The sequence below is a fragment of the Chlamydotis macqueenii genome, chromosome 4 (genome assembly GCF_036417535.1).
Source record: "Chlamydotis macqueenii isolate bChlMac1 chromosome 4, bChlMac1.mat, whole genome shotgun sequence".
Taxonomy (NCBI): domain Eukaryota; kingdom Metazoa; phylum Chordata; class Aves; order Otidiformes; family Otididae; genus Chlamydotis; species Chlamydotis macqueenii.
The window spans coordinates 49,631,359-49,775,537 of record NC_141559.1 but is presented as its reverse complement, the minus strand read 5'-3'; the positions used below and the strand labels follow the sequence as shown (position 1 = coordinate 49,775,537).

The following is a 144,179-nucleotide window of genomic DNA, read 5'->3' as shown; positions in this document are numbered from 1 at the left end:
CCCGTGACGGTAACTTTAAGGATTTCTCCCTGTCCTTATCTCAAACCTTGAGCCGTTTTTCTTAAATTTTCTCTCCCTGTTCTCTCGGAGGGTGGGGGGAGTGAGAGAGAGACTGCGTAGTCTGGTCCCGATCGGGGCTGAACTACGACAGATGCACAGTAAAGGAAAAAATTGCAATAAGTCACTTCCACTGCGCTACAGATAGCATGCTCAGTCTGTCTGCGGCTAACCAGCACAAATGGTGTAATACAACCATTTTGTTCATAAACATCACCAGTTATGCATGTATACCTCGTGATACACAAAGTGTTGGTTTGGTTATTTTTTTCTTAGGGAGTTTTTAGTATCCTAGCTATAATGCTTAATGGAACAGGATTTTTTTCCCTAGGTTTTTTTGTTGTTGTTGTTGTTGTTCAAAATCTGTTCAACAACTTTGTCGGTGACATGGACAGTGGGATAGAGTGCACCCTCAGCAAGTTCGCCGACGACACCAAGTTGTGTGGTGCCGTTGACACGCTGGAAGGGAGGGATGCCATCCAGAGGGACCTTGACAGGCTGGAGAGGTGGGCCCGTGCCAACCTCATGAAGTTCAACAGGGACAAGTGCAATCATGGCAATCCCAGGCACAAATACAGGCTGGGCGGGGAATGGATTGAGAGCAGCCCTGAGGAGAAGGACTTGGGAGTGCTGGTGGACGAGAAGCTCAACATGAGCCGGCAATGCGCCCTTGCGGCCCAGAAGGCCAACCGCATCCTGGGCTGCATCAAGAGGAGCGTGGCCAGCAGGTCGAGGGAGGTGATTCTGCCCCTCTACTCTGCCCTGGTGAGACCCCACCTGGAGTACTGTGTCCAGTTCTGGAGCCCCCAACATAAGAAGGACATGGACCAGTTGGAGAAGGTCCAGAGGAGGGCCACAAATATGATAAGAGGGCTGGAGCACCTCTCTTATGAGGACAGGCTGAGAGAGTTGGGGCTGTTCAGCCTGGAGAAGAGGAGGCTCCGTGGAGACCTGATAGCGGTCTTCTAGTACCTCAAGGGGGCCTACAGGAAAGATGGGGAAAGGCTGTTTAGTAGGGCCTGTTGCAATAGGACAAGGAGTAATGGTTTTAAAATAGAGGGGGGTAGATTTAGACTGGAAATGAGGAAAAAATTTTTTACGATGCGAGTTATAGAACACTGGAACAGGTTGCCCAGAAAGGTGGTGGAGGCCCCATCCCTGGAAACGTTCAAGGCCAGGCTGGATGAGGCTCTGAGCAACCTGATGTAGTGGGGGATGTCCCTGCTCCTTGCAGGGGGGTTGGACTAGATGACCTTTGAAGGTCCCTTCCAACCCTAACCATTCTATGATTCTATGATTCTATGAAAATATAAGAATAACCAGAGATTAATAACCAGATAAACAAGCATTTAGAGATATGACCGAACTTTTCCCACCTCCTAAACCAGCATTACATCATTTTCTTTTCAAGATACTCCGATCAGATTTCTGAGTTCAGTTCATATGAAACAACAACAGCTAACCAAATACCCAGTTCCCTCCTTTGCTGTAAGGGGTATTAAGGTTGCATTAGATGTTGTAAGAGACACAATAAAGAAAAGAAAGAAAATAGTCTGTGTTTTAAAATAAACCAGGAATGGTCACAGAGCAATAAATGGCACAAAAAGTAATATGTCAAAAAGGAGACAGAAAAAGAAATGCCAACAGAAGCACACTTACACTAAATGTCCCCTTAGACAGAAAAAGCAATGGCTGAATTTGACAAGGCTGAAAATAAATTTGACAGCCTTAGACAAGAAATGTAAGATGACCTCGGCTACACTGATTTGAGTAAGCAGCTGTAGACAGATGGCCAAAAGAAAAAAATCTGGGTACTTTCAAGTATAAAATATTCTTGGGACTGTAGAGACAGTGTTGCTGATTACAAATGAGGTCTGAAGAGTCAAACTAGATGTTGCAATGTAAAAAATGCCAAAAATTATCTTCAGAAGACAATCTAAAATGTTTTATCCTAGTCTAAACACAAAAATGAGAAGATATTCAACCATAACAACAGAAATTTAGAGAGAAAAAAGTAATAAAGCCATTAAAATACTTGGCCATCCTTGGTGATAGTAAAGAGGATACAATTGAAGGACAGTGGAAATTTTATCATCTATTATCTCCTTTTGTGATCGAATTAATGCAGAAAATCACACAGTAGCATTGGAATTCATTTTATATTAATTTTTAATTAAAATATTGATTCTGAAGAAAGTAGAATAATTGTCAGCAATTTACAGTGGATGGGAGGGTTGTGACTCCTGGAGCTCTGTGGGGTGTCCTCAGCTATGAAGTACATAAAGTATTTTGTCTAACCTCCCCACAAAATCTCCTTATGCCCAGACTAGCAATGATTTCATCAGGCAGTTTTCTTAAGCAACATCATAAGCTGTGTTTTCTTTTGAAACTGCAGGCATACTCAGGTGTTTCTTCTGTGCATGCCTCCCTGCTACACCAGTAACAAACTCATAATGAAGTCTGTTTGGAGTTTAGAGACCTTGGATGACAAAGACTTTTGTGTTCTTCAAGTTGTCAGCAAATAGTTAGATCAGCTTCAAGATAGATGGGCATACAAACGCTACTATCACATTGCCTGGAGGTGTGTAGACTTCAAATAAATTTGAAATCATGACGTCTGTTTTTCTCCTGTCTACCCAGAACTGCAAAGGGCTTTTTGTGCTGGAGAAATATTTGATTTACAGCTTTCATTTATTAATTAGAATTCTGAAAAAATAAGAGGATCTTTTTTAACATTTGATTTGCTGAATTTTCCTCTATAGTAGTGAGTCCTCATATTTAATCACTTATTATGCTCTGCTCATTCAGAGTCTGTGGATGAAATGCCATTATACTTAACTTTTTCCTCGAGAATGACTTGCATTACTCAAAATGTGCAAAAGGAAAAAAAAAACAATTAATATTTCATCTTGCATGTGGTGCTGCTGGTTTTAGAAAAAAAAAGACTGTAGAAGTTGCATACACTGCAAGTATTTTAAACTTAATGAAAGCTCAACACCATATCAGAAATAACTCTGCTTTTTCTTTCAGGAAACACATGAGAATTTGGTTTGGGCCTCCACAAAAAATACTGAAGTACTTTTCAGCACTAGATAATAACTGTATTTTTAGGTCAAGCTCTCTTAGATTTGCTTGTAAGGCAACTTCACATCATCCACATGTATCAAATGTATCATCAGTTTAAGCTCTTGGCCACTGTACTAGAGTTCCCTTGTTTTATTTGTTCAGTTACGAATGAAAACTACTTTCAACGTTTCCCATTTTAAAAGCTATTTGTGGTGATCTAAATAAACTTTCACTGGTATTTTACATTATAACTCTAAAACTATGCATTAATGATTGTTGAAATTATGATGGCAAACTATAGCTTTCTGATTGCTAGTGCTGAGATTGTGAGTGCTGTGAAAATCCGTACCCGGCAGGTTCCTGAAGGAAAACAATGTCTTCACATGTCAAACTGCTGAAGGGTCCTGGCTGGTCCTTCTTTACCGGGTGATGAGGAGGAGAGGAAAATGGAGGATGGGAAGGGAAGGGAAGGGAAGGGGAGGAGACAGCCACAACTGCAGTTCCATGTCGGGAGTATCAAAGCATAAAAATCATTCTGTGTTGAGTGGAACATAACACTTCCATTTTGAGAGGAAAAGAATCAGCGATAGAAGTAAAAAACAAAATGCCATACATCTGTAACCCATATTGGATTTCACTGCTATTAATCATGAATATGTATCTTGCATGTATGTTCAGAACTAAAAATAAAAATCATAATTTGCTGTTCTGGCAAACTCTCGAGCTTCTTAGAGCAAAAGCTGTGGAGTTTGGCAGAGAGGTGTCCCTATAATTCTTAACAGAATATAAACAGCCATGTTTCTTATATCCAAGAGCTTTCTCCAAAACTCTATTTGCTATACTTTTTACATATTGATAAACACATGTGCATTACATATGAAATATTCTTGTAATTATTTCAGTGTTTCTTTTTATTTGTACCATCCATGACCAGAATTTCCACGTAAACATGCTTGTGCTTTGAATTCAGAATAGAGTCTCAGTACTGCTCATTTTGAATCTCTCTTGCTTTTAATGTATTTGAAATTGCTTCTGCTCTAGAGAGAGGCTTTCCTACAGATCAAAAACCCGAAGAAATTTGCACATACGTTATTTCAGCTGTAACAATCTCCTATCCAGCTGTCTTTCTCACTATCCCATATTTTTGTTAGCAAACTGAGACAAAAATACATCCAACATCAGCAATCTCTTGAAACATATAGCTGTTTCTTAATGGCATCTGAACATAAAAATTGAATGCTGTAACCAAAGGCATGATACCACAGTGAAACATCCCACTGCTCTGGTACTCACGTTTCTGACGGTTGGGCCAACTTCTGTATGTTGAGAACTATGGGCAGTTACTGTCTCTTGCATATTTTCATTTAAGAGAAAAAAAAAATCTTTTCCTTATATCCCACAAACTAGATTTTCGATGTATAAAACTTAATTTGGCCACATTTTGTTTTAAGATCTGCTGTCAGACTGGGATATATTGGATGCCTTTGTCTGGCAAGAAAACAAAAAAAAAAGGCATGACCTATTAAAACCAATTATTGTTATCTAAAACAAACCATTACTCTTCAGGGCAGGACCCAACCAAGTCACTTTGAATAGGAATAAATGTTCACTATCGAGTTTGTTTCCTACAGCTAAAAATCCAGACCCTGCTCTTTACTTGAGACAGAGTATCAAATGGAGACATCCCATGTAAAATATCTGTCTCCTAAGAAAATATGACCGATGAGGTAGTAAAAATTCAGATGTTTGATTTATATTAACTTCTTTCTAGATTAGTTGAAGTAATGAATTCTAAAGTGTAATTAACTTGAGTATTTATTTGTTTTAAATTGACACTTTTTTACTGACTTAATCTTCTCTTGTATTTTGTACTAGAATAAAAAGGAGACTAGGGTCATCTGTTTTATCTTCTTTATACAATCCATACCTTTGTAACAATTCAGTTCTAAATTAGAAAACTGTGGCTATATATTACTTTTTACCTGTTATATTAGTGAAACAAGTTAAAAAATATGTTTTACTGCCCATGTTAATTCTGTTCTCTGTGATATTGCCGGGAAGAGTTAGTGTATCTCATCTCCTTGTTCCCACTGGGCCACTTGTACCTAAATCGATCCTCTTTTGACCTGCTTGAGAGAAGAAATTGAACACTCCATGTAGTTAGTTATGTATAAATCTCCTAAATAAAAGAACACAAAACACTATATAAAGACATAAATTCAAATAAATGAATACATGTATTTATTTACACATATCTATATGTAGATATGTCTCAAAACGTTGTGTAAAGCTACATGGATAATTATGAAGCAATAAGGATTTGCTTATTCTTAAAAGTCAATTAATACATTCTTTTTAAAAAATCACAGTAAGTAAGTAAATGGTGCACACTTTAAAACTACCTCCATCGAGAATATTCAGAATTTTGAGTTACAACTGCAGTGATACACACAATGTACAATATCTTCTCCAACAGCATTTGAAAGGCAAAAAAAACTTTAAAAGTGTGTAAAATAAAATGGAAAGTTGAGCTCGAATGGCAAAATTGAATGCCTAGTGTCGTAGTTCAGCCCCGATCGGACCAGACTACGCAGTCTCTCTCTCACTCCCCCCACCCTCCGAGATAATAGGGAGAGAAAATATAAGGAAAAACGGCTCAAGGTTTGAGATAAGGACAGGGAGAAATCCTTAAAGTTACCGTCACGGGCAAAACAGACTCGACTTGGGGAAAACTGTTCATTTATTACTACAAACAGCAGGAGAATGAGACAGAGAACAAGATAACCTCCCCCCACCCCTCCCTCTTCCCAAGCTTAACATTATCTCTACTACCTTCCCCCCCCCCCGAGCAGCACAGGAGGGGGAAGAGGGAATGGGGGTTGCAGTCAGTTCATCACATGTTGTTTCACGCCGCTGCTTCATGGTTGGGGGAAGAACTCCTCGCATTCCTCCCCTGCTCCGTTGTGGGGTCCCACCCCTACGCCACCGTCCTTCGTGGAACAGCTCCGGCGTGGGTCATCTCTTCCACGGGTGCAGTCCCTCTAGAACAGCTGTCCCAGCGGGCCCTCCACGGGCCACAGCCTCCTTCAGGCATCCACCTCCCCCGGTACGGGGTCCTTCACGGGCTCCAAGTGGATCTCTGCTCCTCCGTGGACCTCCATGGGCTGCAGGGGGACAACCTGCTCCACCATGGTCGTCACCACAGGCTGCAGGGGAATCTTGGCCAGGAGCCGCATTACTCCTCCCCCTCCTTCTGAACTGACCTTGGCGTCTGCAGCCGTTCCTCACAACAGGCTGGTAGATGTCTCTCAGGATCTTTTTTTACATCTTATTCACTTCTCATCTTCTCTCCACTTCTTGCAGCCGGGCTGGACCGAGTCGGGCCCAGTCGGCTGCCTGGCGAGAGGCCAGAGGGTGAGGCCTGCAAGGCCCATGAGGCCTGCGCCTCCCCCTCTGCGCCTCTGCCCCCGCTCAGCTTCTTCACATCTTCTCTCCTCTCTCTTTTTTTTTTCTGTTTTCCCATTCTTAAATACGTTATCGCAGAGGCGTTATCACGGAACATTCTGCTACCAATCGGCTCAGCCTTGGCCAGCAGTGGGTCCGCCCTAGGCCCGGCCGAGTCCACTGAACAAAGGGGAGCGACTTCTAGCAGTTTCCTACAGAAGCTACCACCTTAGGCCCCCCCCTCACTAACAAAACCACGACACCTAGCAACATTTTTCAGATGGATGCACAACAAACTAAACCACCTCATCTGCCAGCTTTGGGAAACACGTGGCAATTAAGACCTATGCTAATCATGTGCAAGAAAACTGACTGCTCCACACGCACACAGCTCTTACGCATATGCTGCTCTCCACAATTTTCCACTGAGGAAACGGAGCTATTGAAAAGATCCATCTTGTAGTGGATATTTCCAACTCAAAAAGTGAGGTTTGTCTTACGAATTTGAGTGATGCCATTGGCACCATCAGAGACTTTCCAGTCTCCTGTTTGTCTGGGTTTTATTTATTTTGCAAACCTCTGAATGGATCAGAATATGACATTTACTTGAAACATCTAAGTGACTCTTCAACGAGTCATTCTGAAAGTGACTTCTTCCTTCAGGCTCTCTGGGATAACCCAGCTTTATATTCCAGAAGGGAAATAAAAGGGAAGAATCACCTGCATTTCCTGTCATTATGACGTTGACTTTTATTGCACTTCTGCACAGAGGTCTCAGTAAATTATCCGGTTTTACTGAGCATTTGCCCAGTGCAATACACTAAAATGTAATTACTCTTATTTTTCTCATAGAAATTAGTCCTTTTTTTCATTACAAATCTCTTTAGTGTTCAGTTGCCTTTTTAACATTTAATGCAAAAACAAAGAGAAAACAAACTACACAGTGTTACCAAGGACTGAAGTATCTCTGTATGCTCAGGAAATACAGTGGATGTATTCTGTTTTCATTCTTTGCCTTGCAAGACACAACCTCATTTATTCATACACCAGGATTAAAGGCTATTAATCTCTTTTTTGCATTATCTGTATTTTACTGCATAAAAATATTCTTCTGAACACAGAGTAAAATTTCCTTTTTGTAGTCAGAGCCATATAATTATAAATATCTAATGTCTAAATTCTGAGAGTCATGCTTCTTTCTAATTCCCCAGAAGATAGGATAAACATCTGTAGCATTAATATCTGCTATCTATCTTTAGAAAATAATTCCCATTGAAGCACTGACTAGAAATTGCATGAAGATTTATCTTAAAAAAAAACACAACTCAAAATTATGTTTAAAGAACATAGTATTTTCTTTTGGATTTTTTTACAAAGTATCTTTCTATTTCCCAAATAACCATTGACAAAACTCACGCCACTCCCCATCTTTCTCTTTTCTCTTCACTCATTTTATATTTCTCTCTTCCTCTTCCCAGTGCTTTCTCTTTTCCTTTATCTTCTACTCTTTCCTTGGTTGATAAGGTTCTGCCCTGACTTAAACTTTGGGTGGCCCTGCCACCTTTTAATCAGGATACAGAGCATGAGCATTGCAATTCCACAGAGCCTTCAAGGAACAGCCTGCACTGCAAAGTGACTTGCACTGAATAAAAATCAGCTGCTGGGGAAGGGGATGGGATGCAAAAATCGCCCCTCTTTTTCTCCCTTGCAGTGAAGATCACGTTCTTGGGTTCTACACTGAAGATCAGCATCAAATATCTCCTTATGTCCTTTGGTCTGCATGCAGCAAACATTTAGATACCTGCTCAACTTTAAGGACACAGTTATTCAGCAGAGTGCTTTGTTTAAATTGATTCCTCAGTGTCTTACACATGCATAAATATTCTTAATTATTTGTTACGAATTAAAAGTGTGTGTACCAGTACTGGCAGAGTTTCCACGTACTTACCTTTTTGGGAACTGCCATTTCTTACAATTAATTTAATAGAAAATTACAAAATGAAAGAACTTGCCATTTTATATTGCAGCCTATGAATTATTAAACTTTAATTACAATTGCTAGGTTTTTTAATCATTCAAGTCAACACTTACAATCTTAAGTGTTACACACATTTTGAATATTTAATCTATTGACGGTTCAAATTAGCACTGAACCAAAGTCTTCCCTGGCATTTTATGAATTTTAAATCATTCATACCAGAAATGACCTAGACGGCTAAATTTGTCATTGTTAAATCCTTCATGCATTGTGCCTGTAACAGAAAACAGCATGATGATTCTTCATAGGCTAGGTTTCAGATAATTCTCATGTAGGGAAAAGAGGTGGGGTACCATAAAATTTTCCATTATTTTTCTCTCTGATGCAGGGATAGAAAAAATCCTTCCTAGAATGTGATACATTCTGCCAGTTTTTGTCAGATTTGGATTACATACTGAATATGCTTTGATCTTCACAGAAAAACGTTGCCTCTGTTTTTCTCCCCAGTATCCAGCAAGCAGCACTCTGGCCACCCAGGGATCAAACCAAGAAGCTTCTTTTTCCAGGAAAGTCAACTAAAGCTGGTTTCAGACCATGCCAGGCTTAAAAATAGTCAGAGAAAACAAAAAATTTAAAACTTAAACCTTAAGGTTCCACTTAATCCTGGCTTTGTGTCAGCTTTATCTGCTAGACCCTGTCCATCTTTGTTGCAAAGCCTCCTGTTTCCTTTGATCCTCACCTCTCTCTACCCAGCTGGAAGTCAGTGCACCACTTGACCTGGTGTTAGAGAGACTGAGCTGCAAAAGAGAGAGTTGTGTTTCCCTAGGTGATGTCCTGAGTCAAAATCCTGGCTCCAGGAGAAGGCAGGATTTCACCTCTAGCATGACCACCTTCTCCCTTGTCACCGAAGAAACTGTAAGTGCTCACGGTTCGATATCTGCAGCTTAAGTACTTCCTAATAAGTAAAACTGTGAACACATGTACTTCCTTTACTACCTTTTGTGTAATATTATTTCCAGTCAGTGATCAGCAATCCAGACACACTCAATATGCATTTTTGCAATATTTAAAACACGTTTTAGTAAAATCACATAGTAGCACAAAAGTGTCCTCAAAGGTTAGGACTCTCTCCTCTCTGTTCCAAAGCACAGAGAAGTAGTAAGGAATAAAAGGGAACAGAAAGCTGCTAAATCCAAAGCCTTAGAGAGGAGGTGAGAAGGAGCATTTAATGCAACACGGAAAAGTTCAGAGATCTTTGTGCTGTGAGCTATGCTATTCACAAAGGTCTAAGCTACATCTCCTTTGAAACTCAACTGCCAGTCCTGAAAGCAACTAGACTGAAAAGTGTGAGGTTATTCCAGACAATTTTACCTTTGCTAGGCTGAGTGGCTGAGAGTCTTAGAGTCTGCTTTTCCTAAAATCTCCCGGCCATGGTTCCTCAAGGCGGCTAAAGCAAAAATTATGGGATTCACTTTCTCATTCTCTCATGCTTTCTTGTGAGAAAAATGAAAGATGCAATATGACACAGAATTGGGCGCTCCATCTAAAATTCAAGAAAGGAATCAACACAAGATTTTACATTCCCCCTTCCTCCACAAAAAAAAAAAAAATCTTTACTGCAAAACTAGTATTTAAAGCCCTTCCCTGCTGATTCTCAAAAATTGAGCAGTTCATTATCCAAACTACTGCAATTGCTTGAGAAAATGTGCTACTTGCTCAGTTCCAACACAAACAGTCCAAGCAGCAGTCACTTAATGTTCCTGATACAGCAGTTGAGACAGGCTGAGCCCAAATGAATATGATGATAGCTCCTCTGGTCTTAACACTTCAGCTGTGCCTGTGAGGTATGAAATAAATCTGAAGCTATTTCGCCAGACTGTGAATAGAAACAACATTTCCAGGATTAACAGGCTATCGGATTTCTTTCCACAAAGCAAGTGAAAATTCTTATTACAAAATGAAATGCCTTCTTTCTGTCTAAATATTAACTAAAGACTTTGCAAACTACAAAACTTGATATTATACTGAATGCATGATTCACAGGGAACAGAAATTTGTCATAAAATAGATTTGAAGAAGATGACACAGTTTAAGGTGAATATATCTATAATCACTACATGCTTGTGAAAAATAACACCATGTTTCTTTCATTCTCTTTCTTTGAGACTGTAAGAACAAGATTTTCTCAGTTTCATTAAAAGAAATTATAAATTCTACAGATTTAGGAGCTTAAACACCTGTGGAAATGCTTAACACTTTAATAAAACTGAATTAAAAAGCAAGCAGGAACGCCGTAAGCCAGAAACACCAAAAGACAGAAAGAGTTCTTCCCCTAAACTCCTCACCTGCTTATATTGAATTCCTCTCTAAGCTTCATTCACTAGAATAGACTTGCACACAGGCCAATTGAGGATAATGACGTAACACAAGATGGAAGTGCAGTGTTATTATCTATTCAAAGTTAGAGATAAGAAGATAAAAAGCATAGCAGGTCAGGACACAGGCAAGAACCTCAATTAGGTTTTCTGACTCCTCCCTGCAATGCCCTTATTTATATCATGTAGCATATGCTTGAAGTGACAAGAGGCAGCCCTACTCTGATGATATTTAATGATAACGGGAACCCTTCCAAGAAGGTCAGATCTCTGCTCCTCTGTGTTCTGTGAAAGGTCAGCAGCTTCCCTCAGGGACTTATCCTTTTGGTTCCAACCGGCTTTTTTCCATATTTGGTTAAAAATGGACAGCAAGAAAATGAAACATATTTGATTTACCAAAGAAATTTGCTAAATTTGCACTGGAGTTTGATTCATCTACCAAGGGATAAAACCAATTATTCATACAGCTTTCCTCAAAGCAGTTCTGTTGTCACCATAATGCACGATTAACTTTCCAAAAATAAAAAATGAATGTTTTCCCCCTCAGTTCCAAGACCTGACATAACCCCTACATTTCATAAGAAACATGCACATCCTTGATTCCTGTGTGATTCCCAGGATAATAAAATACATCTGTTTTACACAGTGACTGAGTACTATAAATAATAGGAATTTCAATCGAGTGAAGAAACCGAAGTAACAGCCAGCTACCAGAAGAACAATCTCCAGACAATAATCACACCACCTCTGACCTCTCAGATCTCAGTTCCCCACTTACACAACCCCAAACCCACCCAGACCCCCCTGCTATCTTTTTTTTTTCCCCCATCTCTGTCTTCTTGTTTTCATCTCAGCACTATCCCTTGACACTGCTCACAAACACAGCCTCCATCACAGAGATAGGACTGCACAGCCAGACCAGGACTTCAAAACAGAGCCTCAGAACTGGACCTCCACAGACATTTAACAGGACTTTTAAAAGACAAGTATAGGAACAAAAATTTCTAACTAAATAGCATGAACTAGAAGCAAAACTATGTTCTACGTCCATCATCTTTTCTTTGACTCCTACTAACCCACTCCATTCTCTCCTGATTCTTGATTCTTCTTCCTACCTTAAATTGTGTATACATTTAACATAATTTGGTTATAACCAGGACACTTGGTCCTACTCAGCTTAGTATTTGGTCTCACTGTGTCAGACTTCAAAAAGGGCTTTTTCACCTGAAAGTCTGTCCAGAGTTTTCAGGTACCTCTGTTCATCCAACAATGTCTATCAGATCATCTTACAAATCTTGTCTCTCTTCATAGAAGCATAGAATGGTTTGGTTTGGGTTGGAAGGGACTTTAAGGATTATCTAGTTCCAACCTCCTTGCCACGGGCAGGGACACCTTCCACTAGACCAGGTTGCTCAAAGCCCCATCCAGCCTGGCCTTGAACACTTCCAGGGATGGGGCATCCACAGCTTCTCTAGGCCACCTGTTCCAACACCTCACCACCCTCACAGTAAAGAATTTCTTCCTTATATCTAACCTAAATCTACCCTCTTTCAGTTTAAAACTGTTACTGCCCATCCTATCACTACACTCCCTGATGAAGTGTCCCTCCCCATGTTTCCTGTAGCCCCTTTAGGTACTAGAAGACCACTGTAAGTTATCTCCAGAGCCTTGTCTTCTCTAGGCTGAACAACACCACCTGTTCCAGTTTGCCTTCATAGGATAGGTGCTCCAGCCCTCTGATCATCTTTGTCGCCCTCCTCTGGACCCACTCAAGCAGGTCTATGTCTTTCTTGTGCTGGGGGCCCCAGAACTGCACTGAATACTCCAGGTACTGGCCATTATCTTGTCATTGGGTAAAATGCATAAGCAAGTGCAGGAACCAAAATCTTCCTCTGCCTCCCTCCGGCCTATGGGGACAAACTTCTCATCTTCTCCTTCACACTCTTTGCTTCATATTGACCAGTTGCAACAAGCAGCTTTTGCTAGAATTTCCCCACGCTTATGTAAGTTTTGTCACACATGACTAGACTTTTTGTTAAACCTAACCCTAGCTGAGGGGCCCTCAGCTTCAATCAGGACAGAGAGGCTCCATTTTCCCTTATTAAGGCATTTGTAAAGGCGAAATCTGGTCTGTCTATCCCTGTGTATGGATGCATTGGGCAGTACTGTTGTACATGCAAAGTCTCGTGTTCTGAACTCCTCAGTGAAGTGTTAAACAAAACAGAAAAACATTCTGTAAAGAATTTTACTGGGTGCTCAGCATTTTAGTTAAACATCAACTGTCTTTGCAACGCATCAACCTCTTTCACAAACACTCCAGTAACCTTTTTTTGTTGTGCTAAATAGCAGGAAAGTTTTGTTTCTCAGTAAACAATCACAAAAAAAAATACGTCTTTCCTATGCCTGTTATACTTTCAAGAAGTTATTTCCTGATGAGGGCAAAAAAAGGTGGATTCATTAAGGGGTTTAGATTAGTAATACTTAACAGAAACACTCCGTTCCAGCCAGAGAAATTAAATCCAACTGAATTTGAGACTGCAGAATCAGGATCTGACTTGTCAGGATCACTAATACAAATTATAATCTTTATTATGGCCAAAAGCCATCTATTAATAAGTGCACAAGACACATCCCACCTCAACTGTGATCTACTACTGGCAGTTCACACAGCATGAATCACAGGTGTCTCAATATTTGGTGTTCCCCTGAAAGCTGGGGTCCTGGTGTGAGAACTGCTTCCATAAAAACAATGCATAAGTACTGCCTAGCATTTAGAGTGACCAGGTAAGCATGTAAACATGAACATTAAAAAGATTGCAAATTAAGAACCAACCTTAGTATTTTGGTGTTATTTTTCCTTTGTGCTAAGAAATGAAAGAATCATTTCCCCTATTTTCAGCCTGTCCTAATCTGCCATTCTTTAGGATTATGAAAAAGTACATCATTTTGAGTAGTAGTATTGAAAATCATGCTTACCTAAGCTGAAATTTTCTACTCTAGGTAGTCAAGGACTTACTACATCCCCAAGAGTGTTTTCAGGAAATTTGGTGCTTTCAAGCTAAACATCAGAGAAATCAAGAAAGGTTGAAAAAGGCAGTTCTTCATATATTTTATCCCTATTATTGTCAATTAAGATTTGATTAAGAGAGGAATAAACAACCCTGATATTTTATATTTTTAACTGTCTGCTTCTTCCACTATCAAAGAAAGAAACCTAGGAACCCAGGGAGTGATAGACAGTAAAACAGAAAGAAAGTCTGTGTTTTCCTGGATGTATATGCAACTAGATAGCTGGATGAATACAACTACTCCTTTCTAAGTAAACATACTTAATTGTAATTGAGATATGATCCCACATTTGGCAAATAAAATCTGAATTTATTAGTGGAAGGAGAGCTTTTTGTACTGTGTAGCTGGCAAAGATTCACATAGTCTAATTGCACAATCTATAATTTCCAGGGATTTGTAAGGGAAACAGATATCTAAGTAGTGAGAATTAAATTATAGCACTAAGAATTGCCATCTGGGTTCCTATCTCATGTGATCAGAAAGACTTCAAAAAAAAAACAGGCTGCTTAACTCCTGGTTGGCAGATGCAAGACCTCTGACCTAATCTACAAAAACAAATACTCACAGGAGCAAACACAAAACCAAAAACCTATGCCCGTATAGGACCTCTTTTTCAGTGCTGCTTAGAGCTGCTGCTTGTCCACGGGTCTTACGTGCCAGAAAGAACAGCCAACACACATATAATCCATTGCTTGTTCTGAAAAATCTTGGGTTTGGATTTTATGTATTTTTTGTACATGTAGATTTATATAAAGACAACAAAGGAAACCAAATGCGTCCTTTGTAATCACTTTGATTTCCACTGCTGGCATCCAATGGTTTTTGTATTATCATTCGTATCTCTTATTATCAAGTTGACACTAGAGAAGGGAAGGCAACGGAGTGCTTACGCTGCTGGGTCCTGTGTGCCTGTACAGATGTCACCAGGATGTCAGATATGCTGCAACCCACAGGAATGTGCAGAGAAGGAGGGGCAATCAGGAAAGAGAGATGCCAATTTTTTTTTACAATGATCATATGATTGCCTCTGCAATTCTTATGGGAGAGAAGTTACTCAAAAAGATTTTCTCTTTCAGCACTACAGTGGTGGAGCTTTCTTAAAAAATAAAACCCTCTTTGCAGGACTCAGAAAAGATGGGGACTTTTTGACAAGAACCACAATTTTTGTTTAAAATGACGAAGTAATTTCCAAAGTTGAAATATGCAGACGGAACTGATTGCCTTCTGTGGAGGATAAGGGGGATAAATGAGACAGAGCTGGGAATAGGCGATGCTAAGAGTGTGGTCCTGGTTTAAAAAAGGTGGAAGGGGGAAATTACTTTCACTAAGAAAACTAGATAGCTCTAAGATACAGCACACCTTGAATTTACAGTTTGTATGTCACATGACCCCCCTTGCAGGGGGGTTGGACTAGATGACCTTTGAAGGTCCCTTCCAACCCTAACCATTCTATGATTCTATGAGTGTTGCTACATTTACTGAAGTATTTACGATCATTTGCTGTGAAAAGTAAAAAGGATCCCCAAAAATTTTAAAAATCCTTTGAAAAACTCTCAAAAAATAAACAGGCATAAATAAGCCATCCAAAATTTGTAGATATTTAAAACTCAGTCTGTTATTAACATATAACATATTTAAGATTAAAATAGTTTAAAGACCAATAATTTTTGCTTCAGGTCTTTTGAGGTGGTTATTTCCAAGGCATCTGTCAAAGGAAAACAGTTTTAAATAAGACATTACAGTAGTACTAAAAACAGTATTCAAAATGTAGTTTTTAAGAATATAAAATGAGAGCATCTGTGTGATGAGTTTTTTCAGACTAAGCCACTGTTCCAGTGAAGCTTAGAAAGTAATCACCCGATAACTCACATGGTCTTGTAATGAAATAAAGCTTTAGGATTTCCTTCTAACACTACAAATTTTACACTTCTGAATTTTATTATTAATTATCTTTAAGCACACATAGTGAAATGAATTTGCCAAAAAGCCCTCAAAAACATCCATGTCTCACAATCTTATGTTCTAAAACTAATTTAAGTATTGCTAAATCTCATGAAACTATCACAAGTCTCGTAAATTTTTTTTGTTTTTTTCTCTTCAGCACACAAATTCCTTTAGGCATAAGAATAGGTAAATGATAAACCTGTAAAGCAAATATTATCTCAGAGTCAAGGGACCCACAAGCACTTCCAAGTTCCCACATTTGGGAAGCACAGCCCAGGTTCAGCCTGTGTCAGGGTGAGACCTGAGGACCAACCATTCTCCTCCTACCTACTCAAGACCTGGTCCTAGTCTCAAGTCAAAGGACTCTCTGTTTTATTCAATGTTTCTTCATGTTTTTGAAAATGAGGCAGTTTTGATATATGCATCATTACTTTTACTAACCTCAGAAAAGTTTTTAACAGTCACTCCACCCACACAGGAAAATCTCTGAACTTAGGTTTTCAGAGAAGGTGGCTCTCCTAGGTCAGATACAAAAAATACCTTGGGGAGATGTGGAGACTTTGAGCTAATACCCTTTAGGCAAAAGTTATACCATATCTAGTGAATTGTTTACTCTAGCACAGACTTTTAAAGCTTACTTTAGAGTACTGTTAATCTATCCTGGTGAAATAGAGCTAGTTCATCTGTAGTCAAGTAAAGTACTTGGCTGTTGATACGCATTTCTTAATTTCCAAAGGCAAGTTAGGCTATCAAGAATAGAAGGTATAAAAAAAAAAATGTGTATCTGAGGACATATGCTATATCACCCAGGAACAGATTTAATTCATGCCTCTCCAAATTCTTCAAAATATTTCTTGCACTTAAACGTACTGTAACAGCTAACAAATGCTCATTCAGCTAAATGAACATCCAACATCCTCAGCCAACAGACAAGGTCAGATGAAAGACAGAAGCTCTGCTGAATAAGTGATGATGAAAGTTCATGTGCTGAGAAAGACAACATAGAGTGAAGGAGGAGTTTATCAGAGACTACAATGGCTTAAGAATCCAATTACCATATAAAAACCATGTAGCCATAGCTAAGACCTGATGGACACACTGAGAATCAGTAATTTCCACGTGTCACCCAGGTGTAGGAGTTTTTCTTCTCTTTTTCTAGAAGTCAGCTGTCAATAGTATCACTGTTTGCATCTTCTATGCCTCAAGTGAGAGCTGTTCTCAAGCAGACTGAGATAACTGGCAAGCGAGAAGCCTACCCCCACCAATGGGTATCTGCTTCATGTTATGGCATTCAGAATTTTTTGTCATTTATAACAGCCATGCTGTGACTGAAAAGTCAAGGTTTCTTGTTATCCCTTAGAGGGCTCAAATGTATGTCAGATGTGCTCACCTGAGACTTACAGAAACAACCAGAAAAAAAAAAAAACACATTTGACTAATAATGGAAATTTGGCAAGGTGGATTCAAAACAAGGTTTAGATGGCATTTTCAAAATGTCAAGTATTTCTTACACTAGAAAGTACACACTCAAGTGCTGTTGCTTTTTTTTTTTTTTAATTTTCCCAAGGAGTGAAAGGAACAAATCCATCCAATTGCTTCAGCCAAAAAAAACTACAGTAAAATGGACCAATTTTAAAAATATATAAATCATATCTACAAATCAAAACATTCCAATTTCTTTTTACTTAGAGTCTTTGTACAAGTAAATTTGCATTTAATCATGATAAATGAATGAATGCCATCAAAGCTTTCAGAAACAATTATTTAAAAAACATTATTTTTTTGTATCATTTGATTTGTCCAGTGGCCTGAAAGGGATATAATAATAAATATAAACTGAGCTGAAATGTTAAGAAAATCAACTTTATATCAAATTAATAGTTTCTTAATCTACTTAATGAAAATGTCATAATCATCATTAGAAATTTTTTCAGTCTAAAAATAAAGAATATCTAAAAATCCACTTTATTTTATGGTTTTTTTTACTTTCTACCTTACTAATGCAACTGCAGAACACAACAGCAAAAGCTCATACAATGCCATATCTAGAAAAGTTACCAGGTAGACTAATTTGACTAACATCTCTCTGGATACTTAGTCTTTACTTAGAATTTTTTTTCTTTGGACTTCTCATGTGCTTATAAATTTAATAGATAGTCTCCCAAACCAAAATTGGTCTGTAGCTGTTATAAAGCTGTCTGGGCTATGCATTCATTCTATAACTTGACAGAACTCCTTTTGCTGTCTCTACCATGCTTACAAAAGCCTTTGATTCATTGGGACTGTCTCATACGCTAGTAGTAATGAAATGGAAAACTGAATGATCCCAATCAAAAATGTCTGTTCACTGTACATTACAAAGAATATGCATAAGCAACACTGAATAAAACAGCAGATCTATTATTTACAAAACTATTCATAGCATCTGAAATGCATGTCCACTATTCATCTCAGCATTATACTTCAGTAAAGTGCCAGTAGTTTATTTTAATATTGATAGTTCACTGTACATTCTTATCCTATTTCCTAATATATATATGTATGGATTAATAATTTTATTTTCTGAAAAAGAAACCAACAAATGCACATCAAAAACTTGTTCATTTATCGTCTATGTTCATCTATCACTTCCCTCTTATCTACATAGAAATAATTAATTTCACTATAGAATCACTTATTTTATTAGTCTAGAAAATTTACTTCTTTTGTTCCTGCAATCTATCTTAAGGAAATATAATTGCATCTCTATTTGAAACATCATTTTTATCTCATGAAAAGCTCTTCACCTTCTCCATCCATCCAGCTGGCCTCAAAACATTTTGCAATGCTGTTACTAAAGATGAACAAAACAAGAATCAAATTGATAAGAGTTAGTGAAGTGAGTTCTACTCATGGAGCACCCAAGTCAGGTCCAGATACAGTTTTCTTCAGATATGGAGGAATGTCCCCCATATGAGGTCGAGTCCAACAGTTTAAGCTTAATCCATTCATAATGGAGTTATCTCGCTATAATCTTGTCTGCCCTGAAGTATTGCAGATGGCCATCACAATGTTGTAAGTGCACCCGTGAAACACCGCAACTGGGAGTCTCTCCATCAATCAAAGCACAGAAACAGCAGCTGAAAACATTGCTATAATTTCCTAATGATAAAGCAGTATTATTATTATTTACTTTGGAGACTTGCCCCAGTCAGGCCAAAGCAAAGAAGCACAGAGAGATTTCGTAAGTCTTGAAGTAAAGAAAAAGTGACATGCTCCAAATAATCAGTTCTTTCAAATCCCAGTTTTAATTGCAAGATTACCCTACCCATCTCTTTTCCAAGTGTGCTTCTCTCAGGGTAATTTTATCTGTATTTGTAAGTCTGGACAGTGTTGATACAGAGAGTTCACTTCTGGAATGGAAAAGTAACACCAAGCCCTGGCATATCAACTGCAGCCTGTCTACTGAGGCTGCTCTCAGGTTTGGAGTATTTCAGCAGTGCGCATTGACCTTGGAGGAACCAATGTCAGTGACTTAAATAATTTACAAAAGTCTGTGCTGTAGATAAAAGAGAATGTGAGGAGTTCAGGTCAGATTTTGCTGAAGTTAAGTTCTGGTGGAAGATTTGGCCTACATTTTCAGTTCAGATTTACCCTTCATCTTGTCTGAAGGTTTACATAGTATTGTCAGTGCCACACACGTGACAGCTGTGAGTCAGGTCTCTGAAAATAATGAAAAAAGCTTTAATATCAGGAGGATTTTTGTTCAGAAAAACTGCTTACAAATACTAATGGTAGCTTGTAAGCCCTCTAGGATGGCCATAGGTCATGTTTTTCAGCTTTTTTTCCCCGCAATCACAAGAGACAAAAATGTACTTTCTGTGTATAAAGGTGACCTTCCTACCCAGTCCTATGAATCTAGCAGCTGCAGCTTTAAAAGGAATATCAAATACAGATCACTCTGTAGAAAATTAAGAAATAATCAATACCAACCAAGTACAAAATCTTTATATTTCAATCTGAACTGTATTTATGAATACACTATGATTTATTTATTTTATCAATGTTTTTTCACTAGGTAGTGTCTGGAGGCGAACCATGACGAGTTCCCATTGTATTATGCAGAGTAATATAAGAGTTCAGAAACAACAGAAAAAGTTGCAAAAGGAGTGGTTTTCTGGTTTTTCAATCAATGGAATACAATACTCCAAACTGAAGTTCTGCTACCACCTTGAGATTATTTTCTACTTTTTCCTTGCATGCTTCCATAACCCCAGGTAAGTTTCCATTTTATGCCATACTGAAAAACTCTTGTGGGCAAAAGGGAATGCACCACACATGCACATTCAAACCTTATTGACAGTGCAGATAATGTTTTAACAGCTTAATGATCCATGTTGTCCACTTAACATAGAAAAGTTTTGTTAATACAGAAAAAATTGCTAATATAAAGAAAATAGCCCTTCCTACTACATCCCCCTTTTTCTCTGGTGTGTGCTTACCCTTCTCACGTCCTCTTGGGTCCTAAGGTCAATGGTTTCAGGTTTTCTTCAGAGGCTCTTTGGGGGCAGGGGGGCTAGCACAACTAGCTCATGTCTTTATATTATTTATGTTTAGGTCTATTTTATCTTCTCATATTTCTTTATTCCTTTCACTTTATTATGATCTTAAATGGACTTCAGCTTTCTAAACAAACAAAACTGCAGGGAAGGATAAGAAGTCCATAATAAAATTATGTTGTTTGCAGGAGAATGAAAGGACTGAACCGACTAAAAAATGGGAAATAAAAACAAACCAATATACTTCTGATGATATTTCAAGTTCAAAAAGCTATGTGTTACAGGAAAAAAACCAAACCCGTCATTTTGTATTGCTGTTGGTGATCATAGGCAGCAGCTGGAAGGAAGATTGTCCAGTCCACCTCTCCTGTGCAAGGCAGGCCCAGTTACACCGTGGTGTAACCTAGCCCTAAATACTTTCAGTGATGGAAGTTCCACAGTATCTTCGGCTGCCTCTTACCCACTGCTTCACTCTCTTCACTAGGCAGTTTTTCTCAGCATCCTTCTTGCTCTAACTTAAGGCCATTAGTTCTTCTTTAATCTATAAATATCTCTGAAATGTTGGTAAGTTTGTCAATGCACATAGAGAACATCTCTCTCCTCCCATCTGACTGGTGCAAGTTTTACTAAGATCAATGACCACTTGAGAGAGTTGTAGTAGAACAGCAAGATCATTATTTACCCTTCTGCTTCTCAAGAACCTGTAGTATCTGGGACATTGCTCTGCATGGTTCATTTGGTCGTGCTCAGAGAGAACACTGGAGACTAATAATTCAGATTTTCATCTCTGCCCAATCCTGAGCAATTTATCCATTTCAGACAATCTCATTATAGATTTTTCTAGATATGAAAATATGACAAAGGAGTTCTTAACAGCTAGGTATATTTTTGGTGGCAAGAACGAGTCATATATTATTAAAGCACAGCCTAAGTTTGCTTTAAGATTCTAATGTGCAGTAGTGTGTGAGGGCCAGGCTCACACACAGCTCTCCAAGGTGAGGTCTCCTCACCTCTTTCTCCCCAGCTCCCTGTTTCAGGGCCAGAAAACTGCACTGTGCCCAAGCTGACCTCAAGCCAAGCCCCACAGAGTGAGCAGATGTGCTCGCAGCCTTGACTGTGGCTTTCAATGGTTTTGATGCCTATGTATTAAAATGTGAAATACTATGGGGTTCATAGGCAGGGAGCTTGATTTTGTCAGCCTTCATATCCCATTGTCTCTGAATGTCCCTGTGCCATGCAGAAAAGTGGAGCTAAACATATCCACTGCCTTTGAACTCTCCAAGTTCTACAAACAAAGATACTAATTTAATTATTTATTATGATTTATCACCTATAAGAATGAAAATATCCTTTTTAGATCTACTAATGAACTTACTCTAATCAAAGCTATACTAGAACAAGTTAATTTTCTCGCCATAGCTATTAAACACAAGACAAATTAGAGCAAAAGTGCCACCTAGTGACAAAACTACAGAAAGTTATTTTAGAATATATGAAAACGCTTCTCTTTTCCCCTGAAATTTTAGCCGAACATGCAGTGAATATTGAAGAAATCAGAGGCTTACTGAGAGCCATACAAATCTTTCTGTGGATAAGCAGAATACCTTCACTGGAAATAAATATACAACATCTTTATTCCATTTCTTTTTCACATTTATAGTTATTTCAGTGCTCCCACCAGCCTAATCTGCCCATCTTAAAGATTTTGACTGTTTGAAGTCCAAAGATTTGGATTATGCGGACTCATCCAATACGAATCATGTACATTTTTTATTAACTGTCTATTAACTGCTTGCCACAGTTCTTCAAACAGAAGTTCAGAAAAGTAGCTGCATTCAGTTGTTGCCCACAAGTTTATGGCTTCAGGTCATCTGCCAAAACAGCCAAATCCCAGGAAGCCAAGAACAGAAAAGCATCTCTAAAACTGACATACATTCTTTTGCCTTCTACACCTTCCCTCTGTCTCCTATGGGATGTCACTGCTCCTCTCTCCTCCCTTAGTCACACTGATTGTTCTGTTGAGTATCTTGTTCCCTAACTCAATGTGTTGGCCAGAAGTTCAAAACTGAAATACTCATGCTTAAAGTTCTAAAATGGTGAACTATGCACAGAACAAGGGAAACACTCACAGGGCAGAAACACAAAAGTTTCAGAGGTGCTACAGATTATGTTTCCGTAAGAAGTACTTTTTTATAAGTAGCACTCAGCCAACAGGAATGATTGAAAAAGTGATGCTGTGCTATGGACATACAATGCAATAAACCTAAGGGAGGCCACATCACCCATTAACACCCCAGAATAGCGATTTCTCCAAGTCTCCTATGATAATTAAAATCAAACTATTCTTCACATCACTGTATATGACCTTTGGGGGCAAAAATGAGCAAAGAGCTAATTGGGAGGCAAAAAATCTACCAGATGGCAAAAACAGTAGGAAAAAGCGTGTACATACAGACATAAGGCTGACGATTCAGACTTGTACACCCATGCAGAGCAGCAAACCGTAGTAGAGAGGTGCGTAGCAACAAGTTCCAGTTTGAGCGCAGCACAGTCATGTTAGAGCAGCATTGCCCTTCAGTCAACTCTACAAATTCCTGGCACACAAAGAGCTCATAAGCTCATTTCTGCATCATACCTTGTTAATCTTCAGGTCCCGGGGTACGGTTGCATGGACCTGGAAGGGATGTCTAGGTGCTTCATCATGTTTTCAGTTCCAGCTGCCCAGATGAGTACCTACCATTTGGGCTGGTCTTCATCTTGCACTGATTCTTGTTTTGTTTTTCCAACTCTTCTCTCAATAACTTCACTTCAGCTTTAGTTCCTATCAGCTCCTTTTAATCTTTTCTTGCATGCCCTGTGCATATAGTTCACTCTTCCTTCAGTGTCATCATCCTCTCTTCCTGGTCTTTACAAACAAACCAGCAAACAAAAATGTAGGAACTGACTTAATGTTGGTTAACATCATATTGTGATGTGAAAAAAGTATCGAATGTATGAAAGGTGACTATGGAAAATGAAAAAAAAAAACCCAGCCACCACCAAAATCCAACCTTCTCCCTCCTCATTTTTCATTTCCATGGCAGGCAGCACAAGAAGTACTAAAATTAAACTGTAGGAAAGATTACCCAGATTACCCAGTGACAAGGAAAAACTTTGTAGTGCTAAAGATCATTGAGCACTGGAATAGCTTGTGCAAGGTGACTATAGAACCTTTATCACTAGAGGCTAGAGAAATTCCAGTCATGAATGATGTAAGAGTTTTTAATTGTGCATGAGGGCAGGATGGTGCACTAGTTAATCTCTAAAAACCTTCTCCAGATCTCTGTTCTAAGATCTTATGAAAATTAAGAAGATACAAAACAACTGGTTTACATCTCCACTGCATAACTCTCACAAAAAAAAAAAATTCCTGTAACATAGAACACTCCGCAGTAACTCTAATACATTTACAAATATCTATAACATGATTTACAATGCAGAGACCACAAGAAAAACAACATACTATTCCAGGAAATGCTTGACTCTAAATATGTCATATATCATATCTGCTCTTTATTGTTCAAAGAGGCAAATTAATGTTGCCCTCTATTTGAAGTGGAAATGCATTTTTAATATATTTTAATGAAGATATTTTATAAACAAAATGAGCTAGCAATAATTTTCAAAAAAAAAAAACCCTCCACAAATACTGGAAATTAGTCAGAGAATAAAAATTCACATTTTAATTTAACTGAGTGAGTCCTCCTACTATGATGACTGCCACCATGAATTATTTTCATTCCACCCAGTTCCTTTTTTTTTTTTTTCCAGCATCTGAGATGCATTTCTCACAGTGGTAGAATAATAATTTTTCACAGGCAAAATAAAACTTACACTAAAAGCTTACACCAAATGGCTCCCTTCTCCCATTCTATGGAAGCAGAGGAAGTGGCCATACTTGTTGAACTCTATATATCTTCACTGTAAGAATTTTTAATTCTCTCAGGTAGAAAAAAAAATTAGAGGCTCCATGTCTTCTTATTCCCCATTCAGATCACTTTCAAGAATACATACTTCAGCCTCACACATTAGGTAAGGCATCAGCAGTGATAGGAAACACGATGCAACGCTGCTTTAATGGGAAGCTGGTTTTGTATGGTTGATGATTCTATTAGACTGACTACAGAGAAGGCTATTACAAGTTCAAGAGTCCACTTCAGCAGCACCACGTATGCCTTACTTCACGATGAATTAATTGCTCTTCAGACTACACAGTGTAAAGTGTTTCATCTGTGCCTGAATGAGACTGTAAATTTCTGGGATCAGGGACTTTGTACATCTCAGGACAGACTAATACTGCCATTCAATACATCAACAGTGGTGCTTGCCCCTTGCAAGATTTCTGCCCATCTAGTGTAAGTAAGATTATGAGCTTTATTGATTTTCAATGTAACTAAAGAGCTGAATATAAGACACTGCCAGAGACACTTGCCATTAATCAAAATAACAACTAAAGCACTGATGTTTTTGTTCTGTACCAACATAAACAGAGGCAGATTTAAAATATAAGGCCAGGCTTTTATTTAATGAGATTGAGATAAGTTTTGTTGTTGTTGGTTTTTAACAATTATTTTTCCCCGGGGAGGTAAAGGAGAAGGGAGAATAAATAAAGGTCATAAACTGCCTCTCATTTAGGGCAAACTACCTATTGATAACAGAAAGCCTAAGCAACATAACACTTAATAATACCAATGTGTTTCTATCTATGAGTCTAAAGGTCTCAGTGAATTACATATTATGCTGGTGTATAAATGCACAGAAAGGTCAGGTGTTCCTCATGTAGTTCTTCTTAAATGAAGTCATAAGGACTTCGTACAGCTACCAGAAACTGCTGCATTCTCCACATAATATCTATTCCTGTTACTCACTTTTAGCTATAAAGAATTTGTTATGGATGAAGAACTAATGCAAAACTTCACTTAAGAATATCTGCTCTAGGTGAAAATACATTGGAATAAGAGATTTAATCCGCTCAACAGCTTCTCATTGAAAGACGTATGTGGTCACTGCAATCCCTTATGATTTTCTCAGGAACAGTGAAGTTTCCTTTGGCATATTGCTGTCACCAGGCATACCTCTAAGAAATAAAACACGGAGCTCCAGAATTCTATAGAGCTCTGTTGAGCTGCCATTCCTCTTCATTTCTCCAGCAGGCACAACCCAGAAAGCCTCAGATAACAAAAAAAAAAAAAAGAAAAAGAAAAGAAAAGAAAGCACATCCATACATATTTGTGCATTTGAAAAAGAAGCCAATGAGAGCATTATGAGAAAGCATCAAAGGCTATCAGTTTGGCATTGCATATGCTCTTTACCAAATACACAGCCTGAATATTAGCAGACGGGTATTTCAGATGGTCTCCTGATGATCCTTTAGAGAGTTTCAACCTCTGCTTTTATACTGAGGCAATTCCTTTGTTTCTTCAGCAGCTGTTTTCCAGCTGTCTTCATTTTTTCCCCATGAGGTCAAAACCATATTTGAATGTCAGGAATCTTTCTTGGTTTTTTTTTTTTTTAATTTTTATTTTGCCATGTTTTCTATTTTTTCCTACTCTTTCTCAGTCTCTTATTTAAGTCTCCAGGTTTTTGGCAGCATGTCTGAGGTTTGCTGATATTTTAAACCAGTTGTGGATTGAACAAAATTAAAAGGACATCAGCCCCCAACTTCATCTCCTATTCTGCTTCCGCAGTGTTGGCAAAAAGTCCCAGCACAGTGATATGCTTTCCCTCTCCCCCTTGATTCAATCTCCTCAATCACATGTGAGATTTTGCCTTTTGTCCCTGAGATTTTGCCTTTTGTCCCTGAACACCACAGTCAGCCCGAGGATTCCCAAAGCAGGAGACCTTCAGCACTGTGCACCACTGGCGATCCAAGCCCCTAACCCAGGGAGCCCACTGTGGGGAGGAGAGAAGGCAGCACCCTTCTCTCCTAAGATGTGCCTGCAGCAGCACCATTCCCTCTCCCCTGCTGTTACATCTGGACTGTTTTCATACCTGCTTTGAATTTTGATTCAAACAGACAGAACCAAACCCACAGCCTTTGAATTTCAGGTGCATTGAATGCAGTCAGCTGCACACCCCAAGAAGCACTTTGACCCTCAGGGCTCTTTAGACACTTAGACACAGATACAACTGTTTCTAACATTGTAGTTGAGGAATTACATTTTTTGTCAGAGTTATCTGCAAATAAAGTGTAAAAAAATTAAATGCAGAAGTAATTTTTAGCAGCTTGATTGTTTTCTCCCATAAATTCGGCTTTTAATTTCTAATTTTCACTACCTCATTCATTTGTAAAGCCATTCCTGCTGTTTACCTACACAACATACCAGTGTGGCTGTGTGGGGCAATTCCGAGTAGAGCTCTAGAATGTATTTTTAGCAATTAAGGTATTGTAGATGCTTAGGAAACAGGCTCATGAAGTTTGGCAAAGATAATGCTAAGTCCTGTGCCTTACTTTCCAATTCAGTGTGAAATGCTGCCTCTTAATATGGGAAATCAATAATATTTTTGACTGCTGTTTCTCACACTAGCATTAATTTTGGCCACAAAATATATTAGCTACCTGACACAAAACAAGGAGAAAGGAGAAAAGGAAAAAAGGAGAAAAGAAAAGGAGAAAGTTGTTTCTTTAATCAAGGAGATCTAGGGATCTGGAAAATAAAAATATACCGTGCTAAAGACCAATGGTCTCTAAACCATGTCTCTAAAGGGCATGATTCTTTTATCTTTCTGGATATTCTGCTTCAAGGGAAATAGACCCAAATTATCGTTCTTATCACAAAACTTTCCACAGAAATTAGAATAATGTAAGTGAAAGACAGTGCTGTTACCACACCTGCAGAATTGTTACTGAGGAGCTTGCCAAGGCCTCTGGTTTTGTTTTCTCAGTTAGTACTGCCACTTTTTTGGCTAATTCCTTAAGGAAACAAGGTTCGTACAACTGTATAGACTTCTCCCTGCCTCAGTTTCCCTGCCCCAAGCCCCTTAGTAAGTTTGTAACTGATTGGCCCATTTCAACCAAATTCAGACAACGGAGGGAAATCTCCATTGTTGTGTCCAAACCTCAGAAGTCAGAAGCAGTTCCCAGGTCCACATGTGCCCTGCAACCTCATCCATTCTGATTTTGTGCTAGCAAGGACAGAAGAAATCAATGTTCAGGCATAGTCTTTTTTTTTCTGCCAAATCAGTGATCACAGAGTTTGTTTTTGTTACTGCTTTTTATTTAGCAATGGCAAAGTTCATTCATTCCTGCTTTTTTACTTTTTTTAATCAAGTCTTCTACATTTCAGGCTAACAAGAAACACCATTTAAAAAAAACACTAATATCTTCACATTGCTTCTAGGGTTGTTATTCCAATACATCACTTTGAGTCAGTAGGTAACTTTCACGCTACGTAGTTTTTTCTAGAATCCAGTCTGAATACTCAGCAACTTTTGTGTAGACACCTGGCTGCCTGGGGCGAGCGCACCCTTCACCCCAGCTGGTGATGCCCACCAGATACCACACCTCCTCGTGCTTGCATGCCAGTGGCCCTCCTGAATCTCCCTGTGTCACAGGAGAAAGACAGAGCATGCAAGGAACAGCTCTTGTCAGTATTTCTCTCTCAAAGAAAGCCTCAATTAAAATCAGCATCATTCAACGTTAACACCAGCATAACTGCCTACATTTCAATTACTTTCACTTACAGCTAATTAACAGAGTATGAAGCACGTTTTTTGTTTTTCTAGTAAATCAACTTCTAAATACTTTCCACTTACTGCAAATAATTTCCACTTCCTGTTAAGGTTCAGAACTCCTGTGTTTTGCTTTGTTTTTTTTTTTTTTTATCTACATACACTTGATTTAAAACCCAATGAAGACTACATGTGCAAGTGAGAAAAGCAGTAAATTTGCCAATATTTTCTCTTATGACCTTGGTTTTAGTACGCAAATCTCAGTTCTCTTCATGGCTTATCTTATTTGAGTGACACTGTCCTCCACTGCGTAAAACACGTCTCTTGTTTTCTATTCCTATTCCTAACTGATCTTTCTGAACATAAGGTTCTTTAGTGTAGCTCTGCCAAGTTGTTGAGACAATAGCAAGTGTGTTATTTTTATAAAACAGCATCTCCATGTTCCGGTACACTTTATCAGATAAAGAAATCTTAATCGGTATAGAGGAAAAATTACTTCCCAGCTCCAAGTATTTCTATTCCTAATTACTCAATATTGATCACAGTAACAGTAACATTAAAACATAGAAATGTTAGCTGTTAAATGCTTAAAGTAAGAATACTATATTTGGTAGAGAATTTAATCTTACTAACCAGACTATTTTAGTTTTGCATAAATTAACTCAGACTATTTAAACTAATGTAAGTGCATGCGTTTACACTCATGCAGAGAATCTGTCTCACTGAACTCACGCCGTTGTGACATTTTCAATTCTAATAATGAACAGATCAGTCTGTTCAAGTTATCTGTAGTCTTGCATCCCCCGTGCATTTTAATAGCATTCCCAGCACCCTCCCTTCTGGTTTGTACACATTGGATGTTTTAAAATAAACTTTCATGTACTGTATTTCACATAAAGAAATAAAAACATCACACAGGAAATCTGCTTTTATTGGAGAAATGCTTTGAGATACTATACTTCTCTTTGGATATCTGATACTCTGAAGGAATACTGGTTTATACCCTAAATGGATAAGAGATATATATATATACACTCTCAAACTGTCCCTAATTATTTCAATGACATATAAGAAATGTTTTGCATATACCTTGATTTTCAGTGCTTTTGGCATACAAAGGTGACACTTTAATCAACAGCTCTATTGATAACCACATTTTCCTAATGGCAATTAAAAATAATTACAGTATTCAATTATATATTTCAATAAATGGTTGGAATATATGATTATTTACTATTTCTTTTCATTACCTTACAAGCATCCCTTCCACCTTCATCATAGCCAGCACAGATCACTTTTTCACCTATTCTGCGCTTCCGGTATCTTGCCTGGCATTCCTCTTTTGACATCAGGGGAACAGTAGCCTTCTGAAGAATATCTGTTACACGACCTATATAATAGGCAGTATGAATAGAGAAGTGTTTGCTTCTAGCAAAATAAAAGTTAAAATTCTAGAAATCCCCATATAGTGATATTACAAAGTTGAAGGCCACCGCTTGTAGAGCATTTAGATGTTCCTGACACTGATTTTCCTTTTTTGTGTGTTAGTATACAATGTGAATTGTCTACTGATTTAAATGTTTTTATAATGTCATTTTACATCTCATAATTGGGCAAGCTTCAAAACTCCCTTGTGATTTGCAGTGAATCCTCCTATGAGTACGGCTTTTAAGGCATTGGTCCTTGGAACCTGTCCTCCTCTTAAGAGCACTGCCTTGTGTTATTAACAATTATCTCTTAGAAATGTGTTACCATAGGTTTGGAACCTCCCAGTTGCCAAGTCTGTGCTGCCTCAAGCCCTAGTAGTTTACAGGATGGAGAAATTTGCACATAGAGTAAATAAAAGTGAGAGTAACCTTTTCTTAGAAATTAACAGAAGAAATTTGCCTATACAATATCTGTCTAGATTTGTTAGATTTCACACTGAACTCTAACCTTCAAATAACAAGGTGCATAAAGGTAAAGACACTATTTAAATAGGTGTGTGTATACATATACACACAGAGAGAAATATTACACACATAAAATATACATACATACATGTAAAAAGATACTTTGATAATTAACAGCTATTTAGCCTACCTCCATGTAAAATCAGAGGAGTTCAAATCCCATCTACTATCAAAATACAAAGGTCATTGACATTGTTTATAATCAGCCTTCAGAACCATAAAAGCAGCATACTTCAATCTCCAATTTCAAAAGTCATATGAATACAGCCACATAAAAAAAAAAAAGCGAGAGTTTTGTGCAGACTGTAATTCAAAACCTCACAGTTCAGAGATAAGTCTGTTGGCTTTTTTCAGCTGTGAGCATGAAAAGGAGTGTGCATTCCAGATATATACTGGGTTTTGCCAGCAGATTAAGTTAGAATCTAAGCACAGGATATATATAGGTTGCATTCTTACATATTTCAATTTATTGAATCAAACAATTTATAAAATATAATTTTTGTGCCAGTGCATGGAGTTATTTAATGATAATTTAATAAATCTTGCATGTATGTTTTATGATGTCTTAATAGACACATAATCTAATTAATAATTTTATTACATTTTATTACATTTTATTACAGATAGCAATAGTGGTAGCTAAGAACACAGTAGAATTTTCTTTTAAAAAAGAAGGAAGTTTTCTTTTATTTAAAAAGGGGGTGGAGTGGGTTTTTTTTAGTCTTGTATTTTGCAAATACAAGAACTCACTCTTTAAATATTTAACTGTACCTTTTTCTTTTCTGTAACCCCATCCAACTATCCAACAGTCAGTATAAAGAATGTTAGCGTCTTCTTTTGACGGTAGGCAAATAGGTAGTTGAAGATCTAAAATATGATTAAAAATATTAGTTTGACCAGAGACAACTGCAACATTAAGGTTTTGTGGGCATCTACACAACCCCTGATGATAGCATCCATGTTATACTTTGTCCCTTATACCATATATTGCTCCAGTCACATAAATAAAAGCCACCCATTTTATTTTCAAAGCCAATAGAATGAGATTCGCCTCAAACCCCAGTAACTGCATGTGAAAGGAAGCCAGCCCAGGTGTCATGCACTGCCATACCAATGCCAGCCCTATGTCATCCTGCACATTTCAGAATTCCTCTGAAATACACTACATACCAGTAAAATTCATAGGCTTATCAAGTTTCATTAAAGCAATGTCATATCCAGTCTGTGCATATTTATACTGAGGGTGAACAATAATCTCTTCCACTTTGAAGAAGGGTGTATCCTCTTTTATTTCTGATTGTTTTAAAATACCAGCATAAACACGCCAAATGTTGGGATTCTCAAGACTGAGGGAAAAAGACAAAGAGTCAGTCTGTGGCAAAAGATTTGCACCAATTTAGAGTCTGTGTGCAGGTGCCAACATCTTCTGTTACACCTGAGTATACAGTGAACAGCACTGAGGTAATTCTCTCCCTTTTTTTTTTTAATTTCCACACTTAAAAGAGGTTTGTTTTACCCATTCACTCCACTTCTCCTTCTTCTGTTCCTCTTCCTACCCATATTTTCATCCCCACATCAGTTTTCTCTCTCCTTTATGATCAGATTCTCATTGTCTGGATTCTTCATCCCCTTCCTCCTTCTGTTGCCTTTATTTTCTCTATTTCTCTTCTCCTATTTATTTTATTTTTTCTTAATCTGTAAAGGCCTAATGTAAGCTCTGAAGAAATACATGAGATTCTATTCATTCCAACACAACAGTGTTTCTAGTAACAAAAATAGGGTTGGAAATATAAATTCAAGTAGTGACTATTTAGACACTTATTACAAAAATGAAACTAGCCACCAAAGTTAATGTAAATAGAGATTGGAAAGGGTAACATCATAGACCTATATGAAAAGTTCCGGTTGATCTTTGTGATTTCAACTTTACTTTGAGTAAGTTTAAGGGATATTTCATTGTGATATTCTATGATTAAGGTAACCTAAAAATTTTAGTATATGCAATGAAGAAGATGCAAAACTTGTCGTAAATAACTTTTCCAACAATTTTGAATATTTTTATATTAATTCACAAATATTAGCTTTAATAATTGTTAGCTTTAATAATTTTCAGTAAGCATAGACTATATTTTTATTTTTCAGGCATACCTTCTCCCTTTGATTTTTATAATACTGGTAGCTTTCACATTGGGTAGCAGGTAGAGAATGACATTCTTTATATAGGCAGTTTAACCACTTTGATAAGGTTTGTCACTGGAGGCAAAATATTGCCAATAGTATTCCATCCGAAAACAATAATGGGTAACATACTACAATGCTTGAGTAGAAGTGCCTGATTTCAGACCATATTGCTGGGTCAACAGCCCCTTTGAAGCATTTTATCTGTTATCTGTTCCTTCTTTCTCATCAGACTGAATAACAGCCTTACAATTTTCACTCTGTAAATTACGGATGGTGATCATCTAACATGGGAAATTAATCACCTACATAACAACTAAATCAGCTCTTCACAACATAGGTCATTTCATGATCCAGATCTGATGGTATTTTAATGGTCACTAACAATATGGACAATATGTGTCAGTGCAAATTAGCAATGCTTTGCGTAATGGTTGCTCTGAATTTTGTCCTTACAACTAAAACCTGCATTAAAAATAGGGTATTCATTTACCGATTGATAAAACTTGTAAAAAAAAAAAACAAAAGCAACAACTGTTAAAGGAAAATCAGGACAACTGTGATCTGGATGTTTCATACAATGCAGAGATAGATAGCTCAGGAACCAGAAGCAGCCGAAGGGCTTTACTTTGTGTCCTGGTGAAATAAATTAACTTGCTGCACACCCTGCCACTGAAGGTATCAGACTAGTACCATTCATACATTTACTTTTAGGCCTCACCTCATGACGCAGTGAGCAGCGGTAAGAATCCACTGGTTGCTGATGATAGAGCCCCCACAGAGGTGTCTCTGACGAGACAACTTCACGTGCAAGCTGACTTGCCATGGCCATTCACCAGGGGAAGAGTCTGTCCCTCCCACGATCCTAATAGTTCTTGCAGAATGCTGCATACACACTACAGAAATATGCAAAGCTGTACTTAAAGATAATTTGCACTCACCAATGAAAAATGAAGATAAGACTACTGCAGACCCCTGAACAAGGACCTATTGCAAAGAAGGTGATACATGACACATTCCAATCCCTTTACGATTCATGATCATAAAGTCGATTACAATCAAGTTCATGGTACTACCCTTGGTGTTTACAGTGTGTAGATCTGGCCCACTTCACTTTTTCATAACACTCTTTAACTTCACAAGGCTTCCTGTTTGGACAATGCAACCAATTCAATGCAAACAATTTTGTTTCTTTGTTTGTTTTAAAGAAGGAGGTTTTGGCTTCCTGTACAGAAATCAGTTAAGCATTCTCTCTTTTACATGAAAGTTTTACTTACCAGTACTGGCTTTTTTTTTGCATAATCTTAGTGAGTATCCTGAGATCCTTCCTGGCCCATGTACTATTTTCACTGGAGATCCATTCGAGGACATTCTTAGGTGACACTCACACTTTCTGTCAACAAATTAATGCAAAGATTCAATTTGTACTTTTTATGCGAACACATACATTACCCCCTCCTCAAATCTGTGGAATGATTATTTCAGCGATCTTTAAACATTTTAAAAAAATATGACTCACCTTTCTTCATTGCATGAATCTTGGAGGGGAAAGTAGGTAAAAAACTGGCAGCGGATCACCTCTGTGCAAACCTGCTGACAGGCTCTGTGGCCTTTAGTATAAATGACATTGAGTTCATCTCCCAAAAAATTCATATGCATGTAAGTGCGAGTACTGCAGGCTGTAAGAATGAGTGCATTCCAAGCATCAGAAAATCTATTCATTTCATTAATTCAAAATTAGTATTTTTATTGTAATTTATTGTTTACCAGGAAAGGATCTTCTGCAATTTAGGAGACTAAAGCCTGAGACAGCATTTTCTTGTGGTATAAGTGCCTCTGGTATCCCATTTGCTGATGTCTTCAGAAGGCAAAGATTTCTAAAATGAAAATATTTTTTACAATAGCTAAATCTTTTCTCACATCCTAAAATTGATTTTTTAGGTATTGGTAAGGGAAGGATCTTTCTTAATTTTTTTTTCTCCCAAATAACTACCTGTAAAAGTAATTCATATGAAAAATGCAATCTCTAGGTTCACTATTTCGTACTAAATTCATAGTGAGGGCTTTAACAGTTCTATGAAATAACATATGATTGTACTACTAGAGATTGTATGGTATTTATACACATGTAGAAGAGATGACTTTAGATGATCTATGCCATCTTGATTTTGCTTCTCCCTGAAGTTCCTTTGAAACTTTATTCTTCTGTTTTGTGTGGAACGTAGATTTTTAATGATTCTCACTACTAAGTATGAAAGAAGTTTCTCAATAGAAACATTTTTAAAGCTTTTAATTTTATTGAAAATCTTTTCAAGTAAATAACTTAACACTGCCAGGAAAAGAGATGCCCCTTTTGATAATTTCATAACATTCATTTTTGAGTCATTTAAGCAACCTGAGGGCTCACTGTCTCTTTGATGTGCATAACTCTGCTCCGATTAACACCAGATATGCAGCTGCAATACAAAAGCCCTGATCACAGTGGAGAACAGATGAAATGCCTATAGGAATTATTAACTTATGAATACAAAACATAAAAACCTGTGCTTTACTGAAAATAACCTTTTAACAAAAATTTCTATAGGTATAAGAAAATAGTGGTTAAAAAAAGACTGTGTGTTTTTTTAATAAAAATTCTACTTAGAGAATTAAAGTAAGTTGTCATATTCACCTTTGGGATTCTACTTGCCGTTCCCTGGTAAAGAATGTAAAGAATAAGCACTTTGGAAAATATGTACAAATAGTTTGGCAGACAGAGATATCGGGAGTGAAAAAACTTGTAATATTCATTCCTGAAAATTCTTGATCTTCAAAAATATCCATTTGACAATCTGTATAAAACAAGAACAAAGTATCAAAATTCCAAAGATTTTATTTATGTCATCAGAATATTAAGGTTTATAGATTATTCATTTCTGTCCTTATCCACATTTTCCTTCCTTTGTGACTGACAAGCTAGAAAGATAACATCACATTTTAACCAAAAACTATTTCTCAATAATATTTTTGAGTGTGTAAACCCATGGAGAGGACTAGTGAACAGGGATAAGGCTCATATAAAGAAGAACAGAAATTACATGTTAGAATACAGGTTTGCTAATCTAATAAGGAAGGCTTTAAATTAGGAACAGTGGAAATCAGTGTCCAAATCCACAGTCAGGATAAATCATGGTAATCTAGGAAAAGCCTAAAATAATTAAGATAATGGGTATATCTAAGAGGATCATAGGAAACTAGAAGAGTAATGGGATGATCCTCTTAACACTTTATTAAATGCCATTTGAAAAGTAGGCAGAATAAGTGGGAGTAATGTACCGTCTGCCCTCTGACATGACCAAAATAAGATAACAGAGGCTTGGCAGGATAATTCACACAACCAGACCATGGATATAGAAGTTACAGGAAGTCCCAGCATGTTTAGAAAGAGAAGAATGAGTTGCCTTCTCCAAAGATATACTGGAGGTCCTAGTTAAGATCCCAGTGCAGTAATAAAAAGAAGGGGGCGGGGGGGGGGGAAGGAAGCACCAGCATGAAGGATATTTCTTGAAATTTTCAAGCTGTCAAGACAGTAAAAACAGTGAAATGATCCAAAACACAGGACTTTGTGACAGCAGAGAACTTCAGCTGTTGAGAAAGTACAGCAGCCAAGTTGACACTACCAGTACGTTCTATAACACATTGGTGTTACAGAAACACACTGGGAACACCTTACTACAGAAAGAGGAAAACAGTAAAAGGGAGAGTCAGACCTGAGGCAAAGGAAGGCTAAAGAACTACTTTTATTTTCCCCCCTCTCTTCCTCATTAAGGCAAACTGCAGTTAGATGGTCAATAACATTAACATTACTGAACAGAGGGAAGAGGGCATGGTAGAATAGAAAACAGAAAAATCCCATAACATTGATTATTTCAGTGGTCTTGGAATCTATCTGAAGCAATCTCAAAGCGTCTTGGTACAATTTCGCTTTTGGCAGTTTTGCTGTGATTCCAAAAGCTTTGAAAGCGGAAGCATCTATTTTTAAAATGATGACACTGGAACATATACAATGTAGGACTAGTCAGAAAAACATTAGAACAAATATTCAAATAAACCCATTTCAGATATTTACAACACAACAAGGCAGAAGTTGGTACAGAGATTTTATGACTACATTGGAAAAATCTCTGTCTGGACAGTTACAGCTGATCTTTCTTGGATTAGGACAGATGATCTCCTTAGACGACCTCTTGATGCAATAGTACTGTCTAGGCTTCTCTCTCTCTCCACTTGCCTTTCTTGCAGGACACAGAAAGCAAGGAAAGACAGGTAGGAACAAGATTGACCTTCACATGCTTTCAGAAATTCTGATTTAATTTGTGATGGATTTGCGATGTCACCACTGCCATAAACCATAAACGTCTTTGATCAAGTCTCAAAGTCTGTAAGCAGGACCATCTTGAGTGCTGTGATTTTTCTTCTGACCATGAATACATATCTTTCTAGTATATCTTAATCCAAGAGTTCAGGGGAAAAAAAAAATCTTCCCTTTGTTCTCTCATACACATAGTGAGGGAAAAGCTAAATTGTTTTCTTCTCTTTACAAAACTTCTTTTTCCTTTTTTTATTCTTCACACTTAATTTTTCTTTAAGTGCCTTCATGGTTAAGATCTGAACAAAACTACTTTTTCAATAGTTTTCAAAGATTATTCCTACAGTAGGTCTATCAGAGTCTGAAGAAAATATATTGACACAGAAAGACACAGAGTCTCTACAAAGTTATTTATATGGGAAAACTAGATTATTTGTGAGCTAAAGTAAGGCTATATGGAAGTAGAAGAACAGTATCACCATTAAGAAGGGAAAATACCAGACAGTAAGACAAAGTGGAGGAAGTTTTTTTAAAAGAAAAAAAAAAAAAGTGAAAGATGTTTCGATTAAGAATAAGAAGATATAATACACACCATTTGATCTTGCACTTTTCAGAGTTTTGTGTGAGTAATGATTGCAGGAACAAGCACAAACACAGCTTTCATCACAAATCACCCACAAAACACATAATACATCCCTTCATTTTAGCCAGTTGTATTAGAAAGATGCAGGTCTTCATTAAAAATTTCTAAGTGCATACACAGTATACAAACAGAATTTAGAAAGCTTTATATTCTTCCTGATCTTTAATTTTGATGGGATTTTGTCCTTCATTTTTGTATCCACAGTACAAAGATAACATGCAATTTCATCAAGCTAATCTTAGGAAATAATTCTTTAGATTTTCAAAGCAGGCAATTGTTTTTGTAAGACAAATAAAAAGGAAAAATTAAAATGATCTGAACTTCCTTTGTGCCTGAGAGTACTAACTATATCTGCAAGAATAAGTTTATACTAGAATTCTTTTACATAATGAAACATTTTTACATGTCAAAGATAGACTGCACTTCATCATCCATAATCCTTAAGTCTAAACTGAACCAACGGAGATTTTAAATAGTTACCCATTTCAGACAGCTGGCATGGCTTTAAAGAGAATCCAGACACAACCTCATCAAGCACCTTTATGCTGGTTGGAGTTCCTATACTGGTATGTTTCAAGAAGCATTTTTTACTGAGTGACAAAAAATAAAGAAAGTGGTAAGACAACAGGCCATCTTCCTTGGTCTACACCATCCTCCCGGCCCCATAATTCCTACCATGGTGCATGTTCTGGCCATAGGCAATCTCCAGTCTTCAGAATAATCTTCAAATGAGGAACAGAGCTAGCTAAACATGTTTAACTTGTAAAATTGAGCAGATTAACAGCTCAAAAATAGTCCTGTTACAAACAAAAGAATTTCTCTGGCTGCTCTGATGATGCTATTTTGAGAGCATTAAGTAGAGTAAGATTTAACAGAGCAATATGCCGCTCACCTAACAATATCATTTGCATTTCAATATCTGTAAAAGACTTAACTTTTTTTTTCAGTGCTGTGATAATCAAGTTTGTTTTTCTGATGGATGGGCAAATAAAAGTTAATTTACTACAAACCTTTTCCTAACTGTAAGTTTGAATAAACGTAGCAAGGATGATAAATCAAGGAAAAATTATTTCCTTGAAGAAATTATCTCACCTTAGATTGCTCTGAGATTTACTCTACTAAAGCACAGCGCTGTCCAAGTAGAGGGATCAAACCTGTATTTACCGAAAGCTTGCATTGTGAAATGTTTCTGAAGCATACGTAAAAAAATGACAATGGTTCTCATTGGTACATCTTTTTTGACACTGTTGATAGTTGTCAGTCATAGCAACATCATAAATTTTCCCTTCCATATCCAGTCCTGTGTGGACATCTGGGCTGCAAGCTGTGAAGAAAGGAGATTCCAGATTCCACATCCCATGCTCACTTCAGTTACACCACACTTCATATATACTTCTAGTAACAAAATGAGACGTGTACCATGACGTTAATCAAAGCAAGAATTTAGGATTAATACTAAAAAATACTTTCCCATTTCCAAATTCATTGAGCAGTTTAAAAGGCAAATTCTGTCCTCAGAAGCGACAGACATTTGAGTCAGAAGATTTAATTTACACTCCACAGAGGGAGAATTGGGACTGTGGGGTTTGAAACAACTTTCCCTCATGCAGGTTTTGCTTCGTGGTCAGTGAGGTCTTTTCACAGAACACAAGTCAGCAGACCATTGGTGGGGGTTTTAAACATATATGGGTAGATTTTCATTTTAGTGATGTTAGTCTGATTCTAGATTAACTCCAGTGATATCAAATAGGCTATACAGCATAAAGAATAACATCCCACTGAAATCTATTTCACTGGGCCAAAGATACACAAATATAAATGTGACAGGATGTTGGCAGGAAAGGGCTGTTAAAAGTTTTGACTGCTTTGAAAGGCAAGGGGCAAACAAAAGCAAGTACAATTTTTTTTTTTTTTGTCAACAGCTGCAATGGAGAAATTAAGACCCACTTAGCCTTGGTGTATTGACATGCTATATCAATAAAACTAAAGAATTAACCTCACATCCATAGGACAGTATTTGGCCTCAAAATAAGGAACTGAATAAATATATTCTTTCTTATTCTGTTTTTCTGCAGTACCATGCTATGCTTAAAGCTGTTCTCCTCTTAATGAAATCATTACGATGGCACAACTTTAAAACATATTTAAAACAACACATTTAATAGATTTTAAATATATCTGCTGATAGCTCCCAAATGCAGCACACTGATGCTAAGACTCTGTGCTTAGCACACATGCACTAAAAGATGGAGCTGATAATAAATCATTACACAGAAACATGAAGGTAGCAACACTGTGACTATGCACTTCTGCATTGCTGGGTATCTGCTCTACAAAGTTATAAAGCAGAGTCACTGTTCTGGTTTTGTTTAGTGAGGGGGGCTGCAGTAGCACCTTCTGTAGGAAACTGCTAGAAGTTGCTCTCCTTTGTCCCATGGAATTGGCCGGGCCTAAGGCGGACCCGCTGCTGGCCAAGGCCAAGCCAATTGGTAGTAGAATGTTCCATGATAACGCCTCTGCGATAATGTATTTAAGAAGGGGAAAAAAAACGGAAAAAAAAAAAAGGAGATGTGAAGACGTTGAGGGGGGGCAGAGGCAGCGGGGGAGGCACGAGCCTTTTGGGCCTTGTGGTACTCACCCTCTGGCCTCCCTCTGGGCGGCCAACTGGGACAATTCTGCCCAGCCCGGCTGCAAGAAGTGGAGAGGAGATGAGATGTGAAGAGATTCTGAGAGACGTCTGCCTGCCTGTTGTGAAGAATTTCTTGTGAGAGGAACGGCTGCAGATGCCAAGGTCAGTGAAGAAAGAGGGGGAGGAGTAATGCGGCTCCTGGCCAAGATTCCCCTGCAGCCTGTGGTGACGACCATGGTGAGGCAGGCTGTCCCCCTGCAGCCCATGGAGGCCCACGGAGGAGCAGAGATCGACCCACAGCCCATGGAGGACCCCACACTGGGACACGCAGATGTTTGAATGAGGCTGTGGCCCATGGAGGGCCAGGGCTGGGGCAGCCATTCTAGAGGGACTGCACCCCGTGGAAGAGATGACCCAGGCCAGAGCAGTTTCACGAAGGACTATGGCCTGTGGGAGGGACCCCACACTGGAGCAGAGGAGGAATGTGAGGAGTTCTTCCCTCAGCGACGAAGCAGCAGCGTAAAACAACGTGTGATGAACTGACCATAACCCCCATTCCCTCTTCCCCCCTGTGCCGTTCACGGGGGGTAAGGTAGTAGAGATAATGTTAAGCCCAGGCAGAGGGAGGGGTGGGGGGAGGTTGTCTTGTTCTCTTTCTCATGATCCTTCTTTGTTTTTAGTAATAAATGAATAGTTTTCCCCAAGTCGAGTCTGTTTTGCCCGTGACGGTAACTTCAAAGATCTCTCCCTATTCTTATCTCAGACGTCTAGCCTTTTTTTCTTATATTATCTCTCCCTATTCTCTTGGAGGGTGGGGGGAGAGAGAGAGAGACTGCGTAGTCTGGTCCCAACCGTGGCTGAAGTATGAGTCACACACACCTTAAGAGCAGCTTGCTGGATGGGAACCGCAGTAGCAAATGAATCTGTAGAACTGGAGCTATCAGTTAAGCATATGCTCCCATCTGGCCCTATCAAATGAAACAGTGACTGCAGGAGCATAATTTCCATGTTACCTCATCTGGGGACCCTCAGTGGTGGACAGTTGGGGCTGAAGTGGAAGATTTTGCAAGCTGTGTTTGAAAGAGATTTGACAAAGATCATGCAAACTACTACTCAGTTGCTTCCCTAATTCTATTCCTGTTTTCAAAATGCTGATTTTCTAACATCTGCTACATAATAGCGAGCATAAAACTCATAGGTATCAAGAACTGTATCTTACCACTAATTTGGACGTTGCACTGTTTCAGGGAATGTCCAGAGATGGCTCCTTCCATATCCACTTTCGGCAACATTTCTGTATCACTGTCCTTTAAGTAGCAGGAAAACCTGTGGTTTAAAATGCAGCAGTTCACAGCTTTTGCAGTACAACACAGCTCTTCCTAATTGTTTCTCAGAAGAAATGTAGGCTGTCCAATATCCCTCAAAGTTAAAATTTACACCAGTGAAATCTGGAGAAAGATAGGGTATAGCTGCATCTGCTTTGGTGGCAATGGCACATCTGGTGAGAACACACAGTGTTTGTGGGCTCCAAGAGGTCTCATTAAAGTGAGAAGCACAGGCCAGGGTTTGGGGGACAGAAATGTACTGGTAGACAGGGAGGACAGACTCATCCTCCCATGCTACCCAGGCCAGAAATGTACTGGGTACAGAGAGGGAGGACAGACTCATCCTCTCATGTTACTGATGTCCTCAATTGTGAGAAAAATATGCTAAAGGAAGGAGGGAGCACAGTAGAGGGGACCACTGGAGACATGAGACTACTCACACTGTCTCTCAACAATAAATACATGGTACTGAGGAAGGAGCGCACAGCCGGTTGTGTTTCCTTGGAAGGATTGGTGTGTGAGTGTGGAAGATTGAGCTTTGCTAAATTTAGTATTTCAAATTAAGCAAATACTTCTTTAGCTCACCAATTTTAAAGGTGCATGACACTGTTCTCCACAGCAACCCTGTAGCCTTCCCTGTGCACCCATGTTCTGCCAAAAATGTTACTGAGTTCCTAAAATTATTGCAGAAGACCAGCAAAAGCCACATGAACATGAACATTTTACCTTTTTGCGGGATCTTTAGTCCATGCTGCTGGGAAATAGGTGAAGAGCAGACAGGTAGGATGGTAAGTACACACCACTTGGCAGTAATTGGCACTTGGTGTAAAAACTGTAGCGATGTCTCCTCCTTGGAAGTATGTATTTTCATAGATCTGAGTCACACATTCTGATATGGAATAACAAAATGCATAAACTATTAGAGATGAGAGTGTGCATCATTCACCAGGAGAGAGTGAAGCTACTGCTCCTCTTTGGCATTGACCTTGCTTTTAAGACAGTCCTGTGGCAGGAGAAGAGGGTGGGGGGGTTGAGTAGTTCCTCTGAGAGTCCCATCTTTGCTCTCCAGCAGAAATAAAGCTCTCTGGGGTGTCTCCCCCCATACCCTGCCTTGCACCTGATGCTGGAGTAGGGCAGCTTGAAACAAAGCAGAAGCCTGAGCAGCAGGATGGGCCAGAAGGCAGATCTGCACAGCAGAGGGAAGGGACCTACTCATGGTAGATCTCAGGAGCGGCAGAAGCATCTTCCGAGTGAGACCAGTACAAAGCACAGTTAAGAGAAAAACCAAAGGAAGTGCAGTGACCAAAAATAGTTTGAAATTTGTCTATGAAGACAGCCCTCTTTTGTCTAGGGATGCTGTGAAGCCAGATTCACAGGTGGTACCACTGTGCATAGTTTCACAGCATTTTACAAACTTTCTGCTCCCTCACAATCCACCTCAAACCCCGTCTTGCTCCACGACAAAGAAAACACTGTTACAGGAGTAGTGTCTCAGGAACTGTCCAGAATAAAAACGAGCTTGACTAATGCCTCGCATCCGCAGGAATGCATCATCAATCCCACATTGAACTCCCTGTAACGAAACCCACTCATGCTGCAGAGCTGTGCAATGAAGATTTCTAAGCTACAACCTGTTCCCATCTTTCAAAATGAAGGCATTTGTTAAAACACACAAGAGGGCTGGCATTGCAGAGGAGCCCACTCTCCTCTTGGGTTTTGCCCTCCAAAGGCGTACCAAATCAGCAAATATGCCAATTTTTATTCCTGTATCTATAAAGTTGCTTTTTCTTAGCTAAAAAATAAAAAAAAAATACTACATTTTTACAGAATGGGAAGAAATCCAACTGAAAAAAAAAATTAATCTAGCTGCTTAATCTGTTGCTATAGAGCTATCACGCTGTATCAAAAGCTATATAAAATGAAAACAAATGGCACTATTTTAGTGGATTTTACAGTTTTAAAATATTACAAGTGGATTTTATTTGTTAATGTGATTATAAGTGATACTTAGGGAATTCTATGTTTCCTGCACACAGGCAAAACATACAATTTACAAAAAAAAAAAAAAAAAAGAGGAAAAAGTAAGGAACTATCAGACATATGTGCAAGAGACACTAATATCTAAATTTAATTTCTTGTTAATATAAAATTGTACTTCATAAACATCCAGAATTTTCTGGTGTATATACTTTCATGAACTTTCTCTAAAATATTTGTATTTCTTATTCTCACTAGAGTTTCTTTGTCCAACTTTGTCATTAACAGAAAAGCATTTTCTATTTCTTAGAACACTCTAAAAGAATTCTAAAGTCAAAACAAAAGATAGTCTGTATCAGATATTTTGGATATTATTTATCTTCTTGTAGTGTAAATTATCACACACACACACACACAAAAAAAAATTGATTTCTGCTGTAAAACTACGTACCGTATAAAACTATATCAGTTCTGAATATTTTAATTTAATAAAAATGTTTCCTACGCCTCAGAATTGTTGCAAGATTTTAGTTTTGCTGAGATTTTGATTCATGTAAAATATTTCTTCAATAATACCACATTTATCACACAGATTTTGCTAAAAAGCTGAGTTACCCAATTGTTCTCTGAGAAAACAGTTAATACATTACTGAACACAAACCTGTGTTAGGCTTTAGTTATAACTTATCAGCACAGGGAACTTCAGGGAAATGCAATGCAGTTTTTGCAGTGTGACTTTTGCTAACTGAACAAAGTGAATCATTAACACAGACTGACATTGAAAAACGTACACAATTCACTAATTTTCCAGCATATCAAGAGAATTCTGAAAAAAAACATTTACAATAAAACAATTGGTTCTGGAGTTATTCACACTTATGGCAACAGTCTTTCAAGCGTGAAGGTACGAAGGTGTTGCACAGATACTTTTTACATCAGTAATTTCACACAAATGCAATGTGTGAATAAGATCGAAGGTTGGCAGAGTTCGTTTATTAAAAAAAAAAAATTCCAAAGGATGTTGGCTCTCAAGCTCAGCTGCTGTGAGGGTGCTGGGCTGAGCGGCTCCGACACCGTGGTGGCCAGTCCTGCTCCTGCCACAAGGACAGCGTCTGGGAAGGGGCTGAGGCTCCTTGGCAGCCAGGAAGAGTCAACCAGCTTACCCCAGCACTGCCAGACCGAGCTGCCAGCAGCCGGCACACATTAACAGAAACTTCCAAGGCCTCTAATTTGTGCTGGGAGGAACTAGGTTAGAGCAAAGTCAGTGGAGAAGGATGGGGTGCCACACCATCTCCTGAACCCCCCATCCATTGCAAACGGCTCCCTTCCCAACCTGCTGCTAAAGCTGCTGAACTTGCTGTTGGGTGTAGGACACTGAACATCACCCTGATTTCACAGTCACGAGATGGGTGTGCCTCAATCCGATAGAGAATACTGCCTGTAGCATGGTCCCATGCATGCTGGGCAAGGTGACAGCATGGAGAGAGGGGGACAGGACAATGTCAGTAAAGCCCCATTAAAAAGTTCTATGTCAGGGTTACGTGAGTCACCCAAACTGAGCACAACCCAGCAGAATCAAGACAGCTCTCTCAGGACCAGACCACAGTTACTAAACATCTCCCCTTCTAGAAGAGCTGCATTACTCTGTGTGCCTACTTTAGGAATTATATATTCACTTACCACTGTAAACGGAAGCAAGTAAGAAAATGAAATAAAAAGTCTGATAAATCCAAATCATCCTAAAAAACACAAAATCATTCTTTAGGATATGTTTGATGCAGGGCATGTAATTAGTTTTGTAAAGTACTGCAAGGCATATCACTGAATGATTTACACATGCACTGTTACACCATTAACTCAAAATTACATGGAAAATTACACATTACAGTTGTGCTATATATATATTTACAGTTATGGCATATATAAAGTCATGTAAATGAGCAACAAAGGTTTTATCCTTTACTTACTGTTGCAAGAAGCAATAAAGCTAATAAGCACTTAAAGAATTCCTGCTTCATTTTACATCTTGCTTAGATTGGGAGCAATATTCCATCAAAATGTCATAATTATTTCCGACCCTGTCCTGATAGTTAAGTGGATACTATTATCAACACAGCAAACTTGCACTCACTCTGGTTTATGTTATATGAATTTTGAACCGTTTCTTTCATTCCTTTTTTTTTACATGCTAAGCTTTGAAAGAATCAAATAAATTAATCACACAACACAATTCACAAATAAATCAATGTTGTCTTGTTGCTATGAAAACCTTTCACTGAATATCAATTGCAATAATGATTACATACCTGAACGTACAGTAGGTCTCAATGAAAGGATAACGTTTGTGCTCTACTTAAAAAAAAAAAAAACTAAAAAAGTCAATAGTTTGTGTTAAATATTACTGTGCCTGCAATGTTAACTTATCTTTAATATTTGCTTTGAATGAGTACTCTTTTTGTCAATATTGTTACTGAACTTGGGCCACATTTTCAGAGCATATGTCATCCCCCTCACATGGAAATTGATCTCCAGAGTTTACACCAGCTGAGCATCTGCCTCTTGATGACATTTTAAAATAAAAGGTGAATCCCTGGTTCTGAACAGGCAGAGTATTGGCTGCTAGCACAAGAACCTATGTAAACAGGAAATGGGATTCGTACTTAGATCAGTATAAATCTCAAGACTAAATCCTAAACTGGCAAGGGAAAATCAACAAGAATTGTGACTCAGACCCAAGTAAAGGACATCATTATGAAATTACTGTGACTGAGGACAGAATCATCATCCATGATTTCTTACTATTTCTTACTATTACATCATTTTCTTGAGGCATTCCCTTGACAGAGGCAGCTATATTCTTCTGCTGTGTATTCTATGATCTATTTTCTTTAACATCAGTTCAAGATCTTATTCCTCCTTTCCAATACTTCGCAGAAATTATCCTGTCTATAGCTTCCAAGTAGTTTTACTGTGGCCCTTTCTACACTCCTATTCTGTTGTTGGATGCAACTAATTAGTCAGAAAAAAAAACCCTGTTTGCAGATATATGAAATGTAAATGCAACAATAAGTTAAACTTAATTTATAACTGATCTGAAACACTCATTTTCATTTCCACAAATCTTTTTAGCAAGTGTAATGAAAGCAAAAAAAAACCCAACCTCTTTCAAATCTTTAAAAAAAAAAGGGTTTCACTTCATAGTGGAATTGCCAAAGGGACAACTCTTTCCTCCTCCTTCCTCTTCTTCCTCTGTTCTTCTAGACAGAATATGCTGGACAGACAGACACGCATGTTCTAGTCAAAAAATACCTATCAAAATACTTTACCCAACTGTGATCCTTTTGCCATAATTTACAAGCCAGCAAGTCTCCAAATCCTCCTTATGATGGAAGAACTGTCTCAAAGAAAATCTTCTTACTCTCCTGAGTATCAATTTGCTTTGCCCTGACTTGCTTGTAGGAGAAGACTCAAATGTTTTCAGTACAGCAGCTTTTGATTTTATGTGCTCTTCTTTTTTATGTGTGTAACAGTGACAAGGGAGAGTGCTGGAAGGCTTTACCGCAAAAAAAAAATACTGACAGTTTATTCCTGTAACATTAGGTGTTTTAAGACTAAGATGCCTGTACAGCTCTGATGAGATTTTCCACTGGCTGTGAGGTATCATGGGCTTACAGCTCTGGGAAAGTACACCACGCCATCCCCAGCTGACATTACAGAAGTCTTCCTGTGCAATCACAGGTATGTCACTTCGTCTCTCTCTTCTCATTTATAAAATGATGATAATCTTTCACACCTCTGCAAAAACTATCACCTTTACTTCAAATTACAGAATTTTCATAATCCTGAAAGTAATCACAAAACCTACCGTATACCTGAATATTTATAAACAAAAGAAGCTGAACTTAGAAACTTTTGTTGCTCAACCTGCACCAGTATTCAGTTAAAATAATTCTTTTTCCCTTTATTTTGTGCATGTGTATGCATTTCACTTGGTGGCACAAAGGGATTAAAACGTCTCTCCAAGGACTTCTAATTTCATCACTTCTCATTTGTCATCTGGGCTTTCCAGCTCAGATACTGGGCAGTGTTATCTCAGTTCACTACCACCTTATTAAAAAACAAAACAAAACAAACCCCCCAAAACCCATTCCCCCTACATTTGGAAAAATAAGGTATACAATTCAAATTGTCAGAAAAAAAAAACAGGGCAGATTGATCATAAATTTCACCAAGATCATGTGTCTCATCATACAATATGCAGTCATATCCATTCATCAGAAGCTTCTCTAAGATGCCATTTCTGTAATTCATTATCTTTATTTTAGAAATTTGTCACAGGAAAATAAATCTTTTGGTAATAGCTGTTTGTTTCATAAGCAAACTAGTGGGGGAAATAAAAAAAAGAACAAAAAGACTTTCTTACAGCAGCAGTTCTCAAATTTATGTATCACACCCCTTCCAAAAGCATACATCATTTTAACTAGATCTATATGGGCATCAATTGGATTTGATGGTGAAGTAGAGAAATAAGGCAGCAATGCTATTGAAAGAAAATCATAATGGTCACACTGACTTTGGAAAAGAAACGCATTTCCTTTCAGTGGGCCTGCTGCTCACATGACAAATGCTCTCCTGTTTACACTGCGGCACTGTTGCTCAAATAAACAGAGTTGTACTTCTGTACAGAGAAAAGCATGTGTTATGAAATTTACGTTCCTGAATGAATTATTAATATATTACAGGACAAGTTATAAAATATGCTGACAAATTCTCAGCTGTTTACAGAGCTTCACTGAAATCCAGAGATTACATTATTTATACTAGGAGAGGAGTACATAGAATACCCAAAATATCTAATACTCCTTAGGCTTATAAACATTCCTCACAAGGTTACTGTTGTCTGAATTCCTTCATTGTATTCATTTAACTACCAATAATATTCCAGTAACTAAATAAGAATATTGTAATTAAGAGTCAGTAATTAAGACAGCAAGGTTAAAAGAAAAGGTCATCAAAATGTTTTGATAAAATAGCAACTTTTTGGTGATGTAAGTACAAAATTTAGGTTAATCATCTGAAACAGAATGGAGTACTTGCCTCTGTTTTGACTGTTTCATTTTTACTTGGTATTTAAAAAAAAAAAAAACCAACAAAAAAAACCCCAAAAAACCAAAACCCTACTTCAGCCTAAGCGGTCAGCAAGTCCTTTAAAATGAAATCTCCCCAGCAGCACATTTGCCTACTAGCTTGATACTGCTTTCTGCTGATTTCCACTGTGATTTAGGCAAAACTTTATTCATCCACAAAGGTGGCAGAAATTACTAAATTGTTTCATCTCAGGAAATGAATAACTGGACACAGTCCTATTCTGATTTAGATCTAATTCTGCCTGCCATAACAAAATCCCACATTTCTTATGGCAATGTTATTCAAAAAGCAGCTTCAACATGGGAGAGAATCTACCCTCTCTGAGGAGACACCACCCAGTCATGACATGGAACCACTAATGGAAATTCATCCCCAGGCTCCCCTTCTCAAGAGCTAATTCAAGGCTTTCAACTTATAAGCATAACTTTATCTATGGTGCACAAATTTAGACAGCTCAAGCTGGGTGGCTGCAGAGGGGGACCCCAAACACCAAAATCCCTGGGCAATTATACCCTTACAATTTATGTTCCTACCCCTCGTGTGATAGTCCGCTCATTTTTCATTTTCCTGTTTCTGGGCTGTGGTTTAGGCTAGTGGTTATTATGTTTCCTTTTTCTGGCTCAAGTTGGTTCTGGGGCTTTCTGAGTTTTCTTATTCCTCCAACCAGAGAAAAGGTCAGCGTTCAGCAAAACATTAAGCAAGCTCCAAGTCACACCTTATCACAAACGATTATTTTTAAGCAAAGTCCTTAAAGCCTTTTAAATCATATTAACAGCCTCCACAATTTAATGTACCTTCCTGTGCCATTACAGCCTCACAATCTAATCCCGTCATGTGCTGTTCGCATCTCATCTGGCTGTAGCCTGCATGCTCACATAGCTCTGCTTTGCCACCTTCACCACAGAAGAAGAGGGAAGGCATCTCAGAGGAAACAAGGGAAGGCATCAGCAAGACAGGAACAACACAAGTTCTGATTTTGATACGGGTTTGTGGACATCCTGCCATCTGAATGAGGATGCCATAATTACATCACGAACCTGGTTCTGAATGCTCCAGTAAAAATAAAAATTAAAAATCCAACTATTTAAAGTATGCTCTGTATTCCTTTAATTTTGCAGAGTTATCATTATGTATATAACACAGGACAGAGTGAAATACCAAATGCTACTGAAACAAGTCTTAAAAATTAAATCTTGGACTTTTCCTTCTTACAAACAAAAATCTGAAGCCTTTTAATTTGAGTCCAGATGATATTATCTGACTGAAGAATCCTCTCTCTCACTAGGCCGAAGTCTTCTCGTGTTTGATTTGAATCCACTCAAAATGGCTGCAAAAAGATGGTTAATGTAACTACCCATCAATTTGTGGAAAGTGATGGATTGTATATTGTACTGAAATAAAAGCAGTATAGTAGTTCGATTTCCTGCAATTACATGTCAATAATAGTCTTCCTAGAAATATGGCCCAGAAATAGCTGCCCATCAGATGTCAAACAAGAAAACAATGCAGACCAAATTCAGGATAACAATAAAAATAGAATACAACAAATCACTACTGGTTTTGTTTTGTAAGAGGGTTGCTTTGATTTTTCTTCTTATAAACAGATTCTTTGTTACAAATGGAGAATAACATAACTGTCCAAGGCTTTGCTGCTTGCAACTAAAGGTTATTGCTAGGCATCAGAGAAAACAGAACCTTTCAACCTACTAAAAGCTCCCAGTGGCTTTGCCATCAGCCAAGATTTACAAGGGCTGGTCAAAACAAAACAGTAACTCTTGGGGAAGTATTATGTGTACCTGAACTACTAGCCTGGAGTCCAGTCTGCAAGTTTGGGCATACAGGTTTTTTGCTAACTGCCTGCCTCTCTTCTCTCAAGTAATTTACATTTTCAGTGGGCACTTCATCTCCACAAGCCACACTGCAGATGTGGATAAGAAAAGGCTATTTGTCAATGAAAACATGGAGTTATATTTGGCAGAGAACTCTCATTTTCAGAAGAATCTAAGATTTTATTTATTTATTTATTTAGAAAACGAGTGAATTTAGTTTTTAGTCCATGCCAGCTATGAAGATCATCTTCCAAATATGACCTGACTCTGAACTGAGACAGTACTACACTGAGAGGTTTGCCAGCAGGTGGCACTGATACTGCCTTTAGTAATGAAGGTGGGGTAGGATTTTGCAAAGGCTCTTTGAGTCTTTTACCTGCTGGAAGAGGAGTATCAGTGAGATGCCACGTTAAATCACTCATAGCAAGAGGATCTGTATGCAGCAGTATACTAACATCTATACTTGGGTCTTTCTCTTTTGTGGCATAAGGACTAAATTCTGGAAAGCAGGCAGACGTCGAGTTAGCCACCACTCGTCCACCTCCTGCCTGTGTCCCAAGTATGTGGCTTTCAGAGCCCAAAAAGCGGTTTGCGTCAAGGCAACTGGAAACCTCTAGCACTTCTGAGGGAGCCCTGGAGGCACTTTCAAACAGCACTGCCCAAGAGGTAACACAGAGGGCTTGTTGTCAATTTTCTTCATAACAGCCATAAACCATGATCCAGAAACACTCACGCACTCTTTTTACTGTCATCCCAGTAGAAAGTTGTGCCCTTTCACCATACAAAAGGGTTCTTTATATGAGACAAGGCTATCGACTTCTTACAGCAAGGCAGTCATATTTCAGAAACAGGCTCGGCACCACCACATCATTAGCATCATTGAGATTACCCTGTACTAACCATTACTCAGGAGTAATATTTGGGTTCAGAGTTCAGCCACTAGGCTTCAGATACAAGCAGCAGCAGGTACCTAGCCATCAAAACAAAATCACAAACAGCAACTATGTACACGCAGTATTTATTACACAATATTTTATTGTCCCATTACTTTATCAGGAAACCTGGCAAGGCTGTGCTATATTCCTAGAGTCCCACAGGATTTTAAACAAAAAAAAAAAGTTGTTGCTGACCATAACCAACAACTACATGCCACACGACTCAGATTAATAAAAGCATATACTCTACACAATGCAAGGCATCTAACATCTGCTCTGCAGGCCGAAAGTTTCTGTTCGGTCAGTATTGATTTCCTTGATATTTATTTCCATAACAGCCTCAGCTTACTTCAGAACCAGTTGTCACAACAAAAGATGAGAGATCACCACCACTGCCTCTTCAGAACAGCTCTGAATACACAGACTATGGGATTACCTCAGTGTTCATCTTGGCAAAGACAGTATGTGCATCATTAAGTAGGGATTTTTGACTTTGGTAACCTCATGCCAGAACTGGAGCCTGTGCACTTTTAATAATGAGTTCCTCATTAGAGTTTTATCAGTTTTTCTACCTGACATCCCATTATATGAGAGAAGTACAGAACAAAAACAAAGCATAAGAAAAAAATACTGTTGTAGACAAATGTCACAAAAAATGTGTCTCCTTATGGAGAGAATTCTTATAGTTTGGTCAATTTGAAAAACTGTTTCCATAAAATAGATCTCATAGAAGAAAAGGAATCAGTATTAGTTTTCATTTGCCTTGAAAGTCCTCAATTTAAAGGAGATGATTTAACAAAACATAAGGTTCCTCTCCAGTTTTCAGCTTCATACCAAATGTCCTGAGAAAACATATTCTGGATGCAAATCTTGTATACCTGCTGTCGTAGTTCAGCCCTGATCAGGACCAGACTACGCAGTCTGTCTCTCGCTCCCCCCACCCTCCGAGAGAATAGCAGGAGATGATATAAGAAAAAACAGCTCAAGGTTTGAGATAAGGACGGGGAGAAATCCTTAAAGTTACCGTCACGGGCAAAACAGACTCGACTTGGGGAAAACTATTCATTTATTTCTAAAATTAGCAGGAGAATGAGACAGGGAACAAGATAACCTCCCCCCACCCCTCCCTCTTCCCAAGCTTAACATTATCTCTACTACCTTCCCCTCCCGAGCGGCACGGGGGGGGAAAAGGGAATGGGGGTCGCGGTCAGTTCATCACACGTTGTTTTACGCCGCTGTATCATCATCGGGGGAAGAACTCCTCGCATTCCTCCTCTGCTCCAGCGTGGGGTCCCTCCCACGGGCCACAGTCCTTCGTGAAACTGCTCCGGCGTGGGTCCTCTCTTCCACGGGGTGCAGTCCCTCTAGAACAGCTGTCCCAGCGGGCCCTCCACGGGCCACAGCCTCCTTCAGGCCTCCACCTGCTCCGGCGTGGGGTCCTCCACGGGCTGCAGGTGGATCTCTGCCCCTCCGTGGACCTCCATGGGCTGCAGGGGGACAACCCGCTCCACCATGGTCTTCACCACGAGTTGCAGAGGAATCTTGGCCAGAAGCCATATTACTCCTCCCCCTCCTTCTTCACTGACCTTGGCGTCTGCAGCCGTTCCTCACAACAGGCTGGCAGACGCCTCTCAGGATCCTTTTTACATCTTATTCACTTCTCATCTCCTCTCCACTTCTTGCAGCCAGGCCGGGCCGAGTTGGGCCCAGTCGGCTGCCCGGCGGGAGGCCAGAGGGTGAGGCCTGCAAGGCCCATGAGGCTCGCGCCTCCCCCTCTCTGCCCCCCGCTCAGCTGCTTCACATCTTCTCCCCCTCTTTTTCCTGTTTTCCCCTACTTAAATACATTATCACAGAGGCGCCATCACGGGACATTCTGCTACCAATTGGCTCGGCCTTGGCCAGCAGCGGGTCCGCCCCAGGTCCGGCCGAGTCCACCGAACAAAGGGGAGCGACTTCCAGCAGTTTCCTACAGAAGCTACCACCCTAGGCCCCCCCTCACTAACAAAACCAGAACACCTGCAAAGCTTATATCACCAAGTACCCAAAAGTGTTAAATAATTCCTTAACTTTGAGTCTGTTTGGAAAACATGAATCATTTGTATTATGTGGATTAAAATAAGAAGGTAGTCTCTGGAAGTTATCTCATTATAAAGAAAATAATTTTTACAAGCAGCCCTGTAAACTTAAATTCTTGTTATTATCTAGCAATGAAACCTGTATTTCAAAACGAAGGCTAAAGAATGTAATATTATCATTGTTACATGAATTTTGTTTTCTTAATGGTAGAAAAAAAAGGTAGCAATTCCAATAAACTATTTGTCAGGGTCTCTGATTTCATTTACATAAATTAAGCAATTAAATCCTTTATTTTTATAAGATGCTCAGAAAATGGTAAAACCTAGGTTTATCAGAATATAAAGAATTTGGCAGGTTCAAGGATACTTCCAATTTACTTGGAAAACACAGGAATTATTTTCTTGCTATTCTGATGTTCTGCAAAGCACAGCAGTATCCCAGGTATTAAACCATCAAGTGTTGTTAAAAAGGCACATGGAAATGGACAAAAAAGGAATTTGTAAAGGTCAACAAAACCAGTAAGGATAGACTACTCCTTTCTTATTCTGTAACACATTAATCATTACAGGTGGACCAGCCCATATTAGCCATTATTGGCCATATCAGCTCTGACCTCCAGTTTTTCATCTAGTTCCCCTCTGCAGGTCACCCACAGCCCCAGAACAACCTAAAGGTGATCACACACCTAAAACCCGCACCGCATGGTGGCAAGAGCAACTGCTGCATCAGCAGGTAAAAACATCGGTGTGGTTATTGGAGGGCACCCTTCTTTGTCAGGGGTCATGCTGGGCTAACACACATCAGCCAAAAGTCCAAAGCACAGGGCAGAAGTAAAGGGCAGAGCAGCTAGAGGACCTCATCTTGGTCTAGCACCAGCTTTCTCTTCAATGCTTACAAAAGTCATGGAGAGTCTGTTCTCCAGCTGTGTGGCTTGTTGCAGATTTTGACTGGACCTAAAGGTACAGAGAGTCAGAAACTTTCACAGGTGTTTTATTCCATCACTGTAACTCCTCTTTAACATCAATCAGCAAGAAATTCTCTATGTTGCCTTCAGGACCCTAAAAGGCAAGAGCAGACAGGCTCATTGTTCCAGCTTTGACTAACACACTAAAGTCTGGTCGATTGATCACCCCAGAGGAACTGATGATAAAAAATAATTATCCATCCTGTACCCAGACATGTAGTTTCTATAATTTTATTCCATATTGAAGCATAGTAGAAGTTTATTCTCCAAATTTGTAACAATACAGTATTTCTGTCATTATGAGATCCTGAGTGTAATTTGCACACTATCTAGTTCATGGTATGATTATAGAGATTAATGCTTATGCTACACTTTGCTAAAAAAATAATTCAGAGCACTCACTTACTTAAGAACTACTGTAAATGCCTACAAAGGAGGAGTGAAGTGATCAGAGATTTTTGCTTTGTCTTCATAGAATGCAGTCATCACCAAAACAGAAAATAAATTGTGCCAAGTGGAAGAATTGGTCACTTGTACCTTTGAGAACCAAAGAAATTTGAAGACTATACAAAGACTGGAAACGATCAGTTGCCTTGCAAATGCTATGGAATATAACCAATCACTCCATCACAGCCATCATTGTTGTTACTACCATAATTTAAGGAGGTTTGCATTGTTGCAATAGAATAGTTTCATCTGAGTAGATAAGGCATTAAGATTTGATGTTTAAAGACTTGCACTTCAAAGATGAACATGAAGTTCACATGTAGTAGAAAAGTAGAGCAATTTGGGGCTATTACAACATCTTCTGTAATGAAATAATGAGTAATGACTTCAGTTTCAAACAAATTGCTGAGCTGCTATCAAAATATCTGATTTAAAAACATATCTCAGCCTATGTATCTTGGAATTTTTTTGAAAAATGAAATCTTCAATTTCCTTTCATTCTGATCCAGCCTTTGGTTTTCTCTTCAGCTTAATCCAGATCCCACTACTTGGACGAAGAATCAGTTCTCCCGTTAGACCAAGCTCTTCCCGCTTTTGACATGAGTCCACCCAAAAGCGCCGCAGGATGAGGGCTAGAAGAGCTTTCTCCTCAATTTGTGCAAAGCGCTGACCTACAAATTACAAGGCAGCCGAAAAAAAAAAAAAAAAAAAAAGATGTTATTGTCAGGTTGTACCAAGAGTTGCTGCATTTGCATGCTCACAGCAACACGCTTAGGAACATAGGACAGCAAGGACTGTACATCTGCCTTTAGAACAGCACTGGCTTTATGCCAAAATCAAGGTCATATGGATACTACTGAAACTGGCACTTTTCTCTGCCTGACAACTCTGGCATTCCTCAGACAATCCATAGAACATCCTTCTTCCCACAGTACACAGACCTCAAACAGCAAAGAGGAACCACTCGACAATTCACATGGGCCTAATAGAAAAAACAGCCTTACCGCGTCTCTTGGATGGACTAGGCAGTGGGGAATGGATGAGAGACTAGAGCCAGAGAAGATGCAGCACAGGGACTGCGAGGAGAGATAAATCCCACTGTTCCATATATGCAGAGAGGAGCAAAAGAGATACAACTGCAGTAGAACAACAGACAGACCTTCCTTCAGTGAACACTAAGCATCAAGCACACTGATGATTTGCTAGCACAGAGGGCAAAGTTCAATTTACATTTCAGAGAAAGGTGGAGGAGGAAAGGGGAGAAACAGGAAGGAAACCAAACCAAGTGCCACCTTGCAGGCAGTTCACTCAAACTAAACTGGAAATGGGAACAGGACACAAAACCCAGTGCTCAAAACTTTTTCTGTGCTCCCCTCTGTGTAATATGCACAGATGGACGTCTGTAAGATCAGTGCAGGTAACAGTCTTTTCCCATGTTCTGCAATATAAACAACAATGCCACTACTCTGAGCACAGATAAATGCCAAGTATCTCAGTGGTGCCTGCAGAGCTAACAAGTTCTGGGATGACAGTGAGAACACCAGTGCAACAACCATGTCAGAAAGAGAAAAGAATACACCAGTTGCAGACTGCATGTCTAGGACACCCAGATGAGATCATGAGATAGACGAGATATTTTCAGAGAAAAACAAGTGCAGGATATTTGCCTTCTCTCGCTCTGTCTTGCTGACACTAAGGATCAGAAATTTGGAAGGAATCCTGTCCTAACACAGGAGCCTATTAACATTTTGCCAGGCTGCACAGGCAGCGAGGAAGAAACACCAGCATGACAGACATTGGCCCCTGGGAAGAAAGGAAACCCTTGGGAAGAAACAAAATGTGGCAGCTCAAGTACCAGGTGTGCAGGGGAGACAGTGCGCAGAATTCACGGGCAGGGAGGACAGGACACGACCTGTGTTCTAATACACTCGCTGCTGCCCCAGCAAAAAAAAAACACACCAAAAGCCGCACTGTCAAATTACAAGGACTTCCTCTTCATCTACCTACCAATGCAATTCCTGGGACCAGCTGAGAAGGGCACGTAAGCATACGGGTGCCTTCCCTTACAATTTTCAGGGAAGAATCGCTCAGGCCTGAACTCCTCTGGGTCAGGGAAGATTTCAGGGTCTCTGTGCAGGGCATAAGTTATGACAAGAATATTTGTGCCTTTCGGTACTCGATATCCTCCTAAAGAAAAAAAGGAAAGGGAGAAGAAGGGTCAAAAAAACAGCAGATAAGTGACTTTCTATGCACAACAGCACAGTAAAAAATAAAACAACACTGCCCTTTACTTGGGAAACACCTCCACTGAGGAAATGCTAGCAGGATAGGAAGTGGCAAATGCAAGACACTACTTACTAATACAGCAATCTTCTCTTAAGGTACGGGCAAACATTGGAACTGAAGGGAAGAGGCGAAGGGCTTCTTTCACAACACACTCAAGGTATCGAAGCTTCTTCAAATCGTCCATTGTAACAGGACGCTCAGCATTGCCTGTCCAAAAACAAATAGTAGAGTGAACAAGACCAAAACTCCCCATTTTTGGTTAAACAAACTCATTTCAGCTCCCTCCAGGAACTCTCATCACACCTAGGAGAAGGTGCTACACATACGTTAAGCATGCATGCCTTGCCCCAAAGATTAAGGTCGGCTGTACTCTCCTACAGAACTTCCAGCACCCGTCCCAATCACCTCTCGCTATTGAAAGCTTCAGAAGGCATGTTCCTACCTCCCCTTCTACATCTAGGCTTATAATCTACCACATCCCCACTCACAAATGCAACCACCACCACCATCACAACCCCATTGAAGCAGGGAATGGAAACATACCAAACACCTCATCCAGTTCTCTGTGAACCTTCTTCTGGGCTTCAGGATTATGTCCAAGCAAGTACAGGGCCCAATTCATAGCAGCTGCTGTTGTATCATGGCCCTAAAGGTCCAGATTTACAAAGACATTGACTTCAATACCATTCCTGTGCACAAGCAGGTTTCGTAAATACTGAGGCATGCGGGTAGTATGGAAAGTGAGACTTATTAGTTCCATGCCAATGAGAAAAACAAAAAATCAAGACTGAAGAACTCTGTCCAACACACTGATTATCAGGATATAAGGTGACCCATGATTCTGTCAGGTGCCTTGAAAACTGACCAAAAGGGAAAAGTGTTGAAATAACCCAAGCAAACACGCCTCTCCTCTGCCTCTGAGAAGCTGCATGAACTATCAGTATCTACACAATGAAACAGATGCATATTCATCTTTTTCATTACTGTTCAGTCAACAACATAACATTTGGGGGGCCAACAACTACTAGAGGAGAGATAAAATGGACACAATTTGCAATTTTTACAAAACTATCCAAAAAAAGGGTCTCATGAGACACAGTACAGTGGCCATAGGAGGGAGTACTTCTTAGTTTCCTGTGAGAAAGGGATCAGCTACGACAGTTCTTAGCACCACGTAAAAACTTAGAAAGGAAAGGAAACAAAGGGAAGGACAACTCCTCCCCACCCCTCCAAAAAAAATAAACCCAAAAAAACCCCAGAAAACGGAAAGGGGAATGTTGACCACAGGATTTTGGTACTAGAAAGTTGCACTTATGAAGTTCAAGATGCTGCACCTCTTCAAAATCCAGCTGTGGAGCAGTATAGGAATGGTAAGGTTGTGAGACAGTTTCTCTAGCTTACAACAGCAGTAATATGACTCTGAAGCTCTTCTCAGATAGAATTCAGGTCCACCTAATGGAGGTGTGTAGTAAACTTGTGAAAGTCTTGTTTAGATCCTTCATTGGACAGGGAACCAGACATAAGAAGACAGTACACCAATGCACAGTTGACGACAGAACCAGGAGCCAGCCAGCATGTCAAAGGACAAAACGTGAGGAGAGCTGACAAAATCCAAGGCAAAACACTGAAACCATTTAGAGTTTTCTTTAACATTAATGATGTTTGTAACAGGACCTGAGAGCCCATGGCTAGCGTGGCCAGCAGGCCGAGGGAGGTGATTCTCCCCCTCTACTCTGCCCTGGTGAGACCCCACCTGGAGTACTGTGTCCAGTTCTGGAGCCCCCAACATAAGAAGGACATGGACCAGTTGAAGAGGGTCCAGAGGGCCACAAAGATGATCAGAGGGCTGGAGCACCTCTCCTATGAGGTCAGGCTGAGAGAGCTGGGGCTGTTCAGCCTGGAGAAGAGGAGGCTCCGGGGAGACCTTACAGCGGTCTTCCAGTACCTCAAGGGGGCCTACAGGAAAGATGGGGAAAGACTGTTCAGTAGGGCCTGTTGTGACAGGACAAGGGGTAACAATTCTAAACTAGAGGGAGGTAGATTTAGATTAGCTATTAGGAAAAAAATTTTTACACTGAGGGTTGTAGAACACTGGAACAGGTTGCCAAGAGAGGTGGTGGATGCCCCATCCCTGGAAGCCTTCAAGGTTGGATGAGGCTCTAAGCAACCTCTTCTAGTGGGGGATGTACCCAGTCCTTGCAGGGGGGGGGTGGACTAGATGACCTTTGAAGGTCCTTTCCAACCCTAACCATTCTATGATTCTAGGGCCCACATTAGCCATTAGGCTCTTACTACTCACCTACTTTAATGAGTAAAGTCTGCTCACATAGGCAAGCCCTGTGACATGTTTACTGCCCAACATTTTGCCAGGGCACACAATTCTGGATTAAATGTTTCCATCCTTCAGTAGTTTCTATCCTACAGGTATTTCCTCTTAGGCTTCCAGGGCTAAAATAACTTCATACTAAAAGCCTCCTGAACTAAGTAAAGGAAGAGTCACTGCCTCCAAACAGTGAATCTCGGGTTTTGGGCATGGGGAATCCCCCAAAAAAACCCCAAACAACAAAAACCCAGAAAAGCAACCAATCAATGGGTTCCTTGGGTACCTCAAACATGAAAGTATCCACTTCCTCGCGAATGTCCCTGTAGCTCAATTTGTTCCCTTCGTCATCTGTTGCACTCAGCAGCATGTCCAGGAAAGCTTTTCTCTTTTTGGAGCCACTTTCTTCACAGTTGCCATCAGTATCACATTTTGTTTGCTTGGTGTTTTCAAGTTCTGCAGCTTTTTCTGCAATGACCTGAGATTAGAATCATTACATTAGATATGATGCACGCAGCACAAGTGCACAGTCCACATCACACAGGTTTGTCCCAACTTACTAAAACAACGTCCACCTGTACAGCCTACATGAGCTAGCTAGCATAGTTGTCAGCATTAGCTCACGAACTTTAACTGACTTATTGTTTTACTAGGTAAAATATGACCAATTCCCTTATCCCAAGCAACAGAATGAACTTTGAACAGCCTTTGTGCAATCAAGAAAAAAAGATAGCCAAACTATACAAACAACTTGTTGATCATCAAGAAGTGTAAACACATCCAGAATATCTGGAATCATGAATGTCAACACAGCTCCAGTGACAGAAGTTTCCTGCTGTCACCACCATTGTTGTAACAGCAAAACAGAACACTTCAATAAACCAGTATTGCTCTCAACAACAAAATAATTAAAAATAAAGGCTGTAGAATATGTAATTCTGTTCAGAGGAAGCACTGAATGGGGAAAAAAAATACAGTTATACACACACAGAGTGTTTCCCTCACTGAACATACACACATAAAAACACATATTGAACGACCTTTTGTCTCAGTGCTTTTTGTCAGCACCTACACTAGGTGGTATTATTATTTACTGTTCTTTTGTCATCTTCTAAGATGAGGGTTCTTATATCCAGTACACCAGTCCAGCATGGGAAGAGAGCAAGTGTTACCTTAGGTCCCTTTAAAAGCCTGTCTCATGCCTCACTGCTGCAATTCCCAATAAAAGGAAGCAAAACATGCGCTCCTCAAAAACAATGCAGAGTTAATGTCACTCATTGTATGTAGTGAAAGTTTAGAAAATATTTCCTTTGTTGTGGGCATGACACTGTGGGGTACATACACCTATTTCAGGGAAAGCAGCCTTCCTGGTAACATCCTAACAGCAGATTTGGGAGAGCAGCCATTGGCAAGAACAGCACAGAAGCTATTTGGTGAGAGAAAGGGGTGTTACTTGCACAGTATAACATGGTGAGAGAACACTGTGTTTTATGGTAAGTCAGTGATGTATGCTTAGTGCTTTCTGTGTCAAAGTATCTTACTGCTGATGTGAGGACTGTGTTTGCTCATCTCGGCAGTTCTGCTCTGAATGGGGGAAAATGAATATAGGCTTCAATTTCTGAGGGTTGGACCAAGCGGCATTACCAAGCAGAGCCCTGTGCTTACTGCTACAAACTCAGCAATGAGCTGTTACCGGTGATTCAGATGTGGAGTATCTCGGGAAGAACAAGAATTCTACAATGAGGTTACCGCATTGGTGGGTAAGGGAAGAACAACTGATGTCATCTACCTGGACTTGTGCAAAGCATTTGACACTGTCCTGCACAACATTCTTGTTTCTAAATTGGAGAGGCATGGATTTGACAGATGGACCACTTGGCGGACAAGGAATTGGCTGGATGGTCTCACTCAGAGAGTTGTGGCCAACAGCTGCATGTCCAAGGGGAGATGAGTGACAAGTGGTGTTCCTTAACGGGTGGTATTGGGATCGGTGCTGTTTAACATCTTTATCAGTCCACTTATGGACAGTGGGATAGAGTGCACCCTTGACAAGTCGTTGTTTCACTTGTCAAGGACCTTTAAGTCCTGTTACTCCCTTGAAGTAGCATACTCCCTTGCCTAAACACAACAGAGCTCCTGACAGAGAAGTCAGTTGTTGCCTTGAGTGAACTCCTTGGCATCCCAACAGAGAGAGGGGGCCGAACCTCACCTCCATTTGGAAGCTCTCTACTGAGTGCAAGACTTTGCTCCAACAACTAGAATGTACCATTTAAAAAAAAAAAAAAAAAGGAATCTATACTGTATCTGTAAAATTGTGAAGGATCTTGAGGTTCTTCTCATGCTCTCTTCCTTCCTTGAACAGCATATATACAAGATCAGGCCAAAGCCAAGGGTACTTCTGTCGCTGTTGGATTAGATCGCTCATCCTAGGGGCATAACAATTAAATCATGTAACATCTCTTAACAAAAAAAATAAATTTACAGCACACTTTCAAGAACAAAAAAGAAAGTTCTACCTCCCCCAATGAAATGGAACTTAACATTCTGTGTGGATTTAAACCCAATCATCTGAAGGGAAGTCTGTTCATATTTGTTTCCTGATTTTACACTATTTCAAAATTTCAATAACCTGTTCCAGCATCCCTATGATTATATCTTTAAGCATTGATCTCTGATAAGGAGAGCATACTCTCACATAGTAGGAATCCTCCTGAAACAGACATATTACGTCAGTAAAGCACTGACCATGCTGAAAAGATACGCACAACCTGAAAAGACTGTTCATGTCAGGGCTCCACAACATCTGTTTCATGACCTCAAACAGCCGTCTAAAAGCATTACGTTTCTACTTGACTGTCCACATACCATATACGCCAGACAGCACATGAAGGGCATTTGAAGTAAAGATTATGAGACTCTAAGTATGCTCAAACATAACTGGAGTACATTTGGAAAGGCTGACTGTCATTGCTATTCAGCTCTTGCATATGCTTTTGGCTGCAGACATAGACTTTGAGGAGTAATTATTACATTTAGACCAACTTCGGGCCCACTTGTGGCACCATTTGGGAAAGGCCAAGGAACTGATAACAATCAAACCCTCTAATTCCACTCTCTTTTTGTATCATACCTGTCTCAGCAAGCCCCATCAAAGGCTAGGGGTGAGATGCCACAAGCAGCTACATCTCATCTAGGATGACACACCAGTGTGGTAGGAATATAAACCATGCTTTTCCGAAACCACTGGACCGTCACATACAATTTGAATGGTGTAAATACTGCCACAAGCTGCAGAGCAGCATTGCCTCAGCTTTAACATGCTATCTAAACCAGTGCCCTTCCAATTCTGAGAGTCATACTGATACGAAATGGTGCAGTTCCATATCTTTTTTCAGCTTTCCGTACCAATGGATTAACCAAATGACAGCTGACAGCCTCTTCAAAACCCCAGCCTCCCACTGCATATACTCATATCACAAAATGCATCAAAATCTGCAGGAGTTTTTCTTGCCTTCTTGACTTTCTACCTCCATTTATGACCCTGCGTCCCTCCCTCCTGGTTCACAGCAGATGAACTCCCAACACCAGCAGCATCAACTCCAGCCCAACTACAAAATAGCCAAGGAAAATTCCCATTTACCTGTAGATAGCACGAACATACTCAGAATCCTTATTCTCCTGAGCACCCACATTCTTGCCCATTGCTGTTTCTAGGAGGATGAAATCATCAATGGTTCACGAGTACTAAGTGAAATGCAGAGTCCCTGCATACAATAAGTTACTATGTACCCAGCCTCTGACTGTCACCATGCTGTCCCTTCGACAGGTAAACAGACACATCCCTTTCCAGGTGATGACCTCGCTTTACATTTTGACACCCAGGAACTCTGCTTTTCAACACAAACTCACTTCAAACTGGTACAACTCTGCCCTGCCCATCCCGCAAACTCACCCGCTCAGATGTGCAAAATACACCCTAGGAGAAAGGATGGCCTTGAGAGGATGGAAATGCATTCACACTACATGCAGGGACATTCCTCTTCAACTGTCTCCTCTCACAACATGGCACAGCTGTACTCAAGAGCCTCTGCACCATTCACAGCCTCGCCACAATAACGGAAGAGGACTTACCACAGATGATATCAAGGGCACACAGAGTGATGTCTAGAAAGGCATCAAATGGTTCCTTGTCAACATGCTTCTCAAGTTTCTCCACCAAAATATGTCCTTGTTCATTCATAACATCTAGAAAGTCAGTTAAGATTGCAAAGTGGAACGTGGGAGTTATCATCTTCCTCCGCGACCGCCACTTGTCTCCCGTGCTGCAAAATTAACAGGGAGAAGGATGTGTTTAAAACATCAAGTCAAAAATAAAATCTTCACCATCACAGGAAGCACACAGTAAAAACAGTAGCCCAGAACACCTTCACAGATGGACATAGTGTAGATGACTCCAGAAGGAGCAAAATGGAAATACTTCTTGCTCCAGCTCTCTCCAAAGCACAAGCCACCATTTATATAGCTGCTTTCAAAAAGAGGAGATGCCAGCAAGCATTCAGGCAGTACAGCCTCATGGTTGCTCAGTGCACAGGCTCATAGGGATTGAGCAGAAGCCATCTATAGGAGAAACCAGCTATTCAGAATTAAGGCCTCAAGTCATCACATTGTCTCTGTGAATCACCACCCATGTTCGCCTTCATCCACTGACTAGGAAATGAGGATTGCAGAGAATCAAAGTCCACGGGACACTGCGCAAATGGCTGCCTCGAGGTCTGGCTACAAAGTACTTCCTTGGAGAGAGGCAACCACCTCCCACATGTCAGTGAAAGAGCATGGGGCCACAGCGGGTGACACCAGCTTCTTGAGGGTTCTTGTTCTCTTTTTGTGAATCACATACCCCACAGGCACACAACTGGCAGCTTTGCTTACATGGTAAGCCATCACACCACTTTCCCTGTTAACCTGCTACTGGGGCAATCCTCAGGCCACCTTATCTTCTTGCTGTCTACCACTACTGCCCTTAATCAGCAACATTCTCCTCCATTATGTTTTTGCAAGCACAAGGAAGTCAAAACACCTCCATAAGTCTACTGGAGACAAAACAACCAGGAAGGAAGACGACCAACAGTGAGGATACACCATGCCTGACGACACCCATGGACCTCAACCCTCTGCACTTTGCTAATGATTACTGCCTTTCTAAGGGCCATGAACAAAACTCAGGATAAAAGGCATTCCTCATCCTCTCCTATAAACTTGCACCTTCTACATCACATGATCACAGTCGGCTTTTACAACACCATGGTCCCATCACAAAGCACGAAGAGTTCACCTCTGAGGGCTCAAAACAGGCAACAAAGATCCACTGCTAACAGGAGGACCAACACAGAAGAGGCACAAAGGCACCAGAGCCACTCTACACTCACCTTGCTCTGACTCTTGAGTATCTGCATCATCCAGACCAAATCTTCTTTCATCCTCCCAAGTCCAGAGGACACCAAGCCCTTACATAACGGTTCCTGCCTCTCTGCACTCCTGACTTCTGCTTTTACACAGGCTCATTTCTTACAAGCCTCCACTTCATGAGGGAAATTAAGGACACTGTGTAGATATTCTCCCATCCTACCCCAAAGCATCACTAACGTCAGATCCATCCTACTGGTTTGCAGTGTCACTAGTTGAGATAAGCAATGCACACAGTCACAGTTCTGCCACAGTCTGACCACTCAACACATATCACAACATTCAAAACATCCAGTGTGCAGCAGACTAAAAGACACCACTTGCCATAGGGTACAACTCCCCAGAACTCACAATCATTTCAAGCCTCTGGGCAAAAAAAGTAACAATGGCCAAATTTGCCAAGAAACAGAAAATGTCAGAAGATTTTTATCAGACATTAGCTGCTAAAGGGCAACCAAGACCATCACAAGCAATAAAACTCCTACAGCTATCATCTACATCTCTGTCCAGAGATACACACAGCATTCCTGTCACCAAGTCCTCTTCCTATCATATACCCTGCAAATTTCAAAAAGACAGCAATGCACCTGCATTTCACTATACCTTGTCAGAAGTCCAGTGCCCAGCCAAGGCTGCAGGAATTTATACAGGTATGATTTTTCTATATGTTTTGAACTGGTCAGAATAACCTGTCAGAAAAATGAAAGGAGAGGAAAAAACATCACTTGTTAGATGGAGAGCGATTTCTTCAGCTGAGATTACTTCACACAACATCACTTTCTCCACAAAAATGCCGTGAGCCTCAGTAAAATGCACAATTTTTCAGTAGGAGCTGGTACACAGAGGAAACATTGAGTTAATATCCTCAAGTCTTTCAGTAAATATTCCAACCCTGAGAAACAATGAAATACTAAAAAACTACTACTGCCACTCCCCTTATCTTCCTGAAAAAGAAAAAGCTGTGTTACAAATTTACAGGTAGAGCTCAGAGAAAACTCAACAGTTTCCAGCCTTAACCAAACTCACAAGAAGTACTGTTTAATAAATACTCCAACAAAGAAACAACTCTACCTTCCCAGTTCAGCAGCAATCATTGTCAGCAGCAAAACTAACGACTACATTTCACAGCATCAAGACAGACCCACCAAGATCTAATGCAGAAATCAGTCAACCAGACACAAGCATTGCAACCTGCATTTCATAATGTTCCATCCCTACTTCAGTGGTCCCATCCTCCCTGCTATCTGCTTGTCCATTCTGATCTTGTGAGCAGCTTTCACAGGCATGAAAACAAAGCTAAAGGACATGCTTCTTTACATAAAACACAGAGTCAGTGCTTTCACTTGCTAGCCATCTTCAGTATTTTTTTTTCCAAGACTATGATTTTTATGTTCTTACACTTTCAGCCTTTCTTTAGCACTGGGTCAGAGAGCAATCTCAAACAAAATCAGTCCAAGTCCTTTTTTTTTGCAAAAATTACACTGAGACAAGAGAAACTAACAGGTTGGACACTGCTTTGCTTCTTTGCTTTTCAGTAGAATAGATAGGAGACAAGCACACTCACCTCCACGCTGTCAGCATGACACAAAACCACAAGAGGCAATGGTCCTAGCCAAAGTTTGAACAATGGCCAACTCCTGAACTCTTCAGAGTAAGTTTGTAGTTGTTTAAAAAAACCTGGAATGAAAAAAGCAGATTAGAATTTTTTAAAAGGGAGGTTTTGCTGAATAAGCAAGACTTCTGTAATGAACTCTTTTTCATCGTATGCCCTGTAATTATGTTTTTATTGCAGTTTTTATCTTGCTGCTATGACAAAGCAGTGTATTTTGCACCTGTCTATTAGCTGTACTACAGGCGCATTTCTTTATGGCTGCACTCCTGAAGGCACTCTGTTCTAGAGAAACTCCTCCTAGCTGTAGATATGGCAGTTTGATTCATGCAGCCTCAAAGCACTGCAGGATGGGCCTTCCGTATCACAATGCTCTTTGTAACAACTGGAGCCAAATCAAACTTTATCAAGGCTATGCTTACATTTTGGCTTATCTAACACCACCCAATACGCTATGTCAAGATGTTTCTTTACTGTCCAAGTACAGCATTAAGCCTTTTCCTATCTGAGACCTCATTGACAGGTACTACATTTGTGGTAGTGTCATGCACAGCAATGGCAGAGCACTGCACAGGAACCAGTATCACTTGAAATGTCTAGTTTCTGATAGCTGGACTCCTGAAGAAAATCTTTGGAATCCTTACACCATTATTGTTTGTCTGCAAACAAATTATTTCTTACTCCAGCACGCTTAAATCCGCTCACTCTCTCACAGCCCTAGCCATCAGTGAGGGTTTGCAATTCTAGCAGGGGCTTTTGACAGCTGGCTACTCCAGGATTAAACTCCACTCTTGTCCTTTTAGAAACCTTACTGAAGGGTAAGTCACTGCTTACGGGACCAGTGCGGATTGCGCAATTCAGATGTTCCCGTCCCTAAGGGCACAAAGACTCAGAGGTTAATTTATGCCACGGACCACCTGAGAGATACCACTATTGTCCAGCTGCCACTTGGACTTCATACCAGTGAGCTCAGCAATCCAGCCAATTCTCCACTCCCATTATTAATCACTTATCCAGTCCACACCTTGTTCAGTTTAGCTATACAGAAAGCATGGGAGATGGTACCAAAGACCTTGCTGAATCAAATTAAACACCATCTACTGCTCTTCCTTTGCTCAGAGATCCAGTTATCTCATCACAGAGGGCAATCAGATTTATTCTGCAGTTCTACAGGAGGTGGCCACTATCAGGATGTTCAAGGATTAACACGCCTTTGCCCTTTCAGAAAACAGATTAAACAACAAAAGACTCCCTCCAATGCCTTTGCAGAGTTGAAAATTCAAAGGTCCTCAAATCAAATGGAAAAAAAAAAAAAAAGGAAAAAACCCCTAGGTTCCTAATAGATACCCAAATACAGCCCTCCCTAGTCTTAGGCAAAGTTCTAACAACACCTCATCCAAAAAGCTTAAGAGTGTCAGATTATTTTGCTATTTTCAAAATATTTTTTCCTAACATCCCCATGATTAAAATATCATAATTTTCCAGCATTTGTCCGCTGATATCAATAAATAAAATCACCATGAAGTGAGAAGTCATTTTTCTTTCTGCTATAAAACCTATGTGACTCTTGCTAACAAAGGAGATCAGAGACTCCATAGAACAGAAGAGTCTCCATCAAACTGCTTTCTGGAGAGAAACATAATGTCTTTTTTTGGTTTGTTTTTCAAGATTTAAAAAGAAGAAGGAAAAATAAAAGGAAAAAAAAAAAGATTTGTCTCTCAGTCAGGCTCATATACACATCCTGACTACGATCTTTCCCAAAGTTAACTTCAGGGAAAGCTGCTTCCACCAGAGAGAGATCTCAGATCTGTATTTAAATATGGGATTGGATCCAGGGGAAAGATGCGAGCGTGTGCCCTTGTGAACAGAGGGACTATGTCTCAGCATGTGTCAGCACTGGGCAATGTGCACGCCCTGCTACACTCATCCTTGGTTTCACCATGCTCCCATGACTCAGTCGCTCTCTCTCTGGCAGTGTATCTGGCAGCACAGACAGGAACACATGTGCACAGAGCAGTCTGGTATAAACAGGCATTATAAACACACACAGAAGAATCTACTAGTTCACAAACAGCACAGCCAGAGCTGCTCGCATACTCTTCAAAGAATATGCTCATGTGCAAAACCGAGTACCAAATGGAAAGGGAATGTGTAGCACATTAGTGCTCTCTCAAGCAGTTGGCAAAAAGAAACCACCATTGATCAATGTGAGAACAGAAAGGTTTGCTTTTGAGGGGTGTACTGCAAATACTCAGCAAGTTCTTTTGCATCTAATGCATAAATCTAAGGCGCAGCTAATTCTGGAAACAACCCAGCAACTCAGCATGCTACAGTACCTTGCACATGCTCACTTAGGGGAAGCAAATTGTTTAAAGAAGTATTTCTCCTTCACAAGCTAAGAGCTTTGTTTGGATCACAGCTAACAGTCACGGGGACACAGTGCTCTGCGCTGTGAAACAGCACTTCCTGCAAGAGCACTCAGCATGCCTCCCTGTCGCAAGAACATTCCACAGTATTCATGCTCCATCTCACCACCAACTGGAAACAGCATCAGCATCTGGAAGCCACTGTCAGACTGAACCTCCAGCTAATCTTTGATTGATAACCCCGTATGTATGCAGTTCTCCTCCTTTCCCGTCCACTGCCCACTTCTCACCTATTTCCCCTCTGCAGGTTGCTCATAGTCCCAGAGAGACCTAAAAGCGATAACACATCTACCACCCCCCCAAGCCAGGCACAGTTTGACCACCCAAGCACCCCTCCAGCACTGGCTCCTCCAGCAAAGCCCCACGCAGTGCAGGGTCCTCACAGCTGGGCTATGGCATGAGCTGCCCTTACCTTCTCCCTCCCGCTCCAAGAGTAGAGCATTTCCCAGCACAGGATAGCAGGGGCTGACACCCGGGATTGGCTTCATCACCCACCATCGTCTCCAGTAACCCATCAGGGAGGGCAGGGAGCACACGGTCACAACCGTCAACAAAAGAGTGATGACCCCAGCCCCCAAGTGCAGCAGCTGGGGTCCTTCTGCAGGTCCCTGCATGACCTCCATCACCACCTCCCAGCGTCTTACTCCGAGCCTCGATCCCTACTGGGGAAGCAGCACAGCCTGTACCCTGCACTGCCTGTACTCGCCACTACTGTGCTGCAACGAGCCAAGTCTCCTGGGATCCAGGTCACAAGAGCAGGAGGCGGAGCTATCACGCAGGCCTGGAGGCACAGCTTCCTGCCACGAAAACAAAGATATAAAAAAACACAGATGCAGAGAGGCTGCCTGCGAGTACTTCATGACGGCAGAGCAGCCACAGGGAACGGTGCCATTTCCTTGCCCTCACTTGACTCCTCTGATTAAAGTGAAAGGTGAGGACGTTCCTCGCAGGCCTGTGCAATACCTCAGAAGGAAAAGACATAAACTGCTGTCAAAAGAAAAACCACCTTTCTGCTGATTTGGAGAGGATGGGTTTTCTCAACACAGCCTTTCTCCATTTGTTTTCAGGTGCCATACAAAACTGCTCTAGTGCTCTCCAACACAATGCCTGAAGTGTTTCAAGCGCTTCAGAGGGGGAACACCTCTCTTAAGTTGGATTAATGGCTCAAAGAAGTTACACAAACCAGAGTCCATACAGACCCACAACCAAGAAGAGCACTGCAAAGCACGCTGATGCTTCTCTGTTCAAATGGCCTTTGCTGATCTCACTGTTGAATGCTCAGTCACCGGCTAAAGCGTGCCAGTAACACAACTGTGCTTTGGTAGAAGTGGTCCATACCCAATGTATACCCTGCTGCCCTTCCTGCCTCAGGAGGATCCAGGGTCTCTTCTCACTGCTGCAGGGCTGCTGAATGCCTGCTCCTCAAACCTTTCAATGCTCAGAAACCTTGTGGTCAAAGAGAAGTTTGGTAAAAAGAGAGCATGGTTCACACTCAATTTGCAAAACTGCACCCCCTCAATATAGCACAAAAGCTTCTTATAGCCATGATCATGTTTCTCCTGTCTGTTTTGTACCAAAACTGACTGCACTGTCATTTTTAGTAAACCAATAAACAGCATAAACAAAGCAACTAAGATAAGAAACAGAAACAGAGAAAGCTCAGAACATCAGAAGCTAATGAAGGGCTGATGACCCTTGGCAGCAGAGGGGGGTACATTTTGGCACTTTGTTCCTGCAGTCTCTCAGCAAACACTTTATCATAATTGCTGACTGTTGCATTTTCTTCTGCAGAGTAAACAGCTGGAAATGAACTTTGCTACTCTTGCTGCTATTTGTGACAGAAAGTAGCAGATACATACCATGTCTTGCAAACACATAAGGCGAGCTACACAGCCACGGTCCTCTCTTTTGTTCAGGTGACATCCCAGGAAGGAAGCAAGCATGCAGGATTAAGAGGCTCACCTTTTGTCTTTGTAACATGGAGATCAGCTGGGTAATTACAGTCTCTTCTTTACAAAAAAAAAACCCTTGCAGTTTGTTGCCTTCATGAAGCTGATAATTAGATGAAGTGGTTAACTGTGATTCTGAGTCAAAATCTGTGTTTCTAACTGCTGATAACTCCTTCTGTAGAAAAAAAAAAACTGAAAAACAGCAGAGGTAGAGTGAAAAGCCACTGGGAACTCTGTAGGGAACACAGCAGAACAAACATGGCAAAATCCTGCCAGCAGCTGGCAATGGCGATGCTGCTAACAACCTCCAGTATGGGGTCCTTCCCACAGGAGACAGTCCTCCATTAACTCCTCCAGCGTGAGTCCTTCCCACAGGCTGCAGTCCTTCACGAACTGCTCCAGCGCGGGTCCTTTTCCACGGGGTACAGTCACAGAATTACAGAATTTCACAGAATTATTATCAAGATTGGAAAAGACCTAAAAGATCATCCAGTCCAACCATTACCAATACTTCTCAGCTAAATCATATCCCTCAACACAACATCCAAACATTTCTTGAACACCCCCATGGTCGGTGACTCCACCACCTCCCTGGGCAGTGCATTCCAGTGCCTGACTACCCTTTCCAAGAAGTAATATTTCCTAATGTCCAGCCTGAATCTCCCCTGGTGCAGCTTGAAACCATTGCCTCTAGTTCTATCACTGTCTACACGAGAGAAAAGTCCCTCCAGAACAGCTGCCCCAGTGGGCCCTCCTCAGGCCACAGCCTCCTTCAGGCATCCACCCACCCCAACACAGGGTCCTCCACAGGCTGCAGGTGGATCTCTGCTCCTCCATGGACATCCATGGGCTGCAGGGGGACAGCGTGCCTCACCATGGGCTGCACCCAGGCTGCAGGGGAATCTCTGCCAGGAGCAACATTACTCCTCCCTCTCCTTCACTGATCTTGCTGTCTGCAGGGTTGCTCCTCTCCTGTATTCTCACTCCTCTCTCCCCACTGCCAGGCCAGGCCTGATGCAGACAGCAGCCCAGTGAGAGGCTTGGGGTAAGGCCAGAGCCTCCCTCGCCTCTCTCTCCCCTGCCCTGCTGCTTTGTTTTCCCTGTCTTAAATACATTATCACAGAGGCGTTATCACCATCATTCACTGGCTTGGCCCCAGCCAGCAGTGAGTTCACCCTGGAGCTGGTGAGCTCCACCAGACAAAGGGGCAACTTCTACCAGCTTCTCGTAGAAGCCACCTCTGTAGCCCTCCTGCCATCAAAACCCAACACAAGAAGATAGACCCAAGAAAGGAGAAATGAGAGGTCTGGCATCTCTGAGGTGACACACTGGAACAGGTTGCCCAGAGAGGTGGTAGATGCCCCATCCCTGGAAACATTCAAGGCCAGGTTGGATGAGGCTCTGAGCAACCTGATATGGTTGAAGATGTCCCTATTCCTTACAAGGGGGTTGAACTAGATGACCTTTAAAGGTTCCTTCCAACTCTTACTATTCTATGATTCTATAATTATGTCACTGAGACTTGCAAGCATCCCAAACCTTGGAGGATGTTCTGTAGGAGAAGAGTTTTCCACCAGATTGTGATTAGCCTTCCTTGTTCACCCAGAGAGCTATTTCCTCAGTGTTTCATTTCAGCAGGCACTCCACTGGTTAGTGAATCTTTGCTTCTATTAATGCGTGTAACAGTGCAAATCTGCTTTTACTCAGCCTCTCATCTAAGTGGAAGCTTATCTGCCCATCCTGACAGAAGGCACGCATCCTGTCAGGCAGCTATGTCAGCCCACAGGCACAATGGCAACACACGCTTCTGCTAGTCCCTACAACGCAAGTCTGGATTCTTTGACAAGGAAATTGATAAAATCATTGTAACTGTCAAGAAAAAACAAAAATCCAAAGCAAAGCAAGGCTAAAATGGATCCAATACAACAGAAGGACAAAAGACAAGTACACAACACATTCTGAAAAAAAATGTGGTGTGCTATTTACATTAGTGCTTTGCCCCAGCCAAGACATACCTGATGTTTTTGCCATGCCTTCCAAAATACACAGCATCTACAGTAAGCAAGACTAACTGGTTGCTAACTTAATGATCACTACAATTAATCAGTAATTTGGAAGGGTTTATCTTAGGAAGAGCTTCCCTCTTTCTCAACATACATGATTACAACATGATTAAACTTTACACGTAAAGTTAATTGCACTGAAAAAAAAAAAAAGTGTCAATTTGTAGTCCACAACAGCCATCACCTTAACACACCATGTCTCAATTTGAAAAGACACTATCAGTGCTGAATAGCTCAGAGATTTCCCACAACCCTCAGAGAAGAATTTTAGGGCCTTGTGCTGAACTTCATGCCACTGTAGCCCAAAAACCTAGGCTCCAAAGCCCCTAGGCTTCAAAGACCAAAGACTGAGGAAGACTCTAGCTTCAAACCCTTCTGTAGATTATCTTTCCTCAAACAGGTAAAGGAGATGAACTGCATCTGAGAGACAGAGGCCAGAGATATACTTTTCAGAGACAGACTGCTGTGATGCTCACCTCAGTCAAGCATACCTTGCTACAGTTTCTGCAACCTGGTGTTCACTGTACAGCAACAACTGTGCTGTTCTGTAGCACTCATTTGGGCTCCTTCACTATGTGAAGTTTTGCGTGAATGAATTATCCCCAACTAAATAGAAAAGTCTGCCTCCTCTCTAAGGAACCAAAATATTCTGTGCCAGGATAAAAACATGTTTTGCAACAAAGCAGGCCACCACCCATTCCCCAGAACACAGTCTTTACTGTTGTAAAGCAATTCTGATAATGAACCAGTGATGTTGTCATAACTAATAGACATTAACACTAAGCAGCTACCAAAGCATCACACCTATGTTCATTCATCTGTGTGTCAAGGAAGAAAGTCCTAGGTTGGATGGCCACAACCTGCCCCAGGGTCACTGATGGAGATTCTGCCCACTGTTCTGTGGTTTGCCTAGATCTACAGGGTCTCCTGCTTGCCAAACTCTAGCAAGTTTAAAGAAAGCATTTAGCAGCATGCTACACGTTGCATGAAACAAGTCAGAGGTCATGGAGCACAAATAAAAGGGGCAGTTTAAGATCTTGAAGAACTTATGAGGCTGGGTCACAGAAGCACACAATACTGCAAATCTGCCCACCTGCACTACTGCAACATGGAAATTTTGATGTCTTACATTTGCTCTAGGAAATTTACTGTCCACATTTGACGCACCTGCATATAACACAGTCGTAGCTGTACAGCCTGTTGGAAGCCACAGTAGGTTAGCCTTGGCCAGCAGTCAGACCACTCAGACCCATTCACTGCCCTTCAGGACACGGAGAGAAAACAGGATGAAAAAGCTCATAGGTCAAGATAAACACCGGGAGACTGCTTACTGGTTACCATCATAGGCAAAACAGACTCAACTTGGAGAAATGTATTTTAATTTATGGCCAATTAAGATAGAGAGCTGGGAAGTGAGAAACAATCACAATAAAGATGCTCTCTCCTCCTCCTCATGCTTTTCTCCTGCTCCAGCACGGGTCCTCTCCATGGGCTGCAGCCCTTGAGGATAAACCTGCTTCCAGCATCATTTCCCCACAGGCTGCTGGGGAATCTTTGCTCTGATGTCTGGAGCACTTCCTTCTCCTCTTTCTCCTTCACTGACCTTGAATGTTTGCATGGCTGTTTTGCACTCTCTTTTTCCCTCCTCCTTCTCTGTCCGTCCAGCAATTTTTGTATCCTTCCTTAAATAAATTCTCACAGAGGCGCCACCAGCTTGGCTGCTGGGCTCAGCTATGTCCTGCAGTGGGTCCATTACAGAGCCAGTAGGAACTGGCTGTGTTCTCTTCTCTGGCCTTTTCTCACAGCGGCCACCCCAGCAGTATCCCCACTGCCAACATCTTGACACCTACATCCAGCTGAAAAGTCTACTGTGAAACCATTGCAAGGCAGAAGGGTAAAGTGGGGGTGACACTTACTGCACATCGCCCCCTAGTGAGACCAGAGGTGTCAGCCACAAAGTGATGGATGCACGCAAACTATCAAAAACATTTGTTCTGGTTTTATTTTGGGGGGGGGGGGGGCTAAGGTGGTAGCTTCTGTAGGAAACTGCTAGAAGTTGTTTTCCCTTTGTTCAGTGGACTCGGATGGGCCTAGGGCAGACCCGCTGCTGGCCAAGACCAAGCCAATTGGTAGCAGAATGTTCCATGATAACGCCTCTGTGATAATGTATTTAAGAAGGGGGAAACAGAAAAAAAAAAAAAAAAGGAAAGAAGATGTGAAGAAGCTGAGCAGGGGCAGAGAGGGGGAGGCGCGAGCCTTGTGGGCCTTGCAGGCCTCACCCTCTGGCCTCCCGCTGGATGGCTGACTGGGCCCAACTCAGCTCAGCCCGGCTGCACAAAGTGGAGATGTGATGAAATGTGAATGAGATGTAAAAAGATCCTGAGAGGCGTCTGCCAGCCTGTTGTGAAGAATTTTTCTTGTGAGAGGAACGGCTGCACATGTCAAGGTCAGTGACGGAAGGGGACAAGTAATGCCTCTCCTGGCAGAGATTCCCCTGCTGCCTGTGGTCCTGTGGTGATGACCATGGTGGAGCAGGTTGTCCCCCTGTAGTCCATGGAGGTCCATGGAGGGGCAGAGATTCACCTGCAGCCCATGGAGGACCCCACATCGAGGCAGGCGCATGCCTGAAGGAGGCTGTGGCCCGTGGAGGGCCAGCACTGGGGCAGCCATTCTGGAGGGATTGCACCCTGTGGAAGAGATGACCCACGCCAGAGCAGTTTCACGAAGGACTATGGCCTGTGGGAAGGACCCCACGCTGGAGCAGAGGAGGAATGTGAGGAGTTCTTCCCCCAACAACGAAGCAGCAGCGTAAAACGACATGTGATGAACTGACCGTAACCCCCATTCCCTCTTCCTCCCTGTGCCGCTCGGGGACAGTAGAAATAATGTTAAGCCCGGGAAGAGGGAGGGGTGGCGGGAGGTTGTCTTGCTCTCTTTCTCATTATCCTGCTGTGTTTTTAGAAATAAATGAATAGTTTTCCCCAAGTCTGTTTTGCCCATAACAGTAACTTTAAGGATTTCTCCCTGTCCCTTTCTCAAAATTCAAGCTGTTTTTCTTACATTATCTCTCCCTATTCTCTTGGAGGGCAGGGGGAGTGAGAGAGAGATTGCATAATCTGGTCCAATCGGGGCTAAACTATGACAACATTAAATACCTGGAAAGCATACAGGTGCCTTCCCTTACAATCTTCAAGGAAGAGTCGCTCAGGTCTGAACTCCTCTGGGTCAAGGAAGACCTCGAGGTCTCTGTGCAGAGCATAAGTTACGACAAGAACATCTGTGCCCTTTGGTACTTGATACTCTCCCAAGGAGAAAAGGAAAAGGGAGGAGAATGGTCAAAACAACAGCAAATAAGTTACTTCCTATCAACTGCTTCACAGTAAAAAAAGAGAAAAATCCTGCCTTCTACTTGGGAAACCTTCTCAGTACTCTCCTACAGACCTTCCAGCAGCCATCTCAACCACCTCTATTTAAAGCTCCAGAACAGCCACAAGACATGTTCCTTCCTCCACTTCTTCAACCTTGATAAAGGATGAATGGAAAACATACCAAACACCTCATCCAGTTCTCTGTGAACCTTTTTCTGGGCTTCAGGATTATGTCCAAGCAAGTACAGGGCCCAATTCATAGCAGCTGCTGTTGTATCATGGCCCTAAAGGTCCAGATCTACGATAACACTGACTTCAATACCATTCCTGTGCATAAGTAGGCTTTGTAAATACTGAGGTATGCAGGTAGTATGGAAAGTGAGACTTATTAGTCCCATGCCAATGAGAAAAACAAAAATCAAGACTGAAGAACTCTATCCAAAACACTGTTTATCAGGATATAAGGTGACCCATGATTCTGTCAGGTGCCTTGAAAACTGACCAAAAGGGAAAAGTGTTAAAATACTTTTGGTAGACAGAAAACACCCCTCTTCCCTCTCCTTTGCCACCTGAAATTGTTGCACTGCTGCTGCAGTAATTAGCAGATCTTTCCTTTCCTTTTAAGCTGCAGAAGCAGATGCTTGTTGGTCTGTTCTTCTCTCCAGTCACAAATCCAGTGACTGAGCTCCATTCCTTTGCAGAGGTCAGCAATCTTCTCTCTTTCACGAAGTGCCAGATGATGAACCACTCTTCACTATGTGATTCCCACTGATGATGTTACAAAACCAAATTGGCACATATTAATCTTTTCATTTAGTCCACAACATAAGATCTGGGTTGCCATTAAGTGCCACAAGATGGACAAGAATGACATTTTGCCATTGTTTCTCTGCATTCCTGTCAATGTCTATAGTACAGAAGGGAGCACTCCAGAGAGCAAAAGTGTATTTTGGGCACACCAAGAAGATTTAAATGTGAATTTTGAATGTTATGTCATCTTTGACCTGAGACTTCTGAAGAAACTACATCAAACTGAGCTGCAACTGTACGAAATCAACCTGCAACTCCAAAGCAAAAGCATTCTGCTTTCTCAAACAACCATAGTATCCATATGTAGTAGATACCATAGTACCACCAGTGGGTAAACTTAGTGTAACCAAAGGATAAAAATACTAAGTCAGGAAAGTAATTTAAAAATGCTTTCATTTACTCAAAAGAATGCAGTGCTTGATGACCATTTACAAAAACCAGAAATCTGATTAACAGCACAGATATAAAATAAACATTACAAGTGCTTTGCCTTCGATTATCAATCCTTGAACATTCATAGAAAGAAGTGAGGAGAACTGGTATGAGTTCCCAAGTAGAAGAAATTGCTTCTGTTCTTTAACTGCACAATTCAGGCAAATAATTACGTTTTTCTCCACTTCCTTTGCCCTTCAACAGCTGTTCAACCACATCTACTCAAACTGTTGGCTCTTTAATGGAAGAAGGAATCCCTGACTGCAAATGCACACAGTACTAATAGCCAGGGACTTGATCAGGGTTGTAATCCCTGAGCAGAACGCAATCCCAATCTCCTCTTTGATCCTCCCATTTGGGTCTACACAAAGAGGTATGAAATAATGCTTTCGTAATTTAAGGATATATTTTTATGTTAAAACCTTGAAGGCTCGGATATTTCAAAATATTATTAATTCGTACAATAATAGGCAATACTTTATAAGAAATCTCAAGAAGTGGGAATGGTCTTACCGACTTATCAGCACGCAGGTTCAATTGCTCAGCATCTATAAACATGTTTGGCCTGGCAGGGAAAACATTGCTTCCTGTAAACGAAGTTTATCCCAGCAGTTCCCATAGTTACCAACAAATAAAACAACGGAAGTAGAAGCAATGAATGAACTCTGTCTCAAAAGAAGAACAAAAAGTAGGGACAGACAATATTTACAAGAGAGCAACTGCAATAAGAAGACAGACTGAAAAACTGAAAAACAGTAGTTAAGAGGAGATACCACAAACTCTTGTTTAAAACTATAGATGTATATATGACTGATGTTTGGATAGACTAGAACATGTTTAACACTGAGGAAACATGGAAATGTGGGAACAGGACTTCATGGCCTAAACATAACTTATGTGCTTCTATAGGTAGAATAACAATTCCTTAAGGAAAGACAGAAAAAGGAGGAACGCCTGAGAAGAAAGTGCAGCAGCAGCATCTTGACTCTGCAAACAGAGCAGACACTTCAACCATTTAATCATTTTGCTCTAATTTGGTAACCTAACCTCTGGTCAGACAACTTTAAAAGAAGGCAATGCAGGCATCCCGAGGACTCCAAGGCTCCACAGAAACCAACGTACTGCACATGTCCTTTTTTAAATAAGATCACAGCTGGCAAATTTATCACTTCAGTCTTCCATTCAGTGCAGAGAGTTTCTGTTTCTTCCTAAACTAGATTAAGAAGCAATCTGAAATCTCTTCCTTGAGGTTGGAGGATTTCTCTGAAAGGATCTGTAGTAATGCTGTGAGCCTAGAAAAGATAAAACATTGTTTTTCGGTTGTGGTAGAATCTGAAAGACACGTCAAGATTATGTTTGAGTTACTTCCATCAGCCTGCTCAGATCAACGTTTGCTAACTTGCCCTTACTCTTACATCACCTTTTATATAACTATGCCAATCATATACTTACTTAAACTCAAGGAACTTCCAAACAAATAAAGGTTACGTACAAGCACTCAAATACTTCAGGAACTAGCTAGTCAGCTTTACTGTAACAATGGAATGAAATAAGCCACATAGGGCTGCTCTCTTTTTCGGTGTTATAAGTGGAAGACACAGATGCAAATCAACATTGATTACTTTAATTATTTAAGAGAGCTTTATAGTTATGTTAAAAATGCACATTTTCAATTTTATTTTTCCCCACATAAAAAGTTTACTACTTTGGTGAATTTATATGGGTGTTAATATAAAATTTATGTTACAAAACAGCTCACAAACATGTATTTGTGTTGCTACTCTAGCAGCTGCAAAACATCTAGCCTATACAGCACATATTCTTGCCATAATTGTAAATATGTTGAAATCTTTAAAAATAAAAAAAATAAATTAAAAAAAAAGATTAGGGGGAATCCTTTTCCTTCCACATCATAACAACAAAAAGAAGCTTTGTAGGGCTCCTAACAGTCAGAGTTAGGGCTATCTTTATCTTGGACCAAGTGAGAAGAAACTTCAAAACTAAACTCAAAAGATCCTGCCAAGCACATCTGTTGTTCTTCTATGCTGAGGTGACTCTCCCTGAGCACTTTACTTCTCGGCTGTACTACAGTTTAACAGGTTTTGTTGGCCTTTTGCCTTCCAAGTGATTCTTACTTTGCCTACCTATTAAAAATCCTTGACCAGTCCCTTTGTGGTTAGCAAAATCCATGGGAGTCAATGATCTCTTCTGAGGTGTATCTGCCTGTAAAAACGAAAGACATACTATCAGCTAGTATGGTACGCTTATCTAGTGAAATGGTTTGATTACAGTTTTTACAACCTAGTCCAGCAGTGAGTCCTACAAAGCTGCAAAGGTCTAAGCACTACTAGAACTGCAAACTCCTAGTGAACAGACATCCTCAAAGGAACTGTTTGATGCATCAGACTTGAAAAAAATATCTTCCTCATACACTAGTTCTGCTTTTCAAGGTTCTACACCCTCACAAAGCCTTTTAGCATCCTCCTTTCTACAGGTAGCAAGCATGCCTGCACACTATAAATCAGGAGAGATATGGTAAATGTGACCTTCTGAAGACTAACAGTGGGCATGAGTGGAAGTTGCCTCACTTTTCCATGTCTCCATACTTACATTGCAACGTATCCTGAATGTATGAGTTGTGTTGGGCCTTGAAAATTGATCAATAATAACAGTTCTTTCTTTGAATGGCCGTTGCTCTGTACTGCCAGGAACTGCACTTGACACTCTGCTACGAGCATATCGTCCTCGATGCTGAGAGAAATAAAAAAAGAGCATTGAGAGAACGCAGGAATTGTGTTGGTTAAAATAATAATTTTTTTTGTTGCCATACAAAAAAGCACAAGAGAAGAAGAAAAGAAAAATACATTTTTCACTAACCAAAGCTTATATTAATTAAAATAATAATAAGAGACTTCATATGTGTCTCAATTCAAACTATTATTCAGAGGTAAAATAATACCAAAATTCAAAATGTCAATTTACTTAGATTGTGGTGATTTATTACTTCCCTATCCTTCAAATATAAGACACTATCAGTAAGATTACCTTCTTTTTAAAAAAAAAAAAAGTCAGTACACTTTTCTACTTCAATCAGCATAACTTTCTACTTCTTATAATCTAACACAATAAATAAAACATTGAAGAAAGCTATATAAACTGAGATACATGTAAGTGCAAGGTTACTATCTGGTTGGTTGCTTGTTTTTCCTCTTTTTTTTTTTTTTTTTTTTTTTTTAAACCAGTGACACAAAGCAATTTATTTCCAAATAGATTGAAGTTCTTCACCAGTACAAAGATGAACACAACTTACAGAACTCCGTTGCAATCGAGGTACTGAAAGACACTGTTCAACAGCCTCCGAGTTTATTGGTGGTAACTTGTTCCAGGTTGTAGGTGCATGAGCAGAAGATAAACGATCCAAGCTGGCACCCCTACAGAAATTTAAGAGTTCCTCTTTTTGGAAAAATTATATTAAAGACTTTTTCACTGAAGTAATACGAAATTATTGAGCAGTACAGTTCTTTACAGAGCCCAGGTACAGAAAGTAACAGCACTTAAAAGCACTCAAAAACAGGAGGAGAGGCATTTGTTTTCTTTTTTCCTCTGAATTCTAGAATCAATAATAAATCTTGGGCTAGTTCTCAGATATTTTACAAAATCCTTTACTGGTGAAATTTCAGTAAAGTTCTGAGGAAAGCAAAGAATAAAATGAAAAACTCACAATTTAGTTCCCCTAAGGATTTCATCATTGTACATATTAGGAGCTTTTGAGGAGAGTTGGTCAGAAGTGAGAGAAGGTAACCTACAATGGCTTGGTAGCTTCCTGTAAGATGTCAGCAGTACCCGAGATGATGAGAGAACACTGTTATCAGCAATTCTCCCCAACCTAGCATGCACTGAATTTGAAGCACTGGAGCCAATGCTACGCTGTTTGTCTTCTTGCTCATTCCTAGAGAAAAAAAGGAAGGAGAATGAGATAGGGAATGCGGATTTAAAAAAAAAAAAAATTTCTTAATTCTTAACAGAGTATCATTGCAACCTCTACAAACCAGTATCACATCAGTGATACACAAAGGAGATGACTGCCTTCTTATTGCCTTATTATAATTGCAAAACATCTTTTACATAATACGAATTATGCTGCATTTTGAAAATGTCAATACCGACACCTACTGTATTTTTTCTGCTGTGGCAACATGCCTCTGTTGGAGCGGTTTTGCTTGAATTGTCATTACACCATTCAAATCGCTACAGAAGCTGCTGGAGAAACGATGAACCTAGTAAAAGCAATAAATATGCGTTAACCTTTACTTTTTCTGAAGGAAGACCTCAAAAAGCACATAGTTAGTAGCTACTTAACTTGTTTCTTAAAACAACATTTTTCTGGTAAGATGATTCAGTAGAATTCTCACTACTAAAAAGGGCAAATACATTGTTTTGCTTATTTTAAACAGATTCTTACAAAGAGAACTCGAGTAATTTATTTACTGAATTGCAATACAAGTTTCAGTTGAAGCCAGAGTTTGATTCTCAGATGTTTCCATTTCTCTTCAGCACAGTCCAGCCCAGTGGCACAGATCTTGACCATTACTTATCTAAGCATTTTACTTCTGGCTGCCGGGACTACTACAGAACCAAGTGTGCCAGCAGGAAGCACCAGGACTGCTGTGCTCTCTTCCATGTTTCTTATCTTACTACCTAACAAGTGTGGAAAAAGAGAAGACATAGCAGAATGAAGTTGCTTGAACTGAACAGAGAGAGACAGAGGGGTGAAAAACAAAAGCAGTGGCTGGAAAATAAAAAACTGTGCCAAACAGGAGCCAGGAGGAGGCATCAAGCAGGACAAAAAAGGGCATTTTAGCAATACAAACATGAGCTTCCACAAAGACAGGTAAGACCTAGTGCCAGCGCGCTAGTGGACGTACAGCGGAGTTCCCTTTTGCAAGAGGCAAAGGAAATGAAAAGGAATGAGAGAGTCTGAAACTCACAGGGTTGCAAGTAAAGCACTTCAAGTTGCCACTTCACATCCCTGCAGTCCAGGAAAGAGCCTGATTTGTTTTCTTAATTAAACCAAGAGGAAATTACTGGATCACAACAAAAGCAGAATTATTTTCTAAGGATGGAATACAGTCTATCAAATATCTTTTTGTAAACCAACTTCAGCAATATCTTAGTGGTAAATGGCACCTTTAAGAACCACCAAAGAAGAACAAGTGATAGTAAACAAGAAATGCACATTTAATGAACCTTAATTTCAAACAAAATTACCTATTTTTAGTATATCTAATCAGTTTAAAATAAAAAAAAAATAAAAAAAAAAGAGCCTTTTCTAGCTTCAACCAAGACTGTCCAAGGTTAGCAGAAAAAAAGAACATAATTTGACGGAAAGTTATTTTTACCTGTGAGGAAACAAAGTGAGATCCAAAAGATACACTTCGTGCTTCAGAGCTTCTGGAAAGAGGAACACTCCCAGCATCTGCTGTAATACCAATGACTGGCAAATGTGGCAGTTTTGTTGCAACGGTTTTCAGTTTTTCCACCTGTTTGTCACCCTCTGCAGAACAGCAAAAAAAAAAGTAGATGGAATAAGAAGTATTTTGTATGTTCACTGCCATCATTTGTTGGGATTCAAATAATATTACCCTTCACAGTACATAAGGACTTTCATACAGTTTTAAGTTTCCATGATATTTAAAAATCTACCATAAATGAGGTTTTTCTGAAAGCATTCACAGTTGTTTATGTTTTCTCTGACATTGAGAAATGTAAGGTGACCTATACAGGCAGAATTAGAAGGAGGGGTTTTTTTTAAGAAAATACTGCCAAGACTCTTGGAATCTTATTTTACAATTCACAAATTTTTTTTTGGGGGGAAAAAATATAAACAAACAAAAAAAATATATACACAAAAAAGTCTATTGATCCTATCTTTGTCTGACAGCAGCTACCTACTATTTCATTTTGGGTACATACCACCATCTTATTTCTATTATAAACCCAAATTCTTTTACATTCCTAGTTGAAATACTTTGGTTAGCTATCTATTTGTCGTAAGTTTATGCCCTTCATAAAGATAAAAGAGTACACCTATCATAAAACCGCTAAGTTATCCTCCCTACACTGTAATATTGAGCTAAACATTCACCTGTGGTACAAAAAGCCCTTTTATATTTCAGTTACATCTGAAATGTTAAGATCTGATGCTGCAAGTATTCTGCGAAATTTTTCCATTTCTCACTTTGTTGCAGACTTACTTTTAAGGTTGAGTGTACACTAAATTCAAGGTAATTTCCAAAACCCACTCCCAGGTACTCTTATGTTACTGTCCTTTTAAAATACATTGAAAAAACTGAAATCTCCCTCAGCCTCCAAAGACAACACATGCACACTAAATAGAATTTCACTTCTTGTTAATTTTCCTAGCTTTTGCTTTTCCTCACTAGACTATTAGAATACAAAAACATAAAATAAAATCAATTTACGTGCATCACCATTTCTTCAGCCTTTATTAAATTCATGAACTCCTGCACTGTCAGCAAGGCTGTCTATCTCACTTTAACAGTCTGAATACCTAAGGGTTCTTTTTATTAACAAAGCTCAAACAATGAGGACTAGGAGACTTTCATTCCTAGGTTCCAGATTCAGATCACACCATCAGTGCTCCCCTGCTAACAGAATCAATTTGATGCCAAGCAAGTGATTAAAATTTTGTTTGTTTCAAACAAGCTCTCCTACAATGAAGCTCTTTCAGTCAGTAAGCTTCCTTTTTTTACATCTCTCATACAAAAGTCCCTCAAAATTAGTAGGAATGTTTATATCTGGGGAAGGAGGGGGTGCATGCACACACACGGCAAGGCATTACTTATCTTATAATGCTGTACTACCAACATGGCTATCTTAAAATAACCAGATACCCCAAACGTTAAGAAAAAAAAATATAAATATATAACTTTCCTGAGTTACATTCCATAAATACTATATCTAAAAATACCAAATACCTGTGATACTGGTTTCCCAATTTTTTTTAATCAGTTCCTCCAATATTCCAATTACATTGTTCCAGATATGATCAAATACTTCAGAAGCCACAGCATCTTTGATACAGGCATTGGGAGAAACAGGGGGAATGCCACGCTTACTCCTCTTCTCAGAAAGACGCGCTTTCTTTTGTTCCCAACTCTCATCATCACTAATAAAGGAAGCAAACTCAAGTGAATTCCTGTGGGTTTTGATTTTTTCCCCTCCTTCTAATACACCGAATAAATAGAAACATACATATGGAAGAAAAGCCAGTCAGATGTAGATCAAAAAAAATTGAATTCAAATGTACAGAGTACCTATGGGAACAGAACCTACTGAACACAATGATTGCAAAAAAAATAATTTAAGATTCATTAGGGCAGACAATGAGGGCATGTATGGTGTTAATGACCCTTGACAATCCGGTGGTCAAAGCACTCCCCTGGGAAACAGGGATTCCTTCATTCCACTCCTTGTCTCAAAATTAAATATTCATTCTATTGAACCTCCACGCACAAAACACCTCAAAATAACCAGTGCTAAGACACATTCCTCTGACATGGGAGATGTGAGTTTTGAACCACTAGAAATACAACATACCAAATCCTCCACATGCCCAGTGAGCACTAAGACCACTGTGCTACTGAACAGAGGGACAGAAGGAATTGTATCTTACAGAAAAGAAACATAGTTTATGAACCCGGACCAGGCTCACTGATATTTTTTCATTATTTTCTTAAAAAAAATACATATATCTGTTATTTACAGTTCTTTGTTGTCAAAGGCAAGATATTCTTCTATTTTTCCATCCACATCATAGATTTCTTCTTCCAGGAATGAATAGATGGATGAGTCAGAAGTAGAAATTCTAGTGGAACTTGAATCTAGTGATTTATGTATTGGAGATGCTGTGGGGATCAGTTTAGAGCCTGAAATGCAGAGCCTGAGAAAATACAAACAAAATGAGAATTAAATATCCAAAGAAGAAAGTGCATATTTAATTATACTGAAACGTTTCAGTAATACAGAAGTAATATTTGTACATATTTCTGAGGAGGAAAGACCAAAAAGAAAACTTAAAAAAATTAACATACTCTTTTATATTGCTAGTACATTCACGGAGGCCAGGTAGACACTTAGTATCCACAGAGGTATCACTTCTGCTCTGAAAATGCTGAAAGCCTTCATCCTTCGGCAAAAGGAGCTGCTTTCCTACAACCCTAAATAAAAAGGAGAGTGTGAGTGATATCCTAGATGGAAATCCACTCCATATGCAAATACTAGGAATACAAATACCTGTAAACAATGGGCAATGCGAAAGAACACCTTACATTTGCTTTGAAAAAGCAATTTACGGAGGGGCCTTGTGTAATACGTTAACACTGCCTAGTATTTAAGTCATTAAAGTTAACCTGATGTACACAAGATGAGATTCTAGCTTATAAATTTTAAGAGCAAATAGTCAAACTTGTTAGATAGTTCTAGAGGCAGATAAAGTAAATATACATCCTTTCTTATGAAAACTCCGTAAGAAATGTATAAAATGGATGCAGAAGAGAAATAACATCTGCTATGACTTCACTTATCCAACTCCAGTAAAATTTTTACATGGATAGTTAAGGCTAGAATTAATGTTCAGAAAATGCACAAAATTCAACATACATAATGCACAGACACAGAGAGAAAATGTAAAAACAACTCTATTTAAATGTACACAAAATTATAAAATTTCTGAACACAGTACAGGCAAATAACAATCGCTGCTTACTGAACTGTGTTTCACTAGAATTCACAAGGAATCTTGAAAGATTTTGCCAGTTGCAGTTGTAGTGCAAGCAGCAATGTTCACTCACCTGAACACATTCTCTGAAGACTACCTTCCACAAAACAGTACTTTATGCCACAGGTAGTTCTAAGCAGTAGCCTTTTTTACTTTTTATTTTGTAAGCCAAGAACAAAAAGCTTTCTCTTTAAATCTGATCTGATCTTTCTTTTACTGAAGACAGTTCTCAAGTATATTTAGTCCCATTCACTGAGCTAAGTATTCATATATTGACACATTCGTTTTACAAATGGAAAAAAAAAGGACAGCCAGCAAGCTCTTTGAAGCACAACTCTCAGAAATAAATCTGGCATCCCAGACGCTACTCTTTTGAGTGACTAGTCAAGAAAACCTGAGTTGTAAGGCTTAAGCTTAATAATGAACAGAACTTTTTTTTTATTTAAAATCAAAGGATGTACCATATGCCTTAGTACCAAATGACACAGAGCTCCCAGATTTCTTCACTTCAATTTCAATCTCATGGACTTGGTTGGTAGAACCAGTATTAGCTTTGAATCAAAAAATCATAACTACAGGGAATCACTTCAAAAAATTCTACCTAGTGAAAATAGTCTGGAAATACAGTGAAATGATTTAATATTTTGAATTAATTACACAGTACAAAAACCTGCCTCCATTTCATGCATGTTCCATTAATTTTTATAGTATCTAAAGAAGGCAAAGTATTGCATAATGCTATATAAACTACCTCAGATTTATTTAATAGTTCTCTCTTGTTCCCAACAAAGTGTGACAAGCTTTGTTAGTGGCTTTTAGTTTATATTTATTAGTATCAAGTTTCTGGAAATTACCTAAAAGCATTGAAAGCACACCGCAGTTATTGACAGTATTCTTTTTAACGGTTTCACCAAACTATTCACTAGAAGACAGACACTTGTAGATCTATGTTTAGAGTAGCTTAGAGTCACCACATCTCACCAGGAATGACGTGCCATCATTTATGAAGTTAGGATAGTACAATGCAGTGCAACACTGACTTCTGTCCCCTGTGTTATAAGAAGCAATCATCAACCTGCCTAGACATTTTGCACATCTATGCAAAACAATTCTTATTAATCATGCGTGCATCCTCGTATCTGTTCAACTAATTATCGTTGGGTTAATATCACACATTGTTTTACATTTATTTACATAGTATACGAAGACATTATGGTTGTACAGCATATGTGAAGCATGTGGTTGCCTTCATTATTCATTTATTTTTAGAAGAATCAATAACAGAATTAACACTGAATATTTGGAATTTCACAGTATGTCTTCACTTACAGTAAAACAAATATTTATTTACAAGATGTGTACTTTATTTAGAGAAAATCATTATGAAAATGGTGCATTATTCTTTTCTCATTATCATTATCTATTATAATTTTCTCATCTTTGTCTGCAATTATTGTATTAGGCAAAATAAAGAGCAACAGCTGTTAGCGCACCAGCACCCAGACTTACTGCCTAAGTATGGCACACCTCAGTTCCAGAGATCCAGATTTGAATGCAAGTGTTACTGACACCACACATCAAGAGCAATTCATATGAGGGAACCCCTAAAAAATCAAATTTTGTGGTAACTGGTTAAAACTGTATCAGCAAAAAATTTCCTTACCTTAGATGAGGAAATTGCGCAACCCAGTCTGCACATTCTGCTTGCAGGCTCTGAGTCTGGGAGGTCACTTTTCCTTCAAACAGCATTTCATCAATCTCCCAAAATAACTGATGCACTCTTTGTGTGTTGGCTTTATCAAATTCCTACATATTATAAAAATAATAGTTAGTAAATACGCATATATATTTCTATTAAATCCCACAATACTTAAAGAACAGGACAACTTGGACAGATTTGGCTGAGCATCTTGGAATGGATCTTCAGACTACCTGCTTTGGAGACACAACTTATATGCTCCAGTAAAAAAAAACCAACACCCTAGGTAGCTGGCTTGAGCAAAGCGATTTAGCAAAAAGGGACTAGGTGCCTAGGATTAGCCAACAGAAAACACCAGTTACAAGGTGTCTGGACTCCAGGCTCCCTCCTTGTTCCAGCACAGAGTGAAGGACACACACTGCACCTCTGGGACCCACAACACAAAAACTCTCTTCTTTTTTGAGCAGCACTTTTCCTTTCTAAGTGAAACAGCTAAGAGGGCAAAGAGGGGGCACCTTCCTTCTGCATGACAGTCTAGGACAGCCCTCAGCATGAGAAATGGCCTTCCACACCTCTCCACTGAAGCTACAACTCAGTGCAACCAGAAATGGGCAAGTGCAGGGGCATCTGAAGGTAGCGGGGAAGAGCCTGACATTATCCAGTGATGAGGAAACAAGCACTTGGCTGAGGGTTCCTCGGCTGGGCACCGTCCATAATGATATTTGGCCACTTATGTCAGACACTTTGATACACAGAAAAAAGTGATAATACTCAGGGTTCAAATCACATCTGTTCACTTCCAGCTGAGTGCCCCAAGCACTTCAGGCTACAGAAGGGATCTCAGTGAAAAGGAATGGGAAAATAACTCTCTCAGAGGTTATTGTATCATCCAGGGTCAGGCCTCCTGGAGGGCTGGAAGTGACAGATGGGGTCAGCAGCCTGAAAGTTAGGATATTATGCAAAAGGTATGGCAGAACTCCCACCACCAGTCATGGATGGCTATTTGAAATGAAAGCAGCAGTGACCAAAAGCAAAGTGCCAGCACCAGGCATGCCTCAGAGGTCAGCCTCTCTAACAGGCTTAACCTCCCTCTGCATCATCTACGAAACATAACTGAGCTTAGGTAGGAGCTAAATATTCACTCAGATTGGGACATTTACATGCACGTTCATGAATGCACTTTATGACTAAAAACATTAAATTAAATGACTAAAACATTTCAATTTAGGCACTATCTGCATTATGCAGTATTTCAAAACACATATTTTATCACTCTCTTAGACTCAGAAATCCAAGCCTACCTTCTCTGGTAAAATCGGTTTGTTTTCCCCAAATTTCATCATTTCACATTTTTATTACATTTTTCCTTGTTACACATCAACTGCACTGATACCAACTTGCAAACAATATTTTTTAAATATTCAATCACTATACTTAATGATTAGGCTATAACAAATGAAAGTGGTTAACTTCTCCTACAAGACGTGCTGCATGTCCATTTTCTGTAAAAACGAATCTATTCTACACTATTTAGATAAAGTGTACTGTAAAAGTTTCTGTGACGTACATCATCCCTCCAGGAGTAAACTGAACTTCTTTCAGTAGACAAACCAGTGGTATAGCTGTTTATTCCAGACCAAGAATTATTCAATTCCGTGGGTGTTGCACAACCACTAGATGAAAGTGATGAAAGCTTTTCACTGTGGAAAGAAGACAAACTAAAATGGAGAACACCATAGTTTTCTGCATAAACATTTTTAAAATAACGCAACTGATCACATAAGTGGACAGTGATACATATTCCTGTCGGATGCAAGATTTTCAGGACATGCTGTTAGAGTGGATGTAAAGTTACAAGTGTACACTTTTAAGTGGAGTACAATGAGTGCATGCTCCTATTTGTACCATACACTGCCTTGAAGGCAATTCCTTCTACAGCATTACGCTTTTATATGTATGTATGTCATTGCAACTGTAAGGGCACTTTAGAATATGCATATATATTTAAATACATACACACACATATACACACACACACGAACCAAGCATTTTCACCCCTAAATTATTTTGTTTTCTCCAGTTTAGCTAATGGGAACAACAAAACTACACACTAAAGATAACATAAGCCTTCTTTAACTCTATTAAAAGCTATCACAAGAAAATTATGCAAAACAGAGCACAACATAACTAAAAATGTTTCAAATAGCATTGAATTACATTATCTGTACACAATGTCTTTTATGCTGTTAGACCCGGTGCACTTTATACCTTGAGCTCTGACATTTAGCTCTCAGAAAGCTCTAGCCTGCCCCTGTCAGCTACCATCCAACCTGGGATGGAGTGAAAGCAATGAGAGATGTTCAGGCCAGGCAAATCCTAAACAGTGGCAGCTGTTGGTGAGCATTATTTACATTTAACCAAGAAGTCTGACTTCCCTTCCAGATTTAATCAGTGCCCTTCACTATGCTCCGAAAATATGCAAATCCATAACACAAACCAGGAGTAAAGTTTGAGCCCTCTAAACAATGGTTAGGTCTATTTATATCCTGCATTATACCCTGCAACAGCTGTCATCCACAAGAATGACTAGAAGCATGACTAGTCAAAATTAATACCAATCTTGAAATACCTACCTAAGCCAAGAGTCTGTTAATAAAGTACTATTTCAGAAGTGAACACATACCAAGTATAATTGTCAATGGCTTCCTGTACATTTCTTTCAAAAACTGCTGGAAGAGACTCTCCACTTTTTCTGGAAAGACACTGATTTGTGGAACCTCTGGACAATCCCTTCCTATAAAGACAGAAACACATAATTCCATAATATTAAATGTTAACTCACATCTACACTGGAGAAGAGAAAAATAAAAAAAAATTAAAAAAAGAAAGATTACAACAACTCTATTGGATTTTTCAATCCTAACCACCAACACAGACATTTGCTTTAAACAAACTACCTTGTTTTAAAATAGTTTTTATGTATTTATTTACACAAGTATTTGTCAGAAAAACATACATTTAATTTGAGACTTATTTTACTTCACAGGCATCCTCCTTCAGTTTTGCACTTTAAAATTTGCATGAAGCACACACAAACATAGAAGCATCTCACTATTGCAGGAAAAAAACCAAAAGCACAAACCAGCAATTGTCCGCAGAGTAGTTATTTAGCTACGTGTTTCTATTCAATCATTAACATAGAGCCCATTTCTCTCTGCATGAGAAGTTGCAGAGTTGATGCCAAACAAACAGCAGCCTTTTCTAAAACAATGAACTCTCAGCTTGGCTGTTTTAAGTGAACCGAGATACCAGTACATCAGGAAACATGGCCATATTCTCAATACTTTTACAGGCCACAAAGCATCAGTTCTTCCAGTACCAAAGACTCCTTAACACACTATTAAAAACCAAGCCACAAACTTTCTAATATTACGCCTTTCCAACACAGGAAATGTTAGAACTGTCTTTTTTGGTTGTCCAAACACCTGAACACATGCTCAAACTTTAAAACCATCTCTTACACAGATGAATAGTGAGACAGATCAAGGCACAGGAATGCCTGCACTTTTATTACTAGCCTTAAAAGAATACCTTTTAAGAAAGGAAGAGACCTTTTTTTTTAAAACAGAACCTGTTTATAATAATACATTTCTACTAACCCACTAAGTTATGTCATTAATATTTTACACCCATCTCTTCAGAATATATACAAGTATGCTAAAGTGTTTCTCAAAAACACTTTTACGGCAACAGATTACTTTATCTGTGGAAGTTCCTAGTTTAATTCCATAAAATCCTCAGGTCATAACTGTGAACAGCAGCATGATTGCATCAAAGTACATTTGTGAATGAGTAACTGTAAGGAAACTGCTCACAGTTCAAGAATTTTCTTGATTTCTTTAGCCAAGAACTGTATATTGGCCCTACAGTTAGCCAATCCCAGTTAGGATTGCACTCCCTTCTTCCTATCCTTTCTGATATTTGTCTTCTCTTCACACAGATAACAAAGATCACAAAGATACATGTGTCAAAATCTAACTCCCCACTGAAACAGACCACACCACATACCCTAGTCCTATGCCTTGGCATCAAAAACCTACCACAAGTTTAAATTTCTCATCAAAGAAGACCTTGAACTGCAAATTCTTGGAGGCTGGTACAACAGCAGTGGAAAATATCTCCATGTGTGTTTGCTCTAAATTTCCTCCTTCTTCCGTAGGCATCTGCTTTTGGCCACTGTCAGAACCAAGAGGCCCTATGAAAAGTGGTATAGTCCAGTCTGATGAAAACTTCATTTTGTCCTAACACCAAAATCTATCTCCCAGGCAATAACGGTGAGCTCATAGCCCATCTTCTGCATGGAATGCCAGTTCCTTCTGGTTATGTACATCCCTCTCTGCCATTTCATTTGCCAGGTTATTGCCCAGGCAGCCTTATAAGGTCTTTCTTAATTTTTTTCATAGCTTACTCTCATGCTTCGTATTTTTTCCACTGCTTAGTATCACCACCAAGCCTTCTCACTTCACTGCTCACTCCTTTACCTGGTCAGCTCTTGAACTGCCCAGCACAGATCCCTGTGAAATACCACTGCAGGGGGAAACCACTTGCTGCTACCCTCTGTCTCCTGCTGTAGTTATGTGCCTGAGCAAGAACTCTTGTATTCCAGCTGCTTCATTTCCACAGACTTTGGGTAATCCAAGCTAACTACACTGATTGGGTCCTTTGTATCTATGTTTTCTGACTTCTAAAAGAACTCAGGTGGGGGCATGGCTTTGAAGGAAATCTGAATGTACAAACATCAAAAAAAAAAAAAACAGAAATATCACCACTAAAATTTCACGGACTGTCTCCAAGACACAAAGCATATACATTATACTTAATTGCATAATACACGACGTAAGATGGAAAAAAAAACCTGATTCTGCCACATCATTCCACTGCATGCCGCGGTACCAGTTCTTCCCGACTCCTTGGACCACAGGCCATTAGAAGATGAGCCGGGAGACGACTGCGATAAAACGAAAGGAAAAACCCCTTCCAGCCCATCCATCCCCCACGCTGGCAGGGGAGCACCACGGTCCGCAGCAGCCAGCTCCCGGCCGCCCCCCGGCCCTCACCGGAGCCCCCGCGGTCGCAGAGCGTTAAACGGCGACTGCAGACGGCAGCCCCCCTAACCCTCCCGCAACCAGGCAAGAACTGGGGCGCAGCCCCCCACACCCCCCTCCCCGCCCCGCCGGCCACACTCACCCCACCACCAGCAGACCCCGTCCGCTGCAGCAGCCGCCCGGCGGGCCGGACCCCCGCGCCCTGCCCGTGCCTGGGGGAGCCCGGGCAGCCCCTCGCCGTGTCCCCGACCGCTGCAGGGCGGCGAAGAGGAGGAAGAACAGGAGGCGGCAGCCTGGCAGTGGCCGCCCCGCAGGGCCTCGCCTCGCCCCGCCCCTCCCACCCCCCCCGGTGGCTGCGCACCCCCCACCCCCTCCCAAGCTCCCGGTCCAAAAGGACGCCGGCAAAAATGAAGCCTCAGCCTGAACGGGAGGCGTGCACCACCTTCCCCACCTCTCGCTTCTGAACACGCAGCCGAAAAAAAAGGCTCCAGGTAGGGTCTTCCTGCGCAGAGAGGGTTTAACCTATGCGGTGCTCGACAACTGAATGAAGAATTTTCCTCGTTAATTAATCGAGTTTCTCTCCGAACATCCCTGCGAAAATCACTGGTCTCCCGGAGCAGGGGTGAGAGCGCAGAGTGGAGGCTGTCAGCTGCAGATTTACACCGGACCATTCATCTCTAGCCATGGTACATAAATAGTGGTGTCTAACGATTTTGCTGAAAGCCTCTCTCAGAGGAGGAAGTACATCTGCTCAGAAGCAAGAAGAAAATAAGTATTCTTACCGGGGAAGACAAACAAACAGCAGCATTCATATGATCTTTAAAGTTTCATAACCAAACAAAATATTACACACACTAAGAAAGGTGTATGGAAAAGAACTACGCATTTTTTCCCCTGACATTTAAAGAACTCTTGCCAGATAGCTTTAAAAAAAAGTTCAACATTCTTCTGAGCCAGTAAAACATTAAGAAAGAACCTGCTTCTACACGTGTTGTAACAGCTTGTCCTTAGTAATCGTTCTTCTGTAAGAGCAGGTCTGTCTGAAATCTCAAACACACACATGAAAAAAGCACAGTTCTTTGTCAAGCTACATGTACCCAACAAGCAGATGAAGATCTACAACAGCAAGTTACACCCAGGTTAAAAATGCAATTTTACCTCTAAATCCCTGCACATATATATCTGATGATATATACAAACGCAACTTTCACGAACAGAACACTGTGAATCTCTGAGAACTGCAACTGCATTTCCAAGAACATTTAGAACACAAAGCAAATTATTTCTCTGAAAGCTTCTGAAGATTCTCTGTATCTTTTTTCAAACTACATATCCTGAAACCCTGTTTTGAGCTAAGGAAACTGAATGCTGTAGTGTTACACAGGCTGTAAAGGGACTTTGCTATCATCTAGCTCTTGGTTACTTCCATCCTAAAGACCTACCCACACATGTACAAAAATAGGTTTTAAGAGTATTTTGCTGGGGTTTTTTTTCTATTTTCTAATCTGCTAGAATACATTAAAATGCAGGCAACACACTGCCTAACAAAGGGCCAAGACCACGCACCGCTACATAAAGTCCAGGCCGGCAAGCTTTGCAGCAGAGATTCACACTATCAGTCCAGGACAATGCGTATTTGCAGACTTTTCTCACTCACATAGGCAAGCAGCAAAAAATGGTAAGCAAAACTGCAGACACAAAGTTATCAATCACTTATTTTTTTAATCCTTGTGTTGAGGGTAACAATTCTGGATGTTACATAACTAATTATCCTACAAAATCACTAGCACAAGGAAGACCAACATCCACAGGAATTATCTGTGCCCCAGCTTACTGCTGTGGTCACCTCAGCTTCCTCCCGCTTCAACACGCCTTACAACTTACTCTTCAAAATATTTAAAAAAAAAAAAACCTTTTCACAGTGGCAGAACTCCAGTTTTGCGTTACCTCCAGAAGCACAAAACGTTGAAGGCAGCACTGGCTGTTACTTCAGCTCAATGAAAGGTATCATGTAATTTGTTTCCTTTAAAAACAGCATTCACAGCACAGGGCAAATGCACCAAAATAATCCTATACTGGGATGAATTAACTTCAAGCCAACTGTTGGGCATGCGGTTTGTTTCAGACTGCTTTAAATCACTCCATTTCCTTGCAGGAGAGAAAATCATAGCCTCAAACAAAACTGTGTCAAAACAAAGGAAAATATAAGGCTGCTCACGAGTTTGAATGATGTGAAAAAAAGGATCTTGGCTGAAACAGAGCAAAATAAGAACACAAAACAGGAAGAGAGAAGGCCTGAATAAATGAAGCAGCTTGTGTCTTCAGTCAAATTTTAAGGCCTTTGATTTGTATTTGTTTATTGTAAAGGGGAAGGGGAGGGGAATACAGCCTCATGGGCAGTAAAGCAGCCTTAGATTTGGTCTATCTTGCTTTTATATATTCATTGCAAGACATGCAAGAAACATTTTATTTTTCTCCCCTCTTTCCTGAAGCAACACACAAAGTATTTCTAGTTGCTTAGATTAAAAAGGGATAAATATAATAAGCCAGCTAAGAACAGAAGTTTCACAGTTGCATTCAAAAAGGTCAAACTGTGCTTCAGAATTGTTTATACCATCAACCTCAGAACGCTATACAGAGGTAAGAGAGCCCTTTGGTCAACGTTAAGAAGAAAAGAAAAAGCGGGCATCAGATATGAGGAAAAGTAGACTAAATGAGAAGAAAAAATGAGCCTGTATGGACAAAAAGCTTAAATAATTAAAAAAAAAAACAAAACAAAACAGAGCTCCAGGTTTCCTTTCCCATTACAAGTCAGGAAAATGTGTCCCATCCCCATCACACATGAAGGGCTTGATACAAAGGCAAAACAGAAATTTAGAAGAGAAGTTCCAGGCTTAGGAGAACACAAAGGCAAGAAAAATAATGAATATGGAAGGAGAAATTATGAACATGGAAGGAGGAATGTTCAGAGGTTAAATGAAAAACAGAAGATGAGGATATGAAGGAAGAGACCTATCGTAAGATGCACAAGCCGTTACCTTGCACGAGGTTTTAAAGACAAAGAGCTGGAAGGCGGTACGTGAGGGTCAGAGTTCTGAAGGGGGATAGGATGTATGATGTCATCAGTAGGAGATTATTTTCACAACTGATTTGAAACATAATTAAAGAGGATGAAAATCAGACATGCGAAATAGAAAGGTGTCCTCTAAAGGCAGGAAGAAAAGTTTAAATGGAAATAAACAACTGACTTTGAAAGCCCTTCCCTTTCTGCTCCAGAAGAAGCTCCAGAAGCCCTGCACTGCGGCATCCTTCAAGTGTTGTGTGCAACTCACCTCATCTCTCCCCTCCAAAAAGAAGAGGATGTAAAACAGCTCATGTTTTACAAATGTTTACCTCATGTTTTCTAAATATTGGTCTTGGAACACAGGTTTTAGCCTTGGGAGCTCCTTCCACCGCCCCTATGTACTCAAATGCACAAAGTCTTTTATTTCGGTCACTCCTAGCTCTAATAGTTACCCAAATAATGCAAGAGGATAGGAAATGTTCTACCAGATCAAAATGATACTCCATTTACTCCAATATTTTGTGTGACAGCGCAACAGGACATACTATTTAGGGGAAGCACATAAATCTGGCCATCATGTATAATAATATATTCTCCAGCAATAATCACTATCATAGGTTAACAGATGTTACCCTGCCCAGTCCTTTCACATCCTTTTGAGACTTCTTGTCCGTCATTTTCCTGAAAACTTTTCTGAATCTGCTGATACTATTTGCCTCTACAACATCCTGTTGCAACAAATTCCAGAAGTTACTGCCCATTCTGTAAACAAAACAATCTTCCCCCCCTCCTAAAGTGCATCTTTTCCCCTAAATTGTACTCACTAACCTAGTCGTTTTCCATGCATGCTCTCTAATTCCAGTATTGCAGCATCTCATGAGTAACAGGTTCTCATTCTGGTTGTCCATCACACTACATCCACTATTCTGTAAGCATCACATCTGTAGCAACCACATCCTGAGCCTCCTTGCCTAAAAACTGTTGAGTTTGACATTATAATCTCTCTTTTGAAGGCAGGTAGTTATTCCCCCCCCATACATCCCATCTGCCTTTCTCAAGATGCGAAACGAGAACTGCACACCACAGAAAAGATGTAACATGCTGCAGTGAAATGGTGCTTTCCACTCTGTGCCTGATGAGGAACAAGATTTTATTGCTTTTTCTGGATACCACCGTACACAGAGGCAATCATTCACAGAACTGTCAAAGACACTGCCAAGATCTCATTGCTGAGTCATACCAGCTAGTTTTGAGGTCAGCGTTATGTAAGGTAGGTTTTGATTATTATTCCCCTAAATACATTATTTTCATTTATCCACTCTTAAGCTCATCTCCCGCCTTTTCCTACATTTGCTTAGTGCAAAGACTGAGACCAAGAGTTAGATTTTGTGTATCCTTTTTGCTTTTTGGAAGGCTTGTTTGTCATTGCAACTGCAAGAAATAGTCACTGGTCACTCTTCGCACCCTACCACCAAGTTATACAAAAAACGTTAACGGGAAAACACACGATAGCAACTGCATTACCCTAAACCAAGCCCTTTCTTCCTCCCTTCCCACCAAGGCAATGGTCATTTCATGGATAATTAATTGAGGAGGAATATATTATTATTATTATTACTACTACTTCCACCACTATTATTTGGAACTGGGGAGTGTTACAAAATGAGATGCCAAAAGGCATTCAACCAGAGGAGTTTCGAAAAGTCCATGAACAGAGAATACTAACTTTGCTATCTATCATACATGCACAAGAAACCACTCTAACAGAAGAGTAAAAGTCTGTTTTGTAGGCATAGCCTCTGATAAAAACACTTATTACACATCACTCCATTGCCAACAATGTATAATATCCTAATCTCTAATAAAGCCTGCTGCCTTGTTGTCTAAGAGAATTCATTTTCTCAGATCTCCCATCTTTTTTATATATTCCTTTCTATTTTGGAAGCACAATTTGTAACAAGTGTAAACACACTGAATACATCATACTCTTATAACGTGACATGCTTTATGACACGCATTCATCTTATAACTTGATATTATTTCATTCATATTCTCACTTTCTGCTGGTTGCTCCATCCCACACTGAGTTTGTAAAACCAAGACATACCTACTGTTTGTACGACAGATTTATAGAAAACTTGGATATGAGTGAGACTATTAAAAAAAAAAATCAAAATACAAGCTCTCTTTAGCATAAACATATACATCTGTGGGAAGAAATTGATTTTGAAATCACACCATCCTTTCTTACACTGGTTTTAGACAATTACTATGGGAGTCTATTTCTTATTCTTCTTTGAAGTGATATAGTGAACAGAAGTTGTTACTTCACTAATCCAGCCTGCTTAAATATTCCTCTGTAAAGAGCTACTGTCAACACAGTGCCCACCTTTCAGGAGCAGAAAATGATTCATTACAAAGGACACCGAGTTATCATTGCTGCACAGAAGGGCCCTTCCACACATCCCCCAGCTGCTTTCTGCATCAATGATGAACAATATTCCAGGCATGCACCACTGTAGTTGAACATTTACACCACAGAAAGGACAAAGCTCATAGGCACTACACACACCCTCTTCCCTCTTAGGTGAGGCAGGCATTGGTCCAACTTGGTTGCAGTTGACTGTGGTACAGTCTCCCAGTATTGCTTGACAAGACAGATGTTTATTTACTTATTTTTTTCAAATAGACTCAGAGGACCTTGAAAAAGATAAGAGCACTTTTGCCCTCTTGTAACAACTTCAATGACCACAAACTGCCAACTATGACAGACAGTACTGAGCATCGTTGGCAGACCCTGGAGGAGGCGTATCTCAAGACTGCTGTAGCAACAGTGCTCAGTGCTGAGCATGCTTCCATGGGGTTAATACAACAGCACCGAATTTTTCCTTCAGCAGGCTGAACCTTTTAGGAGACAGACCCAGTGACTTTTACAGCTGTTGAAAGCACTCAGTTTGGCTCAGCCTTTAATTACTTACTTCAGCAATACAAAGGAAATCAAGGTAGATTACAGCAATGGCTGTTCCTGCTTACAATCACTAATTCCTCAGTTTTCTCAAAGTTAAGACAACTGTGGCCTATCTTGAAAAGTCACCTCTGGAATAGTTTAGCTAAGGTAACCCCAGTAGGTACACAGTAAATGAAGCAGACTCATGATAAATTTAATAGATCTTTCAACTAGCCTTTGGCATAAAAATATTTTAAGACAGCTATAATACAGTTTCGCCTATTTGCTTAGAAATGACATGGCTCAATGAGGGGAAAAAAATCTGCTGTGGAAGGAGGTACAGCAAACTTTTACCTTCTAAGCTTCCAGCAACACAACATCTTTATCAATATCATTACTGAACATGCCAGAGGCTGTGTAGCAGACATGACATCTAGCAAAGATACACTCCAAAAAAAAGACAGCACATCTTTGTTGATGAGTGTCACTCCAGACCCAGAGATGATTTTCATTTTGCTCTCTTATCTATTAACAACCATCATCAAAAGCATTTAAGTGCTCTCAGTCATCTTGCTCTTTGTTCAAGGAAGTATTAACTTCATCTGAAGCTTGAAAACAAGAACCTTTCAGAGCTTTTCTACTGTCAGCCCTTCATCGTACTACATGATTGGGTGCTCCCTTTTTCAGAAATGGCACTTACTATCTTTGAATTTACGTAGGGGTTACAGACGCTTTGATGATTGCACTACCCTGGGAGCGTTCATACATTTGAACTTTTAGTGAGTTTTCAGGTGACAATCTTTTTGATCTGACCAAATTAATGTAATTTGCCACAATGTAAAGTTCTTCCTACGTAGCTAAAAATCTTTTCCTAAATAATCATAAAAGCCACACTGGGTTCTAAAAGAAGATAGCTTTAGAATGCACCGCCTTCAGCTCCAGAGAGGAGGTAATCTTGAAAGACATTGCCAAAGGAATATCGTTGCTCATCAGTGCAATGCAGCTAATCAATATATATCCTCATTACCGCATGATAACACTGTAATGACTGCAGTCTAGGCAGGCAAATGGCCTCCAAGAAGGCTATGATTTGAACTTTTATCTCAGTTTTGGGTAGTAATCGCATAATGGCTACAGGAAAAAAAAATAAATTCTTGGCCAGCAGAAGAGCCCACTGCAACTCAGCACCACGACTCCTCTTCACCTCCAGGTAGCAACACATTATCTCAGAACCTGAATTCCAGAGCACAGAGGTTATTCAGTGCTTCCTCACATCACTATCTGCAGCTTGTTAATCCTCTGCGGCAGCCTTCTGCACACAGTGTTTGCTAGCTGGACTCAAAATCACCTCTCTACCCAAGACCTGCTTCTCCATAGGGTTTAAGTCTCCACTTGATATTGCATCTGAAGGGAAGAAAAATAAAAAATAAGTGAACATAACCGTCTTTTAAACCAGTGACAACACATATAGCAGTGCATATATCCTCCTGCATCTTCAGGACTATTTCAAAAGAGATGGAATAAGGGAAAAACAGGCTGTAATTTTTAATACACACATAAGACTCTACACTGCAGTGGTGAAGCCCCACCTCAAGCACTGTGCGCAGTTTTAGGTGCCTCAATATAAGGAAGCCATCAAACTATCAGAGCGCACCCAGAGGAGGGCGACCAAGATGGTGAAAGGCCTTGCGAGACTTACAAGGAGCAGCTGAAGTCACTTCTTCAGCTTGGAGAAGAGAAGGCTGAGGGGTGACCTCATTGCAGTCTACAACTTCCTCAAGGCAAGGCAAGCAGTGGAGGGGGAGATGCTGATCTCTCTCTGGTAACCAGCAATAGGACACATAGAAACAGTATGAAGCTGCATCAGGGGAGGTTTAGATCAGACATTAGGAAAAGGTTCCTCACTGAGAGGATGGTCAGTCACAGGTCAGTGCAACAGGCTCGCCAGGGAAGCAGTCACAGCACCAAGCCTGTCAGAGTTCAAGAAGCGTCTGGACGATGCTCTTAGTCACATGGTTTAGTTTCAGGTTGCCCTGCGAAGAGCAAGGAGTTGGACTTGATGATCCTTATGGGTCTCTTCCAACTTTAGATAGTCTATGATTCTGAGAATAATACTCAGTCCACACAATACAGCATCTTATGTTGATATATATACTACACAGACTTAAGTGCAATGCCTAAGATTAGGCATTTTCATATTGAATCCTGAAATTCAGGATTTTTTTTCAAGATTAGAAAATTCTGAAAAATAGATTTAAGGCTTTTGCAACCATGATCTGTGTTGAGTTCTGCTCCTATCATTACAAGACAGAGTAACAATAAACTTTCTTGATTTTAAAGACAAGCTTAGTTCTTTAAACTATATGTATATAGTAAATTTATTCTTCTACAAATTTTGAATATATTTCAAAATTATAAAGCCTTTAAGATGGCATGAGCTTGACGAGTTTTGGGGGTTTTTTAATCTATTTCTAATCTTGGTTCACTGTGGAAATAAAAACACAACTATAATACTTGGTTCTAGGAAATATAAACAATTTGTGAGAACAAGATACGCATATTAAGTACCTCTTCTATTTATAGAAGTAAATCTGACTTTTTAATATAAATTATGAATTTACATTAAGAAAAATACTATCATCTTAATTAAGTGCAATAATAAAGAATGCTAATTAGTGTCTTAGAGAAGGTGTTTTATTTCTTTGGATCTGATAGGAGGCATTTACTGCTGCAGGATCAAGTGTCTGTGAATAGACAGGCAGGGAGTAACACCCTAACAAAACACTTGGAAGCGGTCCACAAGACCTTCTCTGTAAGTTCTTGTTACTGATGTACACCTGGAAATTCAGTTGTTATCTTTTCATAACAAACCTCTTTCATCAGCATAACATCAAAGAGATCAGAACAGCTTTCATTTCAAGCATCAAAGTTGTTTAAGTCTCTCTTCTAAATAGCTTACAAAATTTTGCAGTGAGGTCAAGACATTGAGTTTATAATGTTTAAAAAATACATATATAGCCACTGCATCTAGTCTGCTTGTCACGGGATCAAAGCTGTACTTCCACTTTTCTTCACTTGAACTACCAGATGATGTTCAATACACTATTTCATCTGCTACATTGCAGATAACACTCAGCATCAAACTTCAGCAAGTGCTCCAATACTCTGCCAAAATATTACACTGCAGAAGCCTCTCCCTTCAGTTCTGCAGCCATCAGTAACAAAAATAAGGATACAACTGTAACGCTGTCAGTACTGTGTAGACATCTCTTCCAGTGCTTATCTCAAGTACTAATCAGTCTTGCAATATGTTCCCAGAGCACCATGTCCTTATTTAAATGTTTTTCTTTCATATCAGGAGGCGTCAAAGAACATATTTCACACATTCTAAAGCAGAAGTGCTCACTATGTAAATATGCTGAAACAGAGGTGTATCAGCCAGAGCAGAGGAACTACGTGCTGATGACGGACAGCGTTCAGTTAGGCAATCTCCTGCTTGTACCCCATCTCATCAGCTACGCATTATTTAATGTTTTACTTCTACACTGCGTCAGTAGTTGGGTCACATTTTAGCGAGTGACAAGTACAGGTTACTGAGGTAGAACTTCTTCAACCTTGACATACATAATCCCATATTCTTAACCTACTAAAATTGTGAAACACCTTTATGTGTGCTTCTGTTTTATTTACCAATGGACACTTACTTGCTGATCATAGAACTGAATGCTATGTTTCATTTTGCCTCGCGATGATTTATGTCTGGATGAAAACATTACAATGATATTCTCAGAGACTGACTCATTGCGAGGTATCTCATCGCACTGTTCAAAGCATACTATTTAGGATTTATCCCTTAGAGCTTATAGAATAAAAGCATTCCAAACTCTCTGAATGGAGTATAAAGTGTGTATACATGTATTTTTATCAAAAATTCTAAAAAGCTTTACACATGAATCCTCACATAGTCCCAGAGCTTTTAAGAACTATTTAGAATGTGCTTTAGCAAAAAATAGAGGGATATGGGGAAAAAAAAAAAAAAATTAGCATTGGTTACTTAAGACTTCCCCTTCAGAATAAATTATCCGGTAAAAAAAAAAATCTGTGTGCCAACTAGGGTACATTACACAGATGTGTTTTCAAGTGAAGGCGTCAAAACAGCACAGAAATCCCCATCTCTAGTATCCACAGAGTGTACATGTATACGCATGCACAAGTACACAGGCAGATCACTTCAGAAATTATCCAACAAAACTCTGGCAAAAGCTAGAAAAGACTCATTCATTCAGTCCCAAGTTCAGTATTTTGGGAAGACAACAAATCTCCAATTCCTTTATAATTTGAGCAGGCTGATAGGAGCGATTTCACCACTGAAAAGACCATGAACTTCCAGCAAACTACTGCAGGATCCAAGAATCTTTCACCTTATCAGAACTATTGGGGAAAATAAAAATACTGATTTTAGAGGAACTCACAATCACAGGTAAGAGTAACAAAATGGGTCCAGGGTGTTTCCTCTTCTCCTGTCCACGGGTGACCCTAGTGATCCCACTCACCAAGCGCTGGATCAGAAATAAAATGCTTGGTTGTAAACATACCACCTTAGTTTCCTATAAACAACACAGACTAATATTAAAGGTACACAAGAATAAGCTCTTAGCATCTGAAAGCAATAAAAGAACTTTGAGGAAAATCAAGATTCTTTGGTTTTAGCTTTTTTTTTTTTTTTTTTTTTGACATTTAGTCCCTAGCTGATTAGCTACTTGCTGGAAACTTCATAAGACCTTAGCAAAAACTTTATATTACATACAATATTAGAAAGTGTTAGGAATTATTTTAGTTCAATCCATATAGAGGAATATTGACTTTCATAATACCATGTACAATTAAAATTTACCTCTAAGCTCTTTTAAACTTATTTGCAATGAAAAAACCAGACCATGGCACATCACCATATTACTACATTTACTCTTCTAGATCAGTACAACAATGGGAATGAGCAGCTAAGTAACACTGCAATGCTTTATCTAGGTTAGTATGCATTACAGTGTGAAAGAGATCTATTGCTTTTAGTGGTATAAAACAGGAGACAGAGGATCCGAGTTTCCCTCCTCTTCTGCAGCTCCTCAAGTTCCTTATATGCACATTTTCAAAGTTAATCATTTTGAAGGCCAAAGCTTGAGCTACTGAGAAATAAAAGCTGGCAGTAGACAGCATTTTACATCACCAAAAAAAAGCTACCCTTCTCATATCAAGTTCACAAACACATTTTCTGTGTGTTAGAACTATCCTGAAATTGGGCAGAACTGCAACTGATTTCTACAGAATATTACCCACTCCTAAACAACATAACTTAAGCCTTGCCCAATTTACGTTTAGATCAGCTAAGGGCTGTTATCTCCCCTAGTTATTGCAACATGTTAGGATAACAACAATCATGTTTCTTAAAAAAAAGGAATTTATGTGTCTTGGTGTCATCAGCATACTGTGGTGCGTGTAGCGTAAAGTCTCATTATCCTCCCAAGGAATATAATGATCTTACATAGCAGAATATATTTTTCCAAACAACAGTAATAAAAGTGGATTTTTTCCTCCATTTGAAGAAAAAGAGATTTATTAATTACCGCTACTTCAATTCAATTAGAAGGACATGAAATCACTATGTAAGTAAACAGTAAAGGTAAAACCCTACAAAGTACTGCTACAGTCTAGCCCTACACAGTATTAGGACCAGTTGCTGGTAGTTGCAGAGCTCAGAAAATTCAGAATACCTGGGAAAGATAGAAAGGAATCAGTGCCAGATTTTCACTATTTTGCGAAATAGTTTATTTTGATTGCTATCAACTTGTCAGCACCTAAGAAAAAATAGTAAGACATAAAAAGGATCCTTTCATTTACTAACCAATTACTTATAGTTAAATGGACATGAGCCAGCAATGTGTGCTTGCAGCCCAGAAAGCCAACTGCATCCTGGGCTCCATCAAGAGGAGTGTAGCCAGCAGGTCAAGGGAGGTGATTCTGCCCCTCTACTCTGCCCTGGTGAGACCCCACCTGGAGTACTGCAAACAACTCTGGAGCCTCCAGCACAAGAAGGACGTGGACCTGTTGGACAGTGTCCAAAGGAGAGCCACAAAGATGACCCGAGTGCTGAAGCACCTCTCGTATGAGGACAGGCTGAGAAAGTTGGGGCTGTTCAGCCTGGAGAAGAGGAAGCTCCAGGGAGACCTTATAGTGGCCTTCCAGTACCTAAAGGAGGCCTACAAGAAAGCTGGGGAAGGACTTTTGACAAGGGCATGTAGGGATAGGACAAAGGGTAATGGTTTCAAACTGAGAGAGGGTAGGTTTAGATTAGATAGAAGGAAGAAATTCTTTACTGTGAGGGTGATGAGGCACTGGAATAGGTTGCCCAGAGAGGTGGCAGGTGCCCCATCCCTGGAAACATTCAAGGCTAGGTTGGATGAGGCTCTGAGCAACCTGATGTACTTGAAGATGTCCCTGCTCCTTGCAGGGGGGTTGGACTAGATGATCTTTAAAGGGTCATTTAGTCTAGGTCCAACCCAAACTATTCTACAATTCTAGGAAATTGCTATTAATGAAAGTAATTAGTAGCCACTGACAATGTCTTCTAAAACATTTTAAACCGCAATAAATCTTGTCCCAGCGTAACCTTGTTTGGGTAAGCAAAAGCTTCCTATGTGTAACTATCACTAATACAGCATCATATTCTATAACTCACAAATTCAAATCTGAACTCTAGGCAAGGAATACCCAAGTTTTCAATATTTAATTAAGATGCTGCTTCTAAAAGCTTAAGTGGAACCACCTAATTAAAAAAATGCTAATGTTGAGGTATAGACTTTCCTTGTCAAAGTGCTGTATCTTATTCCTTCTTCTGCATCTCTCTGGTTTGGTTTTGTTTTTTTGAAGACAGACAATACCTTATCAGAATAAGCTTGACTGCTATGAATAAAATATTTGAAATGCCACCATGCATACAGAAGTATAACAGTTTGGGGATAATGAGGGGATATCAGTTAGAACTGTTTCAATAGCAAGCCAAAATAAGCACTTTGCTTTACACAACCAATTTTAATGTAATAGGGTTTATCCTTCATCCCGTTATAATCAATTAGTTTGTCTTAAGAGTGAATTTAATCTTTTTTTTTTTAATTACAAAAGTCATCGGCCCTTCAACAGGCTTACCAGCTCATACAGCATTATACTTGGCTTTATTTTTAGTACTAAGAAAAAAATAAACAAGGAGTGGAAAATTATAGGCAAACAACACTGATGTGGTTCTGGTATTGTTTATATTAAGCATCAAACGCCTTTTCAACAGAACTCTGTCAATATACTTCAAACCAGATTAACCTCCCTATTCTAGAAAGGCTACTATTCTACACAAATGCAGAAAAAGTTTAAGCCTGAAAGAGCTTACAATTTATTCCAAAACAAAACCAAATAACTAGATGTGAGTAGGGAGAAATAAAAGAAGTACATCAGGGAGGGTTTGTGTTCCTACTTGTATTATTTCCACAGTGTTACATAGCTTAGTTATCTGGCAATTACAATATTTCATTTAATTTACTATTTGCGAAAATAAATTTATAAATATCTAGATAAAAGTATGTATTTACAAATATGTATTACCAATTGTTATAAAGGAAAAAAAACAATCTAAAGCACCTTTTCATGAAGCTGACATTGGGACTGGCAGTTACAGTTTGGAAAGCAATCCTGGAGTCATCATGGACTCAATATACAGTGACAACCAAAGCCCCCAACATCAGGAATGGTCCACATCAGGAATGATACTGAGACAGAAACTGAAACCATCACTTTCCTGCTGTGTAAAACCTTATTGTGTCCACAAACAGAATACAGTGCGCAGTTCTTGTCCCTGCATCTCAAGAACGACACACTGAAGTAAGGGCTACAAACACGATTAAGGGAACAGAGAGCCACCATCAGAAGGAAAGCTAAAAAGGCTGGGACTCTTGGAGAAGGCTAAGAGATAATATGCCCAAAGTTCACAAAATCATAGAAGAGGTAGGTAAATCAGAAGATTAATGAATCATTATTATACCTTACAACACAAGTACTTGAGACAGTCCTTGAAATCATTAGATCAGTTTAAACAGGCATAAAACACTTCTCTTCCTTCCCCCTCCAAAACAGAGCAGGCACTGACTTTCAAGACATAGTTGCTACTAAAGCTTACAGAAGCAAATGCTACCAGCACATTCAAAAACAAATGAACCACATTCACAGAAATCAGGGTCATAAACTGATTCCAAAAGGACTCAATAGATGCCTGCCTTCTAACATACCCACTCTAATGACCGTGAACGCTGGGAAATAAGCACAATTTCTCTGCCAGGGAAGAGCTAGAGACTGATTCAGAAAGCCAGAGGACTGTCATTTAAATACTATGCTACATGGAAACCAAAGTAAAAGTAGAAGTTCTAAAACCCATCTGAAAGTTTAACAGAATACTAAAGAGATTTCAGTCCATAACTTTCCAAAATATATTAATCCCTATCGACACCTGACAAAATATTAACGTTTTTCTGATTGTAATATCAAAGACTAGCATAGCTTAGTACTACAGAGGCAGCAATTACAGATGCTCCTGTAACAGATACAGTAGCCTTTTTTTTTTTTTTTTTTGCAAGAGTATGAAATACTCCACCAATGCAGTAGTATAACTGTTCCTGACTTCAGGAAGCTGTTCTGCTTCACGTACACCCAGAAACCGCTGGCTGCTTTACCGCACCCCTGCTTCAGCACGTATCACCAACGGCATCCGACAGCACACGCACTTCGCAGGCTGCTTCATCCTCAGCAAAACCTAAACATTTCCCAAGGCGCGTCTCGCAGATCAAACGCAGAAGCATCCAAAGTTCCCTGCCCCTTATCAACACTTTAGATTTTTACCAGGCTGTGACCGAAACGCGTACTTCCACGCACAGCCCGCTCTTTCCTTCTTACCGAAAACGGCCCCCATGCAAATCACGTGCCCAGGACGGAGACACCCCACAGGAGGCAGGGGCACACGCACACCCTCCCGCCCAGGTTTTGGAGGGGGGCGCGCACTCACGCGGGGCGCGGCGGCCCCCAGGCCGCCTCCTCCCCGTCGCTCTCGGCCGCCGCTTCCTCGCCGATGTCGGGCAGGGTGATGAGCAGGGCCTTGGCGCCCGCCCGCCCCCCGCACTCCTTGTCCGCCGCGGCGGCTACCGGGCGCGGGGGGCGACCGCCCTTTCCCCCCGCCAGCGGCACCGCCCTGCCCGCGGCGCAGCCCCCGCCGGACGCGGGGCGCGGGCTGGGGGTCGGGGTGGGGCGGGGGCCGGCCGTGGCGGGGGCCCGGCGAAGCTTGGCTAGGAGGGCGCTCAGGTCCAGCGCCGACACCTGCATGGCGGCGGGGCGGGAGCGCCTTCCCGCCCCAGCGGGCCCTCCCGGGGGGAGCTGCCTGCCGCCGCCTCCCGCCCGGCCCGGCGAGCGTTGCTAGGCTAAACAAACCCCGCCGAGGGCGGTGCGTGTTGCGGTGGGGGGCACCGGGCCGGCGAAAAACCTGTGAGCCGCCATCAGCCTGCGCACCCGAGAGCCCTCTGGCAGCGGAGGGCAGCAACCTGCTGCAGCCTGCGAGCCAAGGCAATAAAGTGTGGCATTGCCCCTTAAGTTAAAATCCCACCAAATAGTAAGTGGCAGAAACCCAACTCCATCTGCCAGCATGCGACGCACACGGCTGTGCGCAGAAAGGGTTTAATAGAAATGGGGAGCAATACCAACCCAATCCTCTACACCTCTTTACACCTTTTTTAACACCGTGTCAGGAAACCGCAGAAGAGAGCTGCAGAGGAGCAACACCCCACGTGCAAAGATGCAACCAACAACCCCAGGCAGCTTGGAGAGCAGTGGAGGTTATCAGGATCGAAGACCTTTCCCTATTTTGCTACAAATACCAGGCAGCTGGAGGAACACGAGTAGAGGTTGGGGCAAATACCGCACTAGCTTTGGAACACAGGGTTTGTCCATCTGGATGGAGAGCAGTCATGCCAGCACCATTTTGGGGACACTGTAATGGCTGATGCTATGGCATTGCGTCACCTCAGAATATGCTAGGTGGCGTGGCCCTTGGCAGCATCCAAAAGAACAGCACAGGCTGAAGGCCAGCACAGTTCCTTTATATCTACAAGCCTAGGATCATACATCAAGCAAGTAGTCACAGTATCAACTTAAAGCTGGCAGCTGCTAGTAGATGACAACCAAGGATACACCTAAAGGAGTGCAATGAGCTGGCAGGGTAGGGCATACATGACACCAAGTTCAGGACTGAGATTTGAAATTGGGACACTCTTGGCCTTTTTTTTTCTTACAAACTGAAATAAATATGTTCTGAACAAACCTTGTGGAATAGGCACACATAAAACTAACAGCAGCACAATCTGCGTTTACTCCTCATGACGCCAAAAAGCCTTGACTGAGCCACAGCGAAAGTAGCATAATTGAGCATATTGGTGTGTAGTAACTTATCTCAGGTGTAGACCTGAAGCAACCCTGCATGAAGACCTGGAATAGAATCTGTTATGGACATCCCTGTCTGTAAGTTGTTCACCACTCCCTGTCATTCAAGAACCACAGAAACAATCAGGTTCCACCCCAAATCTACAGACATGAGCATTCTGCCTCACTCAAGACTTTTAATATTCTGCTTTCAATACAGATGATTCCTCTTCACCCCCAGGTAATATCTTTGACATTACAAGTTTGGAACTATTTTTCATTTATTTGGTGTCCAACTCCTCAGCAAATAAATCAGCATAATATAGTCGGATGCTGCCCACTGCAAAGAATCTACCCAGCTCAGTTACAGACTGTTAAACCCGAAAGCACTTAGAAGTCTTTGCCATGGTAAGCCCATTTATTTACTCTCAATAATATTGTCAGACAAATGTACAGGACCAGAGCAGAAGTAGATAACTTTCAGACAAACAGGGAAAATTTATATGCAAATTTTATGTCAAGTATAATTGGTGATTATGTGCTTATTGCTTTTTGTTTATGATTATGTGCTTACTGCTTTTAACATTAGTCTAATTCTCACTGTCAGCCTTTATAATGTCTTTTTCTGTTGTAAATTATTTTAAACTGAATGTAGGTACTGAAATAACTGTTTAGAACGCATCATCATATTTTTATCATTTAAAATTATTTTCACTCATCAGCAAATACTTTTAGTTTGTATTCTTAGCTATTTTACAAAACCAGCCATCCGTAACACATTTTCTCAAGGTTCTGAGACTGATTTTGGGGGCATTTGTAGTAGCAAGAAAAATATTTACAGAATTTAGACATACTGTTATTTGTCAGAGTTTAAGGGCCAGAAAAGACCATTTGATCATCGAGTCTGACTTCTTGTATCACATTTCACCTCAGCATTTCTCCATGCATTCTCTGCATCTTTATGTCATTTTTAATATCCATGTGAACTGCTAACATTTTCTAATAAATTCATATGGATGCGGAATGAGAAATTGTACTATTATGTGTCATTACAGATTTAGGAAACAGAGGAACCTTTGCACATGTTAGTCTTTAATAAGAGAAAGAACGATTGACATGGTGCATACCTGGCACCCCTCCTCAGGAGTTGCCTCCTCAACTTTCATGGCGTAAGCATGAATAGAGAATTTGTCACTTCACCTGAAAAGGTCAGAAAGATGAGATGAAAGCATCACAATGGGGATAATGCTATTACTGTAATTAGGGAATCATCACTTATCACTTCAACTGTAAACAAAGCTTTTTTTTGTTTTCACTCAGGGCTTCCTGAGCAAGTGAAGACTCTACACTGCCACATTTCCCTTCTGGTCCATGCAAAATCTATTTCATTAATTATTTTTCTCATTTGCATTTTTTATCATCATGGGACATACAAACCTATTAAAAAACAACATTTTTAATCTATGCATATAACAAATCATGGGACAAGCTGCTAAAATGTTAAGTATTGAACTATCTGAAAGCTATTTTCTCAAGCAGTAAAACAGCATTCTTTGAGTAATGGTGGTACTGAAATTGATGACAGAAATGCTAGGGGGAAAAAAGCAATTTAAAAATAGTCCGTAGCTACTGAAGGATCACATACCTACTAAAAATTGACAGTGTTTTATATGGTACTTGGAGCAGCAATTAAATATTAACAAAATCATAAAAATGACTGTCTAGTGTCTAATTTACAATAAATTGTGCTCAAACACACCATAAAGTTGCAACCAGTCTCAAACACAATGTAGATTCTTTCAGAGCACTCTACTGGTTCCCAGCTCTCTCTAGATCAAGCTACTAGCTCATATGTTTGAACATTAATGATCTGACAACTGCCAAGTAGCCCATGTTTCTGTAAAGTATGTTAAGGAAAAAAACAAAATAGATTTATATATTAGAAATTAAACTACAGAATTCTATCTGATTTCTTTACAATTTTGAGCTATCAAAAGCAAAACTAGATACAGTCATAAAGAAAAAGGAAACAAAAAATTTGAAATTAATCAACTTTCGAAGTTTTTCTCCCATTCTACCTGTAACATAGTCACAGTAGTCTGTAGTCACAGCAATATTTCTGATACAGTTTAAAACCGTTTCTTTTGGAGGGTTACTTTTTGTTGTTGTTGTTTCACCAGTAACAAAGATTTTGGTAATGAAATTACAGCAGCACCATCTCCCCCACAAAGTTGTCTTCTGGTTATGCTAGAGAAGTCTCTGTGCCTTTACTCATTGTACACAGGTCCACCAGCTGTGCCTTGGCTGTGTTTCACATTGATTTCAAGTTCTATTTAAAGGCGCACATGTAGTTTTATGGGCATTCAAAGAATTAAGGTGACACCTCCCAGTAAAAATGTCCTTCTGCCAGGTGTCTGAATTTCAGTAGCAAAAAGAAAACATCTTTTTTTCATTCATACCACACTGATTAAATCAGTTGACTCTTTAGTCTGAAAATCTGTTTTTGACAGTCACCAGTACTAGCCCCACTCATAAAGCATAAACAATCCTTCACTGCATGTTCTGAAAAGGCTGCTCACAGGGTCAGGTTTCTTTCTGTGGCTTTCTCTTAAAACAAAGGTTTTAAAACTCACTTTGAAACTCTGCTCTGTTTCTTGGTTTCAACTACAGAAATAATTCTCCATGTTACTTACTCTGCTTCACAAGGAAAGCTTTCCAGTTTTAATTTAACTTAATTAAATTATTATTGTGTTATGAAAGCAAGCAGTAGTGTCCACTCTACATTCTTCACTGAATTTGCTAACTTATCATTATTGCATTCTCTTTTACATATCCTTTAAAGTAGAGAGGCTATGTCTTTTCTGCACTACATCAGATAGACAGTTTTCCTAGGACATCAGTCATTCTCTCTGCTTGTCAGAATTTCCACCACATTTTTGATACACAGACTGAAATAACGGTCAATCATGATCCATTTTAAGACATCATTTCAGTGCAGGCGAATTAAAATATCAGCAAGAACAAGAATATAGACAAGTAAATTGAAATTATAGTGCATATCTTTCCAGCATGACAAACTTTTTTTTCAGGTTTTCCTGAAGGCTCAATAGTTTTCCAATGACAGAAAATATGCAATAAAATGAGCTCATAATTCAAATCTGTACTTTCACAACTCAGTGCGATTTACTGTTAGATTTAAGTGCCATCACTAATTGCTGATGAAATGCACTGACTCGTTCTTTCTGGGCTGGCCAGTTCAAGATGCAACGAGATCTGAACATTCCTCTTCTCAGCTGAAGTGCATGGTACAACCTGTAATCTTGGATATCATGAAGAAAGATCAATATGATGGAGTCCCGACTTTGTTCAATAGCTTGCTGAAGAGCATGATACACCTTAAAACTGAAGAAAAAAATAAGACAAAAATGCATGTTTTCTTTCATGTGGAGGGGAAAAAAATGACAAAGAGTTCTTTTAATAGCTCACATAATAGCACATTTGAAACTCAAGGGTTGGACTCAAACAGGGATCTTAGTGTCTATTCTATGATACAAAATTGTCACTACTTATGTTGAATTAGTTACTTTCCAACTAAAGAAAAAAAATCCTTAAAAAAATATAACTTAAGTCCCCTGTCATGATATAACCTTGCTTAGCAAAGTTCCTTTCAACATTACTACAAAAGAAAGATGAAAAGACTAGTTTAAAGACAAATAAAAATAATCTTTGGATGCTAGCAATCTCATTCATAACTACTCTTTTCAAACATCTAGTTTAAAGGAAAGCAATCTGCTATTGACTGAGAGATTCAAATTTCCACATGTGGAGCAATTAAATGTATTAACTTCGGAATTATTCTGAACTTAATATATTTACTTAATCAATTGTAAAGTAGAATTTGCATAGTATTTTTTATTAAATGTTATTTTTTATTAAATTACACGGCAAAAAAATATTAACTTGCTAAAAAATCTGTAAGAAATTTTCTCCCTTACATACAAAAGTTTATATCCTACTCACTTTTTGCACCAGGGATCCTGTAGGAGGTGTTCAGTCACCACAAAAATAATCTTCCTGCTCATCTTTATACTGTTTATCGTGGCTTCAAATTCAGATACACCTGCTTCAAAGTCCCGTTCTTCTAAACAAAACCTAATTTGAAAGTGGTCATTTTTTTCCAGAGAGATGAAATTCTTAGACACCCAATTCTTGTCCTGTCTTGCATGAATAACATAGGCATCATATTCAAACTCTTCTTGTTGTCTGTCAAGTTCTTTAAAGCCGAGTATTCGATTTACTGAAATATTCCAGTAGAAAGCTATTCTCCACCCTTCGAAATGGATGATAAGAACAACAGAAATTACTAGCATCACAGTAGTGGTAGTGATCACAAACAGAAGTTTAAATGGAGCACTGTCTTTGCAGGCTGAGCTATCAAAATGCAACACCAGACTACCATGATATTTAGGTGGGGTGTTGCAAAGGTACTGGGACCTCAATCCAGGTATATATGCTTGGGTGGCATTAAGCCAATCAGCAAACCAAGCAATGCTTTCACAGGTGCAATCAAATGGATTGGAATCCATCTCTAGTATTCTCAAGCTCTTGAAAGCTGGGCCAAACACTTTTTCTTCAACTGAGGTTATCAGATTTTTCTGAAGGTTCAATGAATTCAGAGAGGCTTGGTCATTAAACAGAGTTGCTGGAAGCAAATTCAAATTATTTGATCCTAAATCCAAGGTTTTCAGTTGAAACAGACCCTTGAAAACCTGAACTGGAATCTCATCAAGCCCATTTGACTTTAAATTAAGAATACGCAAGTTGGGAAGATCTCTTAAAAAAAGAACAGGGCCACCTGGATTTGCATGTTTCCAAAGCCGGGCTAAATTATTGTGCTGCAAATCCAGAATGTCAAGCTTGTGAAGTCCATCAAACAAGCCGTCTTTTATGTTTGCTATGTTGTTATTGCTGATGTCCAGGACAGTCAGGTTTTGTAGAGGATGAAAAGGCGAAGGAGAAAGTGCCAGATTACTGCAACCTACCTTCCTCAGCATCAGTTTTCTAAGGCTTGGGACAAAAATGAATGATTCACTTCGCAAAGTTAGGTTTTTATTATAGGAAAGGTAAATATCTTGTATATTGTTGAGACCTTTAAACTCATGACCTGTGAGCTCTTGACTGATTTCATTGAGACCAAGATCAAGAATTTTTAGGTGTCCCAAGGAAGAAAATGCCCCACTTTCTATTGTAGAGATTCTTGTTTTTGTGAGGTTGAGAACCTGCAAACTGGAATTCCCAAGTGATGAAAATGTTTTGTTAGTTATTCTTTGTAGGTTTATGTTGCAGTTACAGAGACTCAGGTATTTCAAGTTCTTCAGACCTGTGAACATATTAGCAGTAATTCCTGCAAAATTGTTATTATCCATTATAAGGTACTCCAGGTGGGATAACCACTGAAAGGAAAAATCTTCAATTTTCCCATTAAGTGAATTTATCAGATTCAGATTTTTGAGGCTGGATAATCCAAAAAATAACCGTGAAGATACATGAATGTTAGTATGTTTCAGGTTTAAGTATTGTAAACTTGAAAGCCACTGAAATGAGTCATCTTCTATCACAGAGAGAGAATTTTGGGAAAGGTTTAAAACTGTAAGATTTGTTCCTTGCAGCCCCTGGAAAGTTGACTTGCCAATGTATGAAAGCTTCACGTGGCTCAGTGAGAGGTTCTGTATTGCTGTGTTTGATAATTCTGTACAAAGTTTCTTTGTGCAATTTTCACCAAGTTCAACATTGTTCAGTATGAGACCAAACAGGTTTCCAATTGCATGTAAACATCCTATGTGAAACTGAAAGGAAAAGAAAAAAAAATATTTTTTACCTAAGCAAGGGTATTATGTAAGAAAGTAGCCCCATAAATCCAAAAGTTGGAAAGGTTTTCAAACGAGATTTTCAAGCAGAATAAAACTCCTACACTCAGATTTTTCCACATCCAAGTTCACACACTTCTTGGAGTTTATACTTCTTGTGATAATAGGTGTAAAATTTGTAACATAATTATCATAATTCTGAGCAGTACTCTTTTAGAAGATAGAAAGTTGCTTAGTGAGATGTAAGTTGATTAAAATTTTGTATCCAACTGGTAAAACTCTTTCACTAGAAGTATCTTTGAAATTCAGATTATCTCTTTCTTCAGCTTTCTTTTATTATTTTTTTTTTCCCCAGTAATTCTGTATTCAATAGAATGGTTTTGGCTTTTACCTCCTTGGATCAAAGATGTAACATAAATGCCACATAATCATACAGGATAAATCAGGATAGTTCCATTTTATACTGACAGCTGTTGAATTTTGGTTTTGAAATGCTTCCTACCTCTTTCAGTGGATTTGATGACAAATCAAGACTGTTCAATGAGGTGTTGCTAAGAAAACTGAAGTCTTCCTTTTTTAACTCACTGATTTGATTGCTATCCAACATGAGCTCACGAAGGTTCTTCAGCTGTTGCTGCAATCCTAAATTTGCTGACTTCAAAAAATTATGAGATAGGTCCAAAATATTCAAGTTCTGGTGAGAAGATGCAAACAGAAAAGTATAACATTATTTTTATTTTATATAATACAAAACAATTTTAAAATACTGCATTAGCGTCTAATTGATTACAAATTAGTTGTGATACTACAATTAAAAATAATTTTTTTAATAGAGAAATGGCAGCTTTCAAGCTTCTGCAGAAAGAAGCCTTCTATATTTCCCACATTTGTAACTTTCATTGTATTCATGGTCTTAACCTGCTAAAATATCTACTGCAAACCAAAGAACTACTTTATCTAAAATTCCTTAGTTCACTGAAAGCGCTCCTGCTCCAGATAAAGTGATAAAAGCAAAAATCTACAGCTGGCTGCAGTTACAACTACTGCAGTATTAAACCTTGTCCTCCACCCTCATCATTGTGGTCCACCCTCATGAATGGAAGTGAGGAAGGGAAGAGTGCAGTAGCAGCCTACAAAGACCAGCCCTGGTGCTCAGACTCCTCCTACATCTGCAGGGGAAGAGATGCTACCCTAAAAGTGACTCCACAGAATCTGCCTTGAGGTGCCTCAAGCCTGGCCTCCATCAGTAGCAGGGCAGCAGCAAAGCGAGGAAGGCCGGAACTTCAGTTCTGTTCCCAGTACCAAAGCTGCCTGTACTCGTTTGTACTTAGCTGAGAGTCAGCAGTCCTATGATGCAAGCAAACACATTTTATGTAACTGAACTGGAATACTGAGTTTAGCAGAAAAGTTCAGACTTGTTCAAAACAACATGCACACTCGTTAGAACATTATACAACAATGAGTACCCACATTGTCTCTATTTTCCTTTATCCTTAGGCCCTTCCTTTGACATGATTCCCTGGTTAGTGCAAAGACAATGGAATAGTCTTTTCCTGCCTCCTGTGCTAGTCCCCCAACTTCATAGATGCTACAGAGAATATTTAACTACGTGTAAACTACCAGGAAAAACAAGAGTAGAGTAAAAACTTTTTTACTCTTTCTTTCTCAGTCGCCAAAGTCCTGGGAGACTCTACATTCAGCCTAAACACTGGCCTTCGTGGTCTGAGTAATTACACCTTGACCTTGAGAATTTAGGCTAGCTACCATTTTTTGACAACTTGGATTCCACCATATCCACTCTGCCCTATACGTCATCTGCTGCTGCTATTCTTTCAGCACAAATCCTGTAGGGAAAGATGCCTCGATGGGATGCAATAGGGAAAAGGGAATAGAGAGCATTGACTCGTAAGGATGTCTGAGACTGCAGTGTGCTCTAACACAAGAAGCCACTAGACTTTTTCTTTAGAAAAGGAATGAAGGAATATTATACGATGGGCATTTTCAGACGCACGTAGGCAGCTGTTCTGTACACACACTGGAAAATACAGTAAATTCCCCATTTATACTTTATTTACATGAAAAGGTGCATTTCTAAAGCTTACCTCCAAGGTTTCAAAAGGATCATTTTTAAAAGCTATTCTGTTGTATCCTAGATAGAGCTCAGTCAGGTTGGTGCAGGAAGCAAAGACTCTGTCAGGGAGCTTGTACAATTCATTATGTTCTAACTTCAGAATCTGCAACAGGGGCACATTTTGGCATAATTCTGGTTGCAGTTTAGAGATGCTGTTGTAGCCTGCGTTCAAGTAAACCAGCTGGCGGTACTTGGTCAGATTTGCAGGACCTAGCTGTCTTAGCTGATTATGAGAAATGTCCAAACCCGTTATATTGTCTGGGAGATCTGAAGGAATTTGAGTCAGCTTTAGGTGACTGCAATCAGCCATTTCATTTTGGATCTGACATTGCTTTCCAGCTGACGCACACAAGAAGCAGACAGACACCAGTCTGACAGTTAAGATGCTCCACCAAAGAATAACACTTCCCATCATTTTATCTGCAAAGGCAAAATAAACACAGTACAAATTACAATCATTTTGACACAACTTATATCTTAAACTGAAGGCTAAGCAAGCCAGGCTCAAAAAATATGTAGTTTTATACTGAGGAAATACTCAGTATTTTTCACCCATAAAGCAGCATTCATTTCTGCAGAAAAGGTATATCTAATAATCTCTCTAAAGCAAGATTTTTCTTTAAAAACAATAGTATTGTCTTATGTAAAGTCTTACATAAAAATAACAGTGTTCAAAAAGCTACCAACACTTCATCTATTATCAATGCCGATTTCGAACCATTTTCTCTTTTCTGATTAATTTTGCATTGCTTTAGCATGCATAAAATACAATAAATATGACAAATTATACACAGGCCCCTCAGTGTTAATCACTGAGCTCTGAGCTTAACCACGCTGATAAATATTTATACACAGGCTTCTCAATGTTAATCACTATGCTCTGAGCTTAACTACACTTAAAATATTTATAGTTATCTGCGGTAAGCATACCTAATACACCACTTCTTTATTTTACAGTTCTTGCCAGATTTTAGTTTACAAGCCAGCCACACAAATTTCTAACCATCTTTCCATTTCATAGCAAAAGAAGGAATACCAGGCTATAGAAAGGTGTATGAGAAAGCAAGAGCAGACAAAATAAATTGGTGCCAACCTGATCAGAGAAAGAAATGAAGAAGAGAATGCAGGGGGGGTTGGACTAGATGACCTTTGAAGGTCCCTTCCAACCCAAACGATTCTATGATTCTATTCTATGAAGAGCCAAGGTGTAGAGAAAACACTGTCCACTAATTCAATAAATTTATCCGGATACTTACAGGAAAACTTACACATTTAAGAATTTATATACCCCGCCCCATAGCTTTTGAGCACTTCTATTAGGATATCAGCCTCTGTCCACTGGTGCTCTAATCTTCAATGGCTCTGCTATTTCTGATGCATCTCAGACTTTTTCATATACTATTCCATTTCAATGTAGTATTCATAAGGCTTAAATTCACCTGGTGATCTTGTAATACAACTTTACTGGATAAGAAAGAAAATTAATTCCATGCACATTCTGAATAAAGCTGTAAGAGCTCAAAAGGGTTTGACTAGCCTGCTGAGTCATAGAGCTTGTCTAATTGAATAGCATTTCTGCTAATCAAGAGAAGAATCCAGTGTATCTTCCATATCATTCTCTACTGAATTAATCTTTAGCTGAGGCAGAAAAAATACTTTGGGAGCGCTTGACAGAATATTTTCCCATGATTTAGCAGAGAAGAGTAAGCTTAGGTTCCTCCACTTGATTTTTTTCTTTTTAAAGAAATGTCAAGGTTATATTTTCACCCTTGAAGCTTTGAGTGTCTCCACAATCTCCATACACACATATCTGTATGGCCTTCTGCCAGCAAATTTGGAACCCACCTGTAAACCCAATTTACCAGTGAGTTAAGTCTCAGCAAGATGGCCTCCCAGATAGAGAAGACTATTGGTGTCCCACCACAGAAGAGGTTATATAAGGGAATTTAACCTTACTAGATTTCATAGGAATCTACAAGAACTTTGCAGAAGACTAACTCTCAGAAATATGAGCTTTCTTAGTTCTGCAGCTCATATTTTCCTTTGCTTGGACCTGTGTTTAATTAACATGATCTAGATTTGCGCACATTAGATTATTGCTCAATGGCAAACAATAAAAGAAGAAATAAAACCAGCACATTTGTACAGAAAAGAAAAAGCCTTTGAAGCAGATGTTTTTTAAATAGAAGAGTGTTCACTACTACAACAAAACATTCTGAGGAACTGACACTGCAACCTGCAGCCAAACAGGAGTTTGCCTTTTCAGAGGCCACACATTAAGACTGCTTCAGTGACAAAAATCCATGTTACAGTGGCCAGAGGGAACCCTGTGAGTGCCTCTGTGGGAGCAACCTGGCCATCCAGGGAGAGACATCAGTAAAATCCAATGGGAGTGGGGATACAAGCAAGGGAAAGAGAGCCCTAAAGCATTGCAAAGGCATACACAAAGGACAGCAAAAGGCAACTTAAAATAAACCTCAATGAAAAAAACCGGTTCCCTCCTGGGCACTACGTATGGGCTTGACCCATCTCCTGCAGCTCACACAGCCTAACTGTCCACTCACCTGCCTGGCAAAACAGGGAAGGGGAGGAGAAAGAAAATAACTGAACCTGATAGTCCTGCAGACAGCCTGACCTGCTACAGCTGCTGCTGAACGCAGCACCCCTGTCTCTGCAGCTGAGGAAAATAAAGGACCACTTGTCCTGCCTCATTCCTCTGTACTCCAGCTGCTGGAAGAGCTAAGGAAAACAAAAGAACAACATGTAGTATTGTGTGATGCTGCTCATCTGTGACACAACACACAGGTTGCCCAGAGAGGTGGTGGATGCCCCATCCCTGGAAACATTCAAGGCCAGGTTGGATGGGGCTCTGAGCAACCTGATCTGTTTGGAGATGTCGCTGGTCCTTGCAGGGAGGTTGGACCAGATGACCTTTAAAGGTCCTTTCCAACCCTAACGATTCTATGATTCCATTACGAGCTTTACTTCTGGCCTGCATCCTTCTGCAAGTTTGTTTTAGGGAGATCAGTTCACTGCCAGGCACCTCAGCAGCTGTTGTCTGCTCATCTTTAAGAATCTAGAAACAAGAAATGTACTGCACAAACACAAACCCCTTTCTTTGGCTGACCTCCAGCGAGGCCTGAAGGGCTGCCTTTTTCTGCTTTTTCCATTGCAGAAGCCTGGAGTCAGCTTGAGGTGGTTTATGCCTTGGTTGGGGATCCAGTGAAGAAAGCACACACACCCATTATCAGACTCAAGGGACAGTGTTACAGAGTAATGTTTAAGGGACAAAATAAAGAACAACAGTTTAAATGTTATGAGCAAGAACTTTAAAAAAATAGATCTGGATAATTCAGCAGGGGAGCCTCCAGCATCTTCCAGGGAGGAACATTCCCACCTCACCTATATTGCCTTTTTTTTTTTTTTTTTTAAACACAAAAATACCTCCTGCCAGCTGGGGACACCACATGCGGGCAGGAGCACCCCAGCACACCCATTAAGCAAACAGCAGTGTCACCGACTTTGGTAACTCGCAAGTTAAGAGAAATCCAAGGCGAAGGAAACGGCCCGACCTGCTGCGCAGCGCTGCGCCTTTGCACCTCTGGCTTCGCGGTGGTCAGCGAGAGGCGAAGGACGGCGCCCACTTACCGCTGCCGGCTTCGTCTCCTCCGGTCTGGGGCATCCAGCGACTGCGCAGGGTTCTCAGCGCACCGAAGCCATGAGGAAACAGCCTGCCCGCAGCCGGAAGAAGCGAAACCGAAAGCGGGAATAGGCGCTCGCCGCCGCGGGAAGCCGGGGCCAGCGGCGCCGGGGGGGCCGCCTGCCCCCACCCCCTGGCCGGCCGAGCGTCCCATGGCCACGAGCATCCCCTGTCCCTCCGCATCCTCCTCTCCTTGCCGTGAAACGTTTCGGAGGTGCCTAGGGTGGAGATCGCCCCTGAGCTCGGAGTCGCACTGACACTCGGGATTTGCTGACAGAAACCGACTTAAGCACACAGATAGAATCATAGAATGGTTAGGGTTGGAAGGGACCTTCAAAGCTCATCTAGTCCAACCCCCCTGCAAGGAGCAGGGACACCTCCAACCAGATCAGGTTGCTCAGAGCCTCATCCAACCTGGCCTTAGATGTTTCCAGGGATGGGGCATCCACCACCTCTCTGGGCAACCTGTGTGTTGTGTCACAGATGAGCAGCATCACACAATCCTGCTCATAACTCAGTTACAATTAATTCCTAGTGTCTCTGAAAATCCTTCATGATATATCCCAAAAGTAGGTATGCTGACTGACAGGTTACTGACATAGGAATATTGCTCTCTTAATGTAGAAACAAAGAACCAATAGGCTCCTACCTATTGCTATTCTTCAGGTTATTTTTTTTTTTCTCACCAAAATATTTTTTCAACCCTACCAAATTTCACTGATATGAAATGAGACCCTATCAGCTGACAGACATTAAAAGGTTGTAAGGCGTATCACAACAGCCTTACATAGAAGTTGCTGCATCTAACTTCACTTACAAGATACCAGACAAATCATGAACGTGCTTTTAAATGCAGCCAATATTCATTGTGAGCCTTCCAGAAATATGACTGCTTACATGATGCCAGTGGACCTCAGACAAATTATCTGGCTTCTGTATGTTCTGCCTAATCATGTGGGATTTTTGGCAATGCTTTGTTTTATTGCGAAGTACCCAAGGCTAGCTGTGCATTGCTTCCAACAGGATTTTTTAAAACTTGTCTTAGCTTAACTAAAATTATGTTATGTTGCTTTCGGTAGCTATAGCTTTTGGTTCGCTTAGCAGGATAGTCAAAGAAATTGTAACAGTCTTTAGAAAATCAGATGTTTTAGGGGAACAACTACTTGCACAAAGCTTTTGATTAAGAAATACCAAATCATTTAAACTTTCTCATTTAATTTTGACGTACTAGAAAGTAGTTTATTTTAGTGACTCATTTGAAGTCTAATAAACATAACACAAAAATGATGAAGATGAATAAAAGTATAGGGTGAAGTAACATGAGTCAACATTATTGAAACAAAACATCTGCTCTACAGGTGTTTTGAATTTCAGTTTTTCATTCATAATTGGAATGAACACAACAGCCATTTGAACCCAATCAATGGCTCTTTTAGGCCCATCGTCAACAGTTCCATTACGCAGCCACCGCTTTTTACAAGTAAGAGGAACAGCGAAAGTTAGGGAACCATTACAGAGAGGACAAACAAGAAAGGTCAATTGTAACTGCTATCAAAACTATTCAGTTTTATTTATAATTTCATTAGATTAAAATCTGAGGACTAAATCCCAACACTAGTGCATTAGATCATTACTAAATTCATCTGCAGAGTTAAAAAAAACCCATCTGCTGCTATTGAAAGATTAAGATTGCAAAAGCTTTTATCTATAAATAAAGTGTGGAACAATTTATCTTTCAATTCCTTCTCCTAGCAAGAGCAAAGGCACAAAAAGAGAAGTAAGTCTTATTGTAACTAGCTTAAAAAATGCTAGGTTTAACAGTTGATACACATTTCCAATTTAATCTAATTTGTAAGGCAAGTTTTATGGGAGTATTTGGAATAGTCGTATTTCAGAGAGCAATTATATCTATGAAAAGCTGAAGCCCAAGAAAACATTTTATATACAAAATCTAAAGCACTGGGCCTGATTCAATGTATTGAAATTAGAGATGATTACAATTTTGCCTATATTGCACAGAAAGCAGTCCCTGGGGATGGTTTCTTTTCACCTACTGCTTAATGCTTTCAGCATACAAAATGCACTTGGAAACATTTGTTTGCAAATACAAATAGGTATTTGCACACAAATTATACGATCCCATGCATTTTAATAGCTGTGCTGTTCTCCATTAACCATACTGATAAGGGGATTTAATTACCTAATGCCCCAGTCACTTGGCTATAATTTTCAGCTAGTGGGGAATTTAACAGAAAAATAGTATGACATTCAGATTGATTTGAATTAGGGAAAGTTAAAGCTGCCAAATAATGTTAAGAAAATATGGGTCACCACTCTGTTGAATTTAGCACAACTAAAACAGCGCACCTGTAACATTGGAAATGGAGTATCAGTTGGGTTTCTATATTCTGAAGTATGGGGCGGGTACTTGAGGATAATAGAAATGGGCAGAAAAGACAAAAGGAAATCTTACAGTGTTTCGTGCAACTACGCAAACAAAGGAAAATGAGATATAGAAATTATGCACTTAAAATATGTGTCCTTTCTGTGTTAATGAGACTTCACTCCAGGCAGATGGAAAACTAGGAGGCATAAGGAGCAGGGATCAGAATGCAGCATACGGAAAAATCCCATCTAAGACAGCCATCTTGCCCCACAGCGGGTTAGACTGGCTGAATTCTGACCTAGTGTACCAGAACTAAGGGTTTATCATTCAATGATAGTAACACAGGGAAGATGCAAGATCACTTGACAATGAAGGACACCACAGGGACTATTTAAATGTGTCTAATAAGTTGGTAATATCCATTTGAAACTTTGTATTATGCCACTGATTGCTTATCATTCTTAATTTAAAAAACATACCAAGAGCTAGAAAGATTCTGCAAGAGATTATTTCCTGCCAAGCAACACAGCCAAATAAAACTGGAAGTGACAGTCCATGTAATTGAGACCTGCTTCCTGCTTTTACAGACTGTTCAAAACCAGTCTAGATCTGGAGAATCTGTAGAACATCTGCACATGCCACTGTCACAGACCACAAAACTCTGTCCACAGTGTAAAGAACTTAAAACCTGTAGTACAAATTGAAAAACAAACAGAATATTACATAGGAAAAGTATAGGAGTGAGAACATTGCCAATAGCAATGCAACAAGAAAGTTTGTTATGGGACTGTCTGTATCATGTACAAGGCAAAGAAAGGCGAAAAAAAGCCAATCGTCTTGCCACATGGCTTAGCTGAGAGCACATGAACAGTGTACCCCAGCCTGGTACCTGAGCAGGCTTAATGTAATGAAAGCAGTGCATCTTGCCTGAACACCAGGAGCAACACATCTACAGCGCTTCAAGACAAGGGGAAAAGTCCTAGTGTTTAGCTCTGTGGTGGTTTAGCCCGGATCACCACACAGTTTCTTATTCACCCTGCCCCTACCTAGTGGGACAGGGGAGAGAAATTGGGAAGAAAGGAAAACTCGTGGGTTGAGATAAAAACAGTTTACTAAAAATACTAAAAACTACAAAGCTAACAGGATATAAGGATATTAATATATACAAAATATACAAAATGAACAATGTACAATTTCTCACCACCCGATGTCCGAATGACCGACGCAGTCCGTCCTGAGCAGCGATCACAGGAACAACACCGAGCAGCAAGCAAAGGGGGAGAGCAAGCTAGCAAGGTAGAGGGAACGATGCCAGCAAGCAAGAGAGAAGAAAGGATGCCAAGGGTGCCCAAACGGATACCCGACAAGAAAAGGAATAACTGAAAATGATGCCCCCTCCTATGGGCAACCCCCACTTATATACTGAGCATGACGTTTATGGCATGGAATACTCTCTTTGGCCAGTTTGGATCAATTATTCTGTCTGTCTTTCGCCCAGCTTCCCGCATCTGCACGTTAACGCGACCTTAACGAGACTTGGAAAGCCAGACAGTGTCCTTGGTCTCATTCACAACAACTGGTATCATCAGAATGTTTTTATCAACATTCTCCACACACAAAACCCAAAACACACCAGCTACTGAGAAGAAAATTAACTCCATCCCTGCTGAAACCAGGACAGTATCCACCCCTTATTCCATACCATTTACGTCATGCTTGTAGATATACACACAGATATCACTATCTCAATCTATGAGCTATCCCTCCAAAGTCTGTTGAGTTAATTTAGTCCATGACTTTGGGCCCCATCTGTGATAGCAGTCTCTCAGGGCAGGAGAGATGGTATGTAGTTTGAAGTTGTTACATACTGCATCTGGAACTCGTAGCTGATACCTCTGGCGCGGCTGGTGTATCACATCCATGGTCTGCAAGTCGAAGATGTTGATCTCGAGGAAGTTGTTGGTCACCAGTTCTGACTCCATCACTGCTGCACGTCACTCGGTTTCATTGAAGCTTGTTCTTCACTGTTGAGTGTGATTCTTGCTGCACTACCTCTGATAGAACATAAAAGAACTACAGACATGATTATATACAGTTCAAATTATTGGCTGTTTTCACCTAGAATCAAATCTCCTTGAGGTACACATCGGACTTCCCCATCCTCCCGCATCACCCACCAAGTACATCCAGGTCCTTGAGCGAAAGCAATCCCACGGATGGGTTTGCCTTTGCCCAGAGGAGGAATAACCCAGACTGTTTTCCCCAACATATTCCTTACATGCACCACAGGAACTTTATCACCATCTACAGTATGTAAAAGTTCAGATTGGGCAGGGCCAGCTCGATTGATGGATCCCCCAGTGTTGACTAACCAAGTGGCTTTTGCTAAATGTTTGTCCCAGTTTTTGAAGGTTCCACCACCCATTGCTTTCAGTGTAGTTTTCAGCAGTCCATTGTACCGTTCAATCTTTCCAGAGGCTGGTGCGTGATAGAGGATGTGATATACCCACTCAATGCCATGCTCTTTGGCCCAGGTATCTATGAGGTTGTTTCGGAAATGAGTCCCATTGTCTGACTCTATTCTGTCTGGAGTGCCATGTCGCCAGAGAACTTGCTTCTCAAGGCCCAAGATGGTGTTTCGGGCAGTGGCATGGGGTACAGAATATGTCTCTAGCCACCCAGTGGTTGCTTCTACCATTGTAAGCACATAGCGCTTGCCTTGGCGAGTTTGTGGGAGTGTGATGTAATCAACCTGCCAGGCCTCTCCATATTTGTATTTCAGCCATCGTTCCCCATACCAAAGAGGCTTTAGCCGCTTGGCTTGCTTAATTGCAGCGCATGTCTCACAGTCGTGGATAACCTGTGCAATAGTGTCCATGGTTAAATCCGCCCCTCGATCACGAGCCCATTTGTATGTTGCGTCTCTTCCTTGATGGCCTGAGGTGTCATGGGCCCACCGAGCTAAAAATAGTTCACCTCTGTGTTGCCAGTCTAAGTCCACTTGGGAAACTTTAATCTTAGCAGCCTGATCCACTTGCTGGTTGTTTTGATGTTCTTCAGTGGCTCGACTCTTGGGTATGTGAGCATCTACGTGACGTACTTTTACAACAAGCTTCTCTAACCGGGCAGCAATATCTTGCCACAGTGCGGCAGCCCAGATGGGTTTGCCTCTGCGCTGCCAGTTGCTCTGTTTCCATTGCTTTAACCACCCCCACAGGGCATTTGCCACCATCCATGAGTCAGTGTAGAGATAGAGCTTTGGCCATTTTTCCCGTTCAGCAATGTCTAAAGCCAGCTGGATGGCTTTCACCTCTGCAAACTGACTTGATTCACCTTGGCCTTCAGTGGCTTCTGCCACTCGTCGTGTAGGACTCCACAGAGCAGCTTTCCACTTTCGATGTTTTCCTACAATACGACAGGATCCATCAGTGAACAAAGCATATCGCCTCTCATTTTCTGGGAGGTTGTTGTATGGTGGGGCTTCTTCAGCACGTGTCACCTCTTCCTCTGGCGGCATTCCAAAATCTTTGCCTTCTGGCCAATCTGTGATTACTTCTAAGATTCCTGGGCGATTGGGGTTTCCTATTCGGGCTCGCTGTGTGATCAGTGCAACCCATTTACTCCACGTGGCATCAGTTGCATGATGTGTAGAGGGGACCTTCCCTTTGAACATCCAGCCCAACACTGGCAATCGGGGTGCCAGGAGGAGCTGTGCTTCAGTACCAATCACTTCTGAAGCAGCTCGAACTCCTTCGTATGCTGCCAGTATCTCTTTTTCAGTTGGAGTATAGCGGTCCTCAGATCCTCTATATCCCCGGCTCCAAAAGCCTAGGGGTCGACCTCGAGTCTCTCCTGATGTTCTCTGCCAAAGACTCCAGGTAGGGCCATTCTCCCCGGCTGCGGTGTAGAGGATGTTTTTCACATCTTGTCCTGTCCGGACTGGCCCAAGGGCTACTGCATGAACAATCTCCTGTTTAATTTGTTCAAAGGCTTGTCGTTGTTCAGGGCCCCATTTAAAATCATTCTTCTTTCGAGTCACTTCATAGAGAGGGCTTACAATCATACTGTAATTTGGAATATGCATTCTCCAGAAACCCACAACACCTAAAAAGGCTTGTGTTTCCTTTTTGTTAGCTGGTGGAGCCATAGCTGTTATTTTGTTGACCACATCCATTGGAATGTGACGACGTCCATCTTGCCATTTTACTCCTAAAAACTGGATCTCTTGTGCAGGCCCCTTGACTTTGCTTTGTTTTATTGCAAAACCGGCTTTCAGAAGGATTTGGATTATTTTCTCCCCTTTCTCAAAAACTTCTTCTGCTGTGTTGCCCCATACGATGATGTCATCAATGTATTGCAGATGTTCTGGAGCTCCACCCTTTTCTAATACAGTCTGGATCAGTCCATGGCAAATGGTGGGGCTGTGTTTCCACCCCTGGGGCAGTCGATTCCAGGTATACTGGACACCCCTCCAAGTGAAAGCAAACTGTGGCCTGCATTCTGGTGCCAAAGGAATGGAGAAGAACGCATTGGCAATATCGATGGTGGCATACCACTTGGCTGCTTTTGACTCCAGTTCATACTGAAGTTCTAGCATGTCTGGCACGGCAGCACTCATTGGTGGTGTAACCTCATTTAGGCCACGATAGTCCATTGTTAGTCTCCATTCTCCATTAGATTTTCGCACTGGCCATATGGGACTGTTAAAGGGTGAGCGGGACTTGCTGATCACTCCCTGGCTCTCCAGTCGACGAATCAGCTTGAGGATGGGGATTATGGAGTCTCGGTTGGTGCGATATTGCCGCCGGTGCACCGTGGTAGTAGCAATTGGTACCTTTTGTTCTTCAACCTTCAGCTTTCCCACAACGGAAGGGTCCTTTGAAAGTCTGGGCAAGATGGACAGCTGTTTATTTGTCTCCACGGTGGCTATACCAAAAGCCCACCGGTGCCCTTTTGGGTCTTTGAAATACCCACTCCTGAGGTAATCTATACCAAGAATGCATGGAGCATCTGGGCCAGTCACTATGGGGTGCTTTTGCCACTCATTCCCAGTCAAACTTACTTCAGCCTCCAATACAGTCAGCTCTTGGGATCCTCCTGTCACTCCAGAAATACAAATGGGTTGTGCCCCTTTATAGCTTGATGGTATTAGAGTACACTGTGCACCAGTGTCTACTAGAGCTTTATACCTTTGTGGGTCTGATGTGCCAGGCCATTTAATCCATACAGTCCAATAAACTCTGTTGTCCCTCTCCTCTGCCTGGCTGGAGGCAGGGCCCCTCTAGTCCTGTTTGTAATATTTTCTATTCACTTTCTGTGAGTATGAATCAGAAGTTCCTTCCATAGGATCAGAGGTGAGATCAGCCCTTCTACGCTGTCTGGGGAACTGTCCACTGGAGACTGGAGCAGCAAATTGCCTGGAAGAACCTCCCTTTGTGATTGTTTTACCTCGCAACTCACGTACACGTGCCTCTAGGGCCGAGGTAGGCTTTCCATCCCACTTCCTCATATCCTCTCCTTGGTCACGCAAGGTAAACCATAGGTCATCTCGTCGGGTGTACCATCTCCCTTGAGCAGGAAGAGGATGAGGTCTTCTTCTAATAGCTGAGATATTAGTCCGTGCAGGTGGGGAGCAGGAATCTTCGAGTTTCTCACACACCTCAGATAGTTTTTCTAACAGTTTTTCAAACTGGCTTTCAGATTTCTCAGTCAGTCTTTCTATAGCTGAGACACAGGCCCGCATCGGGGAAGAGAGATTGTCTTCATATTGTCGGAGCTGGTTAGCCACTGCACGTACTGGTGGCATCTCATCATCTTTCCAACTCATTGCTGCCAATGAGTTGGCATACGATGATGGTGCACTCTGTACAAATTTCCGCCACATGGGTTGGGTACATTCAATTTCATCTGGATCTACGGATGTCCGTGGGTCATCCAGGTTATGATAAATCAGCTCCCGAACAGCTAATTCTCTCAGAAACTGGATACCTCTCTCCATGGTGGTCCACTTGCTTGGGCGGCATACAATATCTTCCTTAAAGAAATACCTGTCCCTCACACCTGACAGGAGTCGCCTCCAGAGGCTGCAGGCTGCTGGCTCTCTTCCAATTGCCCTGTCAATGGCTGCTTCCCTAGACAGAGATCCCAGCTGCCTGGCTTCCCTGCCTTCTAATTCCAGGCTACTGGCCCCTCTGTCCCAGCATCGGAGTAACCAGGTGACAAGTTGCTCACCTTGATTACGGCTGAAATCTTTTCGCATATCTCGCAGCTCACTCAGGGATAGGGATCGGGTGACTACCTCCCCTTCTGTGTCTCCCTGATCATGTGATGGGCCTGGTTCATCATCATCTTTCACTATGCGAACTGATTTTTTGGTGTATTTCTTATGTACGGGGGCAACAGATACTGGTGTAGATGATTGGTTTTTCGGTTTCTCTTTGGTACTGCTTGCCGAGGTTTGAGTAGCCACAGTGTCTGGCGTGGGGGCTGAAGCAATCGCAGTGCCCGTAGCAGGGGCTGGGGTAGCTGCAGCACCTGCCGTAGCGGCTGAAGTAGCTGCAGTATTTGTAGCAGCAGTTTGAGTAGCCACAGTGTCTGTTGCGGGGATTGGAGGAGCCATAATACTTTTTAAAAACTGTTTAAACTTCATCAATATCAAGATCTGAGATAGCTGCAAGAGACTTGTCACCATGAACATGGTGGTAGGGGTATAAAAAGGGTATTCAAAATTCTCAAAAGCTGTTGAAATTAGCTTGGTGAGGTGGGGAAAGCTGTAAACAGATGTTCCCCCCGCGGCCTGGCTTCCTGGAACAAAACAACAGGTATAGTTCCAAACAACACCCACAAGATGGCTCCCGAAATACCCGGGTGGAGCTGCCTCTGCCTCCTCGCTCTGCACACTGCCCGCCGCCATTGAGTACAAATATGAAAATGGTCCCGTTACCAGCAATCTCACTAAACAAATCAGTGCCGCATAGCACAGCAGAACGATACCTTTGATCCAACACACATCATTGATAAAGCGTGTACAAACACCGACAAACAGAAAATACGGCAAGTAGGGTGCTATCCAGTACAGCTCTAAAAACAACTGCGAGAACAAATAAAACAACATTGTGCCCAGCGATGACCAAACCGGCTTAATGAACACTTGTAACAAATCTGTTTTCAACACACTGTGTTCAAACCCGTCCTTATCTCAACCCTTCGGGACTGACCGGGGCTTGAACCTTGGATCCTCAGACTAGGGTCCGATGATCTCACGACTGATCTAGTGAGGCCCCTTCGAGCCCCACGTTGGGCGCCAAAAAGACTGTGGTGGTTTAGCCCGGATCACCACACAGTTTCTTATTCACCCTGCCCCTACCTAGTGGGACAGGGGAGAGAAATTGGGAAGAAAGGAAAACTCGTGGGTTGAGATAAAAACAGTTTACTAAAAATACTAAAAACTACAAAGCTAACAGGATATAAGGATATTAATATATACAAAATATACAAAATGAACAATGTACAATTTCTCACCACCCGATGTCCGAATGACCGACGCAGCCCGTCCTGAGCAGCGATCACAGGAACAACACCGAGCAGCAAGCAAAGGGGGAGAGCAAGCTAGCAAGGTAGAGGGAACGATGTCAGCAAGCAAGAGAGAAGAAAGGATGCCAAGGGTGCCCAAACGGATACCCGACAAGAAAAGGAATAACTGAAAATGATGCCCCCTCCCATGGGCAACCCCCACTTATATACTGAGCATGACGTTTATGGCATGGAATACTCTCTTTGGCCAGTTTGGATCAATTATTCTGTCTGTCTTTCGCCCAGCTTCCCGCATCTGCACGTTAACGCGACCTTAACGAGACTTGGAAAGCCAGACAGTGTCCTTGGTCTCATTCACAACAACTCGTATCATCAGAATGTTTTTATCAACATTCTCCACACACAAAACCCAAAACACACCAGCTACTGAGAAGAAAATTAACTCCATCCCTGCTGAAACCAGGACAAGCTCAAACTAAAACATTCCTCTCCAAAGTGAAATGAGAAGATCCCATAGCCTGAAATAAATTCAGTACACAGATTTTAAGACCCAGAACCTGAAGAAAGGCGGCCTCAGATTCCTTAGCTCTCAGTGATTGCTGAACAACTTTCTTCTACATGCCTTCCAGTGAATATCAAAGCTCACTGGTAGAAACATTTGTAAGCAGAGAATTAAGCTTGGGGGTTTTGTTTGAAGATTGAGCTTTGTGTCACTGAATACTTCTGCTGGAAACTGGTCTGTGTGGTAGTGTGTTGTATGATCTTTGCTCAAAGCAGCTGAAGTCCTATATAGTAAATATTTTCAACTGTTCACAAATGTGTGATACAGTAAGAATCATTAAATCAACCCCAATTTACAACAAAACCAGTCTGTTTGCAAGTGTTTAAAGACACGTTTGAAAATAATTCAGTTTGTGAAAGCTTCCACTCGGCTGTAGTACTGATTGCACAGGCTTATCTATGTTGAAAGTTATATTGAACTACATAAAAACATACTAGAAAATGTCACAGGGAACAAGATATTAACTCCTGTGTAGTATTTAGCCTTCTTACAGTTTACAGATATTACACCACATGCTTATACACATCAGATCTCAAAACTGGATGAAATCTGAATTGCTGGGTTGCTTAATAGACCAAAGATTAAGGTATTACTTTTAAAAATATATAAATTCTGAGCAAAAACTAAAGCTACTTTTTTTAAAAGAATGCCAGATTTTAGAAATATATGCAAGTATCTAGCCAAATAAGCCTGTGCTTGTAATCACAGTTACTATTTTACACTGATGTCATATAGCGTAGTATATGCTTCTGCATATAGCAAGGAGGCAATCCAATTTGAAAACTTGTTCTTTTCATGTCAGCCAGATGAGAAGTACTGCCACTTTGCTACATAAAAGAAAAACTCCAAAAGAGTTCTGAGTTTGAGTAAGAATCTAGTGGGTAAAAATTTTGCCTCAAAGGGTGTAATTTCCATTAACTCATTAGAAATTTCATTTTGTTACAAGTTGATACTTGTATTACTGTTTCTTCTTGATATCATAAATCTCAGGCAGAGCTAAAACATGACTGTAGTCTGGAACAGGGATAACTCTTTTTAGAGTTGTATTAAAAAAAAAAAAAGGCAATATTTTTCCAAGTTCATATAAAAAATCCAATATGTACAGTCACAGAATCTTAGGTCTACACCAGAAACCTCTTTCGGAAAAAAAAAAAAAGAAAAGTATTTAGGACTAAAAGGTCAGGCTGCCTACTACAAGACAAAGTCACTATTTCTGTATCAAATATTTACCAGTAGCCTTAGCTAGTTTACCATTCTCCTCAGATGCAGAAATTTTTCTGTGCGTTCTCTTTTCCATCTCAGCATATTTTAACATGACTGAGAATGGAGATGTTAGTATTTTTTTACATTTGCATAACCATCCTTGTACTGCTATTTCTCCAGAAAGGAAAATGTAAACATGTTAGCCTGTTGGTTGCATTAATGTCATTACACTCAGTCTAAACTTGTCTTTTGAAGTTTAGCTAAATTTCTAAAGGTCTTACCTTAGGCAGCAGGAACATTTCAGGTCTTTGCTCTAATTGTGACCAATCCAATAAGTAAAACCAGTTAGGAATTTCTTATTAATTGTCCACAGTTATAAATCTATCATTGTATGCATTTGTCTAGATAATAGCTCCAACTGTGTGGACATCGAAGACCTTCAGTGAGAAATGAAGCCTCAGTATATCTAACTAACCTGCTTAAGCTCAGCATGGATGGCTTATGTCAAGCATAAGGTATAATTCATATTGGAGAAGTAAAGCACATATGCTGAGTTGCCTAAAAGAGTGACCTCACATTTATTTTCCTTTTAATGACACCACACAAGATGTTCTTTTGTGCCAGGCTGCTCCTGACCACACTGGGACGCCCCCAGTAAAATAAAGGTCACCTATCTACATAAACATGATCATAAGTCAAATTCATTTCTCTTCTAGTGAAGTGCAGCACATTTAATCTATCATCTCCCTGATATCTGCACCTATAATGAAAACAAATGCATGTGTATACAGAATCAGCCCAAGTGTCTCAAAGCAGCTATTTGTATCCCTCAAACTATACAACTGAAGTATCTACTTTGGAAGTGATCTCCTTTCCTATATTTTGTAAACAGACAGTAAATACTAAGCATCTCTTCCGATTTGAATTCCTTGTGTTAACAGTATTGAAAAAAACCCTTCAATCAAAAGCACTAAGACAAAAAAAAAAATGAATTTTTCATTTGGAGAAACTGTAGGAGGCAGCAAAGATAGCAGATTTTATCATCTATGGTACTACATGCCCAAATACATAAATAAATACTGGATAGGTTCTTTGAAATGCCTTTAGCATTTGAGATCTGTGACTATTAGTCATTGCTGTATTACGGCTAATAGTTGAAATAAAAATAGGTTGATACAAAAATAATGTATCCAGAATACTTTTTAAATCTTTTTGCACTGCATTATTTAGCAATTGCCCAATAACGGAACTATGAGAAATACTATATTTTAGATACTTTAATTATAAGAAAGTTAGGAGAAATACATTAAATCAGCAATTTATCTTTTCTACATAAGATAGTAAAATCATTTGAAATTATTTTCAAATGATAGAATTGTTATTGGTACTATTTTTTCCCCACAATAAAGCTGTTTAACGTAAATATGTCAATTTTATTAGATTTTTAACGGGTAGCATCGAAGTATCAGGTTAGCAGTCGCATTTATCAAGCCACCAGAATTGTCAGGCTTGTGTATATGCAAAAAGCCACCAGTAGATGTCAGCATTAACTTTCTGCAGAATACAAACGAACCGGTCAGCTTCTGTTTAGGGAGGGACAAACCCATAAAGTAGCCCATGATGTCCTTAAGGGAAACATTTAACCTGAAGACTGATCCTGCAAGTGATTCAGGATCAGGGCGACAGGGGTGCAACAGCTCGATTTGTTGAACTAAATTTAGAATTACAAAGAAGTTCCGCATTCATATCCTTAATAACTGAACATTTATTATGCAAAATGAATAATTATATTGAGCTGCAGCTAAGAAAAAGCCAAGCCCACAGCCTTACAGAATTTGGTGTGTGCACTGCAAGCACAACTCATAAGCCTGCTGCTGCTACTGAATTTACCAGAATTTTATCTAAATAACATAAGGGGTAACATATGGACCTAACTGCGTTTTAACAGCTTTATAACAGAGCAATTCCTGCAAAATTCAGAGTTGCATCATTATGACAGTGATGAGATATTTGACAAATACATCTTATTATTCCTAAGATGCAAGCCTTTACTTTCCCCAAGACTACCCACAAGCTACTTATCGTATGATTTTCTGGTGGTTGATTCATTGAAGTTATGCAAAAACCAGAAAGCTGCAAGCACTTGAGACTTTTTTGGCAACTGACAAAGTATCTGAGACTTTCTCTCCTCATTCAGTTAAGTGTCTTTTCTGTCTACTTACTGCCATGAGGATATATGCCTCACTAAAATGCCTTTGACCTACTTTTCCTTTCTGAATTCTTGTACTTATTTGTAGAAGCAGGCAGGTCTGAGTACCAAATATGAAAGTCCTGCAATGTGGGAACACTGGTATTGGAATCCAGACTTTTACATTGCTCTTCAAAGCAATGTAAATTGATTCACGCATGGTGATGATAACTTGTTTTGAATTTGCAGCATAGCTAGTGGAACATTTTTGGACTTAGAATTCAAGACAGATTTCTGTATTTAAAAGGACATGGATTGAAGGGAGCAGTGGTGAATAATTTTGGTTTAATACTTTTGTCCCAAACAATGACAGTAGGAGATTCATGTTACTAGTTTAATTGCAGCTGAGGGTAAGAGCAAAGTGTGTTGCAAAGTCAGTATGAAAATCAGAAGAAATTTTATCCTTTGATGTTCCCCTACAGTTTAAGCATGGGCAGGCTATTTTACTGCCCTTTTATCATTTTCCCTGTCCTATAGGTGGAGGTGGTAATAGGTGGTTTTAATTTTTAGAGAAAATTTGGACATCTGCAGATGTACTGCATGTTAACAGCTGCATTTGTGCACGCAATCAGGAATCAACAGCCTAGAATCTCGCTAGTTTTTCAGATCAGTTCTTCCTATGAGATTTTTGCCACTGGTATTGAAAATGAACTGACCGTGAAATTTGTAGCTTAACAGCTTGCCTAAGCAGGTTATTGTATTGCTGTTCTCTCCGTTCTCTCTTGTTCCATTGAAATGGCTGTTACAGGCTGTTGGGTATTGTGCAAATTAAGTTTTAAGTCCTTTAGCACAGACAATATCTGAATTTGTATATCACCTGACAATCTTAAAGTCTGGGCATTACCATATTATTAGTGCTGGTTGAAAGGTTCAAGTTTGAGATTTCAAAATAATCTGTGAAAGATCCAGAGGGGAAGTTCTACAGTCCTTGAGTCCAAGAACACTTGAAGGTGTGCAAGAGCACTGTGCTGGTTTACCTAAGTTAGAATTGTTGGATATATCTAAGCACACAGCAAAACTGTCTGAAGCAAATGGTGCTTCTTTGAGATACATTGTTTAACCTACAAATCATTTCTGCTACCAAGGTCATTACTGTAGATACTCAGGAAACAATACGGAAGGGACAACAAATCCTACAAATTGCAAATAAAATTACCTTGAGGGAGACAAACTATTTATAAACTTAAAAATAAAGGGGTTTAAATCTTCTTTTAATTATCTATTAAGTCACCTGGATTATTTTTGCTACAAAGAGTTACCAGCAAAATAAACCGATAAATTTCACAGAATGTAGGGATTTAAAATTAAAATTAGTGTTCAGCTTTTAAATAATGTGTTTCCAATAAGTAATTTTTACTATAAGTTAAACAAGTACAAAAAAAAAGAAGCTGCTGCAGAGCAGCATATTTCACCAAAATCATTGATTGCAACCATTACACACACATGATTTGGATTCTCAGAAAACCTGAACTTGGCTTTATATTGACCTTACATCAAGAGTAAAACTCTGGGGTAAAAAAAAGCCTTTTTACTTTTGCATGTTAGCTCAATTAAGTTGACAATTGGCAGCTCTTACATAAATACGACAGCTAATGACCTTCGGTCTAAACAAGCTGAGATTGTTTTTAAAAAAGAATGGTTCTTGAAGCTACAATCTTAAACATAAAATAGTGAGACAAGCAAGAAGACTGTGAATCAGGAACATCAAATATACAAAAAAATTTTGTACTTTTTTGTATATTTAAGTAATTCTCATATGTTTTTAAATTATCTCATGCCTCCTGTTACAGAGATGTTTGTTTGTACATTCTCAGAGCAACTATTCAAAAGCAATTTCTCTCCATCTGAAGCCATGCTCCTCACAATATTGACAAGGTCAGTGAGGTCCACAGGAAGTCATTTGCTGAGTAAGTGCTAGTCATGCCGTTTACAGCTGCTTGGATGAGCAGTTTTAATTTAGAGCACATTTTTTCAAGTTGCCAACCTGTTTTTAGAAAAAAAACACCTGAATTATTCCCATCAATTTTTTTTTTTTTTGCATCCTCTCCATAAGTGAGAATGTTGCCCAGATTTTTACTGCCAGGTAAAAAGCACAATCCTATTTGTATACATCCTGTGAACTAGAATGGGAAGTACAGCCCACTTTATATAAAGACAGCCACTTTTCATTCCTGTCACACATAATAAAAGATGAAGAAATAATAAATATCAGAGCTCTGAAAGCAGTTTGGGGACATAATTGAAGGAATGATTAATGCTGCTGCACAGAAGGGATCTTCTTAATCAGAATAGATCATGGCTCTTTTAAAATACTTACAGTAGACGTTAGAACACTGTTCTCTGCCAGTTACCCTGCCCTGTTTCACAGAAGTTTTACATCAACACCTTTAGAAGTTGAAAAGAGGAAAAAAAAGAAGGTCAAAGGATATCAAAAAAGTGATTTGTTCTCTTAAGCAAATAAAACATTGTGTGCACAAATACATTCCTGTACAGTGCCTGGAAACACATCACAGAAGGGTTCTCTAATAAAGTGATCATATTATTCATTAACATTTAAAAACTATTCCAGCATACTGCTCTCTGGTATGTTCTCAGCCTGCTTTGCTGCAGTTAAGAAAAAGGTCCAAGGTTCATAGGGGAGGGCTTGTAAGCAGCTCACAAACAATGTGCTTGAAATTCCTTCCTTTTGTAGCGGGAGTGCAAAACTACAGTGGAATAATTAAGCTATTGAACTAGGATTTATGCCGAAAAGACTAATTTGTAAGCTGTGCCCAAAGTGTCTGGGTTTGAAGTGATTTGCATATTTCTTCTCTGTTATTCTAGGAATGCTATGGGAAACTTGCTACCTCAGGTCTCAGCAGTAGGTTTCTCATGCATACCTTTCCAAACTTGTCTTTGAAGACATGAAAGCAATGAGTGTGACAAGCGTCCATGTAGCTTGTGAATACAGGTATTCCTGAAACAGGAAGTGAACTTGGAATTTCTTACAATGTACTATGAGATTCTGTCTATCTAGGTTACATTAAAAATTAATCTTAATGATTTATGCAAAAGCATAAGGGCTGTGATAAACTTAAGTCATGGAAGCCAGCCAAATGTTTATTTGCCAAGATAAAAAGAATTTATAGCTGTGAAATAGGAAATAGTGATGACACTGCACAGAATGCAGGGCAGCCCTGGGCATTCCCCTGCACACGCTTGTGTTTCAGTACTCTAGTACAAAGCCTGCTCTGGAACTGAGCAAAAATAGAATTTGACTGTGACACTTCAGTATTCACATTATATTCCTTATTTCATTGCATAATAAATTCATTAATCATGGCAAGGAATTAAGCTACCAATTTAAATCACTCACCCATGTGAAATCACTTTCAAATGCAAGTGTAAGGAATGCACATAAATTATGGCAGAAGTGTTCACTTAGATCAAGTCCAGTGATACTGAATGGGAAAGCTAATGCAATGCAGTGGCTATTCAGGTTCAGTAAAACAGACAAGTAAACGCTAGGCACCAAATACACTGTTGGATATAACTCATTTTTTACTGCAATGTACACATCCAGATGTATCTTCTTCCAGCGTTTGACATTTTATGGGGATTTTCTTGCTTTTGATGCACTTTTTTACCTCTTGCGTGAGCCATTATGTTTGTATGCCTTACACAGACCAAAGCACAATCCTTTGGAAAGAGACTGGAAGACATGCTCCTTTGCTGAGGGGCAGCTGAGCATGGCTAGTGAAAAGAAGGTTCAGGACACTGCGGAGTGTACAAGAGTATCACAGAGGCCCTGCAGGCGTTCAGCGCTGCCTTGCTGCACTGGCCTGCCAAGCACCAGAAGCGGTGAACCCTTCTGGTACCCACGAGTGTGGGGGGAATGCATGCAGTCATCTTTGGCAAGCCCCTGCAACATCCTAAAAGAGACTCCTGCCGTCGCCTCTATTCACTATCAACCTTGTTGTGCTGTAACAAACTCTTCTACAACCAGAGATCATCAAGAGGGATGGAACTGCATATATCCTTGACTTGAAAGCAGAGCACCTTTACGTTAGTCCACTTTTGAAAATCATGATAGTAGGCTTTACGCTGTAAACGTGCTTATGGCTAAAGTAAATATAGCCCATTAGCTTGTTAAAAATGCAAAAGCTTTTTCCTCTGTATCCAAACCACTGCTTGAACATCTCAATTTCTTGGTACAATTTGTATTTTTGACTTCAGAATGTCTAGAAAAGATGTTTTACAGAGGCTATGAGACCTTTTTTTGCCTACAGATGATGGAGCCACATAACAGAATCAAATTCTTTGCAGCTTGTACAGTGTTCTACAGATTATTTTGTTGTTGTTGTTGTTGGACTGCAGCAAGTGTGGCTGCATTTTTTATTGATCAGCAAGTTTTTCTACAGGAATAGCTACTTAACCAAATTTTTCATACTTTTGTCAGTGTGTAACCCATTGAAAATAATTTAGAGCCCTACATAAGAACAGCCATCTCATTTCTTAATAGCAATGCAGCAATCTACTCAAAATTTGTGTGTGAATCTGTCATAGCAATGAATACATATGTTGTGGTAAATGCAACCTGCTTAACTAGCTGGCTTTTAAACTATTAGCTTTCATTTTAATATAATAGATGCTCTTGCAATGAGCATCAAAGAATGCTTTCACTTATGACTATAAAGCAGCTTCTTATTTTTTTTATACTAGGCAAATGAAACACTACCCTGTACGAAGCATTAGTAAAATGGAAGAAACCTCTATAGATGGTCTTGTACACAAGAAAAATTTTCAGCAGGCCTAAGTACAAATATGGCAAGTGAAGATAGGAGAACAGTGACATTCCAACTGATAATTCAAACTGGAGGCATAGCCTAACCTCATGACCAACAGCTGCATGAAAAAAGCAGGCTGTTCCAAAGGAAAAAGTCAGACTACAACATATATCATTCCACTAGCAGCTTGGAAAGAAAATACAATTATACAAAAGTTCGGAGAACTTTTTTTTTTGTAAAGTTGCATAATTTCATATGCTATATAACACAGGAAACTAACCCCTGCAGTCAGTCATAAGAGGGAAGAGTACTTAGGGCATACCCAACTGCTATACTTCTAGTTGTTCAAAGTTTTGTACGGGAGCAGACATCCTAGATGAGAAAATGATTTTAGATATCCTAAAGAGGATATTTGGATTTTTCGGGAGGGAATGTTAAGAGTAGTGTTTGGATAAATATAACCTCTGCAGAAGCCAGAAGTCCATCACAGGGGTTGGAAAGAAGGAGTCAAAGATCATTGCTTGAATGGATTTCATCAGGGTCAGGGCAAGAATTCAACAGTACATACCACCCACTTACAGCACTGCACAAATAAAGCTTCAGAAAACAAAATCTGGAAGAGACACTTGGTGAAAAACTACCAGCCCTCACATGAAAACTGCATTTTCTAGGAAGTAATGCAGAGCAAAATTAGGACAAAGTAACTGCTTGTAAGTCCATATAAACTCATTTTACATCTGTATTTACCCACAAGCTTTGTATCCTCCAAAGCAGGATATGGTCATGTGACTGAATAACATCCTCTATATTGGCAAAGCCAAAAAAAATTCATGAACTTTAGATACTTGATTTTTTGATAGAACTAACCATATTTATTGTAAAAATCTCCTTACTTCCAAGTGCTTTTATTCATTCTGAAGAAAGTGATAAAGTAACTCCTCCGCAGGCAACCATAACATGCTGCCTTCTTTGTCAACAGCAAATGTTTAACTCTGACTAGCCTACCACACAGGGCTAAGCAGCCCACATGAGCATAAGAAACCTAATGTTTGTTTTCTCTTCAGTCCTAGAGTTGGGAGATCTCCTGTTCCATCTTATCTGAGCTAATATTAGCTACTGACTCTGTATGCTGGACCTGAGAATAAAAATACAGGAAACAGAGCTTTCCTTGGGGCTCTGGTGATCTAGAACTTCATGGATGCTCCAGCAAATGAGTAACTTCATTTCTAATAACCGGCAGTATTGACCGGACTGACAATACTTACTAAGCAGAGGATAATTAAAACAATTTAATTTATTCAGCATCTGAAGCCTGGTCCAATCAATGATATGACAGCCACTCAAAAGAAAATATTGCAAGACTCCTTTACAAAAGAACCTGAAAATAGGATGGTAACAGCTCCCTACCCAATATCATATCGTATTGTAAAGGCTCAACACAGCCATATTGGGATCAATGGAAGTTATGCCTATTTGCATCAACAAAGGATCTGGTTGCAACCGTTTAGTGATCAACAGCAGTTCAAGCAGATTCTAAAGAACCTGTTTGTTTTGCATTCTCCTGACTTTGAAAACTGTTCAGTTCATGAATAAAAACTTGCATTGTTCTAGAACATGGATCTACTTGCAAGAGGTGACACATTCTTTTGCTGGGGACAGCATTAAAAGTAGAGCAAACTGAACTTAAGTTAGAAAGGAAATAAATACACTGGCAGGCAGGACGAAAGGCTCACTGGTGTCACGCTATTAAGTCCTAGAAAATTACTCTATCATTCTGCTGCCTGAGCCTCAGATTCTTTCCTTTCTTCTTAATCTCACTTTCTGGACATTATCCAGCTTACTTGATTCACCTCTCAACTTGTAGCCTCTGTCAATCTTTAGAAAAATAAGCCCTTTGGTGGTTTTTTTTCCCTTTCTTCCTGTTGCCAAGGTCTCTGTTTAAAAAGCATGCTTGCTTGACTTTCAGGAATTTGCACCAATATAGAATAGCGATGAGTTACAACATGTTCAAGAAATGCACACATTTCCAAGCACAGAAAGAACTGATGACCAACAATGCAGCTCTGGTATTATGGTGCCCATACTGCACCATTTGCTTTTTGTCTGCAAGATTTACAAATAGTTAGCTGCATTGGTCTGAAACCAAGCAAGATCCTAATAAGTCAGACAAATGTTTCAGTATGTGCTATCAAGCACAATATTAAAAGCCAGGTAGAGATGAAAAGTACGTCTGGAAAATTGACAAATATCTGCCTAAAAAGAATAATGCAGAGAATTTCAGTAATTTCTCGTGCCAATCCTCACAGTAACTGGGGATGCTGTCAAACATTAACTCTCAAGGTCATGTCTATCTGGTTCATATTCTAAAACTTCTCATTAAGCACAAGCCTAAATCAGACTTTCAGTCTTTTGGGGAAAGGGGGGGGTTAAACCAGAAGAAAAGGAGAGAGAAGCAGCCTTCCTTCAATGTTTGCATCACCTAGGACATCAACCTGTGCCTTCCACAAAGGATGGTGATTCTCTGCACCACACTTGGCTAGGGATCCTCCCCGTGTCTTCTCCTGGAAGTACTCTTTCCCGTACAAATGACTAAATGTTTCCAGCAGGAATGACTTGACCCTGGACATCCTAGAACCCTGAACATAGCTTGAAATAGATTAATATCCTCATCAACTATTATTTTATTTCTGACTGCAGTGCCATCTTGGCTCTTGGACTTTCTTGCTTGCCACTCAAACACTTCCTGAAGAACAAAATTTGTTGAAAAAGCCCTTTCAAGTTTTTAAAATCAGCATTTTTCTGCTGAAAATTCTCACAAAACATCCCACCTGCTCCATACTTTAAATACAAGCTTCTGTGCCATAAGGAAAAATGCTGCTACAAGGTACCAGATGAAGTTTGTTTTTCAATGCACTGTTTCTCCAGTTGCTCCAATATTTGAACAATGTCACCCAGGCTAAATTTCACTATCACCCTTGTGGTTTAGTTCTCCTTGCTGTCTGGCTTTCAGCCTCTAAATATGTCCAATAGAACATGTTAGGCTCATGGATTTAGGTGAAAGGCAGTGGCAGCTTCCTCAGCCTTAAAGCTTCTTCTCATCTTCATTAATGTAACAGTCCTTTCCCTGGCATCTATCTTTTTGTAATCCTGATTAAGAATAATGCTTCTAGTTTACGCTGCAATTCAGATACTGACACTCAAATGTGTTTCTGTTGGGTTAGAAGCAGATTGAAAATCTGGTTCAGAATAACACCCTAGCCAAAACAGGAAGTTTTTAATGTTAGTTATTTCAGTCAGATGTGTATGAACTCCCCATCGTCTCCCCACCCCAAGAGTACTGTGTAGGTACATTCCCTTATTGCGACCACAGTTTTAATGTGACAGGAGTTCTATCAGAGCACCTACCTTCCTGCTAAATTTACCATTTATGGAGAGCAGAGTAACATACCTCAGTTTGTCTCCCATCATGACACAAACTACTTAGTAGGTGCAGTAGGCATAATACTTCTCAGAAGCAATGCACTTACTGCCCAGATTACAAAAGTCTTCCCACCTTCCTTTTGGTCTTTGGCAGGGAAAGAAGACCACAACTCTCAAAATGGCAGTTGAAAATAAGCAGCTGCCATCAGAATATTGATTTGGCCTGTGGCTCATTCCTTTGCCAGGCCAATAAATTCTTGGATGGTCAAAAACAGAGTGCAGACCAGGTGAATTGCCTTGGCAGCCTTAGCTACGGCCCACAGACTATTACATCACTGTATTTTTGTAAGTGTAATGTTATGCAGGGAGTGCAAGCAAACATCTGTGCATAGATAAAGCCTATTAAAAGCTAACAAGTTCTTTCACTTTTTGCTGTACTCAGAGCTTTCATATTTTTCCATTACCCAGACTATTTACAGTACTCCAGATTTTAATACTAAAGCTTATGAAAAAGTTTTTGCTTTCCATTACACTTAAGGCACTTCAATTTCTCCTTCTAAAATAGCATGTACCAAACTAAGTGTTGTGCAAAAAAATACTTTCCTGTCCGAAACATATGAACACAAATTTACCGAATTGTCATATTTTGCCTGCTCCTTTTATATTTGAAATAAATTCTAAATTAAATGTAATCATCTTCAGAATGCTTGATGTCAGATCAAATCTTGCCCAAGAAGAATTTCATGGAAACAGATTGCTCATGCATAAAGATATACATTACAGGGTATCTCACCCTACCAGAACTTCACATACTTCCTTCAAGTTTCAGGGTATTCAACTACATCCAGAAGCAAGTCTTAAGAACTCTGTTATTTAGTGAAATTAATCTC

The 144,179-nt window shown here is 40.0% G+C and overlaps 4 protein-coding genes across 7 annotated transcripts; all 4 read right to left on the bottom strand.

Moving 5' to 3' along the window:
- Positions 1-27,715: 27,715 nt before the first annotated feature.
- On the bottom strand, positions 27,716-44,971 carry LOC104485911 (coagulation factor XI). The gene is made up of 14 exons (XM_086746470.1): positions 44,914-44,971; positions 41,983-42,145; positions 41,151-41,257; positions 38,467-38,626; positions 37,783-37,892; positions 34,983-35,142; positions 34,079-34,188; positions 33,831-33,990; positions 33,589-33,704; positions 33,033-33,207; positions 31,304-31,479; positions 30,905-31,000; positions 29,432-29,571; positions 27,716-28,053 (listed from the first exon to the last, which is right to left on the bottom strand). The coding sequence occupies exons 1-14, from the start codon at positions 44,969-44,971 to the stop codon at positions 27,898-27,900; spliced, it is 1,887 nt and encodes a 628-aa protein (XP_086602596.1). The 3' UTR covers positions 27,716-27,897.
- Positions 44,972-54,426: 9,455 nt separating this feature from the next.
- CYP4V2 (cytochrome P450 family 4 subfamily V member 2) lies at positions 54,427-69,421 on the bottom strand. Its single transcript, XM_010125071.2, has 11 exons — positions 69,149-69,421; positions 66,266-66,378; positions 65,305-65,390; positions 63,370-63,560; positions 62,879-62,948; positions 61,538-61,664; positions 59,525-59,716; positions 57,462-57,564; positions 56,991-57,125; positions 56,640-56,819; positions 54,427-55,303 (listed from the first exon to the last, which is right to left on the bottom strand). The coding sequence occupies exons 1-11, from the start codon at positions 69,357-69,359 to the stop codon at positions 55,128-55,130; spliced, it is 1,584 nt and encodes a 527-aa protein (XP_010123373.2). The 5' UTR covers positions 69,360-69,421; the 3' UTR covers positions 54,427-55,127.
- A 7,880-nt stretch (positions 69,422-77,301) lies between these two features.
- On the bottom strand, positions 77,302-108,384 carry FAM149A (family with sequence similarity 149 member A). 3 transcript variants are annotated; one of them, XM_086746850.1, is made up of 14 exons: positions 108,071-108,384; positions 90,541-90,651; positions 89,425-89,557; positions 87,822-87,964; positions 85,473-85,598; positions 85,145-85,321; positions 84,357-84,547; positions 82,758-82,912; positions 81,532-81,635; positions 81,080-81,307; positions 80,669-80,789; positions 79,969-80,109; positions 79,503-79,581; positions 77,302-78,650 (listed from the first exon to the last, which is right to left on the bottom strand). In XM_086746850.1, the coding sequence occupies exons 1-14, from the start codon at positions 108,382-108,384 to the stop codon at positions 78,577-78,579; spliced, it is 2,097 nt and encodes a 698-aa protein (XP_086602976.1). In that variant the 3' UTR covers positions 77,302-78,576. The 3 variants fall into 3 exon arrangements, with proteins under 3 accessions (XP_086602976.1, XP_086602974.1, XP_086602975.1); XM_086746848.1 differs by having other exon boundaries at positions 107,962-108,091; XM_086746849.1 differs by lacking the exon at positions 108,071-108,384 and adding an exon at positions 93,105-93,226.
- Positions 108,385-110,544: 2,160 nt separating this feature from the next.
- Positions 110,545-121,193, bottom strand: TLR3 (toll like receptor 3). 2 transcript variants are annotated; one of them, XM_086747192.1, is made up of 5 exons: positions 121,120-121,193; positions 117,443-117,891; positions 115,843-116,034; positions 113,494-115,319; positions 110,545-112,875 (listed from the first exon to the last, which is right to left on the bottom strand). In XM_086747192.1, the coding sequence occupies exons 1-5, from the start codon at positions 121,151-121,153 to the stop codon at positions 112,647-112,649; spliced, it is 2,730 nt and encodes a 909-aa protein (XP_086603318.1). In that variant the 5' UTR covers positions 121,154-121,193; the 3' UTR covers positions 110,545-112,646. The 2 variants fall into 2 exon arrangements, with proteins under 2 accessions (XP_086603318.1, XP_010121034.1); XM_010122732.2 differs by having other exon boundaries at positions 121,044-121,181.
- Between the last annotated feature and the right edge of the window lie 22,986 nt (positions 121,194-144,179).

Excerpts from the sequence above, each read along its gene's own strand:
- LOC104485911 (XM_086746470.1), bottom strand. The coding sequence starts at position 44,971 with ATGATTTGGATTTATCAGACTTTTTATTTCATTTTCTTACTTGCTTCC. Across the intron at positions 33,991-34,078 it reads TTGCAGAAGATCCTTTCCTG|CCTGCAGTACTCGCACTTAC; the intron begins GTAAACAATAAA and ends TCATTCTTACAG. Across the intron at positions 28,054-29,431 it reads GTGGAAGGGATGCTTGTAAG|GGAGATTCAGGAGGGCCACT; the intron begins GTAATGAAAAGA and ends CCTGTGACACAG.
- CYP4V2 (XM_010125071.2), bottom strand. The coding sequence starts at position 69,359 with ATGGAGGTCATGCAGGGACCTGCAGAAGGACCCCAGCTGCTGCACTTG. Across the intron at positions 66,379-69,148 it reads CTTGGAGCGGGAGGGAGAAG|GTTTTTTTAAACAACTACAA; the intron begins GTAAGGGCAGCT and ends TTTTCATTCCAG. Across the intron at positions 65,391-66,265 it reads GTCATGCTGACAGCGTGGAG|GTTATTCTGACCAGTTCAAA; the intron begins GTGAGTGTGCTT and ends TTTTTCTGACAG.
- FAM149A (XM_086746850.1), bottom strand. The coding sequence starts at position 108,384 with ATGCAGGTGTCGGCGCTGGACCTGAGCGCCCTCCTAGCCAAGCTTCGC. Across the intron at positions 80,110-80,668 it reads CTCGATTGCAACGGAGTTCT|CATCGAGGACGATATGCTCG; the intron begins GTAAGTTGTGTT and ends TATTTCTCTCAG. Across the intron at positions 79,582-79,968 it reads CATTCAGGATACGTTGCAAT|GCAGATACACCTCAGAAGAG; the intron begins GTAAGTATGGAG and ends TCGTTTTTACAG.
- TLR3 (XM_086747192.1), bottom strand. The coding sequence starts at position 121,153 with ATGCCCCAGACCGGAGGAGACGAAGCCGGCAGCG. Across the intron at positions 117,892-121,119 it reads AGGAGACGAAGCCGGCAGCG|ATAAAATGATGGGAAGTGTT; the intron begins GTAAGTGGGCGC and ends TTGCCTTTGCAG. Across the intron at positions 115,320-115,842 it reads CATCAAATCCACTGAAAGAG|TTTCACATAGGATGTTTACA; the intron begins GTAGGAAGCATT and ends TTTTCCTTTCAG.